The 144,179-nt window shown below is 37.6% G+C and overlaps 4 protein-coding genes, 3 non-coding genes and 1 pseudogene across 14 annotated transcripts; 3 read left to right on the top strand and 5 right to left on the bottom strand.

Moving 5' to 3' along the window:
* Positions 1–25,719: 25,719 nt before the first annotated feature.
* On the top strand, positions 25,720–27,540 carry LOC145776038 (uncharacterized). Its single transcript, XM_082587445.1, has one exon. It carries the CDS (start codon positions 25,720–25,722, stop codon positions 27,538–27,540), a length of 1,821 nt encoding a protein of 606 aa, XP_082443571.1.
* Positions 27,541–33,401: 5,861 nt separating this feature from the next.
* LOC145776036 (brefeldin A-inhibited guanine nucleotide-exchange protein 3-like) lies at positions 33,402–77,404 on the top strand. The gene is made up of 44 exons (XM_082587444.1): positions 33,402–33,544; positions 37,338–37,419; positions 39,704–39,784; positions 39,858–39,989; positions 44,320–44,403; positions 47,937–48,060; positions 49,081–49,246; positions 49,827–49,933; positions 50,991–51,169; positions 53,873–53,967; positions 55,299–55,452; positions 56,097–56,234; positions 56,733–56,892; positions 58,094–58,218; positions 58,642–58,726; positions 59,235–59,375; positions 59,582–59,727; positions 60,150–60,306; positions 61,010–61,093; positions 61,275–61,499; positions 61,955–62,053; positions 62,442–62,562; positions 63,093–63,219; positions 63,705–63,842; positions 64,320–64,416; positions 64,583–64,713; positions 65,271–65,492; positions 65,573–65,683; positions 65,877–66,000; positions 66,078–66,120; positions 66,881–66,984; positions 67,477–67,602; positions 67,991–68,167; positions 68,896–69,061; positions 69,445–69,591; positions 69,665–69,872; positions 70,471–70,568; positions 71,113–71,255; positions 71,373–71,476; positions 72,210–72,335; positions 72,765–73,268; positions 73,589–73,714; positions 73,936–74,067; positions 74,404–77,404. Exons 1-44 carry the CDS (start codon positions 33,402–33,404, stop codon positions 74,635–74,637), a joined length of 6,216 nt encoding a protein of 2,071 aa, XP_082443570.1. The 3' UTR covers positions 74,638–77,404.
* A 1,563-nt stretch (positions 77,405–78,967) lies between these two features.
* Positions 78,968–79,056, bottom strand: Trnai-uau (transfer RNA isoleucine (anticodon UAU)). Its single transcript is given in 2 exon segments — positions 78,968–79,003; positions 79,019–79,056. It is a non-coding gene; the product is annotated as a tRNA-Ile (tRNA).
* Positions 79,057–88,043: 8,987 nt separating this feature from the next.
* On the bottom strand, positions 88,044–88,132 carry Trnai-uau (transfer RNA isoleucine (anticodon UAU)). The gene is given in 2 exon segments: positions 88,044–88,079; positions 88,095–88,132. It is a non-coding gene; the product is annotated as a tRNA-Ile (tRNA).
* Positions 88,133–88,829: 697 nt separating this feature from the next.
* On the top strand, positions 88,830–88,918 carry Trnai-uau (transfer RNA isoleucine (anticodon UAU)). Its single transcript is given in 2 exon segments — positions 88,830–88,867; positions 88,883–88,918. It is a non-coding gene; the product is annotated as a tRNA-Ile (tRNA).
* A 3,883-nt stretch (positions 88,919–92,801) lies between these two features.
* LOC145775340 (uncharacterized) lies at positions 92,802–117,778 on the bottom strand. Of its 7 annotated transcripts, none has more exons than XM_082586618.1 (31): positions 117,624–117,778; positions 116,987–117,021; positions 116,461–116,511; positions 115,972–116,010; positions 115,393–115,437; positions 114,513–114,557; positions 113,666–113,710; positions 111,294–111,338; positions 111,154–111,198; positions 110,657–110,701; positions 110,451–110,501; positions 108,457–108,501; positions 107,954–108,016; positions 106,896–106,940; positions 106,290–106,340; positions 104,057–104,101; positions 101,667–101,708; positions 101,136–101,177; positions 100,697–100,744; positions 100,358–100,390; positions 99,555–99,599; positions 99,316–99,339; positions 98,366–98,410; positions 98,127–98,171; positions 97,930–97,974; positions 96,832–96,876; positions 96,631–96,675; positions 95,361–95,405; positions 95,098–95,142; positions 93,877–93,927; positions 92,802–93,233 (listed from the first exon to the last, which is right to left on the bottom strand). In XM_082586618.1, exons 1-31 carry the CDS (start codon positions 117,739–117,741, stop codon positions 92,991–92,993), a joined length of 1,656 nt encoding a protein of 551 aa, XP_082442744.1. In that variant the 5' UTR covers positions 117,742–117,778; the 3' UTR covers positions 92,802–92,990. The 7 variants fall into 7 exon arrangements, with proteins under 7 accessions (XP_082442744.1, XP_082442743.1, XP_082442745.1 ...); XM_082586617.1 differs by having other exon boundaries at positions 116,461–116,518; positions 116,988–117,021; XM_082586619.1 differs by having other exon boundaries at positions 107,972–108,016; positions 116,461–116,518; positions 116,988–117,021.
* Positions 112,445–112,558, bottom strand: LOC145776419 (U6 spliceosomal RNA; annotated as a pseudogene).
* Positions 117,779–127,587: 9,809 nt separating the features above from the next.
* LOC145775824 (uncharacterized) lies at positions 127,588–130,684 on the bottom strand. 2 transcript variants are annotated; one of them, XM_082587201.1, is made up of 6 exons: positions 130,660–130,684; positions 130,333–130,374; positions 129,535–129,579; positions 129,248–129,286; positions 128,787–128,819; positions 127,588–128,420 (listed from the first exon to the last, which is right to left on the bottom strand). In XM_082587201.1, exons 1-6 carry the CDS (start codon positions 130,678–130,680, stop codon positions 128,232–128,234), a joined length of 369 nt encoding a protein of 122 aa, XP_082443327.1. In that variant the 5' UTR covers positions 130,681–130,684; the 3' UTR covers positions 127,588–128,231. The 2 variants fall into 2 exon arrangements, with proteins under 2 accessions (XP_082443327.1, XP_082443326.1); XM_082587200.1 differs by lacking the exon at positions 130,660–130,684.
* Between the last annotated feature and the right edge of the window lie 13,495 nt (positions 130,685–144,179).

The following is a 144,179-nucleotide window of genomic DNA, read 5'->3' as shown; positions in this document are numbered from 1 at the left end:
CGGAGTATTATGGTGGAAACATTTAGTCAACTTAAGTAAAAAGGATAGAGCCAAAAAAAGAAAAAATGATACTCATATGAAAGCAAACGCTTCGAAAATTAAACTCTTCATTATCAGTGCAAATACTGTTGCTCTATCCTTTTTGCTCAAGTTGATTTGTTTTTATTTTTACTGTTGTATGTTTCGATTCTCATCATCATCATTTTGTTCTTTCCTCGTATGGAGGGTTGGATACAATGCGCCATTGTTCTCGACCATGAGCTGTGCGTACTGCACTTTCATAAGTTAATTTTGTCCATTTTGTAATATTTGTTGTCCAAATCATTCTTGGTCAGCCTTTACTTCTTTTACCGTTTATCTTCCCTTCTATTAATGATCTTTGTAACGAGTTTTGCCTTATTGTGTGTCCAAAATACTTCAATTTTCTTCTTTTGACTATTTGTAAGAGCATTTTACTTGAATTGAATTTGGAGAGTATGTAGGGTTTTTACGTGTCTGAGGCCCCTAGTGTAGGGATTTGTCTATCTTAAGTTGTCAGCGTAGGGTTTGGCTGTCTAATTGTCGTAATTTGTTTATAAAAATAAATAGGATGTATTAAAAGAATATTGAGAAACTCTAAGTCTCTAATTAAAAAAGGATAATTAAAAGGATAATTTAGGCTTCTGGCTGTCTAGTCTAGGGGTATGACTTCCTACAAAAAAGCAAACGAATTAAATAGAATGAATCATTTTTTTATTAAGTCAAAGTTTCAAATTTGCTATTCGGGAATTGAAAAATATCTCTAATCAATATAATTTAGTGCGACCGGTGTCAGAAGAGCGACATTCCCCAGTCGTGAATTTAACCTTCTTGTTCTAAAATTCAGTCCGTTCGTTTTGCTAGTCAAATTTCGAATTTTTGTCTGAGTGTTTGCATTTTTCAATTCCCCGCTTATATCATAATATGCCGGTAGAGCCTTTTCATCAATAATGGCTATCGTAAGAATCAAGGGAAAAGCTATACCGGTTTCATAGTTATGTCGCTTTAGAAATACAGATGTGTTGAGCTAGATTCTGTGTGAGTGGCGTTTGTTACAGGAAGCTTGACTTATGTTCTGTGAGAACGTTAGGTTTTGAATTTGCAGCATTGAAATGCATTTTGCAACAATGATGAATTTCGGTTAAATGTTAAAATCTAAATTTGTTAGTTAAAAACATGGTACATGTTACAAGTACTTCATCGTTAGTGATCTTTTGTTTTCAATCAATTTATTTCGCAAAATATATTCGTGATTGTGTATTTTAGGTAGAAAAGGTGATAAAGACTCGGTTTTTGACCTATTTTCGCCAATTCTTTGTCAAATTTCTCAGTTCACATTTTATTTTGAAAGTCCTCTTGCATAGAACACAGAATTTCATCAATTTTGTTTTTCCGTTTCTGTGCAAACAGTATTCCATGCACTTTTTGCACTACAAAGCAATTTGCGCAAATAATAAATTACCTTCCTAATCATTGTCTGCCAGCAAAGAATGGCTCATATCGCGTCAAAGACCAACTCCCTACCCAGACAGCAAAATCGACATTGAATCAATGTAAAAATGACGGATTTTGCTGCCTGGGTAGAGAATGGAATTTTAGCGCTGTTGCGTAATGAATAACAAACACAAAATGAAACCGCACGCTAATAGTAAACTGTCAATCAAGCTATTGAATATCAGGAAAATTCTTGCATTTTATAACTGGCTGTGACAAAAGGTTTATTAAGAACTTCACAATTATCCGATACCAACATAATCGGGATTAAAAGTTGGGGCAAGAAAAAAAAGTAAAAGTCAAGAAATCTCAGGTTTCTAGCGTCACTGCTTCTATGTGAAATTGCTGAATTAGCAGAGGGCGAGACCATAAGGTCTACGCCAGTAACAGATACGGTTAATGATGGTGTTCACAAAGAAAACAGAAAAGTTTATCTGAAATTATCAGTAAATTACGATAATTATGTTATTGTTCTTGAACAAACACGACTAATTTGATAAGCTTGATGGATTTCACAGTATGCACATTTTTACTACCAATAACGCTTGAGATTACTGATAAATTTTCAAGCATTTTGCGTTTTTAGGAATTCTTTCAATTATTGCTGACTTTGCTGTAAACAGCCCGTAGAAAGCAAAATACAAAGTTTTGGAATTTTTTATGGTATTTTCATTTGATTTAATTATTTTGCCTACTGCACGTAAGCGGCAGTGTAACTCAATTGATAAAAGCATCTAACTGGTATCTGAAGGTATAATTATAAGCACGGCGGTTACCTCAGTGGTATGATTCTGGATCAAGAGGTTGAAGATTCGATACCTAATGCCTCTGTTGCAATTCTATTCATGCATAACTTACAAAAAGTTTTGTCCCTTTACAGTACATTATGTTCGATTTTTCGTCATGTTGATGAAAACAGTTCGTGCTGCATGGGATGGGGCAGCGCAAATCAAGAGAAAAAAAATTATCGTTATCGGACGTTATCGGCGATAATTTATCGTTTATCGTTATCGCTTAACTTTTTTTTGATTTATCGTTTATCGTTATCGCTTTAGGCATTTTTCGTTTATCGATTATCGTTATCGCTTAACTGAAAAATGAGTTATCGCGCCCAACACTGGACATAGCTTTATTTCCGAAAAATGCCAAAGAAAACATGATCTTATCCTTTTGCTATGCCACCGGACAGCACCATTTTACAGTAATATTCATACCCAAATTTTTGTTGAACATGCTCTCAGAATGCCCCAAATTCAAAGTATTTTTTCAAATTTTCTGGGGGAGGCACCTCAGATCTCCCGCCGCTAAGTGTCGCCTTCGACGATCACGTCGCCACCACCCCCTCCTCCCCTTTCAAAATACCTAGCTATGCTACCGAATTGGATTATTGTCATTGGGGCCCGCAAAGCATATTCCGCACAGGGCTCGAAATGCCCTAAGACCGGCACTGTCTCATGACACAGTTCATAGAGAAAACACCTGAGCGAAAAGAAATCTTCGGAAGCGTGTGAGAACTCATTTCCACAAACTGTCGTTTTCATATCACTTTCTAATTTGTTCATTTTCATTTTGATTTCCTGAACAGCTGCTTTCTTATTACCGTTCTTCATTTGTTACAATTTACAAAGTGTGTGATCTTGCATCGTTTTTTACACAGGAGGGGGACCGAATGCTTACTACCAGTTTTTCATGTTCTCCCACATAAGGTGGATCAGGGGGCGAAGACCCCCAGAAGCTGACAACACTACGGCAGCTTCAGCCCCCCTAGAGAAAAATAGTTCCCGCGCCACTTGTCTTATAGTGACCTTTGATTGCGAAATCCTTATTATGTAATGTACTAGAAGAATCTGTACACGTGCAAGACTAGAAGGTTTTCCAACTAGAAATTTTTCAGGTATTAGGTTGTTATGACGTCAGAAAGATGTTTACGAGTAGTAAAACTTGACCTTAACAATGAGTTTTTATGACGTAACATTATTGTACCTTCTGGAAGTTACTGGTCAAAATAAACCTGTTATAAATAGCGACGAAATTTGCGGAATTGATGATTGAGATGATTATTGAGATTATTATTGAAATTGATAGAAATTGAAGTTGAAGTTATTGAATACGAGTAGATGAGAGTTAGTGCTATTAGAATTTGTGATGTCGAGATTAGAGTTGTATGAGAAGTTGTGAGTAAAGTACGTTGAAATCGAATATAAGAGTTACAGGTGCTGGAATTTATTGCTGTTTACAGTTATTTTCGATTATTTGTTGGATGTGCTCAACCATTCGTTAAAATACTTCAAGAGTTTTCATTTATCATCTCTCAAGTAAAACTATTCGACCATTTATTGCGATACTGACGAGCCCAGCCTCATGGGCGAAACACGGTGTCTATCGCTGTCAATTCTTGCTACAAATCGGCTGCCGAGAAACATATTGTTGATTGGATAGTCTGAATGGCTAGAGTGGAAGCTACACCGTTATGGTTAGCGAATCGCAGCTGCTCGCTGTACCAGCGAGTGCTCAGCCTTGTGCTGATAGCCGAGAAGAACAACCCTTTCTTCACAAACCTTGGTGTTGCGAAAAATTATTCACGAACAATTCACCTATCACCTGTTTACGAACAATTCACCTATACGAAGAATTGATGTAGGCTATACGAAGAATTGCTTTACGAAGAATTGCTTTACGAAGAATTGATTTTACGAACAATAGTTTACGAACAATTGCTGTACGAACAATTCACCTATAACCACCTTACTCTCCCCTACTCAACGGTACGCTCCATGGCTTTAATAGTCTCTGAAATTTCTAATTAAAAGATAAAAGAGAATCAGTAAAATGGCAACTTTAACGATCAAAAGACCCTACTGAGTGTGGAGATTCTAAAAATCCGGGTTTGTTTAATGAAGAGTTATGTGATGGATAAACAAAAAGCGACAGATTGGAGCTTTTCACACCAAGTATGGAATCACTGCATGGAGTATGGTAAACAATCTGACATGATTCTTCGTTTGTTGCAATTTCTGAGGTAAAAATCTTGTTTTGCTCACTACTGGACGATTGAATAGTAGTTTAAGCAGTGCTGTATTCGTAAAAAAGCACAGGGAATGTCAGATTTTCCAAAATGAATACACAACTTACAAAATACTAACCTTTATTCTACCATAACTTGAATTATCAACATCAAAATTGGACGAGAGGTACCAAATTGTTTATTTTTCTATGAATACATTTCGAACAGCCTGCCGAGAGGAATCTACATCTTTATCCTCTTTACAAATTTGGGATCTGGTATCCTTAGCTGATCGGTGATTTGGCAGCCAGGATCTTACATTTTTTTAGCGGTAAATTAAGCCACAGGTGGTCCATTGCAATTAATAAACATATAACAGCTCACATTATCAATGAGCAAAGATGCTCTTAAGTGCGGAAAGCGGGTATTTTAAAGGCGATTATATTTCACATTTGCACAGTCTGCTGAGGAGCTGCCAAGTGCCAAGCAACCTCTGGAAGCTTCTCCATATAAAAAAAATTTTGGTAAAAGACAAGAACTTCAAAGGCGATTACGTAAAAAGCAGTACTTGATGTTGAAGTACAGTATAACACTGCAGCTCTCAGTAATTTCAAGAACATTTCAAGACACTGCAATCATCTGTTTTGGTTTTTCGAAAGACTTTGTTACCTTTGGTGTCAGTAAAGTTTTCCACATTTGCTTGTAATTTCATCATTAAAAGAAGACGTTTTTATCTAAAAGTGTGCTAATATATTAGGCCTACATTTTTCATTTACGTATGGTCAAAATTAATAAAATACAAAGTCAAAATTGCAACTTATTATGTCAAAAACTTGGTTGCCTTATTTATTACTAATCCATAAATAAATTTCTTCCATTTCTTTATGCATCTTTCTTCTTTTTAGCCTAGGCCCTGAAAAACTGATTTTTACAATTTAGGCTTACTACAATATAACGAAAAGAGTTGTTACGAGATAAATAAACATTAGGAGCTAAAGTAGTTAATGCCAATTACAACTATTGCTTTTTTAAAGAATTGAAGACAGTGGCGTAGCTAGGGAATGTGCCGCCCGGGGAGGGTTCAGATTTTGCCGCCCCTTCAAGAAAAAGCATGTAAAAATGAAATGCGTTTTTTTATCAGCACTGCAATACGCAACGTGCTTTTTTCAATTTGCGGTGTAAAGTCAGACGAACGTACCATTATAATTTAGTAATATACTGAATGCAAAAGCACAAAAACTGCTGCAGAATTAAAATAATCAATTTGTAACCTTTTACAAGGCTACCCAAATTTGAAGAGCATGTTTCCGCCTCTGCTTAATAAAGGCTAGTAGGAATTTTGTAACGTATTAAAAACATAACGGCAGAAAAATTCATTTAATTCATTTCTACTAGACCTTGTAATATAATGTAATATGAATAGTTGCTTACCAATGTAATGATATAGACGTTTTCTTTTTTTGCTCATTGAACTTTCTTTACTTATTCGCAACGTAAGTTTTATAATTTTTATATTAATTTATATATACTTACAATACTTTAAAATAAAATATGGATGTCGGCAGCAGTGGCCGAGTGGTTAGCGCGTTGGGCTCGCAGTCGAAAACCTGCATGTTCGACTCCAGCCACCCGCACTTGCTGTTGTTTCTCTGGGCAAGAAACTTTACGATAATTGCCTCTACCCAGCAGTGACGTTCGGTGGCTTAAACCGTTGGGAAAGCAACTTGGAAATATGCTGCAGCAAGGTAGTAGGCACGAAGGGCGTAACCGTCGGGCGAAGCCCGAAGGCGTGTTGCCGAAGGCAACACTTCCAGCGGGGGTCTGGGGGGCCTCCCCCAGAAATTTTTGAAAAACACTTCCAATTTGGTGCGCTCTGAGAGCATTTCCAAAACAAATCAAAAATAAAAATCTATCAAATAGTGCTTCGCCTATGTCGTGATCATACATCCATTTAATGATTAGAAGTCATGAACAATCTTAATTTTAACGTTGCAGGACCAAAATCCTGTGTTAGACATGGAATAATAGTTGTCTAAATGTTTAATTCGTCATGAATGTTCATTCTCAGATATTCAGTTAGGCCTACACTACAAAAACTAACACTTAGGCCTAAACATTACAACCGCAAGCAATTTGTACAAAAAGCTGGATAAGTTTACCTCCTGCATATAGAAGCTTAACAAACTAAATATTGCACCCGCACCTGAACGTTCATTGGCGAAGTAACGTTATATCAACGCTGTAAAAAGGGCAAAGGCATGACTATGAAAGCTAGTACAGTAGGCTAAAGTACATGGCGAGGAGACATCAAAAAACAGCAACAAGCTTTTTGGCATTATGATGCTGTGCGTTTACCGTGACGAGATACCATTCTGACGAGTTAGTCTAGTCGCTCTAGCGAATGTACGCATTGACGTCACTGGGAAAGCACAACTAACCTACCATAACCATAACACATCTGATTGGCTACGCAGCTGGTGACGTTTTGCAAAACGGGTGAGGATTGGTTAAAACGAAGGCGTTTTTTGACATTTTTGAATCTGGAAAAGCAAGTTTGATAGTTGCTTACCTGGAGCCTCAGTGATTGTTTCTGACAGAAGCGTTTGCGTCAATTGACATTTATAGGCAAGACATGCGGTTTGGTGAGGACTTAGACTACTCACAAGCGTTACGAGTAATTCTAGTCACGAATACAGTAATTTTCAAGTTAAAATAGACGTGATAAAATAATAAGTTAAACCTAGAATTCAGTCATTATATTTTGCATAGTTTTTGCTAAGGTAAGCACTGCTTTCCTTGCTTTCCCTCACCGATCGTCACTGCTACCCAGTGATCGGTTTCGAGTAATGGGTAGTACCAAATTTAAGCCATAAGTAGAGTAGACAACCGGAAACAGACATTGCAGTCGGCTGCAGCGTGGGTCAGGTGTACGTCGGAAGGCGTCCACCGATGCATAGCGCTTAAGTCCGCTTTTCCGCAATGCAGGATAAAGATAATAAAACAAAAACAAAACAAAATATGGATAGAAATAGAATCATATAGAAGCTTATTCCTATCAACTGTAAAACGAATACAAAATGAGCAAGCGCACAAATTACAAGGTTGCAAATGCAGCAAAATCATCTTTCAGTAGACTTTAGCCATGCTACTGCGCAATGTTTTCACTTTTCGCAATCTAACAGCCACATTCCAGTGACGGTGGCAAAGTTATTTATTACAACAGTTAATAAACATAGTGTTGTGCTCCCCCTCTCCCTGTATTTAAAATATGTAATTCAGGATACAAGGCCGGTTTATGTGGCCAAAAGTGAAATCCAGTGCGGCATGGCATCAGTAACAATAGTACAGTAGGTAGTATATTGTTACAGCAATTAATAAAAAATCTAAATCTGAAAAAATGCACTGCGGAGCTTTGCAAAACCAGTCTAACTTACACAGCGATACGATTATAGTTTCGCGTAAGTAGAATTCAAAGATTTTCTGACTTTTTTTTGTGGGGTTAAGCGTGGATCGTGTGAAATCGATTTCAAACATGAAGCGTCTGTAGACTCCATAGACACTGCCTTAATGCCTTATAGCATTATACGGTAAAATCATATACTGAAGTGTTTGTACTGTATGGTGCAGCAGCAGTAGATTACTATGGTTAATCAGTATTCAGCAACGATGTGTAAAAACAAGGTAACTCCCTATTTCACTGAAAACACTGGTCTACACAAAATTTCAGGTTTGGGTTTTGACAACTCATTTTAGCTAATTCTAGGGTGCTGAATTCGAAAATGAACTCAGATTTTCTCTATCACATCACGTTTTTGAGATATGAAATATCCCTAATTTTTGAAAAAAATCAATTATTGTCTCCCTTCTGTTGTCAAAACAAGGAATTCTGATGCAATAAACACTGTTTTACCTGCAATAATCTAGCTTTAATTAGAAAACAAGCATTCTATATTATATTCACACAAATTTGCGTTGTCTTTATTAAAATTTCATGCCTTGGAATAAAAAATAGGCATGCAAAAGAGCAACCATAATAACATCAAACGCTACATTATGCTGACGAACATGTCGATAGGACAGTGACAAGGTATTATCTGAATTATAGCCTACAGTTCACACAATATGCACACAGACATTCCAATAGAGTGCAGAAATTCTGAAGACACACACAGAAATAGCAAAGTGCCAAAGATTGACTCAAAGGGACTTGGGCAGGGCGAGTTCAGAAACAGTCAAAAAAGAGCTTTCATAAAATATGAATTCTTCACTTATAAGCTTAAAAATGCTCTTTTGAGGGACTTTCTTTTATGAGCAGCATCTAGAATTTCTCTTTTAAAACTCCAGCAATAGTTGGCCATCATATGACAATCCCACCGACCTTGATAACGTTCCTCCATAATTTTGATATCCTGGTGGAAACGTTCACCTTGTTCTTCACTAACTTTCCCAAGGTTTTCTGGAAACTCATCTGCATGGCTCTTCAAATAGTGAACTTTGATGCTCATCCTGCATCCCAAATCTTCAAAACTAAGCAGTAGCTCCCTTAAGAGATCTTTATAATTTTCTGCTTTTCTGTTTCCCAAAAAATTTCTCACAACAGCACCGAAAGCATTCCAAGCTCTAGCCTCGAATGGCAACATTGATTTTACAAAATTTTCATCTTTTAACAATTGCCTGATTTGTGGTCCATTGAAAATCCCAGCTCTTTTTTTCTCTTCACTGAGACCAGGAAAAGCATAACATATATACTTAAAACACTCTCCTTCATGATCCAAAGCTTTTACATATTGTTTTATGAGATCAAGTTTGATGTGAAGAGGAGGCAAGAGGATCTTTTTGATATCAACTAACTGATCACGTATGATATTTTTGTCTCCAGTTCTTCTCGTTTGCGATAAAATGTCACGCTTGTACCAGCTTTGAGAAGTTTCCTTTCCTGTAGCCTTGATGCCAATAACTCCGCAGATTGCTTAGGCAAATACAAATCTCTCACTAAATCATTTAATTCCATCTGATTAAACTGGGAAGGCTTGTCTGACAGATCCTCGGGTGCTGGTTAAAAAATTTCACTTTCTCCTTCACTAAACGATGTTTCTGAAAAAGAAATAGCCTCTTCGTGTAGTTCTGGAAGTGATGTAAATACTGGCAGTGGCTTTTCATCACTGTGAGGAACTGGGCGCAATTCCGAATCCAGATTTGGATATTTCAAACGATGTTTACTCTTTTTGTTATACCCTTTCACACCAACAAGACAAAAATAACAATCGTCAAAATGATTTCGTTGCTCTCGCCAAATCATGGGTATTCCAAATTTCATTTGTGAACCTTTTCCTCCGACCAACTTCTCAGACATTCAACTCAGGCCTTGCACACTTTATGAGGAGCCCAGCTTTTGTCCTGGTCCCTCAACTTGACTTTAAAGTAAGCAAGATATGCCCTTTTTACAAACATGGTAATATTGCATTGTTGAGACTTCAACATGAAGCATCCACAAATGTAACGAAATATATCCGGATCATTACAACATTTTCTTCTTTTGCTGGAAGCAGACATAGCTTGAGATCAAATATAACCTTTCTTTGTTAGTAATTTTCTAAGAGCAAGTTTTTCCACAGAAACACCACTATACCAAAAACTCTAACCGACTTGAAGTCAAACTTATAAAGTATGAAAATACCTTTTCCTTCTACAAACCACTTTTCACCTTGAACTCTGATGTTGGTCTGTACAATGTACATGTGCTTTATGAAACTTCTAAATAAATCTTCCTTACTAAGCAAGAATTTATTACTTAGTCAAATCTACTCCCACCAGCTGTCTTATAGAGATATAGCAGCTGACCCACAGATAACGCCTGAGAAGCTAAGACAGGGAGTTCAAGTCAGCATGGAAAAACTCAACGCTACCAATCTCTACTATGTCCTATTACGATTATCATAACAGGAATTTTTTTTATTTTAGAGGAAATCTGAACCAATTTATGAATTTAGTGTAAAAATATCTCTATGTTTGAAATTTTATAGCTGTCAGAAAATAATTATATTTGGCATTTCACTGCACTAAAAAGAGCAAAAATTGGTCAATTTCACAAAATAATGGCAACGATAGAAAGAAAACTTGATGTGATAGAGAAAATCTGAGTTCATTTTCGGATTCAGCGCCCTAAAATTAGCCAAAATCAGTTGTCAAAACCCAAACCTGAAAAAAAAAGTTGAAATTTGTAGACCAGTGAAATCAAGAAATATTATCAGCTAATATTAGTGATAGGCTATCCAATTACCAATAGCAACATCAAGATTATAATCAAAATCAGCTTTATATTTTATTGAATTACTAGAGTAAATCGATTTCACCTAAATTGTTGGCAACATTCCATTATCAATTACAACTTTATAAACAATGGACAACTTTATAAACATAATGTGCGATTACAGTAAACTTCATTCACTTATTCATTCAACAACAGCTACATATCCCTTCGGCTCTAATATTTTGTTGCAAGTGTTTTCCCTTTCGAGTTTTCCCTCTACAGCTGTAACGAAAATGCACGGCCGCCTTATTTATTTTCTCATATTAAAATTAATTCATTCTATATCCTTTGGTCAATGTTTCTGGTAAAATATTTTGTAAACGCAAACGTTGGTTAATAGTTATTACTGTGGAGTAGCTTATTTAAAGAGTCAAATAGTATTAAATGATATGAGTAACAGCCTCATTCAATTTTCAGTCAAATAGTATGTTGCAAATGTAATTGTTTTACATTTTAAAGCAGTTTCTGTAACATAAGTGAGATTGTGCATGAGTCACTTCAAACGTTAATTTTTCTGCTCTTGCGCTGTGCAAAGTCGTCAATTACCAAATCAAAATTAATCGAATCTGCAAGATCACGCTCAATGGAGAGTATTGATAAATCAGTCAGTCTAAACTGGCCTATGATGCTTTGTCTGAGATAGTTTTTGATCAACTTCAGCTTAGAAAATGATCGTTCACAGCTTGCTACACTATAGCGCAAGTGAGAAAGACTTTTGCATTATCAAAAAAAAGCCCTGTCTGAAAGTGCCGCCCGGGGCGGTCCGCCCCCCCCCCCCCCCCGCCCCCTAGCTACGCCACTGATTGAAGAAAGTAATTGTAAGCAGCCTTTTTTCTACGTTTTTTATTAATCTTCTTGAATTATCGCTACAAGTATGACTGAGAAAACATACCAACTCCATCACTTTCATCATTGCAATTAACTGCTCCGTCGACAACATCTGTCCTTTCAATGCAATTTGATCTGTCCAAACATCTAAAATATCCATCTTCCGGCCGGCAATATTGGAAGAATCCATATGTACCATCTGCAAAAGAAAACAAATTTTTATGAGATATTGGGTTTCACGAAAAGTAGGTAATTTTGTCAGATGTTTTTTTTGCAGAGAATTTATTTATCAACTTTATTTTATGATTTATGAATTTAATTAATGTAATTTTATTTATTTATCAACGATGATTCAATTCTTGGAGTGAACAAATCACTGTATAGACAGATTTTGATCCACGCACTTAATGCATGGAGCAATTTGCAAGCAAAACCAAACAGAACCATTAAACTATCAGTTTCGGTGATCGGTCCTGCATCAATGACTACAAGTTACCAATACTTCCGTGATTGAGCTTTAACAGAGTCTTTTCCTGTGGAAGAAGTAGCCTATTTAATTGGTGAAGTTGCCAAAGCGTTTACAAAATAAAACGTTAATGCGATAGGTTAATAGTATAGGAGATATTTTGTTAAAAGATCCACATCTTTCGAGCTACGAATAACCTACTCTAAAATCGTTGCTACTCTACAACTCAGAACATTACCATAATACTACAGTATAGGCCAATAAGCTTGGAAATAAATTTTTCAGTGCAAGGATAAAAATCTTTTAAATCAAGCAATTCAATTAATTTATTAGCCTATTGTTGTTGTTCATTACTATAGTCCATTTTTATAGTACAGTCCACTGTTGCAATCTAATTAACTCATGAAAGATCATTATAAACACTATTTTTGTTTGTGTTTTCCAAAGCTCGTGGCCTACAAACCCCAGCATCACAAAGCTCTGACATAGGTCATTTCAACTGCAATAACTATTATTTTCAGTAAACGTTATTTATTCACCGAGATTTAAGAGGAATGCGATTCCCAAGAATCTCCAGATTCCAATTTCTGACATTTTTATACAAATTGATAAGTGACACAAAAGCTTCTACTTTTGCTGAAAACATAAATAGAAAGTAAATCTACTCAAAAAATAACTTTGTGCCAAAACTTCCGTATAAATGGTTATCAAAAAATAATAATTTAAAGATTAAATAAAAATATTGGTTTAATCAGTGAAAGCATTTGAAGTGGATTGGAACTAACGTAAAATTGCATTTAAAACAATCTTCTAAAAAATATCAAAGAAAAACAACTTCAATTTTTAGGACACGTACTGCGAAAAGGAAAGTTAGAACATCTCTCTCTCACAGGCAAAATTGAAGGGAAGCGTGCCCAAGGCAGACAAAGATTAACATACTTAAACCAACAAACCGACAAAACTAACACCAACATACACCTAATACACAAAGCAAACAACAGAGAATCCTGGAAACTTTTCATACACGAGGCAGTCAATGCTTGGAATCAAGTGCGACAATAAAAGAAGAAGAAGATTTCTTATTATTTATTAGGCCATTTCTACATGACAAATAAAACTTTATTTCATATTATATATTCTTGGTAGTAGGCTACTCCCATTTATTTTTTGTTATTTATTTATTTATTATTTGATCATTTCCTCACAAGTTTTCTCTTTCATGAAATTTAAAGTTAGATTTTCTCAAACGAAAAAACTTCTTCAGCAATGGAACCTTTGCTTAAAACTTTGGTTAGGCTATTACTTCAAAATACGAGAAACCTTGGCAAAGGAAATCTCTGGGTTTATAACACTTTCTTCGTGGAAGATCCAAATTATACAAACTTAACACTATAACTCCGACCATGTCGATTTCGATATTGTTTTATTTTCCGGCTTCTAGCACGCATTTGAAAAAGTTTGTAATATGTGAAACACGACATTTGAAGCAACGCTTGAGAGAACAAGTGTTAAAATCACAGCAAGCCGTTGGGATTCGGTCATGCATCTGAAAATCTAATGCCGAAATCGACAGTTTCGGAGTTCTATAGGTATATAATTCAAAATAAAATTTGCTACAAACATTTTATTTTCTACTGATTGAACTGAAAATAAACTTCACAAGCATTTGTTCGACAGCTTAAAATCTGAAAATCGTGAGTGAACATTAACGGTTAAAGATAACGAATTGAACTTGGAAAAATGTCGAAATCAGCATTGCCGGAGTTCTAGTGACCCATGTAAAACCGTATGTCGTAGCGAAATTTCATGTGATACTACATTAAACTGTCCAAGCATAAAATGTTATTACTATCTGAATTTTGGATATTACTTGAAAACACACATCTCTCTCTCTTTCTGTGTCACAGAGCAATAAGTTTACTAGTGATATTTTTGTTTGTCATGCTTTTGCGCAAACAAATTTTCCCCAATCTCTTTTAAATAACACAAAATGAAATCGCCTGGGTGTCAATACACCCATTCGTTTTTATGAAACTTTATTGCGGAAGCGCCTCTTTCATATAGGCTACTGTGGATGAAACAGCAAATTTTCCTCTGACATTGAACTGAAATACAATTTGGTGAAATAACACCTGCTTTTTTGTGGTTTCCAGCATCGACAATGATAGAAAAGCTTATTACGGTTAAAAAGAATAATGCTAAATAAAACAGCTAGGCCTGCTAGTGAGATTGTACTAAAAACATTAACAAATAATGTATACAGTGTTGCTCTTCTTAAATAAAAGTTGAAAGAATATTGTCACCATACACAAGTTTTCCTCAAATTTTAACAATTTGTTTCGAATTCTAAACAAAGCAAAAACTTGGGGTGCGATCGCATTGCCAGCTCCTGCACCTGTGTTGCAAACAAACCACACTCAGAAATAGCGTTTGCTTCAAACAAAAAATAAAAAATCGGAGGTTGTGTAGATCTACTACAACTACAGTATGGCGCCCCTTCGACTATAGTCCTCGATTTCTCTTATGTTCATGAACAGTAAGCTTCTCTAGAGAAATATGCATAGGCTACGGCCCTTCTCTGGGCTATGGCCTGATGAACTCAACTACAGTATGGCAAAGCAACAGCCAAAATTTTTTTTCTGCAATTGATGTTATTCGGCCTAGGCTGCGTGACATTGTAGGCATGACTCTGTCGTTTTATGTCATAATTTATGTTGTATGAATTGAAGATCACAATGTGCTATGAATAATATTGAACGTTATACTATAAAGGTCTTAACTAACAGCATGTTTTGCCAAAGACGAGCAATGGTTTTTCAAACTTTCGTCTTGTCGAGCTAACAAACCTACTTTCAAGACATGTTTGTAACTGGAACCCCACGACTAGCACTGCGCAAATTTATAGCAGTAGAAGCAAATGAGTGCAACAAACCTTAAACAATGTAGGCTAAGTAAAACTACCTGATCAACAGTCTTGTGCTTCTTGTTCATGGCTGAGTCATACTCAGACCGACAACAATTATTCTCATAGAATAACTTATTAGATGTGGATAGGCTACGTATTGCAAATTGGAATTAAAATTAGGCAGCTGAGCGTTTTCTAACTTTAATCCGTATTGTTAAAAATTGCTTAGTCAAAAATTTCAAAATTCATGAAAACTTCCTGCTTTAGGCTAATTATATTTTCATTAGCAATTTAGAAGAACAGAATTTCTAGCTAAGCCTAGCCTCTATTACCTACCAAAAGGGTGCTTTCAATAATGAATAGAGAGTATTTCTTTTACAAAGGCACCATTGTTAAGCGGAAGCAAAACGTCCAAAACAAAGTAGGCTAAAGAATGCTAATCGTCTGATAGGTTACTAGCAGTGACGTTCGGTGGCTTAAACCGTTGGGAAAGCAACTTGGAAATATGCTGCAGCAAGGTAGTAGGCACGAAGGGCGTAACCGTCGGGCGAAGCCCGAAGACGTGTTGCCAAAGGCAACACCTCCAGCGGGGGGTCTGGGAGGCCTCCCCCAGAAATTTTTGAAAAACACTTCCAATTTGGTGCGCTCTGAGAGCATTTCCAAAACAAATCAAAAATAAAAATCTGTCAAATTGTACTTCGCCTATGTCGTGATCATACATCCATTTAATGTTTAGAAGTCATGAACAATCTTAATTTTAACGTTGCAGGACCAAAATCCTGTGTTAGACATGGAATAATAGTTGTCTAAATGTTTAATTCGTCATGAATGTTCATTCTCAGATATTCAGTTAGGCCTACACTACAAAAACTAACACTTAGGCCTAAACATTACAACCGCAAGCAATTTGTACAAAAAGCTGGATAAGTTTACTTCCTGCGTATAGAAGCTTTATAACAAACTAAATATTGCATCCGCACCTGAACGTTCATTGGCGAAGTAACGTTATATCAACGCTGTAAAAAGGGCAAAGGCATGACTATGAAAGCTAGTACAGTAGGCTAAAGTACATGGCGAGGAGACATCAAAAAACAGCAACAAGCTTTTTGGCATTATGATGCTGTGCGTGTACCGTGACGAGATACCATTCTGACGAGTTAGTCTAGTCGCTCTAGCGAATGTACGCATTGACGTCACTGGAAAAGCACAACTAACCCACCATAACCATAACACATCTGATTGGCTAAGCAGCTGGTGACGTTTTGCAAAACGGGTGAGGATTGGTTAAAACGAAGGCGTTTTTTGACATTTTTGAATCTGGGAAAGCAAGTTTGATAGTTGCTTACCTGGAGCCTCAGTGATTGTTTCTGACAGAAGCGTTTGCGTCAATTGGCATTTATAGGCAAGACATGCGGTTTGGTGAGGACTTAGACTACTCACAAGCGTTACGAGTAATTCTAGTCACGAACACAGTAATTTTCAAGTTAAAATAGACGTGATAAAAATAATAAGTTAAACCTAGCATTCAGTCATTATATTTTGCATAGTTTTTGCTAAGGTAAGCACTGCTTTCCTTGCTTTCCCTCACCGATCGTCACTGGTTACTAGGGGAGGGAGACTTAGACCAAAAGCTTTGCTCTATAACCCCCTCAAAATATGGAGACAGTGTTGTACGTTGACGGCGTCAACTTTTTGTTGACGCTGAGGCTAGCGCCGTCAGTTTATTTTTTAGTTGACGAAAGTGATAGCGCCGTCAACTATTTTGCCGATTTTAAGCGTCACGCGCTATGCGTCATTTTTGTTTTCATGGAAAATCTCGTTTCACAATGAGAGTTTCACAATGTATTCTGGCCAGCTCGACTCATCCGAATTACCGGCTTTCGCGATGGTTGGAATGGCTACCTGGAGTACAAGCGGAAGAAGTTCGCCAAATGGTGATCACTCACATTGTGAGCAGTAGCCTATTGAGAACGAGGGATCAGAAAGAGAAAGCGAAAAATCAATGAATGTCATCGCGGAGGTTGAAGATACTTTATTTCAAGAGCTCTATGCCCCTGAAAAGAGCGATGTTGGTGCAGTGGACCTCGTTAAAAGATTTATATATGCTAAACCATCACAGTACGCTTGGAAATTGATACTTTTCCGAGTAAACTTTTTCAAGGCTTGTTTTTGAAATACAACACACCAATACCATCCAGCGCTGCAGCTGTGGAACGCATGTTTTCACTTGGAAACAACACTATGCGTCCCAAACGCAGCAGATTATCAGACAAACATTTTGAAATGCTTGTGCTTCTACAAGCAAATAACTAATAGCAGCTAAATACAATACAGTCTCAAACCACCTGCTTTCTACCTGCTCTTTATTTATGGCTTTTGTTAGCCTAAACTTCGTAAGGCGAAATAAGATTACTTCCGTTTTGTGAGACCCTGGCTAAAATAGCGCTAGCAATTAGCGCTGACGCCGTCAATTTCTTTAAGAGCTGACGCAGTAGCCTACTTTACGCCGTGAAGTTTTTAGACAAATCGCGCTGACGCTCACGCCGTCAATTTGTTTTATTGACGCGTACAACACTGTATGGAGAAACATGCATAGGCCTAAACACCAAAAATCTTACTTTTAGGGCTGAAAAATAACAGTGATTTATTCAATCAATTATTTTGATCAATAACGCATGAGTACAAAATAATTGACACGGCGAGAAGAACACAATAAACATAGCCAGTCTGAGACTTTTAAGAACTGGCCTGTCGCACCACGCGCCGGTGGGGAGCGGCGTGATTTCGGGGTGGCGATGCACCCGGAAGGAAAGTCCACCAGCTTAGGTCGCGGGGGCCAGGCTGGGGAGTCTAGGTACCTGAAGAAGGAAAATGTGGATCGAAAATTTCATGGAACTCGTTCGCAAAATTTAGAATGGCCGAGTGGGCCAGGGAGACAGGCTTAGCTTTCCGCAAACGCAAAAAGGTACCGACAGTAGGTTTATACCCGGGCAGCGCCCATGCCTCCATTACGTGACCGTAACACAGGTACGTTTGACTCCTATATCCGGTCTGCCTGGATAAATATACCTTTACTCGTGCAGACGAGCAGGAATTCTAACTGGGTCTAATAACGTCCTGACGGTGTCACGATTGTACAGTATGTAACGTCACTTGTCCGTTCAACTGCGACGCAGCTTCCCTTCGAAAAGCCGCCGACAGGAAATACGACAAGTAGGCTACGGCGAGTTATGTGTAAACACAAAGGGAGACAGGAAGCCCTCTCGCAGGACGTCCTGTCACTTCCGTTCGTCGTAGGCTCCCTCGGGAGCTATGCTCCGTTGAGCTCCCGGGCTTTGACGGCCTTGGGTGTTCCTGCTCGTGGGGTAGTAGAGGTGATTGGAAAATTGACCTCCCTCTCAATCAAAGGTTCCCTCCTTGTCTGGATGCTTGAAACACCGGGCTCACTCGTGGAGGGACTACGGCATAGAAAAGACGACTCCAGCAACTCTCATAAGTCATAGAAAAGACGACTCCAGCAACTCCAGCCACTCTCAACATCATAGAAAAGACGACTCCAGGGCTCAGTTCTCCAACAGTAAAAGCTTTGCAGTAAGTATCCGAGCGCACAGAAAGCTTCACAACCTGCCAGTAATTGTGTGACGTCATATTATGTTAAATCCATTGCTCCATTGTCAATTTATTGATAAACATTGTCGTTTCATTAGCAAGCTGCAGCCCAATGAAGAATACAATCATCATCAATAAAAAAATAAATGAATGAATTAAGTATTTATTGCATGTTGTGAATGGACTCATATCATTTATTAATTAGCCTACGTAATATCAGAGTTCAGTATTTTTTATTAAAGTCATACTAAAGAAAAAACCTGACTTGGCGATTTTCCACGTTCTTTGTGTTTAACATGCTACCATCAAACGATTTTGAAAAAAATTTGGCCCCATTGCGATCTGATCACCATTTCGCGCGTGCTATTTGTCTGAGCTTTCAAAACGGGAATGGGCTTGAGCAGCGAAGCGTGCGATTATACAGTCTACGTCACCAGCGACTAGCAATCAGCTGATCGGGCAAGAGTTTTTACTACGTGCGTTTCAAATGGCAGATCTTGTTCTTCAAACAGTAAATCAGCCTCTTTTACATAGATTCAACGTATTCAGGCCTTCAATCAATGTAAAATGAAAACGTAAAAAAACAAGTTTTTGAAGGCAAATTCCACAAAGGCATGTGAAACGATTTCAGTTAGGCAATTCAGAAGGCGTGGAGTAATCAGGATTTTTTACATGGATTCAACGTGTCCAGGCCTTGAATCAATGTGAAAATTCTTGGAACCCAACACGTCTGAACTTTCCAACCCAACGCGCGAAAAGACTTTTGATATTGCTACTGGTAGTCGCTGGTGACGTATTCTCGAGCAGTTTTTCCACTTCTGGTCATTTTGAAAAAAAATAAAAATAAATGAAACACTGGAGTTTGCGCCTTGCCAGCGCCATTGAAAACCTTTTCTTTTTCTTTATTTTTTTATGAAATGTATTCTTGAGTGTTCAGTTTACGCATTTTAATGCTTAATTCCCGTTTGAAAATTTCATTTAGTACGCCTTTAAAAATGGATGGAGAATCAGCAGAGCCCTATTTATGGCATATGCATTTCGCTCTACTAGTGTAGGCATGCTTCGCACATCATAAAAAAACCAAGTAGCAAAAATACGAAAAGTTGTGCAACTGTTCCTGTAAACCGCCTTTGTTAATTTACAAATGTTCTAGCCTATTAGCCATTTTTACATAGTTTCAAAGTCTTCCACGTGAATGAATGTAAAAATAGCTGATTTGTTAAATTGTCTGTACTTTTGCTGGCCGTAATATGTTGCTCAACTTGCCCCTAGTCAAAACGAACGATTGTTGTTGCTCAACTTACCCCATGGTGCTACACAGCTTGCCCCATGGTGCTGCACAACTTGCCCCGGAAAAATAATCCAGGGCAAGTTGTGCAATAGTTACTTAAACTTGAATACAGTGCAAAATAATAACTAAAACCAACCAGTTTTTGTCTAAAAACTTGGCTTATTAGCATTTTGTTTGTTTTGTTTATCTTTATTCTGCATTGCGGGAAAGCGGACTTGAGCGCTATGCATCGGTGTACGCCTTCCGACGTACACCTGACCCACGCTGCAGCCGATTGCAATGTCTGTTTCCGGTTGACTACTTTACTTATGACTTAAATTTGGTACTACCCATTACTCGAAATCGATCACTGGGTAGAGGCAATTATCGTAAAGTTTCTTGCCCAGAGAAACAACAGCAAGTGCGGGTGGCTGGAGTCGAACATGCAGGCTCTCGACTGCAAGCCCAACGCGCTAACCACTCGGCCACGGCTGCCGGTGTTTTTGAAATGCAATACTTGAGTCTTCGAAAAAGTTGGTGAAATAAAAAAAAATTAGATTTAAAAAAAAACCTTCTCAACTTGCCCCGCCTTCCCCTACATATTTTGGTAAAAGTTTGTAATAAAACCGTGTGAATGCAACAGTTTTTCGTTGGCACGGTTGGTTCAGTGGTTTCATCTTGTGCCTAGTGTTTGTGAAAACGAGGGTTCGACGCCCGTCAAAGCCAAACTTTTTTTTTCTTTAAATTAATTTTTGCGGTGCACAAGAGCTTTTCAAAAAAAGTAGGGTTGGGGAAGCTTATATTTTCATTGCAGAATTTCATTGGTAAATAGTTATTTCGCAATCTGAAACAACCAATCTCTCAAAACACTTTCGTAAAATCTTACTTTTAGAGTGACTAGAATCAATGAGACAGAAAGCTCGTAGGAAAAAAAAAATTCGCGGCCCGGTCACCGAAATTGACAGAGTAAAGTTTCCGATTGTTGAAGTCTTGTTGCCGTGGAATTGTTCCATCCACTAGATGCTGCGGAATAGAGAGCAGTCCTTAACGTGCGTTGCTCAAGCGCACACCCCGAGAGTCAAATCAGCGCCGCTTGATCTTGAAGCTTCTTCGTTCCGGAAGTCACGCGCCAACCAAGTGAGCTATCGGAGTCGGAGCGAATTTCATTTTGATACCGTCAGAAATCCTCTAGTCTAGGATTACATGGCAACCCTAGTTGATTGGTCCTCCAAGCATTCTCGTAATTGGCCTTTGGGAAAAACCTTTTTAGAGGTAGTTGGCCCCCAAAAAAATTGTTTGGCCCCTTGGCCCTTTGTTTTCAATATTTGGCTCTTTTTGGAAGCAGTTGGCACATACTATCAAACCAACGAGATATAACACAATGAGTGGAAACTCCTCTTTTTGCTCCGTTTTACGTGTCGGCCGTCACGCTTCACTACAGACACTAATTGCGCAGTAGATTAAACGGACATCACAAAAGTTTTAGATGGGATGTTCCTTCGATTTTATGTGCGTTGAGCTCTACCACTGAGCTATCTCACCGCCTAAGGTGCTTGGCTAATTAGTAATATAGTTTTGTACCATGGGTAAGGTGCTATCCACATGTTAGGCTATTTTCAACCTATTATTTAACATTATGTTATTGTCAGAAGCCTAAAATTAAACTCTAGTGCAGCCCTAAAGTTAACCCAGCCAGGCTACTGTTAGCCTGTCAGCAACTTAATCAATTTTGAAGGACCTGAATTTCTAATTAAGCCGTCTAGACTAGCGTCGTAAGTCTTACAATGTTTTTAAAACCTTAGGCTATATAGTCTTGCACTGTTGCTAGTTGAATCGTGAAATTATAATAATAATAATAATGATAGCATTTATATCTCCTTAAACACAGTCTGCATTGTAGCCTATTACAAAAGCTGAAATGTTTTCGAAAATCCACTTCCAGCCTCAGCAAAATTTTCATCAGAGTAGGACTTGGCTTCAGTAATGTTCCGTATTCGTCGTTTTGTAGTGTGTCAATCATAGATGAACCCGCTGTGCAACTGGTGTCACTTTCTAGTTTAGACAAAATGCCTTGTTGTTCATCTGTGGCACTGCGCTTTAATTTTCGTAACACGTATCCCCCAATATATTCTATTATGTGTATTTCATCAGTTGTAAGCACCGTATTAGTCGTTTGTTGTTGTTGTGAAACTTTGCTATTTTCATCTCTGAAATGTAAATTTCAAAACGTTAATGTTTGTGTATTGAACATAGATGCTGGCAAGAGTATTTAATGGTATACAAATCGTAAATTCGTGCTATTTTTTACGGTAGCCTAATGTAGGCAAAGTTAAAATATGCATCTTGCCCCGTTTTATGCATCTTGAGTATGTCTCATTTACTGGCTGGTATAGACAATTGCGTTATCTATTTGGCGACTTTATATGAAGTTTTTGGATATCGACCAATAAATACAGACTGAATTAAGACAAGTTTCGTACTTGAAGATAAGACGGAGAGATTGGGATCGGCTCAGTCAACAGCAATCCCACGAGATCACTGGATAAGCATATTAATCATTGAAGGCAGTTTCTGAAACCTGGCAGAACTGTCGTTCGTCGTACCAGACATGATTGAAATAAATGTAAATCACTGTTGATAAGCTACATTGGTTAAACAAGCTATAGCATCGGTATAGAATGAAAATGCCACTATATGTTTGGTTTTTACCTCAGAAACACATCAAACAATTTTCTTGTTTGCTCCACTGCTTCCATACGTTGAAGTTTTCCGTGAAATAAACCTGGGATCACTTCAATTGCATCACAGCTAAACTTGTGAAAAAGTTCGCTCCCATTTCAGTGGTGGATTCGAATGCACGAATGTAATATTGAAGAGCTGCATCAGTGAAGTTATCAAGTGAACCACCAATTTGTAACCACATCTTCTGTACTGTTGATTCAGACACTAAAAAAATACAAAGTGTGTAATGAATACTACATGTAGTGGCGGATGTCCCGGTAGCACCTTTTGAAAGTGTACCACAATACGTTTCCTAAAAGGAAACTTGTCTACAAATTCCCAAATCAAAGACATCTTAACCAAAATAGAGGATTTAAACCAACGACCTCCAGTCTTCTGGCCAATAGCATACTCTCTACGCCATGTTGGTTGGTCGAAAACTCGATCTTAGCAATTATATTATTACTATCCTTTTCCCTAACCCTCTGATTGGTCCATTCCCTCTATACACCTATGTAATGGTACATTTTCAAAAGATGCGTCCCGGTAGCTTATGTTTCCATTATATATTGGTGTAATGACGCTATTCAGTAGAATCAGGGCTCCCGAGAGGGGGGTCAGGGGGACCAATGCCCCCTCTGCAAACGAAAACGCGATATATGATGTCTTAGTTGCAACCTGAAGGGGGTATGGGCCTCCGTTTCAAGAAATTAGGGACCTCATTTTGCTATTTTGACGTCTGGAATGTGGTCTAACAATTTCCCCTTTTTACGTCGATTCGACGTAGGCAGGTGTTGAATAGATGCAATATTTGCGATATGTTTTAATTTGGCAGACTGGATATGCCTACCACAGCAATTGTTACACACAAGTGGCTGACTGCAGTCAGATTTTAACGTTGATCCGTCGTCGCCAGACGTAGAAACAATGTGTAAATGGACGATTCAGGCTATAAAGTTGTCTTGCCGGTCTACAGGCAGGTAATATGCGGAACTGTAGTACCATACCTTTTCTGGTGTTATTACATGTGTTTCCAGCGTGCTTTGACTTGACATGAAAACGCAATCCCCCGTTGGTTTTGTAAGTTTTCGGACATAAGTGACATCTGCAAAAATACCGCAAAAAATACCTGCAAAAATATAAATGCTATAGTACCATACCTTTTCTGGTGTTATTACATGTGTTTCCAGCGTGCTTTGACTTGACATGAAAACGCAATCCCCCGTTGGTTTTGTAAGTTTTCGGACATAAGTGACATCTGCAAAAATACCAGATAATATATCCAAACAATTTTATTCAGCTTTCAACACACAACTGCACAATTTAATTAGAGGTGCGAGGTCCTTTGAAACGCTTTCTTACCCAAATTCACGTTGCACTGTAGACGCGCTCGTTAAAATGGGAATACTTTGAAATTCTTCATCTTCGATTATTTCCACAAGATACTCGACGGTTAAATTATCAGAACTGTTTTCCATTGCACTGTTATAAAAAGCCAAACTTCTTCTAGCCCTGTTGGTTGTTTATAGCTGGATAAGATACACTTTGATAACCATATAGCCTACAGTCAGTCGTTTTGTATCGTATTTCGTAGACCTTTGCTACCCTATACTAATTTAATATTGTTGTTAGCAAGAGCCTATGTATTTACCCTGCTTATTGACCTGTAACATCCTGATTAACCTACTTCAAAATTTCACACAATAATCTGAAAAGACAAGCGGTAACGAAAATAAACTTTTAAACCACCTAACAATAATACTATGGTCGGAACAGTCCAATTGCTTCGTGGTATTCGCCGTCACTTTAGCCTTGCTTTAGTGCATTCTTAGCACACCGTACGGTCGCAGTCTGTAGCCTTCCATGTGCAAGCAGTGAACCATGAAACGTACGACGTAGAGAAACGAGAGAGATAAAAGAGAAACACTAAGAGAAGAGTGAGTTTCCACTCATTGTGTTATATTTCGTTGAACAAACTAGCTAATTAAATAAATGTCTTTCGGAAATTGAGAATGAAAAGTGTTGTAGCGCCAGAGAGCTCTGTCGTCTCTGACGTCACACGCACACGTCACTAGAATTGTCCAGAAGGCTCCGCCTTGAGCGCATAACTGCACGTCTCGGGAATTCAATCCAGTAATCGGGAATGCAACTTCAGTAATCAAATTCACTATGCCGAATTCCTACCTTGGTTCATCGTTATGCAGATTTGCAGTCGTGTTGCGTTGTGTGATCATATGTAAAACTCGCAATCCCACACTAGAACCTTCTTAAAGAAGTTAAGCTCATGATTTTAAATCAATCAGTCGTTTGCTATGTGAAATTTAGTCTTTTGTAGAGTTCTACAACATGTAAAAATCAGAGTGTGTTAAGTTTTGCTATGTGAAAATCAATAGTTTGTTGAGTTTTTGTTCAATATGAAAAGTCGGTTCTTTCAATATGGAAATCAGTTGAATGCAATATCAAAAGTCAGAACTTAAAACCAGTATCAAGAAATCAGTCTTGGTAATTCTAAAGCAATATATCAGTTTCGTTGTTGCTACTGTTTTCTATTTTTGGCACTGCCAGGATGACGTTTGGATCAGTTTATTGTTAATGTAGCAGCGACAACATTTCGTATCCAGTTGTTGGTGGTGGAGCTTTAATATTCCGGTGTTTTCCTTTACTTTCTGTGTTGCTGGATCGAAGATTAAAAACTATAAACAATTACGTTGTGAGCAAGCATTGATCTTCTGAGTTGAGTTAGTAAACAATACAGCAGCGTAATCGACCTCGTGTCCTATCATTCCTTGCCGACTTTGCCCAGGAATGTTGCCATCCCACTGATGGCTGTGTATGGGTGGATATGCTGAAAGCAGCGTCCGCTACATATTTATGGTGACCCCGACGTGATTTTGTTTTGCTAACTGTGAGCTGTAACGACGTGATCTCACTGTGAATTAACCACTTGACTTAACTGTGAATTAACTAAATGTGAACTGACTGGATGCACTGGATTATTCTGGATTATATCACGGATTATAACAAGCCTGCCATTCATCGGACGCTCCTTCAACGACGACGCCGTGGAACTCAAGTTAAGTAACATTAATTCATGATGTTTGAATACTCTTTTTACATTATCGTAGTAGCCGTAAGTCTTTTTATTTCCCTCGTCGTTGTCGTCCTTGGCCGCCGCCTCACTCGTGGCGCGCGATCGGGGCGTCTTGACAGCAGCGATGACGATGTGTTTCGCCCCCGTCCGGACGACTCCCTTCAGACACTGGATTGTGGTGTCTGCAGGCACCCCAGGCCCTATGGCATGTCATTGCCGAGGTTCTTCGAGACGGACGTATCCCTTTGGATTAAACTAGTCGAAAGCTTCTTTAGAAATAGGGCCATCGATAATACTGACGAACGATATGACTTAGTTATACAGGCACTCAACGAGCAGCAATTGCATAGGGTCGCCGACGCCGTCGTCGACCGTGACGGTTGTGACGACCCCTATGCCATGCTTAAACGGGCCCTCCTGCGCGAGTTTGGTCTCACGGAGGGAGACCGTGTGAGTGCCTTGTTCCACAAGACGCCTCTCGGAGCCGAAAGGCCATCGACTCATTTAATTAAAATAAGACGACTTTTGGGTAGTGCTGCTAGAGAAAATGCATCCTTGTTGCGTGAATTGTTTTTGGGCAAGTTGCCGACTGACGTTAGGCGCATTCTAGCCGCGCATGCGGGTGATGATTTGGAGACGTTGGCGCGCCTAGCGGATGAAATAGTTAAAATTTCAAGCGGCGATGATGCCGTTGTGCAGGGTTCACGCAGTCTTTCCTCGCAGGCAGACATTAATCAATCTTTGGATAGGCGTGTCTCCGCATTGTCTGAGTCTGTACAGTCATTCGATCGCAGGATGAACTCTTCCGGTAGTGAGATTTCTGGGAGCTTCAGGACGCCTGACTGTCGGGCGCCCCCCTCTCTCGCCGCTCGGAGGCCCACGCCCTCACATGACAATCTTCGAGGTCGCCCCTCACTCTGTTTCTATCATGATAGGTTTGGTCCTAGGGCCCGTCGCTGCGCCCCTCCTTGCAACTGGGAAGGAGCAAAAAAACGTATCGGGTCCCACTTCAGCAGAGCGGGCGAAGTGGGGACTATCAACTTAAACTCCGCCGCGATGCTTCGGCTCTACGACCCGCACACGAATCTAACTTTTCTTATTGACACCGGTAGTAGCCTAAGTATACTTCCTTGCCGTTCCTTTGATCGTGCTAAACCCTCTAGTGTTCTTACCGCTGTGAACGGCTCGCCCATTCGGGTGTTCGGCAGCGTGCGCAAGCGGCTCTCACTTGGCCTACCCGTCGAATTTGAATGGACTTTTAAGCTCGCTGATCTGCCTGTACCCATAATAGGCATAGACTTTTTGTTGCATTTTGGCCTGTCCATTGACATTCCTAATAGGCGCCTGATTATGCCGAATCGTGATAACTATGCTAATCATGTGCGACACACCGCACCCTCTAGCGGACCGAAAGGTAAGGACTCCAATGTTGCCGAGCTAGGCGCCTACGCATTCTTAAACGTCGAGTTCCCGAAGGTTTTTGCTCTGGAAAACTATCATCGTCCGTCTAAACATGAAACGTGTCATCATATTCTCACTTCTGGTCCTCCCACAGCGTCGCGCGTGCGCAGGTTATCGCCCGAAAAGTTAATACATCTGCGCGAGGAGATACAGCACCTCTTAGATCTGGGTGTCATTCGTCCTTCCAATTCTCCCTGGGCCTCCCCTGTTCACATGGTCCCAAAAGGGGACACAGGTCGCTACCGCATCACGGGGGACTATAGAAATCTCAACCGTCAGACCCGGCGCGACACTTATCCGCTACCCTTCTTGCATGACTTCGTCGACGCGTTGCATCCCTCCATCCCATCTTTCATCAGTTAGGTGCCGTTCTTGCATAAAGTTATCGTATTAATTACAGCAGTCTCCGTCCTGGGTACGACGTAAAACTGCATCCATCCATCCTCAGTTAATCACTCCCTTGTTTAGCAGTTCCCTGCTCTGTAGTTGTCTTTAGGAGCTGCGCTTCCTCATATAGGCGTGCGACGCAGCACGCTTCCTGTATATAGTACTTGTTAGAATCCTTGTCCGTTCGCCGTTGTTTTGTTCACGTAGCGCCTCGTTGTTCACCCTTGTAGCCACTGTTAGGAACTTGCTTGTTAAGGTGGTGTAATAGATATAAGTCGACATGCTGCTTGCAATTAGCTTGCCCGTTGCTTTCTGCCTTTTTGGCCTTGTCCTGCCACTGCTATCGTTGCTTAGTTATCATAGATGTAAGCCGACATGTTGCTTGCGGCTAGCTTGCCCGTCGCTTTCTGCTCTATAGGCATTGTCCTGCTCTTGTTGCCCAGCTGTCATAGATATAAGTCGACATGCTGCTTGCGACTAGCTTGCCCGTCGCTTTCTGCCTTTTTGGCCTTGTTTCGTCACAACTGCTCGCATTCATCTGTCCACCGCTTCCTGCTCTGTTGGACCGGTTCCCCGCTCAGTCGCTTTGCATAGCTAGCATGCTTTCAGTCTATCCATCTTTCAGTTCCTATGTTTGCAGGTTGTTGTGAGGCTAGGTACTTCAAGCCTCGTCACTTCCCCTGGTTGTCTGCTGGCACTACAGTCCCGGTCTGGTTTCATTTAAACGTGTGTCCGTTTTTCACCTTCCCCGTTTGGTTAGAATGCCCATCCTGCTGTCATGACGCTTTGCTCTCGCGTCGCGGTGTGTGGCGGTTTGTGCGACTGCTTCGCACGGCCGTTGTCCGGACTGTCCCTCTGTGTCGTAGAGAGAGTGCGCTCTGTGCCCTCTGACGTGCTTCATCAATTTTCACAACTTAGTCGTCGTAGTGCATATAAACATTATCTGCATCGTCAGTGTTCACCTGTGATCGATTAATGATAACCGTAGTGATTAGATTGTGTTTGTCATTGTAACTTCCCACATTTTTTTGTGTTAATTAGAAATCATCGAAGCCGGATGTCCGCCGCACGAGACCTCTGCTTCAACCAATCGAGAGCCGACCAGCCGCTCCCCGAAACCAGAGGAACTGTTAGCGCTCGCGCCGTGCGGAGGGGATCCGACCCCGTCTTGTTGTTCACCCTGTGTCTATGTTATAATACGCATTTTGTGCCTCGCCTGTTTCATTTCATGCTGCAAACATCTCATCAGAAGTCAAACGGCCACCCCGTTTTCCTTCTTGCGGGGGTGTCTGTAGCGCCAGAGAGCTCTGTCGTCTCTGACGTCACACGCACACGTCACTAGAATTGTCCAGAAGGCTCCGCCTTGAGCGCATAACTGCACGTCTCGGGAATTCAATCCAGTAATCGGGAATGCAACTTCAGTAATCAAATTCACTATGCCGAATTCCTACCTTGGTTCATCGTTATGCAGATTTGCAGTCGTGTTGCGTTGTGTGATCATATGTAAAACTCGCAATCCCACACTAGAACCTTCTTAAAGAAGTTAAGCTCATGATTTTAAATCAATCAGTCGTTTGCTATGTGGAAATCAGTCGTTTGCTATGTAAAAATCAATCAGTCGTTTTTCTATTTGTAATCAAGAGTTCTACAACATGTAAAAATCAGAGTGTGTTAAGTTTTGCTATGTGAAAATCAATAGTTTGTTGAGTTTTTGTTCAATATGAAAAGTCGGTTCTTTCAATATGGAAATCAGTTGAATGCAATATCAAAAGTCAGAACTTAAAACCAGTATCAAGAAATCAGTCTTGGTGATTCTAAAGCAATATATCAGTTTCGTTGTTGCTACTGCTTTCTATTTTTGGCACTGCCAGGATGACGTTTGGTTCAGTTTATTGTTAATGTAGCAGCGACAACATTTCGTATCCAGTTGTTGGTGGTGGAGCTTTAATATTCCGGTGTTTTCCTTTACCTTCTGTGTTGCTGGATCGAAGATTAAAAACTATAAACAATTACGTTGTGAGCAAGCATTGATCTTCTGAGTTGAGTTAGTAAACAATATAGCAGCGTAATCGACCTCGTGTCCTATCATTCCTTGCCGACTTTGCCCAGGAATGTTGCCATCCCACTGATGGCTGTGTATGGGTGGATATGCTGAAAGCAGCGTCCGCTACAGTGTTATTACGATTTTTTAGACAGTGTTTAGGACTAGGTGACAATGTTTATGCCAATGCCAAAGATTCGAGTGGAAACACTGTAAAAGATGAAGATTTGGAATTATTCTTTTAGAATGTAGGTAGACTGTGTTGTTGCAATGTTGTAACGTTATTTTTTATGTTTTATTAGCAACGTTATTAACGTTATTGAACCATTTGGCAGTTTTTTACCCAGTTTGGCCCTTTTTTCGACATTGTTTGGCTCTTTTTCTCAAAAGCTGTCTGACAACCCTGTCCCGGAGGCGAAATTTTTTTTCCCAGGAGATTTCTGTATCATTGATTCTAGTCACTCTAAAAGTAAGATTTTCCGAAAGTGTTAAGAGATTGGTTGATTCAGATTGCGAAATAACTATTTACCAATCAAATTCTGCAATGATAATAAAATATAAGCTTTCCCTAACCCTACTTTTATTGAAAAGCTCTTGTGCACCGCAAAAATTAATTTAAAGAAGAAAAAAAATTTGACTTCGTCGGGCGTCGAACCCTCGTTCTCACGATCACTAAGCGAGGATGAAACCACTGAACCAACCGTATCAAAGAGAAAATGTTGCATTCACACTGTTTTAATCCAAACTTTTACCAACATATGTAAATGAGACCAGTGCTTACACTTTGAAGGATTTTATCCCGAAATCGGGATTTTTCAACGCTTCGAAGGATAAAAAAGGGATTTGAAGAAAAGAAGGATTTTTTAGGGATTTTTAACAATTTTACAAGGAAATTTTGTCTTAAAAAGGGATTTGTTCTTTTTAGCAATTTTAAAGAAAATGTTATTCATATTCCCTTTCAAAAGTTCTAAAAACGACTGGAATAACGATGATCAGCTGGTTTCCGTCGCCACTTGCCATCCGGAAACCCTCTCATTCTCTCTTCTTTCACCCATTCTCGCCTTTCCGTCTCTTCTCGCTTGGTTGATTTCTATTCTCGGCATTTTGGGAATTGGACTATGGAGTTTAGACGTAAGTTTGTTTGTTTGTTTGTTTGTTTATCTTTATCCTGCATTGCGGGAAAGCGGACTTGAGCGCTATGCATCGGTGTACGCCTTTCGACGTACACCTGACCCACGCTGCAGCCGACTGCAATGTCTGTTTCCGGTTGTCTACTCTATTTATGACTGAAATTTGGTACTACCCATTACTCGAAATCGATCACTGGGTAGAGGCAATTATCGTAAAGTTTCTTGCCCAGAGAAACAACAGAAAGTGCGGGTGGCTGGAGTCGAACATACAGGCTCTCGACTGCGAGCCCAACGCGCTAACCACTCGGCCACTGCTGCCGACTTCAGTGAGTGAGTTAGTTTTAATTCTTTTAGTTAAAATTTGGTAGTCCGTTGATTTACGGTTCAATTTGAATAGCAGTGACAAAGTTTAGTGAGCTTCGACGTACAGTGGCATGATAAGCTTAGGCTAGTGGTATCCTTCCGGTTTAGAAAAGTTAGTTATAGCCTATGCTAATCTATTATGGCGTGATAATACTAGAGCTAGCTAGGCTGTGTGTAGGATATGTATAGTGTACAAAGTCAGACCGAGTCAGTATCATGAATAGGCCTAGTATCTTAAAGTTTTTCATCAGTCTCAGATGATTGTGAAGATGTTACTGGCAAGGAGAAAAAAGAGATAGCCTAGCCTATAGAGTTGAACAAGTTAGCACATCAAGGAAAACCAAACTAGACACAAAAAATAAATTTATTAATGTATGGATATTGGATACGGTAATTCGTTACTGGACATTTACCACCTGTACATTTTCAGTGTTAGGGAAAAGTTAGGAGTCTGGGTGGGAAAGATTAGAGTAGTACCGGTACCAGCACTGTAATTGGTAAATGATGTCCAGGACTCCGGGTGGTAAATGTCCCAGAACCGACTAACTGACAAGCAGTTTTTTGGCTGGACAGTGAACAAAGGAAGTAAACCATGTTATTGTCAAATATGTGTAGCCTACTATTCTAGTAAAACAACGTTGCTTCGACATATTGAGCTATAAACAATAGGCATGAATAGGCCTAGGCCTGAATTTTCATCAGCTTCAGATGATTGGGAATATGTTACTGATGAAGACAGAAAAAAAAGATGTAGAGTTGATAAAGTTAGTGCATCAAATAAAACCAAAACTGCATACAAAAATAAATTTGTTAAAGGATGGCAAACTGACAAGCGGTTTTCAGGCTGGATATTGAATAAAGACAGCAAACCATATTGCAAAGTATGTGGCACTTTTGTGTACTGTACCAAAACAGGGTTAATTCGGTACGCTGCTACAGAAAAGCATCAAGTTAACTTTAATTCGGCAAGAAACACTGTAGGGGTCTCGGCAATGTTCGAAAGAAATAATGACACCAAATCTAATGACATTGAAATAAAATGATGCTCAGATTCCATCCTATAGCAGGCCTGCTCAACAGTATGTTCTGATTCATAAAGTTATGAAATATGTGTAATTTCTTGTATATAATAACTAAAATGACAACCTTTATTCAGGTCATACTTTTGAAGTACCAGTCGGTAATAAATTTCATGAACAGCAAGGGCAACGCTGATGCAGAGTCAGTCTTAGAAATTTAATTTTGTATCAAGATTATCACCTATTCAGTCTGTTCCAATGACTATTGTTCCTCTGTAGCCTGAATGAGTGTAATTTGGTTCATTTTGCCTTTTTTTTTCACCACTTAGGCTACATATGCAGTGCCAGTGTTCGCTGTTCACAATTAGTAGGCTAATGTTTTTAATAACTGAGTCTGAGTGTTAAGAGTATTAACTGAGTGTTACTGTGCTCATATGATGTAATCATGTGGTGTTTATACTACAGCAGGTGTGAATGTGTTGAGATACTTCTTGTGTGGTGTATTATTTATATTTCCTGCCATAATGCCACTGGACATTAATATGTCAAATTTATGGTATTAGATTGGGTTTGTCAACTAAATCAACCATGCTACTGCCTGCAAGTTGTTGTTTTTTGTAGCAATTTGAATAGCCTACCGTACCACTTCTTCAATTCACTGATTTTCTGTTCTTTCAGGTTAAAACGTAACTTAGGTGAGATAAAAACTTTAAAGTTGTATTATTGGCACCTTTTTTAACTTAAATAACGTCAAAAATAACATCGCCTATCAAGGAAATTTTGAAGGATTTCCGACTCAGAAAAAAAGGATTTTTCAGGACAAAAAAGGAAATTGAAGAGGATTTATCAATTGTCAGAAGTGGAAGCACTGAATGAGACAGCAATCTCGTGGGAAAAAATTTTTCGCGGCCCGGAGCTGTGGTGCATTCCTGATTTAATAAAAGGTGTAAAAAATTTCTAATAATGTTTTGAATAAAGAAATGTTCAGTTACAACTTCAAGCTAAACAGTAAGCTTAAACACTGAATGTGTTTTTTTAACTGTTGCTTATCTGTTAAGATTAGTTAAGGAAATTACCTGTTAGTTTTTAATGTCATACTGTATGTTATTTTTCGCTCATCTCCAACTCATCTACAATTCATTGATTCTATGCAAACTGTATGTTGCCACAAAAGGAGGTTTTTACAATCTACAATACAACCTAGTACTTAAAGTATCCTAACCTAATACTACAGGTAGGACATGAGGTGGTGTTTGACTATAGTCAACACCCCATTTCTGCAATATGTCAATGGAAAATTATTTGAAACAATTATCTCAAAACACTATTGCTCTGCGTTATCGATCTATGCATGAACATGTGCTGCTAGCTTTGGACACGTTGGAAACACAAAAAATATCTGAAGCCTTCAAAGATTGGCAGATGAGGTAAGCGTTTGTGCCATATGTTTATGACTGCATTTGATTTGTAGGCTATAAAATAAAAATCTAGGCTACTGATACACATGCCGGATTGCCGGTACATATAAAAGTTTATTGTGAATGGGTGTTATTGTTGGAAATATGTGCTAGCTTGATTGCAATGGGCATTACTGCTGTAAATGTGTGATACAATCCTGCCACTGTTCACAGCTCCAGTTAAACTTAATAGCCTAAAGTTTATTAGTATTATATATACAGACGAAATCGGTTAATCGAATCACCTATTTGCCAGACGTTTTGATACGATTATACGATTGATTCGTTTAACCAATTTACTAAAAAAAAAGGTTTATTGTGAATGGGCGTAATTGTTGGGAAGATGTCTGTGCTGACTAGGCTGCAACGCACATTACAACTGATGCTTCCTACAACTGTTTACAATTCTGGTTAAACTTTAAAGAGTTTACTAGTTCTGTGTTACATAACATTATGCTGTATGTTCCAGCCAGCACAACTGGTCCTTTTTACATTGATTTATCATCTGCAGACGTTGAAACAATGTAAAAAAGACCAGCTTTGCTAACTTGGCTGAGCAGGTATGATCAAAGCATTTTTCTACAAACTGCGGCAATCAGACTTCTTTTAATCTCACCGATCTCTGTGACGTCACAACGCGAACTTTGACGTTTTTGATTCAAGCGTGCTATTTTTAGCTCGTACCAGCTGTGTAGTTTTGAGTATGGAACGTGGCCTACGAAACTAGTGGTATGGCAGAAAAACACGGCTCACACTCATTGTTTTGAAATCGCAAAGTTTTTTTTCAAGTCTTTTGCGCTGTCTGGTAAAATAATTAATTTGCAATGTTCTTCAACTGAACGAAACTGCACAAATGAAATTATGCACTGCATTTCACAACAGTAGGCTACTTTTTTTTCAGCAATTAAAAAAAATTCTCCAAAGTTTTCTGGTAAAAACTTTTGGACATGCTTTCCAACACTTCCCTCTTAAGCCGAAATAATTTGTCCATGTCCATTCCTTGGAAGGCCAGTCGCCAACGGATGACATCAAAAGCATTTAAACTTCTTTAGTGTGATTATTCCTTTTGTGTGCTCTTCTGTTTTAATGAAGCCCAGCTGTGCGAAAATTGGTTCTTTGTAGTGCGATGTCTACCACATAAGATTATGGCCTGGGATTACAGACACTTGTCTTTGTTTTGAGCGCATGCCTCTGTCTCACCTTTGCTTTATTTTGCCTTTGAACATTGCAGACAATAATGCACAGCGAAAAAGAGACATTCTTTTTTCACTAACGGGTATAATTATACGATTAAATGAATGAAGAATGCAAACTAGAATCAAATCCTGATGCATTTATCCAACTTATTCTTTTAAGCGGTACGGTATGCGCTTAACCGATGTTTTTACTTATCATCAGATTGGATTTGGTTTGGGATTTCAGGTTTTGATTCAAATAAACAATTGATACGTTTAAGCAGTATACTATTAACCGATTTCGTCTGTACCATTTATTTTTCACTACACAGTTTGTTGTCAACGATAGTCTCAGAGGGATGCAACTTAATTCGAACCATGAACAATTCGTACCGTCAGTTTGTACCTTGAAAACTCCGATCAGCGACTTGCGGAAACTCTCATCAGCGACTTCGGCTTTTTTAAATTTTTTCTCTCGATCTTTTCAAGGTATGAACTGACGGTACAAATTGTTCATGGTACGAATTAGGTTACAACCGTCTCAGAGCATGTTGTGCAATAAAAGTGTTTTCCTAAAAAACGTAGCAATTGGATTTTTATCTTTAATGATCTCTATTATGTCACAATGCAAACTCTAAATTGGTAAATGTGATCATTCGTTTTGTTCGTTCTTTTAAAACAAAGTCCATCTGTGCAAAGATTGGATCTTTGCAGCGCAATATCTTGTGCATGAGATTACAGTCACATGTTTTTCTTTTGACCGGGTGGTGCACTTGTCTGTGTCATGACTTTCATTTCCCTCACTTCATTTGTGAAAGGGGTACTAAAAGAAAAACTTGATTTGGCGATTGTGTACGTTCTTTGTGTTTAACATGCTACCATAAAAAAATTTTCAATAAAATTTTGTCCCATTGTGGCCTGATCAGCATTCCGCTCGTGCTTTTGTCAGAGCTTTCAAAACGGGAATGGGGCGTGAGCAGCGAAGCGTGCGACTGTACGGTCTACGTCACTATAGACTAGCAATCAACTGATCGAGCAATAGTTGTTACTGCGGGCAATTTAACTGTAGGCTCCGTAATGAATGTACATCAAAACATCAGAATTCAACATCAAAACATCAGACAGTTTGCTCAAAAGATCAGATCTGATGTTAAAACATCAGATGTGGTAACGTGGCTTTTGTTATTGCTGTCGATAGTGACATATTCTCGAGCAGTGTTTCCACTTTTTTGGTCATTTTGAAAAATATTATAAATAAATGAAACATTGGACTTTGGGCCTTACCAGTGCCATTGAAAACAAATTTTTTTCGGTAATTTTTTTTGAAATGTATTCTTGAATGTTCAGTTTACGCACTTTAATGCTTAATTCCCATTTGAAAATTACATTTATATAATATATATATATATGCCTTGAACATTAAAAAGTCACTTTTTTTTGCTTATCTCTAAATGTTTGTCACACAACTTATTTCTTTTGCTTTCTAAGATCTGGACAAAGATAATTATATAAATAATAATTGAAGCATGCAAGTGATAAGCAAATCGTGATATGATTATTTGATTTAGGTTTTTCCTTTTAAGTGGTATACAATACAATTAACTTAATTGTGTTTCTTAACATTGGATAGGATGTGATTTGGGGTTTCAGATTTTGATTCAATAAAATATGTGTAATATGCAGTATAACCCGTTATGGAATTAACTGAAACTGAAGTATAGCCTAACAAAAGTTTAGTGTTGAGTCTGTTAGACAGACAAAAATGGCTTGAATAAGTTTGCTGGACAAGCATTGCCATAGGCTTGCTTCAATCTTTGTGCTTTGATGCAAAACATTGACAGGTGGTGCTAAGTTACATATATATACTTTTAGCTTTCCGTTTAGCTTGCATTACTTTTTAATATTTTGACTCAATAACAAATTGGTATCAAAATTGTAGTTTGTGGATTACCTTATGGCACGAATTACTACAGGGTGTACAGAAAGTCTTTGGACTGACTAATAAACAATTTAGTAGTAGAAAGTTACAATTAAATTGCATCTAAAAGAAAATTGCACTAAAAAGGTATCTCAATAAGAGCTTGTCAATACTAGGAATATATATATAGTTTTTTTTTATACCAGATTCGAATTCAGCACCCCAAAATTACTCTATCTCAGTTTTCAAAGTTTATATTGCAAAAATGGTGTTAACCAGTGTTATGTTTACATATAGAACCCAGAAGCATCTCAGCATCGATTACCTGTAACAATAAAAATCATTGATGCTAAAGCGTCGCAATGTTTGAATAAAATTTCTTCGAATACTTACACATTGGTTAGTGTTTACATACACTAACACTTTTACTATTCAAGGTGTAAAGCTTTTATAGGCAAAATTTGCTCAAATTGCCATGAAAAGTCGATAGGGAAGATGAGCTCATTTTAACGCAAAATTTGGCCTGGAAATTTATTTTACCCATACCAACATTAACAATCCACTAAGCGATTATAGAAAAATTCAAAATTTTGTATTTTATCAATGCCTCCCATAATATAGTAGCAGCCTACCATTTCTTATTACTTAAGTTATCACTTTCTGTTTTTAGAGAAAAATGTCTTTCAGTGATGAAGCTTGCTTTGCAAAGCAACAATCCGATACTATGTAGCATTGGCTTGCAAGGAATAGAAGTAAGCCTTTTTTCTCAGTAAACACAAAATGGCATTTTTCTGTTCTGTAACTCTGACTGTGTGCACACTAGTTAAAATCATGAATTCTATTGATAGACTACTCTTCTATTTTTACCGGTTTGACAAACTTATTTGGTGACATTAGTGTTCAAATTATATGTTGTGAAAGGAATGTCAGTTTCTGTACAGCATTGCTTAATTTTTGACGAATTTTCATTTATATTGTATATATAATATATATACCATCTATTGATGAAACTTCAATTAATATACTTAATCAACCCAAGTCAAATCTTATTTAATTTAGGTTGAGCATGACGAGTGTAACCAATACCACTGTTGAGCTTTTACTTGCTTTTTAATGTATATATATTAAGAGATGTACTGATATATCGATATCGACCATTTTCGGAGTACTGGTAGCCTATTGACAAAATTTGGCCCATACTGAAAATGCAAAAAAAACGCATTTGCTGCCGAATTTTCGCAGTCAGCAAAGATATACATCTTTTGAGGGACCGTAGTAACTAATGTCACACTGATGTAGAATAAAAACCTATTCAAATCTTTGATACCTCACACTCCCATGACTTCTTGCATGCACGTTTTGGCAGTGATTGTTTTACTCAGACAAAACGTTTTGTTTCAGCAGTTTTGCGTTGCTCCATTCTTAATTTGTGAAGGAGACTCCTTCAATGTTCAATTGTTCATCGTCTGTCTTTCATTTTTACTCCCAACGGAGCATAAAATTCGTTTAGTTTATCATCCATACGACGTCATGAAATTACATTTCAAAGCAGCGTAATGACGTAACATTATCTCAAAATTTTATTGAATAAGAAATCAACAAATTCGATCATCACAGGTGGTTTGGTATGTGAAAAATAAACACGTTTTAACTTTGAAGTTCAGTAGAACAAAGTATCCATTAATCAATATGTGGAATACGTAGTCAGGTCCCATATCAAGAATATATGATTTTTAAGGTTTACATCAGCTCCGCAAATCACAAAAAAAATGTTGAGGCGCAAGAATACCTTTTGCTGATTGGTTCATTGAGGGTTCGTAGTCTCATTGCTTTCATTTTGTCTGGTTAGACTCGTTTTCAATTCATTCCTATAAGACATTACATCTTAACTTACATTATCATTATTCATTTTGCTTCGAAGAAGCCTGGTCTTTATCCCGAAATATCAGGTGTTTGACCAGTTGTTTACAGTGACTCTCCAATTGTCAGATTTCTTTTGTTCATGTCATCTTTCACGATATCATCCCGTGTTTTATTTGGCGTTCCCTTTCTCATTTTTCCTGTCACTACTTTATTCCAGACTCGCTTTGTCAAATTGTTCTCATCCATTTCTTCAAGATGCTCAACCCATCTCAGACGATGACCACGGAAGTACTCTTCCACGGAAATATTCTCGGAAATAAAACGACCACGACCAATAAAAACGACCACGGAAATATTCTCAACATCAGTCCGCTCTCAAGAAATTATTTTTAATTTTATTAACATGATTGTGTCTTGCCACACATCATATGAACCATCCTCATAGTCATTTCTGTCATTTGCATTTGCCTAAAATCTGTTCCCTTCATCGCCCAGCATTGAATTCCCTAATTCATCACGCTTCTACTTCTTACTCACGTCATTATGTCCATTAAAAACAACGAAATTACATGGGTTTTTCAAACGTCTTGAGGCATAAAAACGATGCAAAAATTATACATTTTTGCTACCTGAGTAATCTTATCAAGCCTGGCAAAAGCAACACCTAAACAGCAAGTGCCCATAGGCTGAACAATTACTTGTCGAATAGTTTTTGTATGACTACATAAAGGACTTGGTGTGTTATATATTTTAAATTATGATAGCCTATTTAAAGAGTTTGCGCATACCCTTACTTTTTGAGAAACCGCAATTATGATGTTTGTCCCCTTTTGCCCATGGTCTTTTATTACTAAACACTACTGTCTACTATTATGGCACAACAATAATTGTTCTTCAAGATGCTCAACCCATCACAAAGAAATTGGATTGATTGAATCTTTACAATTTAATTATGCCAATTCAAAGCTTTTTGTAATATTTTTATGCAAATAAGGTCAAACTCAACATTTGATCTAATTCCTTGCAAATACAGTACCAAAACGGCTTCTTCTTGCAACACTAAAGTATGGGCAAAATATCGGTATCCGCCCAATAAGTGATATCAGTATCGACGAAAATATTGATATCAGTACATCTCTAATATATATGTATAATATATTTTGTTATTGGCAGTACATTGTTCTTCATCCTGATTTGGATGGCATTGCAGAAGATGAGCTTGATTCCATGGATACAAGAATATTTGTTTTGCAAGTATGTCACTTCATTTTCATGTTGTTTAACTTCAATCCACATATTAGGCTACTGCATTGCTCCATTTTTTCAGGTATTGGATTCATTGAATACACTGCCATCATTGTCATCAGAGCAGCAAGTTTTTGGTTTTAAAATACTGCTCCGCCTTTGCTGTGACTTCATTTCCAGCTTTGATGGTGAACTAATAATCAAAATCGTGCAGGTATATAAATCTGTTATTTTTCTAAATTATTGCTGATGATAGACACCTTAAAAATAAGTACTACCAACTTGAGTTTTATGTTAAAATTTGGGTTAGGGCAGTAGCGTAGCCAGGAATTTTGAAAAGGGGGGGTTGGACAACCCAACGACAGGGGGTCTGGGGGGCCTCCCCCAGAAAATTTTGAAAAATTACTTTGAATTTGGTGCATTCTGAGAGCATTTTCAACAAAAATGTGGGTATGAATATTCCTGTAAAATGATGCTGTCCGGTGGCATGGCAAAAGGATGAGATCATGTTTTCTTTGGCATTTTTTGGAAATAAAGCTAAGTCTTCATGTTTTCTTGTTGCTAATTCCTGGCTGAGATGTTTGAATGTTTGGTATTGGCAAAACTCGCTCTTTTAATGCAATTTTGTTTAAAATTAGGCAATTTTTTTTTTGACTGAAAGTATCATTCTCAATTTCGTGACGTCACACGCATGCCAAAGGGGGGGTTGTAACTCCTACCCTCCCCCCCCCCTTGGCTACGCCACTGGGTTAAGGTTTTGTTGGAACACATGTGGCCTGCAGGATGTGGTGTGTAAACCTCTTGCTTAGAACTTGTGCAACTTTTATCACCTGAGTCTCAAGAACTCTTTATTGAAAATGTAATTGCACTGATTGGTTTAAATCCCATAATACAAACAAAGGTTAAAGGAAGGATCATATCCTAAAGATGTAAGCAAACTTCAATCAAAGTCCACTCAATTGATAACCAACAGATTATATGATAGGTAGCCTAATCAATGTTATGGTCATGGTATTGCCCAAACTTATTGCGATAACTTACAAGACAGCTCTTAACACAGTACAAAAATAATAAGATTTAAAGTACCCAAGTTGAAATACGCATTGCAAGATGATAGTTCTTTCATCAAAGCTTTTAATTTGTCTATGCCTCCATTAGAGCTCGACCGATATCACTTTTTCAGGCCGATACCGATATTTATGAAATTTTTAGGCCGATACCGATATATAATATATCAGCTACGAAAAGTTTGTTATCAACAAAGTTATTAAGCAACAAACCAGTCCAAGAAAGTTTATGCATTAGTTGCTGTAATGGAAAAATCATTCTTAACACTAATCACAAAAAAACACCGAACAAAAAAGAAACAACCCAGGCCTCGAAATTCGTTTTTGCTGATGACGGACAAACGTGTCCGGTCGGAATTCTTCGCCATTTAAGAGGTATGGCTACGGTTTGTAAGGCTTTTTATAATTTCAGCGAAGGCTTTCATCAGACCAACGAGGTGCGCTTGGAGAGTCAAAGCGCCGTGTAGCTGCAATACGCCGCATAACTGATTAACTTCCACCGAACGAGGTCGTGTGGCTTATTGCGTCACAATGCTCTGGGCACGGGTCGGAAAACTTCTAGCCTACAATGACGCTACTATCTTCTTCTGTGCAAAGTTTCACTAGGCTTTTTTTTGGGGGTTTATTTTTGCAACTTCTACAATTACGCTACTATTTTCTTCTGTGCAAAGTTTCACTAGGATTCTTTCTTTGGGTTTATTTTTGCATGTCATATGAGCAAAAGTTAATTTTCCCGGGCCTTTTCTTTCTTACTGTAATACCAAAACTTGACAAATTTTGCCGCATCTTGCTGTGATAGCCTACTCGTATGATCTAATTTTGTAACGAATCTTGCCTTATCAATATCACTCGGAGATCAAAGCCAAACATTGTGACGTAAGACTTGAAATAAGTTGCGCGTGGTTAGTGTAGAAGTGCACCGGTACTCCCATCGATTCTTAGCGAAGAGTTCACCTTTGTTACGCTGATGCAATGTCACCAATCTTTGAAGCAACGTAAAAATCGAACGTTTTCTTGCTTGAATGGAAGCTAAGGGATATATACAGTATTAACATTTTCTAGATGCGCGCACTAGAATGGGCAAGAAATCACATTCTCGCAACAATTGTTCGTGCTACGCAAGCACGTTTGAGCAACTTGTGTTTCTTCTAAAGGCATGTATGGCTGGTTTTGAGTTTGCTTTTGCTGGCCGATGTTTATCGGTAAAAAATAGCCGATACAATATATCGGCTACACTTGATATCGGCCGATATATATCGGCTGATCGATATATCGGTCGAGCTCTAGCCTCCATTGTACTGGGTGTTTAATGTGGCATTTGCACTTTGTCAATCGAAAACTGCAGCTACGGTGTAATTTGTTTACCTAGATGCGTATCCAAGTATTCATTTATCATTCGCTTGTCGAGTCGTGCATTAAAGGGAAAATGAAAGAGTTGTAATGCATCGACCAACGACGATATCTGGTTTTATTTCGTTATATACAGTATTTTCGTATAACCTACAATCCTACATTGATTGGGGATTTGGAGAATGGTGATGGTGAAGTCAAACACTCTACAGCAGCGTTTCTTAACAAGGGGTGCTAGCACCCCTTGGGGGTGCTGGAATAGACTGTAGGGGGTGCTAAATGCATGCAGTATAATATCAAAAAATGCCATTTTAATTTTCTGCATTTTTTTGTTATTCTGCCAGTATCAGCAGTTGTCATATCAATGATTGCTGTTTCGAAGTAGCCTACATGATTTGCTGTCATTGTAGTCATCTCCCAGTCAAATACTCAAATTGATCCTGAGTAGATTGTGCGAACTTATCTGGTGGGTGTTTTGTTGTCATATTGTTGCTCACCTCTCGCTTCTAGAAACCACCATGGCAAAGTATCCAGAGTGGATACAGCAGCCTTCTTGGCAGACATGAGTGATCATAGGCTAATAGACTAAAGGAGAAGCTATGATTGACATGCAGGTGAATCAGAGTTGTGGGACAAACTTTCGTCCTTCCGCTTGCTGATTTCTGGTGTGACCAGTTGACAGCACATCCTGCATTGGCACGAGCAGCAATGGAATTGATCGTCCCATTTCCGACTAACTACCTGTGTGAAGAGGCGTTCTCCACCATGCTCCAAATGAAAACAATTGGCCGGAGCCGCCTTCAACATGGGTTGCTCCACGAGAGTGGCTTTGACAAACACGAAGCCTCGAATAGAGAAATTGGTCACACATAAGCAACAACAGAAATCACATTGATAGCTTACATGTGTAACTAGATACCCAGCTGGGTAACTTGAATATGTTTAAGTTTGTCCATGTTCTTTTACTATTCTCGGGTTTTCCTATTTCTTTTATCACCAATGACAACAGTAGTTTTGAAGAATAAACAAAATGATCAATTTGTACTTCGCTTTCCTTTCATTAGTGCAGGCCAAAGTTTAATGGCGGCGTCGAAACTTTGACATGCTATTTGATCACTGGCGGTATATTTTGTATATTTTTGTCGCCTAACAAACGGTGCTGTTGTTTTAAGAGAGTTGATTCACTTACATATGATTATAATTGAATTTCTGTTGGTGAATGAAAGCCAAATACCAAATCCTGAATCAACTTCGTTAAAACAACTGCTCAGTTTGTTAAACAACAAGAGACTTCATTACAAAATATATCTCCAGCGATCTGAAGGCATGTTAAAATTTCGGCCTGTACTAAACTTTTGGTCGGTACTGTAGTATAGTCTTATGTCAATAATAGTTAGGGGGTGCTAGACTGGTCAGGCCTGTTTACAGGGGTGCTAAAGTCAGAAAAGGTTAAGAAACGCTGCTCTACAGACTTAATCCAACATGCCTTATTATTACTCTATGATAATCTTTTTAATACAAAATTTAAATAGACTGTCTCTAAACTAAATAGTCTTTTAATTACTAAAATCAGTTTGCAGAGATCGACGTGCAATAACAGAGTTTTGCAAGAAGAAAAATATATTTTATTCAAGTTAAAATTTAAGCATTCTTTCATTCGTTTGATTTCAGGGAATTAGATCAGACGCTGAAGGCCGCTTGTGGCTTGGATAGTCAAAGATGTTTAATTGTTTATCATTGATTTGTTGTTTTCGGTGTAAACAATTTTGGTTGCACAGCATTGTTTTTCGTTGGAGTGGCATGTTATATGCTTCACAAATTTATATATCTCCAATTTTTAAAGTTGAAAAATTTTGTTCATTTCAATCTCTTGTCAACCGTTTAATCCTTTCTGATCAGATTAACTCAATTTATAGTCACCAAAACATAAGAATACAACTGATATTACTTTTTAAATAGCTTGCAGCGGTCGCTAGGATCTTTTTTTTTTGTAATCAAGAACCACGAAAATGGACTTCAAATTTCGAATACATTGTCATGTTTTTCCTTTGCTTTGAACTTCATTGCCATTACATTATAGCAGAAATATTTCAGATGAATAAACACTTCGCTTATTTGTTGTAACAGATGTGCCTTGCATGTTGGTCTGAAGGTAACATATCCATCCTTTCTGCTATGGTTCAGCTGTGTGCCGCATTTACAATGCACAAGGTGCGACCCAATTATTTCATCTAAGCGTAGTACTAACGCCAATTTTAGTACAGTAATTAGTTCACGACTTGGTCGAACTTTTTCGTGTTTCTTTTTCTTTAGCTAGGCCAATTCGAATGACTGCATTATGGTGTGTGTATAATTTGGAATGAACTTTATTTTGTAAAAAGTGGTTCGAAGATTGTTCTAAACACATTTATAATAACTGAAACATTAACAATGAATGAGAAAAAGGTATAAAAAGTTTTACATGCCTGTTGTGGTCTCATTGTAATTGATGACAAAATTTGTTGTCTAAATCTATTATTCACAACAACGCTTAGATACTGATCCACGGTAACCCTGAGCGTGGACGTCGCTGTAATAGCATGTGGACAGAAAGCGAAACTGGCGCAGCATGCAGGATGATTCCTAGGATTAAGTTTGTTTAGCTATTCCTCTGGTGCAGCTCTACACACTGATCCAACGCACAGAAGTGAAATTTACAACCGAAATCAAAACACGTGTTTTTCTATTTATTTTAGTTGGAATTTTTGACATATTCAAGTTCTACTTTTTTTCAAGCATTGTAACTTGTGGACAGTTTGCCCAAACACGTCTCACACAAATGACAGAGAAATCAAGAACGTTTCGAGGCGCAACTTACACCATCTTGGTTCTCAGAATAGGTGTGATAAGAAAAAGTGTTGCCAAATTGTCTGTATATTTTCATACAAAAAGCTATTTTTAGTGAAGTACAGCAGAAGTCGCCTATAACGGCTTCGTTTATAACGTCAATTCGCCTATTACGTCACATTTCGCTCGGTCCCGGCAGAATTAGCATTTTTTACGTACATTGTAGTTCGGCTACAACAGCATCGCCTATAACGTCAATTCGCATCTAACAGCACCCTTTATTGGTCCCCAGGCGTCTTTTGTTCGTTTATAACGTCATTTTAAGCCATCACCTTCACCACGAACTGTCAGTCTTTTAATCCAGTTAGCGCCGCTGCTTGCAAAATGTCTTCCCTTTATTTTGCTACGTCGTTCGCAGCAGGGACTTTAATTAACTGAATTAACTTTTTTCCCGCGTGAAAAATCTCGAAACTGATGCAAACGTCATAACTCGTGAAACAGTAACAGAGAGCGACATTTTGCATGACATACATGTACAAACTGCCGCAGAAGATGTCGTACAAGAGGAGGCCGATGACGATGGTGACGATCCTGTAGAACTTGACTGGATTATACACCTCTTTCTTTAATCAAAAGACAGTTTTGAAATAGTTTGCGGTAGTTCGTCTATAACGTCAATTCGGCTATAACGTCAGTTTTTGCAATCTCCTGGAGGTGCCGTTATAGGCGAATTCTACTGTAGCTCAAATATCAGCCAATGATTTATGGTCAAGCAACTAGAATTTGAAACAAGTGTACGAATTATGTAAATTTCTAAAGTGAACTATCGTAAGCGTGCATCATAAATGCACGTTTTGAACATATATGCACATTTGATAAATTTAAACCAATTATCTGTGCAGAAATAATGACTCAAAAAGAAATCACTAATGTAATAAACATTACACTCATTACTTGACTCATCCAGTAATGTCATCTTTAGATAAGCTAATGATGTGGCACAACAGTAGCTTAAATTTGATTTCATAATTTTGAGGTTGTAGCCTAATTGCTCTGAGCATCTACACTGTTGCAATAATGATTTGATAAATTAAAGTTGTATCTTTTTTGGAATCTAATCTACTTTTGAAATTGAATTAACAAACAAGTACTAATTTATTTTTGAGCAAATCAAAAATAGCATTTATGCTGAAACAAAAAAACTGTCAACACTATTATTTAACACACCCTACTCTGAGAACGTAGGCATCTGGTACTTCTAGAAATCCCTGACAAGACCAACAAATTCAGACCAGTATCTTAAGGGAGAGGAGGGCTTTTTTTTTAAACCAATCAATATTTTTTTTCAAGATTATTTTCTTAAGAATGTTAATTGTTAATTCTTACATCACGTATTGAAGAAATGGCTTTCTTGACGCAGTGTGTACCACTAGAGACTACGTTTTTATCGTAACCACGAGTTCTAGAAGCATCTTATAGTTTTAGAATTTATTTTCCTTACCTCTGATGCAGGAGCTAGATCTTGAAGACAAAGCAATGTTTTTTCTTTTACCACATCTCAAACCTCCGGATTTTTCCTGAAACACGCTTTCGAAACTACATTGAACAGTTCAAATTGTTTCATATGTGAATCAAACAGAGTCGAAGTGCAAGCTTGATTAACTCAGTGTAGAAAAAGCCAACTTCTTCCATCCATCGGCCATGATGCATCAGCCCCAGAGAATACCGAAGCAGTTTCACCACTTCCCTACACTGATAATTCGAACTCTGTTACTGTGGAGTCATTTTTCACCCTGTTGAGTGATAACCGTATGTGGGCCACTGGTTTTCATTTCAAGTTTTTAAGTGTCCCGCCCAACAAAAATTGCCATTTTTGCATCGTTTCTACATCGCTAGAAACTAAAATGATTTGAAATCACAGTTTTTGCTGACTGGAACTGGTCTTTTTCGTACTGTAGTGGTACATTAAAGTGTATGTGATTTCATTTAATTTTGAGAACTTTAAAAGGTTCATTATTCTGCCGGAAACAAAGAAGCTCAAGGATGCGATTCACGCTCTTCCTGGTCACTGTAAATGCTTATGACCCAAAATGACGTGCCAAACAGTAGTGTTCCCGTGAAGGAAACTCTCTGTTAACACTATTAAATCTAAAAACAAACATATTAGTATGAGATGGATCAATGCTTTTTTAAATCAAATTTGTGTCTGCACTTTTATTTTTCTTCAAACTATCTCGTTTGTCCTAGTGAAGACGTTATTCAAGTCAATATTTATTTGACTTGGACAAATATTTCTTTGCTTTTTAAACTCGAATTTGTCCATGTTTGGTGGAAATCAATACAACTGGCAGCTTTAAGGTATTTACTTTAGTGTGGTGGAAATTATATCGCTCCAGCTAAACCTTTTTACTTCCTTTCGGTAAACTGTGGTTTTCATATCCCAATGGCTTGCTGGTTGCTTAATTACAGGATTTTAATTATTTTTTGGCATTTCTGATAGACCAACACAATTTATCTGCATGAATAAAATAATAAATCAATTATTTATGATGCACGCTTACGATTGATCCATGACCGCTTTGTCACTCTTTTAATCTGCATGTGTCCGTTTGACAATTTATTGTAGGCCTATCCATGATACATGACATATTGTTGCTATATAAAGTACATACAAACCTATGCATTATTGGCACAAATTTGAACCGGTATGGACTTATCGCTGTGATGGCAACACTGGATAACAGAAACAAATATTTGTTGTGATGATTGTTTGTCGTTTAATCGACGTGAACCATCACTGGCTTTACTGCTAAAAATTAATGGAATTACATTAGATACTGCATTATAACGTTCAGCTACTATGAGCTATCTTGGATTGCTGTAACAACTTGTTAGCCATTCTTTTATTTCAACTTCAGCTTTGTTCAATGGTCTGCGCTCAGGATGACGTTGAATCGGGAGTCCACTGTGCTGCAGAATCACTGGCGAGCCAGGCTGTGGAAAGGTTGGCAAATGCTGATATCAAAAGCAATGAAAGCGAAGGTGTGTGAGTAAAAGTGCGGTACATCTGTGTACAGTGTACACTTCTACAGCACGTGGCTTTTCATCCTTACAATGCACAGCGTTAGTGCAAGTCTCCAACAGTTTGACGCACATTGTTTTGAAAACTTGATTAACGAAGATATTTTAAGGTTGCTGGACTGCTATGCCTAAAATTACGAAGAATATTTTTCAGTTTGAAACTGAATATCTTCAGTCGAACAATGAATTGCTTCTAAGATCGCTTTTGTGATCTTGCTTAACAGTCTCTTTCTCTGCATCTAATACAAAAGATTTTTTTATTTATTTTTTTATTTTCCCTTTACATCTTAAATTTTTCTGAAGGTGTTGCGACCGTGCCAAATTTTTTTCAACTTAATAACTTACTTTGGTCACAAGCACGTTTTAACGTTTGCGTTTTGTCGCTTCTACCTTTTTCTCGACCTTTGCTATGTTGACGTGTATTGTTTTTGATATGATGGTCAGAAATAAAAACAACTGAACTGAACTGAAAAGACCGTAGGCGCTTTTTATGTACCTTGCATTCCATTTAAATATTTTAAAAAATGTCAATTTGACGTACTTGTCCATAATGCACAGCGAGGAAGTGTTTTGCGGCGTGGGATGTTTGCAAAAGGAATTATTTTGCGTTTGACACTCAAATCAAAACTTCACCCCACTTGCTGGCACACTCAACAAAACCATCTTGGTATCTTTACTAGTTCACTCATAGGCAATAGGCATATTCTGGGGTTTTTTTTTCGCTGAGACTTTTCGGTCATTTGTCCGAAATAACTTGAAAAAATTCGGTCATTTTTTATTTATTTTGGTCATTTTTGGTCATATTTTTATGATATATTCAATTGACTATATATTTTTTCGGACATTTTGACCGAATTGACTATATTTTTTTTCGGACATTTTGCTAAAAAATCGGTCAATGACCGAAAAATGACCCAAAAAAAAAACCCAGGGCATATTGCTTTGTTACTTGCTTTTTCGTCACAAACTTGTTGCTTGCAGGCAAACTGGCTGATGTGATTGGATTGGCAAAGTTCTTTGCTCAACAAACCAAGCACGCCTCTTCAAACAGCCAACGAGCGGTCCACCTAGAATGCCTGCTTGCTGTTCTCAAGACATTGAAATCAAGTCATGTCAGGAACAGTGAAATGTTTTTTGGTTATGTCAGGTAGGCTACTGACTACATTTTATATGATTAAAACTATATCTTTCCAACATTACATTGCGTGACATTATTTAATTTATGAATATGTAATTTTAATGAAAACACTGAAACTATTCGGAATGGCCCGTTTCGGTGAGTCCGATTCGGTGAGTTGCCTATTCGGTGAGAGCCCTATTCGGTGATTTTTTTTAATTATTGGGTACCGTAGCCTAATTATCATTGCCGTTATAGGGTTAGGGGTTAAGGAGATAGGGATTAGGGGTTAGGGTAAAGGGTTGGGGATTAAGGGTAGGGGTTATGGTTGGGGGTTAAGGGTAGGAGTTACGGGTTAGGGTCTTATTTCAACGTTTAGAGACGTTAAAACGATGTAAAAGCGGCAATGATAATTAGGCTACGGTACCCGATAATTTTCAAAAAAAAATTCAAAAAAATCGCCGAATAGGGCTTTCACGGAAAAGGCTCTCACCGAATCGGACTCACAATAGTTTCGGGTCTGCTACTATTCGGTATCAAAACACCTTTTGTCGTCAGCTGTTGAGTTTAAAATCTCAATATTTGAAATCCTTGCATGTGTTTCATGCAGTCGAGACCTTTGTCCTGTCCTTGCTACAGTGATCAGCTTGAACGCGACGGGTGCCAAGGTTCGCTTGCTCGACAGTAAAGACAAGTTGAAACGAAAGAGAGCAAAAAGTATGTTCCACGTTTTGTATGCTTGCAATGTTTTTTTTTTAAGTTGTATCACTTGTATGATATATATAGATTTTATCCATTTTTCTGCTCACTAATTTACCTTATCGTTAACACTGCAACATCACCAGAGCTGCACTGCTCAACAACCTGCGTTTGACTTTGTGAAAGTAGATTTCTTCCTTGTCGCAACGAGTTCAAAGTTTTTAAAAAACTTCACGCCGGATGGATTAATGATGAATCTTGCCATTTCATATCAACTTCTTTCACAATGATTTTTAACTGAAGTGCATAATTTGGTCGTGCACCAGTTGTATGAGAGTCTTTGACTTTGTGAGTTTACTAACCGGATCCTTTGATTACCATGACACGTTAACAATAACAGATTTGTGATGCGATTTATCATGGCGATTTGCTGTATGTGGTAGAAGCGACGAATGGTGTTTAATGATCAGTCTCGTGTGATTGCAGTTTGACGAATGTAGTGCGGGAGAATGCCATCATAAAGTTATACATATTTTAAAATTTCATTCAAAGGTTTAGTTTTCGATATGTTTGCTTTTGCTCGTGCCTGTTGGCCGTGTCTTGAAACCATGTGTTAGTAAAGAAATGAAGCAAAACACGTCTTAAAATGACCAAACGAGTCTTTCTAAACTATAAAGTAAATATCTTTCCCTTCTAAAGTGTTTACTGTCCCATCTTACGTCTACCAAATTAACCATAAGATAGATGTACCTAATGGGCCAGATGGATCCACCAAACGGATCAAAAGATATATTGCTTGCACTCTGTAAATAGAACAGAAAGTTTGCATGCTTTGAATGACGAGGCTAAAACTAGTGTAGCTGCTCTCCAGCAGCCCCTCAGTGTAGTTAGTTAGAACATCCCAACGTGGGAGATAAATAGATTGACCTTCGACTCCGAAGAGTCATACGACGACGATGATGAACTTATCAAAATGAAACTATGCTGACTTTCGTAAATAAGTTTTTGTGACAAGTAACCGTATTGCAAATTTAACCGATCTCTGATGTGTCGGTCTCGTCGCCTTTTGTCATAGATGTGAGCGTCACTCGAAGCTCTTTGCTCCACGGAAAAGTTGCTCTTCTATCGGTTGAGCTCATCCGCTTGGTTGGCTGTGTGGCTTCCTTGCGGCCTCACATTGCCCTCATCTTCACTCATTTACTTTCACCTTCAACTTGCCTCAAGCATGGGATTCCTTTCCTTGCCATGAATAAGGTCAATTGCTTAATTGTAATTAACACATACGGTAATTAATAATTTACTTTGATGCTAAAAGAAGCATATTTTGTATATCTGTATACGATAGTTTTAGTTGTTTCTAGAACCCTTTTAACTACAATCGTAATTTGTGACATGTCCAATTGTCCATGAAAAGTTGTTTTTTTTACTTTATTCGTTGGGGAAATTTTTTATCTATGAAAACGCTAAATCATACTTGATTGACTTGTCTGGTTACACTAAATCTTTCCATCTTTTAAAATCATTTTCTTAAAGCTTTAATCAGCTAAATTTTGCTTTCCGAGAAAGTGTGCTACGTGAGTGATACGAAAAAGACAAAGTTTAAAACGTTTATTTTATTCACTGACAATTTCTTCTCTTATGTCTCAGTCTACTTCCCCGAATAAAAACCGCGTTGTGTCTAGGGATGGGCAAAATAGAATAATTAGCTATTCTAGAATATTCTAGAATACTGAAACCGAATATAGAATACAGATATCTATTCTAGAATAATTGACAGTTTTTACCATGACACATTTTAATGATGTTTATGACTTTACAAAAACAATGAACATCACAAAAAATGCTTATCGCAGTGTAACAAATTTAGGCTTTCTAAATTTTCACCAGTCAAACGAGATCTCAACTTAGTGGCAGTTAAACCTGCACTTGAAAAACATCTCTGAAGAAGCAGATGTAGCAGGTACCGTACACAAAAATATTTTGAAACTAACTGACATAAACAAGAAAATTGGTTTTTGTTTGCTTTCCACCAAACAAGGGCATTTTGAAGAGATATAGTCGATGCTTTCAACAACGTGAGATAGGTATCTATTTCTAAAGGTGGTGAAACCAAATTTGCTGATTCATCTTTACTACTGCATGTAGCATCTTCAATCCCACCGCTCAACAAGTCGTCCATGTCACTGTACTGGCATACCAGTAGTAAAAGCTAAGACAAAGCCAGCTACCCGTAGTCCCGTACGTACTTCTGCGGGGAGGGTCGCTAATCCTCACACCCTGTGGTCGGTGTTGCCCTACATATAGAGTGGGAGCTTCCGATGTTGGGTTGCTCAGTGAAGGCAACTCGACCCTTGTGTTCTACCACAAACAACTTATGTTTGTGGTGCCGAAACAGAGCAAAATCCTGAAAGCGGATTAAGCTGTTTCGTGCCACCTAACACCCCACCAACCACCAGTGTCTCAGGGCTGGGTTTTCCCGAGACACGCAAAGGTAGAGTGCCCTGCATTGTTCTGAGCGTTAGGCAGGGTTACCAGATGTAAATTTGGCAAGAAGCCAACTGCACGTTTAAAAAGGGCCAAAAAAGAGCCAACTTCTAAAACAAGGTGCCAAAAATAGGGCCAGCTCAATTTTCAAGTACTAAGAAGCAATTTCACTGAATTAACAACACATTCTTAGCAATACAGACATTTCAGCACTGAAACATAACATATACAGACCATACAGCATGTTAGATCATGCTTCTGGAGAGACACAACAATAACAAATAAACAATTTACAAAAAGGCATGCAGAAAATGTGACCCCAATAAATTCCCCCGAGCAAGTTATCCAACAGTCAAATAAACAGTTCCACATTCAATTCACTATCATCCTCCCATTCAAAGTTTCTCCAATTACCACAGGCCTACTATTGTATTTCTTACCGGTACCGCTCTCATATCCTGCTTTCTACTTCTTTGGCATCCTAGTCTTCCTGGATTAAGTCCAAAAGCACAATTGAAATAAAATAGTACACCTGTACTGGTATTACACTGCCACAGTATCCTTACTAGTGTTCTGTTACCACCTTCTCCAGAAGACAAGGCAAAAAGAATCACTTGCAAAAAAACATTCCACAATCCCTCACATTTTGAAAACGGCCAAACAAGGCCCAAAAAAGCTAAAGGGCTAAACTAAAACTTAAGAAACCAACTGGTTTCCAAAAAGGGCCAATAAGCTAACCAAAATTGGAGAGCTAACCCTTCAAATCACTAAAAAAAGGTCATGCTGATTCGGGTGTGAAAAGAAAACAGGGTGAAAAATCAGAAAGTCAAGAGTTGCCAAAAAACACGTTTTGATTGCCATATTGCTGAAGCTTACATTAAAATCTAGAAACCAAAAATTTGGGGGCCAAACAGCCAGGTTTCTGAAAGTTTGCCCCAACCTGGCAACCCTGGCGTTAGGGAGTCCCCAGTGGGGGGGAGGTTTGCTAGTCCTCACACTCTGTGGTCGACGTTGCCTTACATGCAAGAATGGGAGCTCGTGATGTTAAGTTGCTGAGCGAAGGCTAGTCGACCCTTCTATTCTACCAGAAACAAGTTAGGTTTGTGGTACCGAAATAGAGAAAAATCCTGAAAGCGGATTAAGCTGTTTCGTGCCACACTTCCGCAAGATTGTGAGGACTACAAAGCGCTTGACAAGAAAGATCTCTTTAATGCGAACAATGAAACTCGTGCGTTTTTCCTACGCCGCATCGCACTAAATCGATAAACAATTGTACTTTCGCTGTAGCGAATTCGTTGCGATCAAACGGACTTGAACGAAGTCGATCGTTAAAGCGGTTTCAATTATCCGATTTCATATGCATTTTGAAACCGGTTTGGCTCTACAACCGGTTATTCTATATTCGGTATTCTATTTTGCCCATCCCTAGTTGTGTCGATGACAGAAATCTAATTTTTGTATTTTTTCATCCAGCTTTGGGCCTCACCAGAAACATTATTCGACTTAGCAGGACCATTTCTTGTACAAGATGTCGACGCCCAGCAGAATTGCACTGGCATTTTACAGTTGTACGTATTGAATGCTTTGCCCCATCTTGCAAAATCGTTTTACGTTAAGTTGACATCTACAAACGTCAAATCAATGTAAACAAAGCGAATTTTGCTCATTGAAATCTCAGAGCACATTACATTGATCATGGGTCCCCAAACACCGGGTCGCGACTCAGTACCTGGTCGCCAAAAGGTTACTAGCCCCCTGTCGCGAGAACAGACCGTCTAAAATGGGGCTCTTTGCCATGGCTAAGTATGTCGTTAGCCAAAGAATAAATTTATTACAGTGGAAATAATTGCAGTCATGTAGTAAATAACTTACGTACAAATGAACATTTCCTTCTATTTGTTGCATCTACCAACGCAGTAGCAGTTCCAAGCAGGAGTACTTGGTCACGTAACTTACCGTACCTCTCTTCAAAATAAAAAACACGTAAATTTTCTACAATTTTTCAAAATTTTCTCTTTTATTTTGCTCACTCAATTCCATGTTGTTAACCTAACGGGTGGTTTTTGGAACACATGGTTTCAGTAATGAACTTAAAGAATAGTAGCCTACTGATCAAGTTTTAAGGGCCCCCAAAACTAACTCGCTCACTAACTACCTAACAATCAAATTGACCTAGTTCAGGTATAAGGTGAAATGTTTCTGCTATGTAGGCTACGAAAGGTGGGGGCACTTTAGATGGGTTTTCAAAATTTCACTTTAAACCCACGCAATGCTGTACAAACCTTCAACAAATAAATTAAGTATTGAATCCTTCTGTAGTCGTGAAAGAAAATATATTTAACAGGAACCTTCAATTTTAAGTCAAAACTTATCGATCAAACTTCTGAAGAAAACCAGTTTTAATGTGATGATATTGGACGAATACAAGGTGTGCGTCTTGATTAAAAAAAATCTTTATTGTGCCTAAAAATGCACAAAAAGAGGTCAAACAATGTTCAATATTAATCAAATTTTTCTGAAGAACGATCCTTCCATACCCCCTGCTAAACGAGTTTTCTTTACCACCTCGACTTTTGCGTTGTCTATTTTATGTTACAGATCTTGCAAAGGGTGTTTAAAATTATGTAAAAAAAAGTAGTCCGATAAGTAGCCTAGATGTCAAACTTCATTTTTCCTATTGCCGGTCCGTGAGAGAAATGGTTGGGGACCGCTGACATAGATGACAAGGCAAAATCTACCTTTTTTAAAAGACATAAACATAAACCTTGTTGTCAAATGCCGCTCTTTTCCGGCAGTTTTTCACCTACACACAAACATTTAAGATCAGGCAATGATGAAAATCCACAAAAAGCTTCAAACTTTCAATGAAAAGTATTTGATGATAATTTTTATCGTTCAGGATTATCGACGCCATGTTGTCCTTGTGCACCTCCCAAGTGGAAGGGGGCACGGCCTGCAACACAGACAACACTCGGCTGGCAATTGACAGTATCACTTGTTTGTTGAACACCCTGGACAAAGCTAGAAGAGGCGAAGGCTTGCGTGCCGAGCAGGTGGGGAGATTTTTGACAATTATGATGTTAGTTTTAAGCTTTCGAACCTCATGCCCCAGACAGCAAATCAATCGTTTTTTACAATGGAAGCAATTGATTTGCTGTTTAGGGCGTTAGTGCTGTTGCGAAGCACATGTGTTTGGCACTGCGCTGGGTTCGTGGTGTAAGAGCCGCCATTGTACGATTGATACTTCCTTTCTGGATAATAACAAACTATTGTTTCTATGGAGAAAAAACGTTTTTCCTAAATTTGTGAACAACCGTTTTCTAGCCTAAACAGTGAATTTGTGTATGCTTATTCTCAACTTTCGCTTGCAAAGGCAATGTTCTTCAACGAAGCATGCGTTAGAATTCGATTTTTGTCTAATGCAACACTGTGTTTGTTTGACCGGACAAAATGTTCTTTAATTAAAATGTATTGGTACATTTAAGACTTCGTTGATAACATGTGTAGTTGTGTACCATTAATTTAAAAATATTCAGACATGGAAGTTGCTGTAATAAGTTACAAAAGAATTGCTATTAAAAAAATGATCCCATTTTCACTCCGCCATTTGTTGTATACAGTTGCTGGTGTTTTTTTTCTCATTCAAAACAGTCGAGCGTCACTACTATTCACTGGTGTAACTGCTCCCCCTGCTTAGGTTGCGCAATATGTTGAACACAATGGCCAGCTGAGTCCATGCAATGAAGAGCCGCTCGATAAAGAGGAGCTTACTACTTTTGAAAGTGAAGCAAATGAGGAAAAGACCGTCTTGGAGGACACCAGGGAATATGACCAGGTAGACTTCTACATTCGAAACTTTTACTTCTATGTTACTATGTTACTTCTATATTCGAAACACCAACAGTCTGGCACATCCGAAAACTTTCCAAGCTCACGTTTTTGCTGTAATGACAACTTATTAATCAAAAAAAAAAACGCTCACAGTTTATTTTCTTAATAATGGCTTTATTCTGCATCGATTCACAGCAGCTACGAGGTTTTAATGACTCCACGTATGCAGTTTTGCGATCTTTTGAGACTCTTTATCCTTACTGCAGGAAATAACGGTTTAGTGGTGTTGTCGAGGCTGCCTGTCTTTCGTGGAACATTTTTTGATATAATCAACACAATATTTACATCTTTAAAATGTGTACCCAGTGTGTCAGCTGATTATTTTAAGTTGCACTCTTTCTGGTATGGTTCCTGATCTGCATATAACACTTCATCAATTTGATTCCGAAAAGTTCCATTGCAGCCCAAAAACTAATAGTTGCCTCCACTTCTTCGCCACCAGATATCTGAAAATGATGTCAAGAAAGTTGATCTCAGTTCGTACATGTCGGAAAATGAGGATGACGTGTGGGCATCATCGGAGGACATTTTCTCCTCCGTATCTTCACCGTGCTATCAATCTGCCGCTGAGGATGAAGAGCAATTCTCTGACGTTTTGCAAAGTAAAATAATTCATTTGCAAGTCTGACGTGGTTTTAAACTACATTATTTACGTATACAAATATTTACGTTCATATGTCATAAACGTTGCTTTACCCAGACAGCAAAATCCGTCATTTTTACATTGATTCAACGTCTGCAGACGTTGAATCAATGCAAAAGAGACGGATTTTGCTGTCTGGGTATAAACCAACTTAGGAAGTTGTCAATCAAGTCTTTAGAATTTTACATTAAAAAAATCACATAACTGTTGTTTATCATCGAAGTTTGCATGGGAAAATTACGTTTGAGAGAACTAATGTCTAAATGAACTGATCTCCTCTGCTTTGCAGTTTCATTCTTGTGCATTTCGTTTTCAATTCATTGTGTAGATCAGTTATTTATTTTATATGTAGATGTAAAATCAGTTATTTTCGTTACTTGATAAGGGCTAACTTGAGTATGACCGAAAACGTTCGTAGTTTATAGTTTTATGTTCACTCTAATATGATGTTAAATGTCGTGTGGTTGCTTAGTTCTATCTGTCTATGGTTAAAAGAAAGTCATTTCTCTACCAAAATTGTAGAACTAATGTGATTACCAATTAGTCATTCACTTGCATGTGATGAGGTGCAGTTAGTTGCTTATGGTTCTTATCAAATTTAGTGCAATGTTGTCAAATTGTCATTTTCGCATTATGTAGTAGAATGAATAAATTAATGCAACCAACGATTTTGTGCTTAAAGCAAAACAGTATCTAGTTTTGCATCTTCGTTTGTAGTTTGTCAATGCCGTAATAACTACCTCAGCCATGCAGTTTCCTCACACGTGCAATGATGTCATAGAAAGGCGATTTCCGTTACTTGATTGATTAATTGTCCACCTGAAACCGTATGTTGCATTGCCTACCGTGAGATTGCGAGTAGGTAGATGCGGTTTCTGCATTAACATCACCCAAGCAGCAACCACTTTTTCTAATATGAAGCATAATTTTGCATGATAAATCGCTACCATACTCCAGCGCATTTATCAATACGGTCTTATTGCGGAGAAGTTATACACGTCTGTGCATTGTCTATTTCAAAAAGTAGTTTTGTTTCACTCAGATGAAATATCATCAGATGTGTTTTATTTACAAACGTTTGGACAAAATAACAAAAACAAGGCTTGTTTCAACTGTATCCAAAATTAAACGAATAAAAAAATGTGTTTTTTTACTTCCAGAAAAATCATCAGACATATTTGGTTTGATAAAATATATTCCATCTCCGTCACGCTCTGGTGACCAATCCACTAAAAGTGAAGAGAATTCACCGAACTCAACCTTAACTGCATCTGACCACTCTCAGGTTTACGACATGTTGAAATAATTGCGTAAAAACTAATATCTGTGCAAGCACAGCTGGGTGTGTGACCTTTTCAATAGCTTACCGTTAGTGCGAGGCAACTGTTATTATTGCGCGATCAACAGTCCTCTCTTTCTCGGCAGTCGAGTGCAGCAAGAATTGACAGCGATAGATACGTGTTTCGCCCGGAAAGCAACAGTCCTCTGCCAAACTGTCATTGATATTCTATGTTGAGGTTACAGCCCTATATTTGTACCAACTTTCTGGTTGTCATATTTGCTTAGCTGTGTAGTATACATGTCGTATAGTAGCTAGCTCAATGCTTGTTTGTATTTTTCTAGTCTGCGTTCTTAAAAGTTTGCATATTCTGAGAAAACTCTTTCTTTTGATGCATAATTGATGATAAACTCATCTTTGTTATTTCAGGAAGCAGAATCAGACGAAGACATCAACAAGTACATTGAAGACATTGCTCTTCCCAACCAAGAGTCTACAATCTCAATTAATGATTGTATGTTTCTCTTCTATTTTTGGTTGTATGTTTTTCATGACCGAAGTTTGCATGCAGAGCTGAAATAACACGGTTTCTCATATCTAGATACCTTTAATCTTTTAATAGAATATATATTTTTAATATCTTTAGTGAAGACTCCTCTTTCTAATTCCGTACTCTTGGTTTCACAAACTTAATCACAGTGGATCAACATCTTTAAAGTTTTTTTCATTGTTCTTTGCTATTTAAGAAGAAATCATTGGTCTGTTTGTCCAAAACGTCAATTGTGTTATTTTAAACTGAGATAATCGGGTATGAGTGGAAGTCACCTTTCATGTCGTTATAAATTATGCAAAGAAAATTTATTTTCTGTTCTGCAATCAATTTCAGAACATATATGCAAGCTTGCATTGCGGGATGTTTACTCTACCTGCGGTATTCAATTGAAATAAATTTGATCTTGAAAATGTACGTTTTGCTTTTAAACTTTATCAACATTAAATTTTCAAGCACGTTTTATGATTAGTTCCAGAGAGCACGAAAAATAGCATTCTTGCCCGGAGACATTTTTCTTCGATCAAGTCTATTTTGCCTGAGCTTGTCTCATGCAAAGATGTGGCCACCATAGACCAAACCCTACAAAAAGCTGCATCTTCTTTTTGTTCAGGTATGGCTACTTTAGTAAGCTCCCCTCTCACTCTGCCCTCCTTTAAGGGATCAATTTCCGCAATGCTTTGTGATAGTGCTGCTGTTTGTTGGCCGATTAGTTAAAATGTTCTCTTTTCGTTGCCATGCTCTGTTCTATATCTTTAAGTATCGAAACATACAATTTTGTACTGTGGTTTTATTCTGTACCATACTGATCAATTTCAGAAATCTATGAAACTTGGAGAATGGAGAAGATGTCTGTCCAAGCTAACAGCTTGTATGCGCTCTCGTACTCTGTGCTGCTGTTAAGTTTGAGACTGAAACTTTGCGGCCATTACGACGGGACCGGCTCTCGGCTACCTTGTGTGAAGGTACATAAGTTAACAACGGGCTATTATATGATGCTTTATGTTTTAGTACAACTGTTGGGCAACAATGACCTTCCTGACTGAATGTTTTATCGGTCGCATGAACGTAAAATAAAATCTTATTGCTGGTATTTTCACTTCATACCACTGGTCGGTCAGTTAGCAACATGTGTATGTTGGCTCAACGTCTGCAGACGTTGAATCAATGTAAAATTGAAGAATTGAAGTAAAATGTAAAATTGACGGATTTTTCCGTCTGGGTTTGCTGCTTGGGCTACTCAATACCATGCTTAAATTGCTGTTTATGGAATCACCAATGGAGACCTTCGCTATTTTAACGTTCTAAGTGCGCTTTGCTGTAGTCGACTTATTATGAAATGAAGCCTAGAGAGAGTCAATAAGTCAAAGTCTTTTCTGCTTTCTAGAGCCAGTGGGTATCCTACCAGCAATCCACAGGAATCTACTTAAGTAAGACATGGCTATCAGAGACGTTCCGTCAAATCATAATCACAGACTTGTTCGAAAACATTCCTTGTAGCAAAGAGCAGAATAATATCCCACGTTTGATAGAGGTGCTTGCAGGTCAGTGGAGGTTACTGAAGTAAATTATCCAGACTATGCATGACGAAGCACCATAATTCGCTTACTTCAACTGGTATGTTAGCTTTTTTTATTTTAACTGGAAGCTACACAGACTGCTTTGCATCAAGGAGCAGCAATATAAAGCAAATAAAATATGAAATGGTAAAAATTAACTATAAAAATATGATTTCCGGTAGTTAAAATCACAAAATTAGAGCTAATTAACGTTGCACAGCTTGCGTCCCATTTGTGATTTTTAATGTTTTTTTGTTGTTTTTTTGAGAATTTCTAAGAACAAAAGGATTGAATTACCGTAGTGTACTCGTAAATCACACACTTAAAATTATATTGCTGTTATTGGACTGTGAAGTCCAGCAGTCCTCCAATCCCCTCAATTATCAGGATCTATCAGCTAACAAAAGTTGCCATCGTTTCAACATCGCAACAACCTTTCAACTGCATGAGGCCCAACTCAGCTGGCGAAAGCCGTTTTTTTTACATTACTTCTGAAAATATTGAATTACCGTAAAACAGCGGATTTTGCTAGCTGAGGTTATTCTTGTTTATCATTACCAAACCGCATATTGCATTCCAACCTTGCATCAATGATTGGAAGAGTTTTATACGAATGAGACCGTCACGACCATTTCAGAGTTGTACACACTGCTCTGTTCTGTGGGTAAAGTTTAATATGTGATTTTAGAAATTGATGGCCTTGATCACAACGCAGTATTGAATGATGAAAACATCGATAAAATTTCTGATCCACAGTCGTTCGTCAAAGCAGGTATTTTGTCTTAATATTTTTCCTCAAACGCTTTTTCACTTTTAGTTTTCAAGTTCTGCTGGTCGGATGAATGTTGACACTAGGAATGTCTTAAATTTTTTTTTTTTGTAAATTTAAACTGTTTAAAAAACGTAAATTTTGATGTCGTTTTTCAGGCTCTTGATTTTTTTGTATCTTTTAGGCTGTGAGTTTTCCAGACAGATTGTGATTTCTGTTTGGTACGATTTACTACAAACTCTTCAATATCCTCTGATCAACGTTTTGGATGGCAAGGATGACCTTTCGATTTCTCTCTTTCTCATTCTGTCCCCTTCTTCTCTTCGAGTACGCAACGAAAAAGAAAGAGATTGCATCATATTGAGCCTGGACGCCCTGAGAATGACCTTCAAGCTGTGCTGTGACCTCCGTAAGTCGTATATTTACGTTGAAGTTATATATACTTGATGTTGTTTGGTCGCTTTTGTGACTAGCTTTGGCAAAGAGTTTATTGTACCACAGTTTTAAACTAAGCAACAATACAAAATTCTACATTGTTTATGCAGACACAAAAGCAATAAATACGAAAAAATAACTCTAAAATTTCAGCTTACCTAAAGAACTCGCCAGGAAGTCTGGTTAAAGCAGTAAAAGTGACAGAAATTAGGTTTTACTACTCCTGATCTTGATTATTATTTTCACGTGTTTCATCTCAGCATTGTACCTTTCCAAACCATGAAATAAAATAACAAATCGTAAAATAACAATGCTCCTGTTTTACTTGTAAAATCGGAGATCTTAGAACTGACAACTTTTTTTATTGGTTTGACGTCTGAAAACGTTAGTTTAACGTGAAGAAACGAGTTTATGAAGTCTTCATTGCAGGCCTCTACGACTACTCAAACACCGTGCTATCTCGCATGGTGGAGGCGTGTGTCCCGAAGAGCTACTCCTGCACTTACAATCATTCAAACGAACCAACTGGTACGAGAAATGGATTTGCTTTTCTGCTGGCACAAAAACAACGGATCTAATCGAAAATTGCGCTGATTTAGTTAATTACGAACAAGAAATGAGTTTCTAAATAATTAATGGAATGATTTTTACTCGATATCTGCATTTCATGTAATTAGATTTGCAGTGATGCAAAAACAACGTTACTGCGATTTTCGGTTTTTGTGTGGTATTGATTTATTTGTCCAATGCAGTGGACAGCAAATCAGCTGTCATCACATCGAAGTGAATATTGCAACGTGACAATGCACTAACAGTTGCTTTCAAATAGACAGCAACTGAATATCTTGAAGTGCTGCTCATGCAACGTTAAACTGACATAAAATCCTTGTATAAGTTACAAGTTGATTACTTTCAGACACGAAGGAAGAATGCCACCTCCGACTCCACATCAGCCACGTCCTTTGCATGGATTGTGCTCTCAACGTTGCGCTTCAGGTTGGCAGAAGCTCATCCAAGTGCTGGGAAACTATTTTCAGGTTAGAATGATGATCTGCGTTAGGGTTAGGTTTCAGTCTTAAGTGAAGTTTAAGGGTTTAAAATTCCCTTTCATTATCTTCAGTCTTGCTGTTGTGCTGTAGGACTCTGCGATGGGCAATCCACCGCAACCTTTTTCCACTCACGGTACCGTACAACTATATCTTAAAAATTCGGCTGCACGGCTGCACGCTTTGACCGAAAATGTAACTCGAGCATCGTTGTAATATCCAAAAAAGAAAAAAAGAGTGATTTGCATTGATATGACGGTGTGAGCGTAGTCACAAATTCAATCTAAATAAATACCACAGGCTGATGATTGGCAACTAATTGGATTTAATGAAATTTTTTTAGAATACAATAAACTGACATGATAAACTCGAATACTGCAATCTGTATGTTAGCCTGTTACTTTATTGTATTGTTTAAGTATTGCCATCCAATCCCATCATTTTGTTGTCTCCCTGTGCTATTTCAAACTTACTTTTCTCTTATAGTTATACTATTCTAAATAAGTTGTTTGCCGTTGCAGAGTGGTGTCGTACATATCGTATCTGGACCGCATGTTCTTCTACGACGACTCTCCGAACTTCCACAACTATGGAGAGGAATTCAAAACCTCGGATCTACAGAACGTGACCATTGCCGACCTTATTAATGTAAACCATTACTTCCGCATTAGCATGCATCAGTTCCAATTCTTTGAAATGTGTTTGTTGCAGCGCAGTATCAAAATTATTGTTTATTTACACTACTGTGAATATATACAGAATTCGCCTAATTCGTCACCTCAAGGAGATTAGAAGAAAACGACAAATTAGGCGAACTGACGAATTATGCAAACAGTTCAACCTTATTATCTATGCAACCCTGACTGACGAATAAGAACTGACGAATTCTACTGTACTATTATTATCGCTAGTTATTCAACACTTTCTTTTTCATTAATTGCCTCATCAATACTTATCCCCATAGTTAGCTGCAGATTAGCAGTCGCATACAATCTTCATTGTGTTTGCCACTTTGCCAAGTTGATAATTTTTCACCAAATTTCTTCGATTTGGCAGTTTTCTTAGAACAACACCCCACGTACGTACAATACATATTGGCGCTTGATTTCATGTTTGTTCTATTTGCTTTTCAGGAGAACAGAATTGATGTGACATGGAACAGCATGTCGACCGGTGTAGCACAATCCACCAGCATGGGCTTCCTAACCTCCGCCCGCTCCGCAAAGGCGATATATGCTCTCTCCAGAAATATGGACAGAATTTTCGAACAGGTTTTCTATTTTGTTTTTCTATTTATTGATGGAATTTATGTTTTTCAGTCCACAATAAGCATTGAAATTGTCACTTTATTCTTATGCAGTAAATGCATATGTCATAGAAAGCAAAGACAACAGCGAAATCAACTGTGCAGTATATTGCTATGTGGATGCAAAGAGAACCGAAAAGCCAGCTGTGTATTATGCCAACAATGCATCAGAGTTTGCAACTTTTGTGCAGTTGGAAATTTCAATGTACAAGTTTTGATTTCCAAACTGCCTTCATTGGAAGTCTAAATCTAAAATGCAGTAATTGCAAAAGTATTATCATCTAATTCTATCACATCAAATAACTTTGCTGAAACAACTCGCGACTGTTTTTTCAATGGAGCTGAGCTCTGGGGTGTTACTTCGCTTTGTGTGATCGTGACACAGCAAAGCAAGTGTGCTTCCATACGCAGTTTTAACGTCATGTTTTATGAACGTCTTTAGGCAGCATCGAGCTTGGACTTGGAAAATCTCACTCAGTTCGTATGGTCCTTGTGTCTTGCCTCTCACCACCAACTGTTTTCCAAGACTTCTGATCTAGGTGAGTTTTTTACTATCTTTTTAACGAAAGTTTCTATATTCTAACAACCTGTTTTTACGTTGAAGCAACTTGCAATAGAAATGGTTTCATCAACATCATCATTGGTTGGGGTACAATTAATCAATTTGGTTTTGTAATTAATTCATCAATCTTTATTGCGTTACAGCCAACGCGACATGGGGTACTCCCTTGCTATACAGACTGGGGGAGTGCATACTGAAGTGTGCAAGGCTACCAAGTCGTCCGCTGTTGCATTTGTCTCGAGTATGGTACTATGCTTCACCTCATTTCGCTAAGGTATGTTATACCAGTAGGTAGCAGGAAACTGATGACTTTTTTTGTTGTTTTTACCGAGATGCAGCGTCTGTCATCGTCAAGCCAATATTAAATTAAGTTTCACTACTTTTTGTTTTTGAACCATAGACAAACAAAACATAGTAACTTTAGCGAGATTAACGTGTTTTATTACAACGAGATATAACAAAATTAAAAAATCAACTCAAACGTTTTCGACATGTACATGTGTCCTCATCATGAATTACTTAAATCTGCTATATACAATTATACATAAATGAAAGCTATAAGATAAATCTGACTATGCACTGTAACTGCAACGACACTCCGGACTGAACAACACAAACTGAACAAGTGATACAAGAATGATTACGAGTAAATTGTACGGCGGAAACAGATCACATAAGGTGTAAAGTACAGGCATGTGGAAGTTTTTTTTCATTTATACCATATAGAAATGAATGCTACGTATGGTCAAAAATAACGTTTAAATTACATTATGTCAACGTCTTTTTTACGTTTAGTGGTCAAAAATAACGATCTGTCGATTGATCAACTAGGTTCTCGGCCATCCCAACATCCACCTGGCAAAGCAAGCCGCCACGTATATTTATGACGTCACGTCAACCGTGCTGGACTGTTTTCGTGAATCTGAATCTCCGCACCCGTTGGCGCTATGGAGCGACGAAGAACCAAAATATTTCCATTTTAACGAGGGACTTCTTCAGCCGTACGAACGCGCCATGCAAGGGGAAAACTGTGTGCCGGAAGTACAAGGTTTGGTAAGTCGTTGCCCTCGGTTAGCACTGGATAGCTATTGCTAGTTTTGCTTGCTACATTGCATTGTTGGCCTGCATTTCAGATCATCGCTTCCATCAGTCAACTAGTTGAAACCAGTTCAAAGCAAATTTGCTCTGGATGGCGACCTTTGTTCAGCGCATTGAAACACGTCACAGATGACCAACAAATTATAGTAAGCTGCGTCAAGTGTTAGATACATTTTACTTTCACAAGTTTAAGAAAAGACCTCTGAGACTATTTTAGACTTCAGACTTTAAGAATTTTAGTTTCAAACCTTTAAGAAAGCTATAAATTTGATGTTAGTTTTTCCAAATTTAAGTTGAAATAATTGTGACTACCTACCTTATTTATTTTTACTTTGTCAGGACCGCTCTCCCATCTTAGAAGTTCTAAATGCTTTCTTTGTTGCTTCTAATGAACCCAGAGTTTTCGCCAATGCTGCTCATGATTGCTTCAACTGTCTGCTTAATATGCTCGCTACTTTGCAAGGTAAGTGCATGCAAGCTAATCACGTCACTTCTGTGTTTGCTGATAGTGTTTTTACGTTTGTTGTTGTATAATTTCAGACGGCGCATCAAAGGCTATTTGCCAACCTACATTTATCATTAGGTGAGTCTTTGCCAGTTTTTTTTTCTTTTTTTGGTTGGTTTTTCGATAAGTTTAGTGGAGATGGTTTGGTTTAGTTGAATGAATGATAAAGCAAACACATCAGATTTTTTACTGCTTTTAATTCTCACTTCAGTAAGCGGAATAACTTATCAAGACTGTAGAGTTGGGCGAAAAATATACGACTCTGACTCCTCGATTTATGACTAGCTGAATCCGTCTTCAGTGTTGCCAGATTTTTTTCTTTTTGTCCTTTATTATTTTTTAAATTTAATTTCACTAAAATTGTGATCGAAATTGAAACGGTTACATTCACAAAAACTGACAAGAACAAACATTTCTATTTTGTGATAAAATTTTAGAGCGCAATACAGAGAACAAGAAACAATATTTTGAAAAAGATTGCAAACAAAAAAATTATTGTCCATCGTGTGTATGAAGTCGGAATCGGATTTATTTTTAACGACGCCGACTTCGGACACGCCAAATACTTCGACTCCACAATCCTGATAACTACTTCTATCAACTTTGGAACGATTTTGTGAACGACCAATTACGATTGATGAAATTATTTTCTGCTCGCGTAAGGTCAACGTAGGCTTAGCAAGAACTAACAAATCTGTAGAATTTCAACATTTTGAATCTTCTGTTTCTACGGCAACAACATCCAAGTTTAACAATGTTTGAATTGGCGTGCATGCTCGTAAATGTCAAAAGGACAGATTTTGTTAGGTGACTTATTCTAGTAATACTTTTCACTTAGATATCTAGAAGAAGCCAGCAACACTCTGGGCCAAATATACAGCAACCGATGTGAGGAGAAGTTCACTCGTTTCAACCAAATAGACGTCACTCCCTCGACTTCTGGTCAGTACCTGTGGATTTTTGTTTTATAAGACCTTGGCAAGTGTGCGTAAGCGATAGCTTGTAATAGCCCGACCCTTATGGAAGGACAAGCGACTTTGACATATTTCTCTCAGACGGAATGTTATAAATTACTTTGTTTATTTTCACATTTATCAATAATAAAGTATGAACGAATACTTACAATAATCGATTGATTGTGATAATTTCTATCCTCTGACTGAGAAAGCCTCTTTGGAAGCTTAATCCTGGCAGTTTTTCGTACTTGTAGCAGCTTTAAACCACTGACGCATGCGGGTTACCGATATTGACAGAGGGTCGTTGAAGTGGTATTGTCTGTGAAATATTCTATCTACTGAACAGAGATCGGAGGACTGCCTTAAAATGCGTTGCTCAAGCGCACTCTTCGAACTGGCGTCGCTTGATCTTGCAGTTTCTTTGTTTGAAGAGTTGGGTGCATCGTTTTAGTAAAGATTTATTGAAACTATTTCCAAGGAGGAGGCCAGCTTTGGAGAAACTTAACTTCCCGAAGATGGATAAAGAAAGAAAAATCTTTAAATGACATGGCCGATGAATTAGCAGTTTTGGCAGAAAAGTGCTTTTCCACGACGCCTCTTCCTGGTAAGATTATATTCTTACGTTCATGAAATCAGGTAGAAAACGAACGCTATTGCAGGTTAATTCGGTATCTCTTATATAGAGATGGGTCGACATAATCAATCAATAGACTTATACCCTGTCCCGTAACTACTTTATTTTTGTATGTTAGTTTGCTACGTTCCCAGACAACAAATCAGCCGGTTTTACTATTGATTCAACGTCTGCAGACGTGATAAAGTCTGCAGACGTTGAATTAATGCAAAAAATTGTTGATTTGCTCTCTGGGTTCATTCATTTCTGACATACGCGTCGACGAGCTTCAAGATTTCCAATCATTTGCTTTGTAACGATTTGGTTCTTGTACTGTGACGCTCTTTTCGCATGGACCTAATTCTAATCAAACTTTTAGAGGACAGGTGCGATACAGCAGCACCTGTGGGATTCACAGATGAAACTGGTTTGCTTCACGCTTGGTTTGCGCTCATGGATGGCTTGCTCTCTCGTGCATCAACGACGTCTAGCTTCGTGCAACCTGCCGTGCTGGAGTTATTTTGCAAGCTTCTAGAGAGCTCAGAGAACACCGTCGGTATGTCAAAACTGGTTTGGACAATCCAGACAGCAAATCGGTCGTTTTTAACATTGACAGCCGTTTGATGTGGTAGCCTATCCTCTATTTCTTCAATACAGAATATCTGTATTTTCGGTACGCTTTGCGCATGCACGTAGTCATGCGCACAAATCAACATGACCACTTTCCCGTGTTTTACGACAAACCAAGACCAGAAAAACTGTTTGCAGCTGTCTTGCAACATGATTAACGTGTTTTAGTACAGCAGTAAATAATATTTAACTTTAAATACCATAAACAAAAAGTGACTCCAAGACAATTTTACGCGACAAGTAGTTTTCATGATGGGTGATTTGGTTTGATTGAATGTGATGGTTTTCAATTTCAATTTTTTTCTAGAGGTCTTAAAATGTATTGCTGTATCTTAAAATCAGGGTTAAACTAGAAATTAAAATTACCCCCTCCCCCCCCTAGTATTAGTTAGGCTACGGCCCGCCAAGGCCATGTAAAGTCTTGTTTTAGCCCGCTGTTAGAAAAAGGTTGCCGACCTCTGACGTAAAGCAACATAAAAACAACGGAAGTTATTGAGCAAAGTCGCTGTCCTCTCAATTAGAACATCAGTATGGATGGACAAACCAGGCTATTTGAAAGAACATTCAATTCGTTCTTTTTGCACAGGAACTGCGTGTTTAAACTCTGAAATGTCGTTTCTTCGCAAAACCTCATTACTTCATAATGATGTTTAGGCTCGACTTTTTCTTGTCACGTGCTGCTGCATTCCTGTCTGCCTGCTTTGTACACGTGGTTAGAGAAGCTTGACAGCACGCCACCCTCCACCCAGTTGTCATCGCTGGCCAGCTACAAGCACATCTATGGCACCATCATGGAGATCACTGCTGCGGCGATTATAAAGTGAGCTTTCATGATCCACGATGCTTGTCGTTACATCGTTTCAACGTCGTTGCTGTAAAAATAGCAACTTTTCTGAATGTATATTAATTGCTTGGTGATTCGTTTTCAAGCAAAACGTGTTGCTGAGGTTGCAGATTCGCAGTGGTTTGTTTAATCCATCTTAATGTATTTTATCCATTGGCTTTTTTTGAACACTCATTGTTATGACCAGAGCTCGTTGTCGCATTTGACATAGTCAGACATACATTCTCGCAGATATTACATACATATTAATAGTTGGCTTGCATCAAAGAAAACCTGGTTTTGACGCTTTTGCATTTGTGATTGTGAATTTATTAACATTACACCGATGTTATTATCTGTTTTTGTGCAAACTTGGACAGATATTTGCAAGCAAGTCATTCAAAAGTCCAAGACGCCCAATACACAGCTTTGATTGACTGCATTTGGATTTCCTACCTCAACCTTTGCACCACCAGCATACAAACCAGAAAAGAACCTCTCGCTAAACTAGGCTGCTCTTGCATCAGGTACTCACCACTCCAAACACCGTTATCCAACATCTAAAAACGTATTTAAACTTTCAGCCATCAATTTTTTCAGGCACGCCATCTCTTCCATCGGACAAGACATGACGTCACCAATGATCGATGACGTATGCGATTGCGTGAAGTACTTGATCGACGACGGGTTGACCAAGTTGCTGGCGCTCACTTCCATGTACGAGCAAAACATCAACACTCTCGATGAAATGATCGTCGAAGTAAAGGAAACCGATTCCTGGTTTTGTGATTCTTCTTGTTTGGAAAGGGTGAGATGACTTGCAAGCAAAACCAACAAATCAGTGCTTTTTACGTTGATTTACTTGTATCAATGTTAAAAATAATCTACTTTCCGAAAGGGTTGTTTAAATGTTTATACCAGGTGTGCAGAAATTCGGTCTTGTCGCAATTATGAAATTCTGTCGCATTGATAGAGAAAAACTTCACATCAAGTGCGGTCATAGGTGGTCGAAATATTTGCATGCGCAATCCCTCTGAAAAAGCACTTCTTATACGGGAAGTTTTATGTTCCAATTTTATCGTGAAACAATGATGGTTACGGGACTATTACCTTGGGGATATAAATGCCACCGACTTTTAACCTGTCATTTTTTCGTTAAAAAGTAAAAGCTAGCTAAGTAATAAACCTAAGCTTTTCCAATTATTTCCCAATAGGAAAATCATGAAATACACATTCTTATCTATACAAAACTTCGAATTAGCAACAACGTGTAATTTTTATAACCATTTCATGTCATTTTACGTCGAATTGAAGAAAACGAAAAGTTTGTATCTGACTGGTGTAGTTTATGGTTCATAGAACTAAAGCTGCTTACATTCAATTTGTAACTGGGCTGCATTGTCCAGGTGTTTCAATCATCGTCATTTCACCACCCGCACAGAAGCATCCCTCATCAGGAGGTTTATATATCGTCCTTAGTTTCTTCAAGTGAACTCCAATCCAGGTACGATGTTTGAAGCAATTAAATTATTTTAAAACATTTTGTTTAAGCTTGAAAACTTTCTATATTGGATTATTGTGGTAAAAATACGTGACAAAAACCGCGAAACACACTTAAAGTTCAAATTATAAAAAACAGCAATGTGTTTTAGCGCTGTAGCTGCATCGCAGATATACCTTGCTCTGTGACAACGGTTGTTTTCAAGTTTCAGAAATTTATCTTCTATCCGGTTACTATAGACAGACATAACCCAGCAACAATACTATACTTACCATTATAAAAACAAAAACAATAAGCTAACGTTTTCGGCTAGTCATACAGCCCTTTTCAAGCCTATAAAGGGCTGTATGACTAGCCGAAAATGTTAGCTTTTTGTTTTTTTGTTTTTATAATGTTAAATGCAGTGTTGTTGCTGGGTTATGTTTGTGTATGGTTTAAAAAAGTTACCTCTCTACCCAAATTGTATTATAAGGTTACTATAGAAACCACTAAACCCCCTGATATGCAAACAAGTTTCATGTTTATCAAGTTATTTCAAACATTGCAGAATCTTACTATGCGAGTTAGCTTGTGATATTTCCACCGTGAGTCTCCTTTTAAAATGCATCGAATTTCTGCTGTTTGGAAACTCCCGGTCGCCATGGCAACATGTCCCCAAGCAACCATCTTCAGGTGGCAAAGAATGTTCAAGTACGTTGGCATTGTAAAGACGTTCTTCCCTGAAATTTGGTTTGAAAATCATTTCCTTTTGGTTTGTTGAGGTTGATTCATTCTGCAGGTGTAGTTAATGAACTCGTATTGGTGCAGGTGAAACAGCTTCCCTACATTCTACCTCATTGAACGATGTGAACACACCAATCCATGCCACACGACAAAACCAGGCACTTTTCAATCTCATCAGTTCTTCACAGGTCTGTCACCTTTGTACTGCGTCCGGTCTGCGCTCTCTGATATATCGTTGTAGCTTTATGCTTTTATGTGTAAGCAGTCACATTTTACGTTGGTTGATATCTGCACAAGTTGCCGAAGTAAGGGCCGCCAATAGACAAGAAACTAGCTACTTCACTCTATTTTATCAAAGTCTTAGTTAGTATATTGAGAATCTCATCTTCGATGCTTCGTATCAAGTATGAAGCTAATTTTGCCTTTTCAAATGTGTTTGCCGTTTTTCCTGAAAGTTTGCTTTGGTTATACGCATTGCGTAAAAGACACCTCATATGAAGCCCAGAGGTAAACATCAGGCATTGAAACCGTCCTGATACTAATCTTCAAAATTCACATTTCATCTTTTTTTGATATAGCTAGCGTTATCATGCCCCTGATTTATTCACTTATTGAAAAACCGTCACCAACAAGCTGGGGTAAGAATTTAAAGAAAGGCCTTTTCTCCTCAATTTTGTTTTACTTTTTGTAACTTTCAGCATACAGTTTTACAAGTACGATTTGTCCCAATGGCTTGTTTTTATCGTGTGTCACATGGCCGAAGCCCAGATCTCCATTCTCCACCCAAGCTCTTGCTTTATTGTTGAATTCGGCAGTCTCACGCAGATGCCAACTCCTTAACCTGCGCAGACGTTGAACTAATCTAAAAAATGACGGATTTGCTGTCTGGGATTGACTTAAAAACTTTCCTGTATTCCTCAGATATACGAGCTGTGCGTCAGCGTTGCCAAGTGTTTTGTGGCTTCTCGGAACTTTGATGCTCACCATGATCTGCAGCGTTTGGTTCAAAAACTGGGAAAGTTTTACAACGCCGCCAATCTTTATCAAGTAAATAGAAATTGATAGCTGTTGTTTCAATAAACGATCTTTATCGGTTTGCGACAACCATTAATATTGACCTCACTTTTATGAGTGAAGTTCAAAGAATGAACATCTTTAATCACTAAACATACAAAACCTCTCTAAACAGTAAATTTTCAGTCCCACATTAATTCTTACCCCGTTTGCTGTAGCTTGATCTGTGTTTTTTTCCAGCTTGATCTTTTTTCATCTAGCTTGATCTTTGTTTCATTCCACTTGATTTTTGTTTCATTCCACTTGATTTTTGTTTCATTCCACTTGATTTTTGTTTCATTCCACTTGATTTTTGTTTCATTCCACTTGATTTTTGTTTCATTCCACTTGATTTTTGTTTCATTCCACTTGATCTTTGTTTCTTTCAGCTTGATCTTTGTTTTATCCAACTTTTTGTTTTAGTTTGCAGGATCCTGTTACGACCTGTACCTCCGCATCGTCCTAGCTGTGTGTTGTCAGTTGATCAATCCAAGCCAACGTCCTATAAACTGCAACGATTGCTCTTCATCTCTCCAGCCAATGACCACATCTCATCGCCTCTCTATTTCTGATCTTGTAACAAAAGATGAAACGACAAAAGACTCTTTGAAGTCCGACATGGACAATAAGTCTTCTGGCACGTGGTCCTTTCTTTCCTTGCACAAGAGTATGATCCTCCTGAGTTATCCTTGGACTTCCGTTGATCCTTGCACTTCTGTTGATCCTTGTTTTAACTTTTCGACGGAAAGTGATTCACAAATTTTGTCAGAAGACGACCATGTTTTTAATCATCTTGAAGAAAAAATGAGTTCAAAAGAGGAAGATGATGTGATGCAACCAATAGACATCAATCCAGACTACTTGGCCTATGTGAAGAAAACGGACTCGCCAAAAACCAATAACGGAAAATCCTCAAACCAGGAAAAGGTTTGTCTGATTCCAGCTGGCATAATTACTAATTAGCCTTTTTTACGTCTTTTCAACGTCGTTAAGCGTATAAAGTGAGGTATTACTACGCATCATGTAGCATGTTTTCGCAATGAAGTACCAGCTAGCAAAATTCATCTTTTTATATTCATTCAACGTCTGTTAATCAATGTACAAATTACCAATTTTGCTAGCTGAGACATCCTATTTCGTTTTTTTTTTTTTAAGATCTAAATTACAAATTGAACATTTCTTGTCTACATTTTCATAACACGCTTCAGTTTTGTCATCTCCACCTCCTGAATCTCCACCTCTTTCAGGTAAAGCAGCAGCCATCAGATCGTCGTATCTCGCACGGTACACGTGACAAGATCTTAGGTCGCTTCTTAACCGCCTACAAGCGACGGAAGAATCATAATTCCTACGGCTCGAAAACTTCTCTGGAGGTTCGCAATTTATTAATGATCTTTTTATTACAATTGACGTTTGATTGATCATATGACGTGTCTGAAATAACATCAGGTCTTTGAATACTTGAACCATACACTTGGATAGGTTACCTTAGTTCAACAGGCTTCATAATTTAATAGGCGTTGTTACCATCACCATACACTGGGTTGTCGTAAGAGTTTTTCATGAAACTTACTTTCATATGATCGTTTCATAGAGAGAAAGTGTTGATCACGAAACAAACAACCATTCCACGTCAACACGTAGCAATTCGTCGCGTACAAAGTCCGGGAGCAGTTCCACTTACTCCCCAGTGGTTGGAATGGACGATCGAATTTTGGAGCGACAGGTAGACCTTTGGTCACGTGTGTCTTTGGTGGCTTGTGAGAAAGTCACGTTTTAATTTCGCAATGTAGATATTAACGACCTGTTTTTGCCTGATGCTGCGAGTTCGCTGCAGCAGTTTGGCTTGAAGCCAGGTAAGTACTTGAGGCAGTAAGCAACGATCATGCTGCCAAAAGCGAAACTCAATCTATTGTATCATGTTTTAATGTCTGACTTGACAACCTTGTTAGGTACTTTTATTCGTGGCATCTTCTGTGTTTTTTTCTAATTTTTTACATGGATTTTTGATGGTTATCTGAAACAAGAGTTTATTATGTAACAGTTCTTTGTTGTGTTGCAGGTTTGGAGTTCTTCAGCTGAATCAACTCTGAGGTTATTGACCTCCGCGCCAGATCACGTGCTTTCGGGGTTATTACCGGTCGTTTACAAACCTCTCACAGGATTGACTAATTATCGTCCTCTCACTGCTTCTGTGCTCCCAGAAGAGAATGACGTAGGCGATGCTTTTCGTAAATGGTTGTTACGCATCGGCGATTTTTGGAGTTCTTCTCTCTGTAATAATGACACCAATTGAACTATTTCCGTACACAAATGCAATCGATAATATATTTTAATTTAGTTTTTATGTTAAAACTTTATCGTGCGTTACTTTGACACTAATCACAAGAGAACTGTATGTTCTATTTATTTACGTTTTGCAGTTAACTCTTCAAAGGTAGCAAGCTTAGGTGTATGTGTAGTGTTTTGAATCATGCAAGTTCTGATTTTTTTTTGTCGTTTACGGTACGTTGCATTTTGTTTTGATCAAAATATTGTATGCAGTCAATTTGAGATTTACTGCATTTTAGAAGACACTAATTTTTAATTGTGACATAATTCTTTAAACCTAAGCGGTGATAGTGCTGATCGAATAAGCTTGTTTAATCGAAATTTTGGGCATCTTTTGTAAAGGTAAAGAACATATGTTACATAATACTGTACTTTCTTAGCCCTTGGAGATATTTATATTTCATACTTCTGCTGCTGTATATTTTTCTTTTTTGTACAAGTATGTTTATATTTTTGTGTCTGTCTGGGTTTGAACTGGACTGTAGCATGTATTCCTGCCATACTTTAAGTTTGTAATTTCTTTTCTATTAAATCAGTTGTATTTCTTAACATAGCAGTAGTGCTTGTTGTAGATGATGTGGTGGGTCTATGTGTTGTTTTTAGTGGTGCAATAGCTGTTTTTGCCTTTTTCATCCCATCAACCAGTTTTGCTGTAATTTTAATGCATTATAATTTGCTCAACATAAGATGGGTGTTGCAAGCACAAGCTACGTTACGATTTAAAGGTGTGAAAAAGTCATACAAATTATAATCAGTTGTACAAGACTGCTTGTAATTTTAGCTTGGGAAAAGTAAAGCCAGTTAAAACGTCCAAGCATTCCAATTGAAGACAATAATCTTTTCCGGGTGCCAGGGTTGCCAGATCCAAAACTAAAAAGAAAAAAACTAATTAATTTCAAAGTTAAGCTAATCAGCCAAATGTTTTCGTGTGCAACTTATTCCATTCCTAATGTAATGTAGCCTATAATAATAATAATTCTATAATACGTTTAATCTTACTAAATATCTGAACAATAAGAAGAGAAAATATTCAAGAAAATTTGTAGCGTATTACTACCATGAAATGAAATTACTTTTAAGCACACTTATTGTGAACTTACATTTACACTAAAAAGCATGGAACAGAAAACTACAAATTATAGTTCAAACCTTAACTTTCTTAAAAACATTCTCATTTTTTGTTATTATCAATAAGTATCACATGCTAATTTTAAAAAACCTGGAATAAACTTATTGAAACACACATTTCACAAGATTGATAAGACAAACACTTCAATCAGATGATAAGGATTTTTCATCATTTGACGCATACACAATGTCGATATAAATCTTTACAACCTGTCTAATGTCTATGGTGGCATAAGATGGTTGTCATCAACTCTTGATAGTTGATTCAAAACAATGTTTGGATTTAAAAATGTTGAACTGCTGAAACCATTTTGAGTTAGTGGAATCCTGTATAAAAGCTGTTCCGAAAATTCGTTTAGTGCTTTCCAACATCGTGATTTGACATTTTCAATGCTGTTGGATAGCTTAACGTTTTGGAGATGATGTTTAATCATTACACAGAGTAAGGAACTTCATACCAAAATTAATATTAGTCCTCTTTTATCTCTTCAGTGTTAAACAATGTGTGGTGCATACTTCGATAATGCATTTGAGAGCGTGAAATGTGCCCGCACTTGTTTGTTTAAATACGCTGTTAGCTCTTTCGAACTCTTAACTTGAGCGACTGGGTATTGCAAATGTAAAATACAACAAGTTAGTTTTGACTGTAGCATTTTTTTCAGCAAACGAGCCTTAAAGTCAACATTATTTCTTGTAATTTTGAATTCTCCACTACAGTAAAACAAGCATGAACCTCATCCCAATTCATTAGAATGTTAGACATGATTTTGACGTTTCTTCCAATGACAAAGATACTACTTCTCATGGAGGTGCTATGTGTGGTGGGTTGATAAGTTCATAGAAAGTTTTAAATGTTTCACGTCTCACAGAGGTATTACTGTACCTATGAAGTATTTCAGATAACAGGGAATCAACAATGGAGGGAGGCTTAACTACGGAATGCTGAGAATTATATAGCCCAAACTTGTTAAATCTGGCTTCTAAAAAGAGCCAGTCTGGCAACCCTGTAATTTGTTTTTGTAAAGCAAGTGTAGTGAGTGGTCGACGTTTTCCAAGTGCGTATTACCATGTTTTGCCAGGAAGTTTGTGGATGCATGTGCGCTGTTGATGAAGCAAGAAATACTATTCCATTTTTTAAGTCTCCATTTTTCAAAATCTCAGGACCGGGTTGTTTCATGCACACCTTGACCTAGTAAATAGCGAATGACCTCTTCAAAAAATTTTACTACCATTCTTTTTTGTTTTCCTCATGCTGTATGTCAACTCTATTTTCACTACCCAACGCTGCCAACAACTTACGAACTGTCAAACTTAATCGTGTACCCATAACACCCAATATATCGTATTTGTATGTTAAATTTATTTACTGTTGTTTGAAACTCTGCTTGTCGACATGTGGGATACCGCTGTGTTGGTGCTTGGACATGATGTTTATTTCATGGAAGACCAAGCGGCACGTAGCAGCATTATTAATACAATGAAAAAGTCCGTTCAGTAAACTGGCGAAACGTTTTCTAAATCTGTTTAATTCCAGTTGGTGCCATTCCATTTTGTGTTTCACGTGCGTTGGAATCAAAATCAATAAAAAGTTTAAATCTAATGTACACTCGTGTGTCTGTCTCATGCTGTCAAACCTTTTTTTTAAAAGGAAGCTACATTTTGTTGAACAAAAATTAGCTTTTATTTATCCTGAGCCAGCGAAAGTTACCTTTTTATTTATCGGAAAAAATTCAAGTGCCTACGTTGAAAATAGGAACTTGGCCACAAATAAAAGTGAATTCTACTCTAGCCTAGCTGCTAATGATGACTTGATTCGACGTTGCTGAAGTAGGCCATCATCTTATAGTTTGCCTGGTCCCACTCATTCCCATCAGCACTAGAAAAGGTCGAGTTTGTATATTTACAGTATACCTTTCAAAGCTAATTAACAGGGTTTGCTATTTGACGAAAGCGCATTGAAATAGGTTCAATGATAGCTTACTGCAGTGCTCCTGCGTTCCCATTCAAAAGTGAGTATCGCTTGATTTGAGTAACCTACATCAACGTAGTTGGTTATTCGTGCAGAAATTTCACTACGATAACACTTATTGACTTTGTGAAGTGAAATTTCTAGGTCCTTGCATAAAATGCGCTTCTGAATGGCTAAAATGATAGTATACAAATTCGGTGCTTGTCCATGCTATAGTGGGGGTGGCCAATTTTTTTTTTGCGCGTGTCTTCACCGCATTTATATATATATTTTTTTTTGTTTATTGCATCTTCTTTCAGTCCAACTTTGTCTTCTTGATCTGTTCTTTTGGACTTCCTCATCCACTTTCAATGTTTTTTTTTTAAGAAAACTTCCTTTCTCTCTCTTGAGCACATGCCCAAAAAAAAGCACATGCCCATACCATCTAACTCCATTTGCTCTTGTAAGTTGGTGTATAGTGTCACACATTTCTGGCATATCTAGAGATTCTTCACTGCAGACAGTGCCACATTGTTCCGGCCTCCTCAGTGCAGTAGGTACCGGTACACTGGGTATGGCCACGGAAATATATACCTCGGTGTGATGTTTTCCCATTTGTAGAACCTAAGTTCCAAAAATGGTACCACCGCCCACCTTGCCAAAGTGCTCAAACTGCAAGCAGTGAGCTTTGCGCAATTCACAGGAAGGTGCCTCCACTAAAATGCTCAATCGGCATAAACCAAGAGCTTATTTTTCTCCCCCCTCATTTTTACCATACACATTGCTCTCACTATTGCCCTTTTCCGTTCTTAGCATTGCCGGTATCCATGTCTCGCTAACGTACAACATTGCAGGACGCACGCACCTCCGATAAACTTTTCCCTTTATTTGAACGGAACTTTTTCTTCCATATAACATTTATCCACATTCCCTAAACTTTTCTCAACCCAAGCTTGCCCTTCTTGTCATTAATTAGATATGTGGGCATTTTTATTTCGATTTTGGCTTTATAGCCTACTGGAATTTTTCCGTTAGTCACTTCACTGCGTTTAACTCCACTGTTCTTCCCTAGATCCTCTGTTTGGTTTTACATTCATTCAACGTCTGCAGACGTGGAATCAATGTAAAAAATGACTGATTTGCTATCTGGGTCTGTCTTTCTCTTCTTTCATGTAGCGGCGCTACCTTCTAAATATTTCACGTCATTTTTGGAAAACATTGCTCCAGGTGAGGCTGGAACTCACAACCTCCGCATTACTCCGTAACTGTTTATAAGTACGGCGCGCTAACCGATTGCGCCACTGGAGCGGCGAATGTCTAAGAACTTTACATCATTTTCATTTATTTTGCATCTACAAAATGGTTTGATTTTGAATCTTTATCCTCGAACTGACAAAGCCTTGATTGGTTATGCCTGGCAGTTTCGCATACCTGTAGAGGCTCTTGACGCAGGGCGGTTACCGAGATTGACAGAGTAGTCAGGTTCACTTGACAGAGTAGTCAGTAGGGTGGCTCGTTTTTGAACTTTTTTTTTTAATTCTCTCGGGGTAGTGGGGAAATGGTGCCAATGAGTGAGAAAACGCTCATGACAAAATTTGAGATTTGTAACAAATTGTCTTTAGCCTCCTCATGGGGCTCAAAAATCGAAAAATGGGGTCAAAAACGCAATTTTTCAAAAAATTACAAAAAATATTTTGAAAAAATATTTTTAGTTTGGGTAGATACAATATTGTTTAGATATATCTAATTAACCTAAGAAAAAAAATTGGAGTCATTTGAAGTATTCCTTCAGCTTCCTCACAGCTTCTGAAAATTTTGCATTTTGCTTAAAATTTCGCATTTTGTGTGTGGTTACATAATTGCGTTAGACATTTTGCCAACTATAAAACGATATTGCATATCTCTTTATAGACCTGCCCGGAGCTGTTGCGTCATTTTTTAATAAAATTGGGTTAATTTGGTAGGAAAAAGTGACGTCTTCTATTGAGTTTACTTCACTGACGAAGCCATGGCTGTCACAACGAAAGCTTAGACAAAAAATTGAAATAATTACTATCAGTGGCACTTACTAACTAAAGGTTACAATAGCACACCACAACAGCATCACAATCAACCTATTGTTTACTTTGTTAGCTAATATGGCGTGACTTTTTGTAAAAACACATATTGTTGACGTTGACCCAGTTCTTCTTGTTTGAGCAGGAAGAGTAGGTTAGTTAGTAGGTTAGCTACTAACTAACTAACTTAGTTATTTTACTGGTTCAACTGACTGCAAAACAGTTATAGTTGTACTAACCTTTCAAAATATGAATTCTTACGTGTTTGCAGTTTGCTATGTGTATAAAGGCCTACGCTGGGTTCTTGTAAAAGTTTTAAAATGATGAGCAAATTAACCAGGAAAAGTATTGAGTGTCCTGTATTTGGACAGCCAAACTCTTTGCCAGCTACTAACTGTATTGCCAAACTACGAAGATGTCATTAAAGCATGCCAGTTTCAAAGAATGTCTTTTCTGGAATCGTCATCTAAAGAACCGGCCTTCTCAGAAATTTCTGAAATAGTCACTAACTCAGTAATGGAAATATGGGAGTCAGCTTCTATCTCCATTGTTTCAAAAAAACGTGTCAAGGATGTGTTAAATACTTACCATGCACAGCTCAAGGAATTCCAGAAAAATTATCCATTCAGAGCAGACACTCCTTTGTACCAAGACAAACTACAAAATATTCAAAATCAAGGAAAGAAGCTTTTTGATATTGCTGCATGTAAATGTTTGGATTTTACATCTTGCACATGTTCTGCTTCTAAAAAAGTGCCCTGTAAGGAGCAGGACTTCTTGATTGACCAGCCCACGAATAGAAAAATGATTATTTTTGGTATTGATAAACTTGAAACTATCAGAGTTAGAAAAATGAATCAGCAGAAAAACAAACGAAACAGTGCCAAGCAGCACAGACAAATCAATACGTTGAACGCAGGATTGAACTGGCTTCATCATCGTCTGAATGTGACACAGTAACAGACATATCAGTAACATGTGAAGATAGTGATGGATTAACTTGTGAAGAAGAGCTTGCTGACTCTGAGAATATTTTCGATAAAAGCAACCAAAGGAGAAATCAAAGTCTCTCATCTGTAGCTCAAGTGTGCGACAGAGCAAGTGTGTCTGATAGAACAGCTGCCTTTATTGCAGGCTCATTGTTGCTGGACATTGGGGTGATAAGTGAAAATGATGACAGCTCTGTTATAGATCGACATAAAATTTGTCGAGAAAGAAAAAAGGTCCTCAGAGAAGCACAAATCTCCAGTGATGCAGATTTTGTTTCCCCATTTTCCATTTACTTTGATGGGCGCATTGATGAAACACTTACAAATGTAAAAAAAGGCAACAAGTTTTCAAAATCACTGGTTAAAGAAGAACATATATGTATGTTGCAAGAGCCTGGATCAAAGTTCATTAGCCATGTCACTCCGGAATCTGGTTCTTCAAAAAACATTTTGAGAGCTATTATAAAATTCTTTAATTCCAACACATCCAATCTAGATTTAACATAGGCTACTTGAGAGCAATTGGTTGCGACGGAACAAATGTAAATACAGGCACAAAAAAATGGAGCTGTTGCACTGTTGGAAAGAGCGGTTAGCAGACCATTACAGTGGTTAATTTGCCAACTTCATTGGACTGAATTGCCTTTAAGACATTTAATTCAAAAACTTGATGGGAAAACAAGTGGATCAGGTGGATTCACGGGAGAAATTGGCCATTCCAAGCATTGGGAAATTGCAAACAAGTTGCTGTTAACGTTAAATTTCGCGCAATTGTAACAAAAACTATTGAAGTGGATTTTGATGACCTAAGTACTGACCAAAAGTATCTATATGAAATCCAACGAGCAGTATCAAAAGCCACTGTGAATGATCCTGTATTTCAACGTAATCCTGGAACAATATGTCATTCACGCTGGCTGAGGACAGCAAACAGAATTTTGCGTCTCTATGTGATGAAATCCAACCCATCTGGCACTTTAATTCTTTTGGTGGAATTTATTATGAAAGTATATACAGTATACACCAATGTGGTTCAAAATAAAATGCAATCTATCCGCTACACATGGTGCTAAGCACATGTACGAAACAATTATGAGAACACGCTGCCTGCCAATAGAAGTCAAACAAATCGTTCTTCCAGTGATGCAAAAAAATGGATAAAATGCCCATCCAGAAAGTGTTTTGTTATCCGTGGTTGCTGACGACAGTAAAATTATCCGGGAACTTGGATTGAGAAGAGTTTTGCGTGCCCGAAAACTGATAGCAAAACGAAACAGCAGTGAGGAGAGGTTTTAAAATTCCAATCATAAATTTTGACGCGACGGCATTTCATGAATTAATTGACTGGCAAAACGTTGATCTCACACCACCACCTTTGTTGCAAGATGTAACAGATGACGTAATATGCAAAGCAATCAGTCAAGGAACTCCACTACCGGTGCCAAGTGAGCTCTTCAAAATTCCCTGTCACACTAGCAGTGGAAAGAATGATAAAGTTGGTAACGGCAGCATCCAGCAAAGTTTGTGGTGAAGAAAACAGAGACGGTTTCATTAGAACAACGTTACTGAGCCGAAAGATAACGCCGAAATTTGACAATAAAAAGCAATTTAACATTTGAACAGAAAATTTAGCACTAGGCTACTGTGTTCAACATTGCTGTAGCCTAAGTTTTTGTTGATTTTGTTGAATGCGTTGATTGCGTTGTTGTTGAATTCGTTGATTGTGTTTTTGTTGAAAACCTTCCTTGTGATGTTGATTATAATTTCGCTGGTTTGAATCGCTTTCATAAGCCTTGCTGTTTGCTATTGTAACCTTTAGTAACTGCTGTTGCTACTGTATATTATCGTTCTTCAGGGCATTACCGAAATATTCATTTGAAACATCATGTGTTAATAAGAAAAAGTTACTTTTACCTTAAAACAGCAACAGAAACATGTATTGTTTAAATTCTTTCATTTTTTTGTCAAAGCTTTCGTTGTGACAACCATGGCTTTGTCAGTGACGCAAATTCAATAGAAGACGTCACTATATCCTACCAAATTAACCCCATTTCATTAAAAAATGACGCAACAGCTCAGGGCAGGTCTATAAAGAGAAATGCAATGACGTTTTGTGGTTATGTAACCACACACAAAAATGCGAAATTTTAAGCAAAATGCAAAATTTTCAGAAGCTGTGAGGAAGCTGAAGGAATACTTCAAATGACTCCAATTTTTTTTCTTAGGTTAATTAGATATATCTAAACAATATTGTATCTACCCAAACTAAAAATATTTTTTCAAAATATTTTTTTTATTTTTTGAAAAAATTGTGTTTTTGACCCCATTTTTCGATTTTTGAGCCCCATGAGGAGGCTAAAGACAATTTGTTACGAATCTCAAATTTTGTCATGAGCGTTTTCTCACTCATTGGCACCATTTCCCCACTACCCCGAGAGAATTAAAAAAAAAGTTCAAAAACGAGCCACCCTAGTAGTCAGGTTCACTGATGTCAAAAAAAAGAGTTTCGTTCAAAATTTTTGGAGATTAGCAAACCTACACATTTTCGGAAAGCTTAGATCATGAGGAATCCGAAAAACGTTGATTACATTTGCAGAGATGTCCACATGGCCGCCATTTTGAATTTTCAAAATGGCGCCGCAAAATATATATTTTGATATATCTTGGCTCCTAATAAACTTAGAAACTTTATCAAACATGCTAATTCTATGTTTTAAGGGTCAAGAAATCCATTGGAAGCATACCTAGTTACCAAGCGTTAACCACTTTGCAATTATCCGCCATATTGGTTTTCAAAATGGCCGCCGAAATTATATTTCGTTACATTACCACTTACTAGTTGAGATATAAACTTCATTCAACATGCCAGTGCTAAGAACTGTTGACTAATGAATTCATTAAAAGCAAGCCTGCACGCCACTGTCATATCTTGGACAAACAAAAAACAATTCAATTTTCCAACAGCTGTCCTGAGTCTTATTTCCAGCATTACAGTCAACGTCATTTTCGCAGTCTGTCCCACACAGGCACAAGTCGGTGCAGGTCAAGTTGTTCCTTCGACACGAACATCTCTGGGTTGAGCAATTGGTTTTGCATTGGCATCGGTCTAGCTGAATAATGGCTTGTGGTGCAGGTAGAATCTTTGTGGTGATAGGTGAAACCCCACTTTCATGCTGATGGTAGCCATGCCGAAGTGGATCAAGGAGCTGTTGCCACATGACAGTGGCTTGGCACCAGACACGACTCTGAACTCGCACGCGTTCAACGTGATCCTCTAATGCACCAATTGTTGGAGGCAAGTTATGATTCTCCGCCAAGTTCTTGCAAAGCATGTGTCATCTCAGTTCTGGAATGTTGTTTATGTGGACACCCTTCGGGCAGTAGGCTACATCGTGCAGACAAAGTTGGCAAGCATTTCTTTCACATTCTGAGATAGTGTGCTGTCCTCAGGGAACTGTATTAGTGCATTGATTGTTTCCATTCCTGCCTTCAAGTACTGTTGGAACCACTTGGTTTTATCCAATCCTGGAAATCTGCCAACATTATCAGCTCCACTGAAAGTATAGAATACGGGTAATGCTTTCGCCTTCTCTTGTCCTAGAGCTCTCCATATTGGTGGGATCACCACTCACCAGTGTACCTGATAGCATGGAAATGAACAAGTGTTTGCAGAGTTGGTCGCACAATTTTTGGTAAAGAGGTGATTTTTTTTAACCATAGACAGATAAAACCAAGCAACCACGCGGCATTTAACATCATATATTAGAGTGAACATAAAACTATAAACTACTTTATTGTTTACTTATAAAACTATAAACATAAAACTATAAAATATAAACATAAAACTATAAACTTTAAAGCATAAAACTATAAACTACTTATAAACTATAAACTACATAAAACTATAAACATAAAACTACTACAAACTACTTTATGTTCACTCTAATATATGATGTTCAATGCCGTGGGTTGGTTGTAGTTTGCAACAGCAAGGACAAGAACGTCTGTGTCCAGACTGAAGAAGACTAACTGCGCACCAGGACTCCGCTGTGATGCTGATGCTGCGAGGCAGATTATCAAGGTGTCAGCTTCTTCGTGATTGTTCACTTCAAACGTGATGTTCCGATTGCTTCTGGTGTGGCCTGACGCTGAAGTTATCACCAGCTTTGGAGAATGCTTGTTATATCCGATTACTTCTTCAGCAAGGTACTGTGTCAATTCTGCTTTCGTTCGGGCATGGGACAGGAACCTACTCAGTGGTATGTGCTTGATTCTGGTGTCATCCATGATTTGGTATTATTATTATTATTATTATTTCTTTGCGTCAGACGTCGTATTAGACGAAATCTTTGTCTTTTCGTCGACTTACTCTAGTTTTCTATTTCAAAGAGTCAGACTTGTACGTGTCAAACACCAGAATAATCTAGTCAAACTCTGCTGTCAACGTCATGAGCTTGTCATTGAAGTGTTGGCTAAGATCTTTGACTGTCGTGATGGCCCCGTATTCTTTGTCATCTTCTGGACGACCACCATGCTATTGACAATGGCAATTTTCTGACTCAAGTGCGATGCCGGTGGTAACTGTTCTGTATTAGCAGTGTCAACTCTCTGTCCACCCGATGCTGGTTCATGCGCATCATGCTCTGTTCCATCAGTTTCAACCAGATGCTACAGGCAATGGATCAGCTTTGATTTATCAGTGCATGGTAGAACTGATCCATCTGGAACGAATAGTGCTCTCGTTGTGACTGTGAACTCATAGTTACCGATAGCGTTCTTCTGGTCAATGTTCCGGCTTGATCTGGATAGGACCATGAAGCGCCCGTAGAGATCTTTTGTTTCTTGACATGTACATGGGGTTGTTCTGCTTCTTAACTGGTGCCCATAAGTTGACATCACCATTGATGCGTTCTGCAACATACTCTTTGCAGAGCTGTTGTCCCTGCTCATCGACGATCAGGATCTGTTTGATATTTTCTTGTAGGCCTAGAACACATGCGTGTGTGATGAAGTTATACAACTCATCATCTTCAACTGCGAATGGATCTCCGTGACTCAGTATGGTAGCCTTTATCTTGTCAACAGCTTCATGCTCTTTCCTGACAATGGCTGGTTGTACTTCATGGTGACTTTTTTTGAAAAAAGTGTCTCCAAACTGCTCTTTGAACTTTTATGAGAGGCGCGACATCTTTGGTGCAGCCAGGAAAAACCGTTGCCGGGCATTCGTGTTGTTAGAAATGCCAATTAGTGCAGAGCGGAATTTCATCATCTTGTTGAACTGCTCGCATGCACGATCTGCACCAATGGACACAAATGGGATCTCACCCTTGGTAACAGACACATTGCCTTCTTGAAGTTCACACCAAGTCTCTGGGTGGATCTTCAGGTCATGCATATCTGCAATATACCGTGGCCAAAGGCGCTTGTACTTTATCCGACCTAGGGCTTATTCAGTTCCTCACCAGCTTGCAAATGGAGATTGAGATCTGCATTCCGGGATGCCTCGACAAAGAATAAGATCGTTTTCACACGGTGAACATAGTTCATCATTGACTTGAACATCACATTAGAGGACTTCTCTGTTTCCCATGCTTTCGATTGCTGCATCACATCTTCATCTAAAAGGATTCGTTCCAGATGGTCATGAGCAGTCGAAATGGATTCAGGACTAATCTTTCTGCTATCAGATGACGATGTACATGCCTCCTGGACCTTATCTGCTGATCTTGAGCAGATAATCTTCAGATGTGGCTTCTCTGTAAAAAACTGATCCAAGGCCAGTTCATACAAAGCTATGTAAGTGTGGATGTGTCCCTGGGATGTGTGCACGAGGAGTTTTCTTGTAGTGCGCACTCTTGAGAATTTGTCTTGTGGTCGCAGATCCATACACATCGGCTTCGATCCAGGCATCCACAATCCCAGAGTTCTCTATGGAAGTTTCGAGAGCTCTTATAGTGCAGCTATCACAGCGTGCAGCTCACCCAGTCTGGAAACAATTTCTCTTTTCAGGTCGACCCGTGCGTCTAGCAACTGCACTGCCTTTTCCTAGATGGCCATGTCGAAGGTTATCACAATTGGGTACCCCTGACCAACGACTAACATCTTCAGCTGGGATACTTGTAGAATCACAGTCAGCATAGTAGGCTAGTGAGCAACTTGAGGTAGCAGGGGCAGTGCACTAACGTGAGTGAGTGGTTGGCAAGATGAGATGAATGACTTGTATCCTGCCCATCCGGGGATCTTGCTTTGTTCATCATTTTCTCTTGCTCTGGACAAAGTAGATGCTGTGACCCACCCTATAACTGGGTCAGTTCATATGACTGAGCAACACCTGTTGTGTTGGCCTCAAACCTCCGCGCTCTGTTGTTAAGTTTTGGTTTTGGCTTGGCACATAGCTTAATGGGCACATGATATGGAAAGATTGATGAGTTCTTAGCTGCAGTAAGTTCGAGCTTTGGTGCGACTAGTTCTCCTAGAACATTTGGTTTCTGATACACTGCAGTGATCGTTCCATGTGTGGTGCCTTTCCAGTAAGCGACAACAAATACGAATAAATACTTTTTTGTAGGCGGACAAATACGACGTAACACTGTATATAAGTAGTAATGTAACGAAATATAATTTTGGCGGCCATTTTGAAAACCAATATGGCGGATAATTGCAAAGTGGTTAACGCTTGGTATCTAGGTATGCTTCTAATGGATTTCTTGACCCTTAAAACATAGAATTAGCATGTTTGATAAAGTTTCTAAGTTTATTAGAAGCCAAGATATATCAAAATATATATTATGCGGCGGCAATTTTGAAAATTCAAAATGGCGGCCATAGGGACATCTCTGCAAATGTAATCAACGTTTTTCGGATTCCTCATGGTCTAAGCTTTCCGAAAATGTATAGGTTTGCTAATCTCCAAAAATTTTGAACGAAATTACATAACGAACCTGACTAGAGTGAAGTTTCCGATTGTTGAAGTGTTGTTGCCGGGAAATTATTTCATCCATCCATATGGAGTAATGCGAAGGTTAAACACACAAATTAGATTATATTTTGTAACGATAAACGATTACAATAAAGCAAACTAAGCTAAATTTCAAATCCCGAAAAAAATTTTGTGTTTGAAATCGTTTTAATCAATCTCATAACCCCTTTTTCTTCCATCGCTTGTGTCTCATCAGAAAATCCAACACTGCTGACTGATGTTGCAAATTCTCTCTTCGTTATTTTTGTGTGAATTTGTGAAAATGATATCTGCTCCAGGTGAGGCTCGAACTCACAACCTCTGCATTACTCCGTAACTGTTTATAAGTACGGCGCGCTAACCGATTGCGCCACTGGAGCAGCGAATGTCTAAGAACTTTACATCATTTTGATTCATTTTGCATCCACAAAATGACAAGCATTCAATATGAGGAGGACTTGGTCAAAAGTGAATTTTATGTTTCCACTTTTTCTGAAATCCTCTGTTCGGTTTGGTTTTATGCTGCACGCTCCATCGAACCTGTAGGCCACATCTTACATGGAAAACGTGGTGGTATAGGAAAAGGTAATTGCAACAACACTCTAATGAAGATAAGTGCTTTCAAAACAAGATAGTTTCCAGTGAAGACTGATCAATAAAAAAAATTGTACTTCTTTATGTTACGTTCAAATGTTCGGAGACAACAAACACCAATAAAACAAGGCCTGCAAAATTTTAAACAAAGTTATGCCTTTGGGCTTAGAATTAGTCCCGATAGCTCAGTTGGTTAGCGCGTGACTTCTTGAATGAAAAAGCTTCAAGATCAAGCGGTGCTGGTTCGACTCTCGGGGTGTGCGCTTGAGCAACGCACGTTTAGGACTGCTCTCCATTCAACGCATCTATAATGGATGGAATAGTTCCCCGCAACAAGACTTCAACAATCGGAAACTTCACTCTGCAAATCTCGGGGACCGGGCCTGCGTCAGTGATTCAAAGCCTCTACAAGTATGCGAAACTATCCAGAATGAATGAATCTCATGGCAAAAGAAAATGAAATAATTTTGTAGTTCATTTGTTTCTCCAGTGGCGCAATCGGTTAGCGCGCCGTACTTATAAACAGTTACGGAGTAATGCGGAGGTTGTGAGTTCGAGCCTCACCTGGAGCAATATACGTTTTTACAAAATTAACGCAGGCTAGAGGCGAAAGTGACACCTGAAAAAGTAAATTGACAGATCACAAACTTGCAACTTGAATTTAAAAAGTAGATGCTAATGTCTTTCAACTTCTGTTCTTTTTCTCGTTATTCAGTTGTAGGCTACAAGGATGCATTTATTTTCATTTTTGGTTACCTATGATGGTGTCCGACAAATTGTTCGTAAGCAATTGTTCGTAAAGCAATTGTTCGTAAGCAATTGTTCGTAAAACAATTGTTCGTAAAATTAATTCTTCGTAAAACAATTCTTCCTAAAGCATTTTTTCGTGCATGCAGTTAAAATTTGATGTATACGAAGAAATGCTTTACGAAGAATTGTTTTACGGATTTCACTTTACGAAAAACAGTTTACGAACAATTGTTTTACGAACAATTGCTTACGAACAATTGCTTACGAACAATTGCTTACAAACAATTTGCCTATAACCACCTATGATGACGGGTTTAAGTTGACATGCTTTTCTAAACCAATGTTGCTGCTGACTACTGAGCACAACTTTCTTGGCGTCAGCCGCATTTAAATTTAAAATATTTGGCTGTAAGCTACCACAATAGACAACTCCACTATTCATTTCAGTTTACTTTGTAGGCTACAGCGACAGTTTGGTTTTGGAAACGAACATGCAGAAATAATTAGTTCTGCAGCTTCTATGTGTTAGACTGCGACGATCAAAAAGATTTATTCAGTGTTTTTAATATTTTTATTTTATAAAAATAAGTAGGCTAGATATTTTCACAGCATTTAGCGAGGCCTCTATTTCAAGCAGTTTTATGACATCTTTCGCAGCTTTGTAACTGTTAAGAAGTTTGTTTCTCGGCAGCCGATTTGTAGCAAGAATTGACAGCGATAGACACGTGTTTCGCCCATGAAGCTGGGCTCATCAGTATCGCACCGTATTCTGCCACAAATTTATTCGACCACCGCTTTACCAGTCAGTTTAACTCTTATCTTTGTGGAAACAAAGAAAGAGCCAACAAAACCAGCAGGCGCCAGGGCAGAGGACATTGTGAAGAAAGGGGCGTTCTTCCCGGCTATCAGCACAAGGCTGAGCACTCACTAGTACAGCGAGCAGCTGCGATTCGCCAACCATAACGGTGTAGCTTCCACGCTAGCCATTCAGACCATCCAATCAACAATATGTTTCTCGGCAGCCGATTTGTAGCAAGAATTGACAGCGATGGCTAGCGTGGCTAGCGTGGAAGCTAGCGTGGAATGGCTAGCGTGGAAGCTACACCGTTATGGTTGGCGAATCGCAGCTGCTCGCTGTACTAGTGAGTGCTCAGCCTTGTGCTGATAGCCGGGAAGAACGCCCCTTTCTTCACAATGTTAAGACGTTGTTGTTATAAATAGTTTTCATAGTACAATAGATTTCACTGGTGAAGTAATTTTAAATTGTTATGTTTTCATTACTTGTGCTTTTCTGATACCGTCTTTACGGTTTTATCAATAAATTTATCAATAAATTATAAGTTTTATCAGTAAATTATAATACAAGTTTCGCAACATGACTGCATTTGTTTAAGTTACTTATTATTTATGAACTACAGTACTCAGTAGTTAACCGTTAACTTGCCTTCAACCGCACTGCAGTAAATTACTTTGTAGATTTTATTTAGTATGTTATTCGCTCTGAGAATGCGCAATTGCGCATTGTCATGGTGCGCGAAAGCAATAAATGAAGCAATAAATCAACCTGTTTATTGTTGCTTTTACTTTCATTTTCATCAGATGAACGTTGCAACTAGCACTACAAACGAGAATTGTCCTGATGAACACCCAAGTTTTTCAGTATTCAACTACAGTAATTTACAAATACATGAAGTTGGAATTTCAGTCAATCACTTTCAAAATTTGGGAAAGCAGCTTTGAAAAGTAACGTGGTTAAGAATTGCAAACTTTTCTACGTCATGAAAATTGCATCATTTCCAAGTTCAGATCCTTGAACATTAAACAATTGGTCATGGTGAAGAACGAAGTAGATCTACACAATCCCATGAATCATTTTTGTCCACCAAAATTTTTTCCTGGCTGCCTCATATGTATATTAAAAGGCAAGAGATTGCTCAATGATCTTAACTCGTGTTGAACTTAACCAAAAATTGTTCATTGAATCTTGGTATTTTTATTGACTTTTCTTTTATGAAAAAGTACATTTCTCCAGGTGAGGCTCGAACTCACTAACTCCGTATTACTCCGTGACTTTTTATAAGTACATCGCTCTAACCCATTGCCACCGATTGCGTCACTGGAGCGGCAAATGTAAGCAAACTTCAATGGCAATTTATTAAAATAGAAGACTTCTCAACTAGCACGTGTTTGCTTTTAAATTTTAACGCTCTTTACCCAAAAAAGTAGAAGTGGCGTAGTTTTGTACAAGACAAAACCAGATTTTCACTTTTTTGGGCAAAGAAAACATAAGTTTTATTTAAATTGCTACAAGCTTACCCTTGCCATTGTTTCAATAAAGTTTCAAACATGAAATGTACTGTATATAACATACTTTTAAGATGTTTCAAAAGAGTTATGATTTACAACAATTAGGTTTATTATTTTACTTCTTTAATTGTTATTAATTTATTTTTGTACTACTCATGTTAAAGGGCGGGGAAACCCAAATTAACTTTGCGAGTTTTTTGTTTCAGCGTGATGTCATTGTGTACAACATGCGTTTTAGCAAAAAAAAAATCCAAATTTTGTTGCCCTCGTCTCGCTAAGGCCGCTTTTGTTTGATACCCGTTTGCGAGGTCTCGTTGCGCATCAAGCTGTGATGTTGTTCGCTGTGACGTCACTAGGTACATATAGTTGTGGCCAAAAGTTTAAGACCAGACTTGATTTATGACGATTTTTGCATTACTTCAAAATACTGCATCAGATATAAGATGATGCAACTGAAACAATATCTGATGCAGTATTTTGAAGTAATGCAAAAATGGTCATAAATCAAGTCTGGTCTCAAACTTTTGGCCACAACTGTATGTACCTTGTGACGTCACAGCGAACAGCATCACAGCTTGATGCGCAACGAGACCTCGCAAACGGGTATCAAACAAAAGCGGCCTTAGCGAGACGAGGGCAACAAAATTTGGATTTTTTTTTTGCTAAAACGCATGTTGTACACAATGACATCACGCTGAAACAAAAAACTCGCAAAAAGTTAATTTGGGTTTCCCCGCCCTTTAAGTATACAATGCTAACAGATGATTTAGATTTTAGATATACTCACCTGAATATTATTTTGCTGAACAGTTTAATATTGTATCAATTCTAACATTTTCACAAATAAAGCTATTGATTGTTGGTATGGCGTTGCGCACTGACTTGTTATGCCACCGTGTGATGGTGCCAAATTGTTTCACTGATTTTTATATTTCGGCCCCAAGCGCATCTTAGCGCTCGCTTTCTGTTACTTCTATCTTTTTTTACATTTCAGCTATGTCGGCATGTATTGTTTTTGCTGTGATGGTCAGAAATGAAATAAACTGAACTGAAGATTCCCTTGGGGGCAGAAGGGAGCTCGTGTCAGCGTTGCCAGATCAAACAAAGATAAAACAAACTAAACTGTTCATTTTTTGCAGAGTTGTGAATGTGTATGCTGGTAAACTTATTAGCTTTGTTGCACGCAAATGTTTGTTGTTCTTTAATAACTTTTGTTGTATAATTAGACTCCTAACAAGTGCTCTTTGCAAGCTTCAATATGTTGTTTCTTTGTTTAATGTTGTAATTGCTATAGCCTATTTTAATTTGTGATGTTTTTGCACTATAGCCTAATAGGCTATACAGCTCACAATCTTTGCTATAACTTTCGAGCTATTGAGCTTAAAACAAAAGCGCTGATCACATGCAGTAATATATTCTATATTTTAAAATAACAACCCTACTGGAATGCAAATTAAAGGACAATTATAAAAACAGACTATAAAAAATTAAGCTCGATAGAATTAATTATTTTCATCAATTTTTGTAAGACAAGAGCTAATATGCTTTGTAGCACGTTCTTCAATCTCAAGAACTACAATACATGAGTTATTTCTTTGATGACTTGGACGATTTTGAAGACTTTGAGCTTTTGGAAGATTTGGAAGACTTTGAGCTTTTGGAAGATTTCGAGGACTTTGAGCTTTTAGAGGACTTGGATCCTTTAGATGACCGGCTTCCATGTCCTTTATGTGGAGAATGCGGTTTGTGTGGCTTCGGGGAATTTGGCTTATGTGGTTTTGGTGGTTGAGGTTTTGGTGGCTGAGGTTTAGATGGTTGAGAAGGATGTGGCTGTAAAATTTATTCTTAAGGTAACTTAGGTTTCAGATTGCACTAAACATAGCTTACATTGGTGGGCTTGAAATTCACAAATCTAAGCGAGCAGCATAAAAATGCAGAAAAAAAATGATTGGTTTTCACTGAAGCTAGACTTTTATTGCCGAGAAAACTTAAAATGAATGTAGGATAATAAATCAGTATTTTTGAAACATGTTATAAAAATTATAAAGCACAGTGGTTACGCGCCCGGCTCAAAATCACGCGGCGCAAGTTCGACTCTCGGGGTGTGCGCTTAAGCAACGCATTTTTAGGACTGCTCTCCATTCAGCGGCACCTAGTGAATGGAATAATTTCCCGGCAACAACATTTTATCAACTATCGGAAACTTCACTCTGCCAATCTCGGTAACCGGCCCTGTGTTAAGAGCCTCTACAAGTATGCGAAACTACCAGGAATAACCTATCAAGGCTTTGTCAGTCCGAGGATAAAGATTCAAAACCAACCAATTAAAATTCTAGAAACTATTTTGAAAAAAAAATATGCACTTTTGTCTCCAATAGCTTTATTGCGTAGCAAATTCATTTGAAAGATCTTAACAAAAGCAGTGCTGCGTTAATGGTGCAAAATTTAAAACTTCATTCAAATAATTTCTTACGTTTGTCGAAGGTGGATTCCCATGATGACTATTATGAACAATGTTCACAACCTGCAAAACAAGGTAAACCAGTAAAAAACACGCATAAGCTACTCGATGGGACACGGTAGCAGAAACGTGACCTTGGGGAAATCATAGACATGGAAATGTTTTTTCCAAGCCGGAACACCAACCCAAAAAGTAAACGCAAAGCGTAAATAGAAATTAGAAACGGAAAATTTAGACGCAACCTAAAACGTTTCAGACTATTTATAACGTATTCATTCAAGCAGTAGACCCTACCGAATAAGAAGATCAAAAAATGAAGATGAAAGAATCCCTAAGAAATATTTTATGAAAATTATCAAATGCTACCTAGATGAAAAGTCTATGGAAAGCATGAGATGTCAAACATGTTTTGGGCTTTTCAGTGTGCATCTCGAAATTGGGGTTGTGTACTTTCTATCGGAGTGGTGTAATTAGTTACTTGAAAGAGAACATTAAACTGAAAAAACAATAGGGAATTAGACTACCTTGGTAAATTTGTAAATATTTAACAAATTTCAAGAAGCGTAGTGGTCAAGTGAGGAAGATATTTTTACTTGAAAGTGTTTATACTCAAGGACTCAAGGAGGATATTGCTATTCACTTCACAATATAGGCAAAAAATAAAGCAACTGTTGCGCAATTGTTAAAGATATAGAGAGTTTTGCTCTCAATTGATAAATTTTAGTTGACTGTTGAGCTTTCGTCATACACAAATGCTTCGTCAGTACGTTCTTGATTTCCAATACTTTTAAAAAAGTTGCAGACGGTCATTTACATGATGAATTCTGTTTGAACCAAAAATATGTGATTCAAAAGCAGTACGTTGTATCAATAAAATGAATTATCTTCTGGCAGGTATTAAACCCACAGGTGCGCTTGATATGAACGACTCGGTCGCCTGTCTTGTTATACAAACGAATTTAAGTTTCAGGATAAATTTTCGTAATGCGAACGAAATAACTTCCTTTGCATTATGTTGTAATTGTCCAATTCACATTGTTTCGGTTAACGAAAATTACTTGGTTATAGGTATTATCTCTACGTATATTTCCTCCAACGCATTTTTTCATTTATTTTGCTTCTGTACAACAATATAAATCAAATTATTACTACTGCGTTCAATTTCCTACATCAGCTGCTGATTGCTAAAGGATAAGCAGCACAGCAGATTCAAATTTATTGAGAAACACTTACCATTCCTTGTGATTGCGATGCTGCAAACTTGTTTCCGTGAGATGCCTGCGAATAGTTATACCTGGTTAAAAACTTTTAAATCAGAAAGGAGTAGGCTACTCTATTGTATATTGTATGTACTTAAAATAGTAGAGAGAGTCGCTTCATTTTAATTAGATCAAGGGGGACAAAGTAGATTGTAACTTGGCTTCTAAATACTGTTTACAAATAAAAACAAGAAATGGTTTAGCTAGCAGATGTCAAATATAGGGTTAGGAACTTACCATCACTTGTTTTTGTCCGGAAACCACACTTCCACCATGAGAGCTCTGTAAAATAATAATGTTATTGCATTGGTACAATAACAACTCAATTCCTTTGGAAATAAGGTTAATTAAATGTTGCACTTGTTAATACCATGATCTTGCTTATTAATTGTGAAAATAAAGTCGAAAAAAATATGTCGTGGTTTATTGTAGTCTATATTGGCGGTATAACGGGGTCGAAAGGAATTTGTGTTACATCAACTTTTTATTGTGGGATGCAAAGTCAGAGTCATTATTTATTGAGGTCTCAAACTCAATTGCATTCACACAACATCGGCAGTAGAAAAATTTACTGGCTTTTACAGTTTTACGTTTGGTTGAAGGACTCCAATATGTTGTCAAATTACCAAATTCTCTAAGAAAATCACTTTTCTCACGCATTTTTTTATTTTGTTTTCGTATTCCAATCGACAAGATTGTCCCCTTTGGCTCAGCCCGGATGGCACATATATGCCTTGCTTGTCGCAACGTTTGGAGTCACATATTCGTCAATTCATGCCTTCACGTCATTTAAGCAAATAATGTTGGTTGGTTTTGAATCTTTATCCTCGGACCGACAAAGCCTTGATAAGTTATTCCTGATTGTTTGGCATACTTGTAGAGGCTCTTGACGCAGGGCCGGTTACCGAGACTGACAGAGTGAAGTTTTCGATTGTTGAAGTGGTGTTGCCGGGAATTTATTCCATCCATTTGGTGCCTCTGAATGGAGAGCAGTCCTGAAATGCGTTGCTCAAGCACTCACTCCGAGAGCCGAACCAGCGCCGCGTGGTTTTGAGTCGGGCGCGTAACCACTGAGCTTTGCTGAAGCTTTGTTGATCTGATTTGGTTAATGGTAATTAGTGGAGCCTAAAATATCACTTGTTTTAATTTGTTTCTTAAAAATGAGCAACAGCACATGAGACCTGGCTCCTGATTTTTGTTTCAAGTTTGATCAGAGTCTGGTCGAAATTGTTTTCTTTCCAGAATAGCAAAAAGTGAATGAAAAAAATTTGTTTTTAAACTAACTTTTCCTGCGAGATTGGACAATTTGTTTGTATAGCGTACTTTAATTGGCCAAAAATCGGTGCCACAAATTCACAAAACATTTGTTTTCCTGAGAAAAAATGAGGTTGTAAGTTGCTTCGTTTGAAAATATTAAACGTGACACAACTTTTTAAAGTTTGTTATAAAAAAAAACAGATTAAAATAAAAATTGTTTATCAGATGTAAAAAAGTGTTAATAACTTACTATTGCTTGTGTTTGTCCGCCGTAATATCCTCCATTATGTGAAGCCTGTGAAATCAAAAAATAAACTCCGTGGAATTAAATAAGTGAAATTGTTTCATTTTTGACTCCTTCAAAGCTCGCGAACTTTATGTAGACTGTCACTGAAGTTACAAAATAAAACAAAACTAGTTGAATAGATGTTGGATTGTTTCAGTAACTTACCATTTCTTGGTTTTGTCCAGCAAAATATTTTCCATTCTTAGAAGCCTGTATTTACAAAAATAAAAGCATTACTGCACTTTTATATCATCTTTTCGATAAATGGGATACATACACGAGTGATAATCGTATTAGTCAGTGCAATAACCTGTTGTGCTTTATTCTTTTTGCTTGTCTGTGAAACCAATTTTAATATGGCTTGTGAAATAAGAAAACTTAAGATAAGCAAAAATTATCAATTTTTTAAGGTTTCTTGAAAATACTCAAACTGTGTTCTAATGAAAAGAACAAGCAATCTAATTTAATTTCTGTATATCATTTGCTTGTTTAAAAGGCAATAAATCTTTAAAGATACAAAATAGTCCTTTTTTTATTGTTTTCATTTCAAATCATCCTGCTCCAAGCTTAATCGCAATGATAAGCCACGTCCGTACCAAAAGATCTACTTGCATTTACACCAGGTTGAGGGGTTCAAATAATTTGTTAAACTCGCTATGGTCTATCACAATCAAGTAAGTAATTTGAATACAGATTTATGTTTCCTATGCCTGTTCAACATTGTTGTAGCTGGGTGGGGACCGAAGAGTTATGTTTCCCACAAGTTTTGAAGACAGAGTGTTTTAACTTTACTTCATTGAAACAAGTAATATAGCCTACATCTCAAGTAATTTTTTAGATCATACTCGGTTATTGCTAATCATTAATCTATAAACTTTCTTTGTTTTGATTGGTAATTGCATGTAGCACTTTTGTAAATGAGCAACAAAATATAAAACCTTCATCTTTTTTTTGCATTACAGTATTTTCAGTTAAAGCTTAACCGTGGCCGATATTTTCGTTTGTTTCCAGCTAAGGTTAAATGAAACGTTTCTACATTAATTTTTACTGCAATATCGGAATTGGAAGGAATCTTTTTTGTAGTTTAGCTAGAAAATCATGCCGCACATTCACAACAGAGTTTACTGAAAATTGGTTAAGGCTACATCATTTGTCAACATCAAAGTTGAAACATATTTTGAGGCCTCTCATTGAATATTTTTTTATACGACACAACTTCAGTTAAAATAGATGTCAGAGTGTAAAAGATTTTTTGCAACTTACTATTGCTTGCTTTTGCCCGGCAAAGAATTTCCCATTCTGTGAATTCTGTGAATCAAAAAATAAAACGTAAAATCAAAAATATGAGAGATGTTTCACTTTTGTTGTAAAAGTTGACAAAAATGCACAGCAAGTTGTCATTGTACTTACCAAGGGTAACAATACTTGTTTATCAGACATCAGAGAGTTTAGCAACTTACCATCACTTGTTTTTGTCCGCCAACAAGTTTTCCACGATTAGAACTCTGAAATAGAAAAATAAACTTTGTGAACTAAAGTTGTTTGATTTTCATAAATTAATGTTGTTTCATTGTTGAGCCATTGTTGTTTCATTTCAATTTTTCAAATTTAGCAAAGTTGGTTGTAAGCTGCCATTGCACAATGCACATGCGAAAAAAGCAAAATTAGTTGAATAGAAGCTATAGGTTCAGTAACTTACTATTTGTTGCTTTTGTCCCGCAAAATATTTTCCATTCTGAGAAGCCTGATGATAGTAACATTATTGCAGTGTTAAAAATATATTATTGCATTATTTCTTGTAAATAAGGTTAATGTACTAATCTATTTAAAAAATGAATTTAATTTTTGTTCTCAATAGTTGCTTTCTCACAAAAAGTTTCTGTGTCTCCAGCCTGAAAAGATTCAATTTGTTAATGTTTGATCATAATATCTTTACGCATAGCCGTTCAAAATTTAAACGTTTCTTTATTGATGTTTTGTATCATCATGAATAGCTACATGAAATTGTTATGTGACTTGGATAAACCTTATAAACTGCTAACACCAGAAAAGTTACACCAGCTGCGGTTGCATCAATCTGATACCTGTAGTGTGCAATGCTATTCCCAGATAGCAAATTTCGTCATTTTTACATTGATTTTATCGTTTTTAGTTTATTTCGTCATTTTATCATTTTTACAAATGATGGATTTTGCTATTTGGAATCCATCAATGCAATACTAGACTCCAGTCTATCTCTGTCTGGTATTATTTGTTAAATTACTTACTGTAAATATCAAACAAAAGATTGTGCTTTGAAATGTAATCATTTTCGTTTATGCACTAACAACATACATTGCACTTGCATAGTATGCAATGCATACACATTATACACTTTCAAATAGCACAATTTTATACAGCACAATTGTATATGCAACACAGTACAGCACGGAGCAGCAAAAGCTTGTAAATTCGGGAAGCCAGCAGTTGCTCCCATGTTGACAGGTCTGTGTTTTGCTAACCTGCACTTAGCAAGGACCGTATTGGTAATCTCACAGCGCTGACCTTGCAAATGAAGTAGACATTTGCTTATGTTTTCTCGCTAAGAACAGTCACGTTAAAGTGAATAATATTTGTATTTGTAATGCAGTTTAACGTTATATAACTTACCATGTGCTGTTCTTGACTCATTCTCTGCAAAAAGACGTAAAATTTTTCTATTTAGAGTATTACTATTTAGTTTTCTCAAACAAGAGTTGTTTTTTTTCAGCCATGTTGTTTTGTCAAAGCAAGCCATGGAATTGACACAAAAACAAAACAACACATTTTTAAGATACATCGATGGCAAAAACTTTCTCATTGAAAAAGTTCAGATAAAATGCAGTCTCTTTATTTAACTATTTTCTTACGATCTTTGCTTGTCTTTGTTTCAGAAGTTTCTTTCGTCTCCAAGCCTGAAAAGATTCAGTTAGAGAACGGATGATCATTGTATTTTTACCCAGAGCCATTCCGAAATGTAAACGTCTCTATAGAGATGTTTTTGTGTGATCATGAAGACAGAATAGCAAATTTATATGAAATTGTTCTATGACTTGATTAATCTTGCATGAGCGCAAATGACCAAGATACACCTGCCACAATTATATCAATTTGATATTCCAAGCCAGATAGTAAATGGTTTACGCAGATTTACCACTATCTTGACATTATTGTATGAATGTATATACAAAGTTTGGCTTTCTTTTCTTTCCGTTCACTCAATCTAAACCTTTAACAAGTAATCGTAAGTCTGGATAATAAAAAACAAAAAAACGGTAGACTGCTATGAAATAGCGCAATTACAAATGCAACATACAGTACTAAACAATAAGAAGAGACAAGACATTGTACACTACATTCTACAAGTCAGCCGCTGATATTTCGAATTGCTATTCTATGTGTTACAAACCTAGACTTAATTAAAGCACTGTATAACAATGGCAAAATGATATTACAGAAATTATACAAGAAGTGTAGCCTATGCATTATTTTCTTTTTCTTTAAACTCACCGTATCGTTCAAGTGAACAATGAGTGCATCTTTTATGCAATATTATGTTAGCCTATATCGATTTATCATTTCAACAGTTTGTGAAGAAAATTAACTTTTTGAATAATTGAATTAAAACTTCTGTTATAAAAACAAAATATTTCGTAATTGTTTTTTTTCTTACTTGTTGTTTCAAAAGTTTCTTTTGTCTCCAAGTCTGAAAAGATTTAATTTGTCATTGGAAGATCATTTTTGTATTTTCATATACAGTATTACAGTCATAACTAGATCTAAACTACATCCTTCAGTGAAGATTTGTATAATGATAGATTCATGGCTACATAAAGTTAATTTGTGTATTAAAAATATTAAATAATGCGCAAATGACAGACACACTAGCTGTGGTTGTGTCAATTTGACAACTTTAGCGTGTTATTCCAATACCTGATGCTACTGTACGATTTTATTGAACTTATTGTTAAATTTTTGCATTCCGAAAATCCATTTTTCACCATTTTCTTACCATCTTAGCTTGCTGTCTTTGTTTCAAGAGTTTCTTCTGTTTCCAGGTCTGAAAAATGTAATCGATGAACGAATGGTAAATGAGTCTTTACTTATAACCATTTTAAAATCTAAACCTTGTTTCAGTGATGCTGTTGTATGATCATAACAGGCATAACGTTGATAAAATAAATATGTTGTATAATATGAATAACTTTCAAATAATTTTATTTTATTTTTTCTCTATTTTTTTTTCGTTTTATTTTAATAATGACTTCAGAAACCTAAAAAGGCGTTTCTTATTTTGCTTTCGAAACATTACTCAACGTGACTGTTACGTCATTGCCATATTTTATTTCGCTTGCCATCAAAGAATAAAACTCGTTTGAAGGAAACACAAACAAATATATGTGCATCTTGTCAAAACTGACCCAATGCCAAATAGAAGTAGTTAAACTTACCAGTTTGATTTTCTTCTTTAGAGCCATCTTCTTCTTCAAAATCTACAAATTACATAAGTTAAAGTCCAATGAATTTTGGATAAATAATTCAGTTTTCCAGAATAGTTTTTTATGTCATTTCATGTGGTTTCCATATAGCTACCACAACGGCGGAGCCAAACGGTGGGTTTTGTATCTAACCCAGAATATTGACAAACAGTAATCGCTAAATACTCAATTCTGAGCTTGGTCTGATAGTATTTTGACTTTATCTAATGCAACTACCATTCTTTTGCTTAACCTTTACCTTATAATGCTTTTGATATAATACTCCAGGGAAGACTTTACAGTTTTGATATAGGCCTACTATACACTTTCATGAAATAAAAGAACAAATGAAGATTTTCGACTCGCTTGTAACAAATTATTTCAAATGCATAGTTTTTACTTGAAATTCATTAAGCCATTTATATAAATTGCATTTCTTTACTCACAAGTCACAATAGTATTTTTTCCATGGTTTATTATAGAGCATCAAATTTTATCACTTACTGCTCTTGCTCTTTGCTTTTTCAGCTGCTTTTGTTTCCAAATCTAAAAATATCAATCCACAGCATGAATCACAAGGTTATGCGTTTTAGTAAGCTATAGGCTATTACTTGCAAGAAGAACGCAGTCATAAATCAACACACCAGTTTAAATGTGACCTGTTGCACAAAATAAATTCTTTTCCTATGTACGCTGATAGGTTTTGGACCTGGACTATTGTACACAATGACATCACTGAAGAGCAGCTAATCTTGAATTTTGTCATGCAGGAAGACCTTACTCACTGTTTGGTGAGTGAAAGTAAGGCGAAAGGTTTGCAATAGGTGAAGGACGTCTCCTAGCTGAAACAGAACGGCTGAGTTGGTGGAACTACCAGTGGCAGGCTACTTTGCTTGCCACTGATAAAGTTATATTAAGATTATTGCTTCAGGAAATAATACCACAGAGCAGTCAAAGAGAAACATGCTAGATGTAGTCTAATCCTCTAGTTGTTTAAACGGAGTACGGCGAGATGCAGAGAGCGCTCATGCTAAGGTTCTCATGCGGAGAGCTAAACATTCAAATTTGGTGCTCCTTTTTGATTGAATATGCTAAATATCAAGATGTGAGAGGAAAAAGTTTGATCGAAAAAGAAATTGAAGAGGGAAAAGTTCGATGCAAAGCAATGCTTGATGAAGCTCTCGAACAAGTCTTAGATTACCATCCAAGAAAGAATACCATCCTCCCAGGACCTATAGGCTATACAAACTTGGCACACCTAAGTCCTATTTATGTTTAATTTAAGCCAAATCTAAGCCAAGCATCAAGAGCTTGTTTTCTGAATCTTTCCTTTCTTTATATATTACAGAAAATAATTTTACATTTTTGGAACACCAATACAGAACGAAACTTTTTGTGGACTGGAAAGAAGAAGATTTCAATTCAACCATGAGCTTTTATCCAACGCAGAACAATTTTGGATAGAGATTTTAAAATATCCAAAATTTGAGGAGTTAGCTCGCTATGCACTGACATGCTTGGAAACCCCTGTTAGGAATGCTGTTGTCAAGAGGATTTTTTCACATGTCACTAATTGTAAAACAAAGCCAAGTAACAGACTATAAATCAGTACCTAAGAATCGATATAGCCTAATCAGAATAAGGACTGCCTTGATGTTTTCGTCAAAATGCTGCAAATACTTCATTGCACCTGACAAAATGCTTAAAATGTTCAATGCACACATGTATTGTATTGTACATACAGGGTGAAGCACGCATGACTGTAGCGATGACATGGAGCTCTTTTTGTAAAGCGTTCATGTAAATATAATCAATGTGTTAGATACAATTTGGCCAAAAGTGTTTTAAGGGCCTTTTCTTGTCCTATCAAAATACTTATTTTCTCTGTGGTTTTAAGACATCATTCATTGTGAAAAGTGTTATTTATTTATTTCGGTTGCACTGATGCTTCATATCGTAGGTATTATTGCTTTTACTTTATTGGCTGTTTTTGAAAATTAATTTGCCCATTTTGTTTCGTTTTGGCTGGAGTTTTATGAAGTTTATCGTTTTTGTAATTTCAATCTGGCAATCCTGCTTCTTAATTTTCTTCAGTTCGGTGTTACATTAGATCAGCATTTCTTAAACTGGGGTAAATTTACCCCTGGGGGTAAATTTCTCATTTTAGAGGATAAATAAGCTACTAATCAAAATTCACATCAGTTGAAGGGAAAGAAAAATTGTGCCAGTTGTAGTTATTGTAGCTTTCTTTTCTAGATCAGATTAACTGCTAATCCGAAGCTAGCGTAGTAGCTTATTGATTCTTTATCGTCTAGTGTGGGTAACGTTATACAGTACTTCGCTAATTGATTGATATATCTTCTCTGCATTGTTTACTATCAAATCTAAAGCAAAAAACCGACTTAAAGTTGAATCTGATATTCGTCGTGCATTATCTAGTATTTACGAGACATTGAACAACTCGTTGCCAAAAAGCAAGCGCATCCGTCGCATTGAATATAGCTGATGTAATTTGTTTTTTTTCGCTTTTTAATAAATGAGCGCCATTTTACCTATTGGGGGTAAATCTGATATGCATCTTTGTAGAAAGGGTAAAACATACAAAAAAGTTTAAAAACCACTGCATTAAATTCTGTCCGAATGGCTGTGACGTAGGCTACTGTGTTCGATATTTTTGGTGTTTGATGTGAAACTCTATTTTTAATCCCATTTCAGCAAACAAAACAAAGCATAAAGACAATTTGGTGATGTTGTCAAGTCTGCTAAAACGGAATAGGGAAATTTAGTTGAACAAGCTCGCTTTAACATAGCGTAAAATGTTATTCGACAGCCTGGAGGGACGCTCCAGCTATGAAACAGTTTAAAATGCTCTTACAACAAAAAAAGTTTCTTACCAAGGTAGACTGCTTTGCCTTCAATGCTTGTCTTTGCTTCCAAGTCTAAAAAGTAGATTAGTTAATGTTCGGTTGGCCAACGTTAAAGATTATTGCACAGTGTTGATATAATAGACACAGACCAAGGGAGAGGGAACAAACATTGGTTGTTTCAACTTAAAATGTTAATTTCTGAACAGGACAGTTGAATAAAAATGTGATAAAACGCAAGAGCTTATAGCCAAATCAGCTTTGACAGTTGAAATTAGGAACAAAAATCTTATCAGAAAGAAAAAGATTGCGTGCTGACATAGTTGAATGTAACCATTGCCTAAGGATACTTTTGGCCATGGCGTGTAGTTTCTCAAAACACTTTTCATGTAAAGCAACTTTATGTTGCTTGCACTATAATTAAGTGTAAAACAAAAAATTTATAAAAATTAGAATTTTACATGAACTTTGCACATGGCAACCAGGGATGGAGAAACCACGTGGGCATCGTGGGCCTGGGCCCACCTACTTTATTTTCTAGGTGGGCCTGGCCCACCCACTTTTGAAAGCCAAATTTCTTTGAAAAGGTAGCGAAAACGGCAAATCAGAGAGGGAGTTCCAAAAAAAGGTCTTCACTCGTTTGATACACAGTAGTTTGATTATCTTTGATAGCTCGCAATGATGAAATCCAATCTTCAAGCATTTCTGTTGAGTCCATTATTGATGTGCAGCACGTGTGGGTGTGGTTGCGTGTGACTGGTGGAGCAATCTATCCATCAATGTAATTATTCTGTATGCTCTCTATGGATTGAACAGTGATATCATTACATATGCACGTACTGTATAATGCTGCATATTATTACTCCCAGGTGGTATTATAACTGTGTGGGTATTGTTGCCTTTTTATTTGTGTGTAACCACATTTTGTACAGAGCAATTAGAGCAATCTATGGAGCAATTCAACAATTTTGTAAATTTTTTTGACCAAGTCCGGCCCAAAAATGGAAAAATTTGTCTGTTTGCACGAAAGGCAATTATGAAAACGCAATGCGTAAACCAGGGGTCGGCAACCTTTTTCTAACAGCGGGCCAAAGCCAAACTTTAGATGGTCTTGGCGGGCCGTAGCCTATTAATACCAGTTTTGATAAAGATTTCAAGGCGTTGGCGTAGCCTAATGCCTTTAGAATATCGGCCAGTAGCCTAATAGCCTATCCTTGACGGGAATCAGCTGAACAAATTCTTAAACATCAAAATCTTTGTTTACTGCACGCACAAATACTGCCATCTCAGCTGTAGGCTTATCTGTCGTGTCTGTGCTCTCATCTATTGCCATTGCGAAGAACTGTAGATATACAACAACTTTTTGCTAGAAATTACGTTCTCCGATATCTCTTCTTTTCGTCGAGTTACGGTTCTTGTTGAAAGACTTAGGCCTATATCTGAAAAGTAGTTTTTTTTTCTCTGGATATATGTTTTCAAAAACATCTATCTTACACCTTTTCCCAAATTTTCCATCACAATACGATTTCTTATCTTTTGCTATTGATTGTTGTAGCTAGCAAAAGAATTTTCTGATTCATTGGTTTTTCTTTCCTTTGTAACAGAGAAATTTGCTGTTTTAAAGCTATTTTTGAGTAGATTAACTTTGCTGTTCCTTGTTTGACACATTATTAAAAAGAATATGTTTTGTATCATAATGGCGCTTTATGTTGAGTTCTTTGTTTTAACAAACAGAAACGCTGCAAATCAAAGACGTGGGCCGACTAAAATGATTAATGAAAAGTAGCCTACTTGTTCTTCCATTCGATTATACTGTAATAAACCACTGGTCTGGCCACATATTATTATAATTTGTAAAGGAGCGGCGGGCCGGATGATTTTTCTTGGCGGGCCGTAGGTTTCCGACTCCTGGTGTAAGCGATTTTAAATATTAGCAAAGCAACAAGGGGGTCTGGGGGGCGAAGCCCCCTCAGAAGTTGGGTTGACTTTGACTGCTACGCCTCTGGGCCCACCTACTTTTAAAATGGTTCCTCCATCCCTGATGGCAACAGCAATGTGTGAATGAAGTATAGAAGTAGAGAGGCCACGCAGTTGTCATGCTTATATTCCTCGCAAGCTGGAGACAATGTAGGCTACAGTACGGTATATTATGTATAGTGCCTACATGACATGCAGCTGATGAACACCTACGTCGTTATTTTACTTAGAAAAACGGTTTGCACCTTACACTTGAACTTATTTATGATAAATTAAATCCACTTGCCAGTTTAACGCTTTGTTTTTGCTTCATTGCTGCACTCGTCTTTGTCCATCTCTAAAATGAAATGTGAAAGCGTTTATACTGTAAACGTAGCCTACAATATAAGCTAATGATCAGTAGATGAGTTACGTTATTTCAAGTAGCCTACCGGCACTTCGCGGGTATGTGTCTTCGTTTTTATTCTGAAAATTTGTTTGGCTAGAGTTTTATGAAATTTAGCTTTTTTGTAATTTCAATCTGGCAATCTTGCTTCTTTATTTTCTTCAGTTCAGTGTTATATTAGATCCTGTCTGAATGGCTGTGACGTACTGTGTTCGATATTTTTGGTGTTCGATGTGAAACTCTATTTTTAATCCCATTTCAGTAAACAAAACAAAGTATAAAGACAATTCGGTGCTGTTGTCAAGCCTGCTAAAATGAATAGGAAAATTTACGTCAGTGAGTAGTAAGGTAATGCTGACGCCAGGAAGATCGCTCCTTCTCAACTAGCGAAGATTGGTTAAACAAGCTCCCTTAACGTAGCGTAAAGTGTTTTTTGACAGCCTGGAGGGACGCTTCAGCTATGAAACAGTTTAAAATGCTCTTTCAACAAAAAAGTTTCTTGCTTACCATGGTAGACTGCTTTGCCTTCAATGCTTGTCTTTGCTTCCAAGTCTAAAAGGTAGATTAGTTAATGTCTGGTTGGCCAACGTTAAAGATTATTGCACAGTGTTGATATAATAGAAATAGACCAAGAAAGAGCGAACAAACATTGGTTGTTTAAACTTGAAATTTTTATTTCTGAACAGGAAAGTTGAATAAGAAGGTGATAAAAGACAAGAGCTTATAGCCAAATCAGCTTTGACAGTTGAAATAAGGAACACAATTTTTATCAGAAGGAAAAGATCGTGTGCTTTCATAGTTGAATGTAACCATTGCGTAAGCATAGTGGCGGGGGCGTGTAGTTTCTCAAGACACTTTTCATGTAAAGACACTTTATATTGCTCGCACTATCAAAGCACATAAAATATTGAGCACTTTGCTAGCAGATATCTTGCTGCTGCATTGCGCATAGCTCACCTCTTCGGCAGTTTGAGCACTTTTGCAAGATTGGTGAAAGTATCCTAATGTAGTTCCTTGCGTAGGCTACCACGAATGGAAAAATCACCAACACGGTTTATAATGGTGTGGGGTGGGGCGTTTCATCGTATTCACGTGACATTAGTGAAAAGCACTTAACTTTACCATCTTAACGTAGGTAGCCTACCGTAATTACCAGCTTCATAGCGTAAGTATTATTGCTTTTACTTTTTTTGGCTGGTTTTGAAAAATAATTTACCTTTTTTGTTTCGTTTTGACTGGAGTTTTATGAAGTTTATCTTTTTTGTAATTTCAATCTGGCAATCTTGCTTCTTAATTTTCTTCAGTTCAGTGTTACATTAGATCCTGTCCGAATGGCTGTGACGTAGCCTACTGTGTTCGATACTTTGGTATTCGCTGAAACACTCTATTTTTAATCCCATTTCAGCAAACAAAACAAAGCATAAAGACAATTTGGTGATGTTGTCAAGCCTACTAAAACGGAATAGGGAAATTTAGTTAAACAAGCTCCATTTAACATAGCGTAAAGTGTTTTTTGACAGCTTTGAGGGACGCTCCAGCTATGAAACAGTTTAAAATGATCTTACAACAAAAAAGTTTTTTGCCAAGGTAGACTGCTTTGCCTTCAATGCTTGTCTTTGCTTCCAAGTCTAAAAATTAGATTAGTTAATGACTGGTTTGCCAAGGTTAAAGATTATTGCACAGTGTTGATATAATAGAAATAAACCAAAGAAAAGCGAACAAACATTGGTTGTTAACTTAAAGTTGTAATTTCAATCTGGCAATCCTGCTTTTTCATTTTCTTCAGTTCAGTGTTACATTAGATCCTATCCGAATGGCTGTGACGTAGGCTACTATGTTCGATATTTTTGGTGTTCGATGTAAAACTCTATTTTTAATCCCATTTCAGTAAACAAAACAAAGCATAAAGACAATTTGGTGCTGTTGTCAAGCCTGCTAAAACGGAATAGGGAAATTTAGTTAAACAAGCTCCCTTTAACATATAGCGTAAAGTGTTTTTCGAGAGCTTTGAGGGACGCTCCAGCTATGAAACAGTTTAAAATGCTCTTACAACAAAAAAGTTTCTTACCAAGGTGGACTGCTTTGCCTTCAATGCTTGTCTTTGCTTCCAAGTCTAAAAAGTAGATTAATTAATGTCTGGTTGGCCAACGTTAAAGATTATTGCATGATGTTGATATAATAGAAACAGACCATAAGGAAGAGCGAACAAACATTGGTTGTTTAAACTTGAAATTTTAATTTCAGACCTGGAAAGTTGAATAAAAATGTGATAAAACGCAAGAGCTTATAGCCAAATCAGCTTTGACAGTTGAAATAAGGAACAAAAATCTTATCAGAAAGAAAAAGATTGCGTGCTGCCATAGTTGAATGTTCGTTCATCGTCTCCAGCTCGTGTCCGAGCATTGGTTTGTCTTCTAATCGAATTTGGCTTTGGATGGTGATGTATTATGTGGCTTTGGAGGCTCAGTCTATGATGAAAAGAAGTGGGCAAAAGGCACATTGTATGGAAGGTGGGGGACGTGGTAGTTTTACTTTAACTTTTCTTTTCTAATGCTTCGTTTTTCTTGGGCTTTTTGTATACTGTTTTTTTTTTGGAAATTTTCCTGCTTTCCCTAGTTCTTTCTCTCCAGAGTGATCGGCCACTAGCAAGTTGTTCCCGTGAATCCAGATTAATGTTTTTGTTTGGTCCAGGTTCAAATTGAGACAGAGGCCATTCGCTTGTATGGTTGTTTAAAGGCATACTAAATGAAATTTTCAAACGGGAATTAAGCATTAAAATGCGTGAACTGAACATTCAAGAATACATTTCAAAAAAAATTACCGAAAAAAAAATTGTTTTCAATGGCACTGGTAAGGCCCAAAGTCCAATGTTTCATTTATTTTTAATTTTTTTCAAAATGACCAAAAAGTGCAAACACTGCTCGAGAATACGTCACCATCGACAGCAATAACAAAAGCCACGTTAACATTAACATTAGATCTGATGTTTTGAGCAAACTGTCTGATGTTTTGATGTTAAAATCTGATGTTTTGATGTACATACTTACATAGCCTACAGTTAAATCGCCGGCAGTAACAACTATTGCGCGATCAGCTAATTGCTAGTCCATTGTGACGTAGACTGTACAGTCGCACGCTTCGCTGCTCACGCCCATTCTAGTTTTGAAAGCTCTGACAAAAGCACGCGCGGAATGCTGATCAGACCGCAATGGGGCAAAATTTTATTGAAAACCGTTTTATGGTAGCATGTTAAACACAAAGAACGTGTATAATCGCCAAGTCAGGTTTTTCCTTTACTATCCTTTTAAGGTGGTCGTGACTACGCGAGGGCTACGCACACACTCTTGCCCAATTCCATGTCTACTGCAGTCCAATTATATTGAAATGTGAAGCTTCAAGGGAACCTGGTTGCAACTGGCTGCCGGGTGCTCTGTTCATCGAGGCCCGCCTTACAGGATGCCTGCCCGTCAGACACTGCCCTCTTCCGCCAAAAAAATTTTCCGTTGGGGACTTTTACGTGTGTCTATTAGTCCCAGGAGTTTCTAGGAGTGAGCCTAGTTTTCAGCCTGGGTTCACCATCTACACCGCGTTGAGGCATCTCCATAGAGATGGGGGCTGAACAAAGTTAGCTCCCTAGACACTCCGATTTCGTAGAGTAACCACTAGTTGAATGGAACCACTGCCTAAGGATACTTTTGGCCGGGGAGTGTATTTTTGTAAGACACTTTTCATCTAAAACAACTTTATATTGCTTGCACTACAATTAAGCGTAAAACAAAAAATTGATAAAAATTTGCAAAGATATAAACAGTACAATACAAGCAATTGAAGTTACGTGCACTTTGCACATGGCAACAGCATTGTGTGAACAAAGTAGACAGGCTACGCAGTTGTCATGCTTATATTCCTCGCAAGCTGGAGACAATGTAGGCTACAGTACGGTATATTATGTATAGTGCCTACATGACATGCAGCTGATGAACACCTACGTCGTTATTTTACTTAGAAAAACGGTTTGCACCTTACACTTGAACTTATTTATGATAAATTAGATCCACTTGCCAGTTTAACGCTTTGTTTTTGCTTCATCGCTGCACTCGTCTTTGTCCATCTCTAAAATGAAATGTGAAAGCGTTTACACAAGTAGCCTACAATATAAGCTATTGTTCAGTAGATGAGCTACGTTATTTCAAGTAGCCTACCGGTACTTCACGGATATGTTTCTTCGTTTTTATTCTGAAAATAACCAGAAAATTTGTCATTCTCACCATGTTTTGCTTTTGGTTGGCTGCGAATCCACTTTTATGAGCCGTCTATGAAAAACATACAAACGTAAATTAAACTTGTAAAAGTTTATTCACAATAAAGTGTATGCCTACTACTCAAGGGACAGTGTCAGTATCTACCAACTACAAAGTGCAACACTATGTTTTTAATGGTGAATCAAAGAATTTATTTTTGCTTATAAAATATACTACATACATTTATACCTCAGCAGGTAGGCATAATTTTAAAATACAATTTTTGTGATTTACTTTAACTAAACTGTTGATTACAGCTCACTGGGATATTATAATAACTATTTTTTATGCAAGATAGTAATAGAAGAAACAATGTACTGCAAAGAGAAATCCATGTATGCTTTACATTATTTTCTAACTTGATAGAATATGTTTCAACCAATTTAACCCTTTGAAATATTTTTTAAATTTGTTTTAAGTTAAAAGTACTAAACTAGAATAAATACTAACTTTTTGTGACTTACCATCCCCTGTGCTTGGCTAGCCACGACGCTTCCACTATGAGAAGTCTATAAATTTTGAAAGAGAAATAGTTCTGTTATGTTGACTATTTAATATTTATGCATAAATTCACTTTGCAACAAGTTACTTGTCGGTAACTTACCATTCCTTGGGCTTGCTTGGAGACAACGCCTCCATTGTGAGAAGTCTAATAAAACAAACAAAAAGGCGTTATGCTACAAATTTGATTTCGTAAATTTAAACGTGATAAGCGCATAAACGTGAAGCACTATTTGTAAATAGAATAGCTTGAGAGAAGTAATTTTAAAATACCACAAACAGATGTGTGACAATAACTTAATAGGATTGAACAGCATTTAAAATAAATACAATACACTAACAGACAAACATCATAATAAATTAAAATGTTTTCGGCAAGAACTCTATGCCCTCTGAAGAAACAAACAAATAATTGTTAAATAATGGTAATGATAGGTGACTGAACAAATAACTGCACTACGCACTGAGCTAAGTACACACACAACTGAAGGACAGATACCAAAGTGTTAACATTTTATTGTAACGAATACTAGAGAGTGTAATCACAAGACAAGATTGCGAGATAGCGAGCAGCAGTAAAAGACAATCCGAGGAAGCAAATATAACAAGAAGCAAACTTAATCTAATATAAAGTTAGAAAGAAAGATGCCCCTGCTACTTGTGAAGTTTATGGTAACAAATTTTATGGTGAGAATAAATTTCTTTGCATTATGGTAACAAATAATATTATAACTCAGGGGTCACCAACTGGCGGACCGCCACACTGTATCGCTGCGCCCGCGGAAGGTATCAGCGTACAAGTATAACCAAAAATGCTTTTCTTGGGGAGTTAAAGAGCATGAAGGCAAAAAATACTTTCCAGGAAGCATATTTTCGCTTTGCATACGATTCCACCGACCGACCAATCAGATTATAGTTCTCGATGGGGGTTGCTTAGAGTTATTCCAATGCGATGTCCAGCCACACTGTCCCAGTGGTTGATTAAAACGTCTGTTTTCGAATTTCGAAATTGTCTGTGAGCATAGGGTTACTTATTTTAAGTTTGCAAATGTCATGTAAACACTAGTGTGCGTTTCACCGTTATTGTGTTTCACGAGCAGTGTTCTCTTTATGCAAGTTTTTGTTGGCAAAATAGGTCGGTGTGCCAACTTAATTTATAATAAATTGGCAAAATATTATATATAAATTTAAAGACTTTTTCTGATTGTTTTATGAAAATATTTAGCTTAGTACTGCAAAATGTTTTTTTTTTAAAGAAATATGGAACGCTTCACGATTTTGCGTGTCAACCTTGCGCAATGCTCTGGGGCCATGCTAATCTTTTCTGTATCGCTCCAATTTTAATATATGTACTGCCGAAGCAAGTACGGTACTCCAAAATGTTGTTAATCAACAAATTCTTGCCACGCTGATAAGCACCGCAAGTGACAATTGTCTATATTAAACGAAAGACGGTTTTGTAGACTCTCACAAAAAGGATGAAAACCCAACTCATTGCTTTTTTAGAGGGAAGACTGTTCATAAATTACGATAGAATTACGATTTTTCGGTGATTTCCACAAGCGTTTGTTTCATGGTGCCTGGTTTCTTTTTCCCTGTTATTGGAGCTTATTTTTCGCTGATATGTTTGCAGGGCACTATTGTTGCTTGTGTTACGATGTGTCAAACATTCCCTTGTTTTCTGAAATTGTTAATTGCAAGATATCTTTTGTGAATTGAAGTGACAACATCACTCTTGCTTGGCGATAAATATTCTGATGAAACCGCTCGCCTCGCTATAAGTGCGCAAAACAAGTGGCCTCGTTTATTAGGCATTGTTAAAAAAGTCAAAAGTGTTGTAAAAGGAGCTTAGCCTGGCAGTAGCGTTGTTTGATTAATTTTGTTGCTGCGGTATTCTAACAAAAATATGAACAACATGTAACGCTGGATACTGGGTACAAAATGCGTTCTTTTCTAGCATAAGAGTCAACCTACCTAAAATTTTATTAGTGCAGCCCGCCACAGCTCTCCTTAGTGCCAAAGTGGCCCGCATGCAAAAAAGGTTGGTGACCCCTGCTATAACTGAAACAAAAGCAACAGCAAAAAAGGAGATCTTCCTTTGTTGAGCTTAAATAAACTTTTTAACACTTTTTTAATATTGTCACAATATTTTAACAATCTCCTGTGTTTTCTGATTACCGTAGCTAGTTATCACGCGATTACTGTGGGACGTCTATAAATCAAAACGTAAATTCAAATAGAGCATTTAAAACTTAATGTCACCAGTCTAACTGTACAAACTCTAGCCTAGAGCAAGTCAAGCATAAGTATTATATTATTCACAACAAAGAACGGTTGCTGATTGCTCTTTGTTTAATTGATAAAAAGATAGTCCTACCGTTTGTTGGGTTAAGTACTTATACAGCTAGTGTAAAAAGATTGTGCTTGTTTAAAATAAGTTGCTCATCATATCCTGCTACTTTTTTAATAACTTACCACAATTTGTCCTTGTTTAGCTGCAAAGCTGCCTTTATGACTCGACTGACAAAACATAAAATAATTAAAGTGAAATCAACATATTGTTGTACAGTGAAGTCGTATTGCTGTGTCTATTTATGATCAAAGCTTTTTGATACAAGACAAAATAGAGCTCAAAATATAGAAGCTAAAAAGATAAACATGATTATGCTGTGCATAGCCTACGCATTGCACACTGCACAATACTGTTAATTATTCCACTATGAGTGTTGTTCTTTTCGTCACAAACAAACAAAAAAAAAACGATAATTTAAACAACCAGGTGTATAATGTTAAATTACTCTTTTATGAATAATGTACCACAGGTTAAGAACCCCAGGGGCAGTATAATGTGAGAATTCGGGTTTATAATGGGGGGGGGGGGGCGTTTCATCGTATTCACGTGACATTAGTGAAAAGCACTTCAGTTTGTTAAGTTAACGCATTGCGTTTAGACAACGTCACATTATGTTGATTACAGCTCACAGTGGTATTATCATCCAATAATGCAAAGAAATTTATTCTCACACGAGGCAGTTCAATCATATATTGCTAAAAATCGATTAAGCTAGATCATCTTCAGTTAAGCTAAGCTTAATCAAATAGAATCTATTTTCTGGGGAATATAAATTGAAACATAAATTCAAATTTTAATCATATATTGATGGGTATCCTGTATAATTAATAAAAAGGTAAGCTTATCGTTTGTTGGGTTTAAATACAGTAGGCCTACTGATACCCGTGATACACCTACAATAATATGAAAATATCACGCTTGTTTAAAATATGTTGCTCAGTGTATTCTGTTGCTGCTTTAATAACTTACCATCGTTTGTCCTTGTGAAGCTGCAAAGCCGCCTTTATGACTCGACTGTAAAAACACGAAAATGGTTAAATTGAAGATAACACATTGTTGTACAATGTAGCCTACAGTGAGGTAATTTTGTTGTGGCCATTTATAATTAAAGCTTTATTGTATTCAAAATGGAGTTCAACATATAGAAACTAGATTGTGTTGTGCAATGCCTACGCATTGCACAGTGCTGTTAAATTTTGCATTTTGAGTTTTATTGGTTTCGTTGAAAAAAACAACAAAAAACGATAAATTAAATTACCCTGTGTAAAATGTTAAACTGCTGTTTTATGAATAAGTACCCACAGATTAAGAAGCCCAGGTCCAGCATAAAGTGGGCATTGGGGTCTATAACGTAGGACGTTTCAGTCTTATTTCTTTGACATCAGTGAAAAACCTTTTGGATTTTTTAAAGTCAGCGTATCACCCTCAGAGAACATCACATTACTAGTTTCTTGACCATAAATATTGTTGCTTGAGTAAATACAAAGCCTTTGCTGTGAGAAGCTTACAAAGTAAACCGCAAGTCGAAATATGTCCAAATGGGCAAAATGGCCACATTCAAGACGTAATTTACAGCTAGAAACGTATCGAAATTTTCAGTAGGTTCAATGCAATTTAAAGATAAATGCAATTTGCATCCAATGAAAGAAAAAGTTAATAGGAATTAGAGAGTAAGACAAAAAGTAAAAAGAGTAATTAGAAACGGATTTGTTTGTTTATTTTATAAAAAATAATTATTGCTGGTCGGTTTAAATACATGAAATGTGCAAATATAAACCCAATATACTTTTTGGTGTATTTAGGTACAAAAATATTTCAAAACGTGTGTCTTTTTAGTTCAGCAACTTACCATTCCTTGTGACTGGCTATACGAACTTCCGGAGCTATGTGCAACCTGAAAAGCAAAATATATTTTTTTGTATTTTAAAGATTATTCTTTTATATTTTTCTATAAACTTGAATAACATATTGCATCAGCTGACCGTAATTAAGCGATATTTTTATAACAGAGAAATATCGTATTTTTTTTAGAGAAAAAGAAGAAAATTCTACCAACAGGAAAAAGGTTGACTGAAGCAATTTTGCTTTGCTGTGGAAAAGTCATAATGTTGCGATTCAACGTCGATGTTGAAAGTTTTGATTTTTCACTGTTTCAAAAGTCAGATGTTCATAAATGAAGTAGATCATAAAATACAATCGAAAATTGAAACGAAATTTGTTTAAAATTAAATGAGGCTGTTTACCAGGCATTTAGTTAAATGGCATAATGCGTTCTAGCTCCCTGAAGAAGTCAGTCGTGCTTGATTGACGAAACGTCGGAATAAAAGCACATTGTCACTTTATACATCGTGTGATAGCTTAGCTTAATTTGGACCAGAAAAAATTTGTTTAGTTACGACGAGCACTAAATTTTAAGACAATGTCTTACCATTTGTTGGTGTTGCATTGATGAGTATGAGCTGCTGCTCTGAAAATATATTTTAATAAAACAATATTAGTTTTTTAAAGTGCAGAAGCATGGATTGCTCCATAGCGCGCAGCCGGGTCTTGGTATGTTAAAATGATTGGTAGGCCAGCAACTGTCTGGATGCCTACGTGTCCCTCGTTGCTTCCAGCAATTGGCTGATGCATCTCTGATCTGATCGAGTAAACAGTATGTTGTTGCAATGGACATAAAATAATATGATTATTATCCAATACTTAAAAAGTTTGGGTGTTGATTAGGATAATTATCGTTTCTAACACTAGTATCATCATTATCACTTTAATCATTATTATCTGTTGCTTAAGTAAACAGGCGAATCGACAAAGAATGTTACTGGTAAAAATCCAAATAGCGAAACAAGCATCATCAAGAGCGGATGCAACGACTGATTAACACAACTTTGTGTAAAATAAAGTTAAGTAGCCTACTAACCATAGCTTGAGATTGCGAGCCATGGTACGATTGCCAACGTTTCGCCAAAGCCTGTGACAAAAATAATTCTTTTAAGATTTTTGTAATTTTTTTCTCTCCTTAAATATATCAACTACTTTTGTTCGAATTCAATAATTGAGTCAAACAGTTTGTTTCGATTATAGTTGCTTGTTTGTTTTTCAGAGTGTCAACTCCACCAAGTAATTAATCAATGAAAAAATGGATGATAAACCAAACAAATTCCAACCTTACAACGTGTGAGATCATTTATTACGATAGCAAATTGAAAAAGAATGAATACGTTTTATGTTGTTTACTTAAATGAAAAAACTCTTATTCTTATAATACAATTTGAAAGCTTATTCCTCCGGTATTGCAAAAAATACAGGTGGGCTACAGGCAAGGAGTTAAAAAATAATATTCATATGTGTTTTCATTGAAAAAAGAGAATAGAAATACAGTATACTGTATTGGTACTGATAATTATAATGATAAATATCAATTCAACATGAACACCCAATCTTACCCTTCGTTGCAATGCAATGCGAGCACCCGTCGAAACTGAAAAAGGTAAGAATGTTTCGTTAGAAGAGTAGGATAGTAGATATGAATTATGAGCCTAGTAACTGACGCAACAACAGTTCACCAGACTCATTTACAAATCACAAATCGATTTCGCCGTACTGTTACAGCACCGTCAGTCTGATAACGTTCGCCCCGTTAGCTCAATGGTTACGCGGCCGGCTCAAGATCACGCGGAGCAAGTTCGACTCTCGGATTGTTTTCCAACAGCAGTGTGGCGAAATCGATTGATGGTCAAAAATGATGTTGGAAAACTTACTGTTGTCGCGTGAGTTCTTATTCTTTTGTTTTTATGATGTCAATTGTACTTAAAAATTATATTTTTATCATTTAAAATCTCTAACAAACTTTTTGGTCACCTTGGGACATATTTGTTTATTAAAAAAAGTATTTTTTGTCATATTCATACATTAAAAAATTTTGTCAGTATTATACATTGTAACATTGAAAATGCTTTTTTTTACGTTTTTAGAATTTCAATGAATCAGTCCTTGTCGATATGTGCAGTGGGTGTAACGAAGTTCCAATTACGATAATGCTTGCAATGTAATATAAAACTCCAAATTGATCTTACAACTTACGTCTTTTTTCTGCAGCAATACTTTGTTCTTCTTGTCCATTGCGTTTAGTAATTTCAGCTGTCCCCAGTGCTGTGGCAGCAAACGCTAACACCAAGCAGAAGATAAAGCTTTTCCTCATATTTAACAATTGTCTCGTCAAAATCTAAAAATCTAGATTGCTTCTTCAATTTTTGAAGAAACTGAAGCAAATTGGTGACTGACTTTGACTTTTATTCCAACAAAGCTGACATAAGCTATTTGTCCTTCAGACGTTAATTCTGTTTTATGGAACGAAAAAGCTACGTTAAAGTAGAAATTTCGCCCCAGAGCAAAGTCTAATAAAACGCCCAACTGCTTTGATTTCTTTTTTTCAGCTTGTGGTTTTGTGTAAAAAGGGTGGTGAAATACATTGAATTAAGTTTTAATATCGTTTATGCAACGATTACTTATGTTAAAATTAAGTTGTCTGACTCGATATCCGAATCATTACCTAACAAAAGAATGTAAATTTTTGACATTGATTGATATTTTGCATTCAAAAGATCTGCTTCTAGTACAATAAAATAAATTCGCCCAGAAAGCATACATGAAACGCCCCTTATTCTGTTAACCTTCAACAAATTTCGCTTTAAGTGAAAAGAAAAGTTTGAAGGCGGAATGTTATTAAAATAGAGTGAACCCTATCAAAGCAAAATTGTGTAGGCTATAGTTGCCCTGTAGTTCCCAATGCAATTCTGCTGTATTTATTATAACATACTTTAATATCAAAAAGAAAAATTTACGATATGTTATGATTTTTTTCGTGGTCTCTAAGGAAAAATTACTTCTATGTTTTCCAGTTTGAAAACTAATTTCCTAGCTTGCTCACAGTGCCTTCAATGAAGTTTACAGTTTTTGTGTTTTGTTGGCATGACTATGGAAGATAAATGAATTACACCTTTTTTATAGTAGGAGTGTTCTAAAATAACATTTTTTGGCCTCACGTGATCTTCACATATCGAAAAAACTATTCTTAAAGAAAAGTCGAGAAGTACCTGGAGACAAAGAAAAAATGTGGAAAAATAAGAAAAAGCTATGTTCCGTGAAACCAACCGATCAATCAAATATCGTTGTATTATTTATTTTTGAAACAAAAGCAACTTGCTGATATCTTTTGGAGCGGTTTTGGCATAAAGTCAAACAACAACTGTCCGCTCCGTTGGCTCAGTGTTGTAACTTCAAACGACGCTGGCTCTCCGGGATGCAACTTTACAAAAGGTACCATTAAAAAATCCCCTTCGAAGTTTGTTTGGTAATTGCAGAAGAAAAAAGAGCAATAGCACTGGCGGAAATCAAACCCACATCGATGAAATGATCATCTGCATCACTGCCCTAACCCTCTGCGCCAAATCAGGCAGTGGCAAACCGATGAGTTAATTTCGCTATTATATACTTTTTTCTTTTGTTGCTCAAAGGGGATTTTTTAATGGTAGCTTTTGTAAAGTTGCCTCCGGGATGCTCGCTTAAGCAACGCATTTCAGCACTGCTCTCCATTCAGTGGCATCAAATGGGTAAGACAATGCCCCGGCAACAACACTTCAACAACTATAGAAAACTTCCCTTTGTCAATCTCGGTAACCGACCCTGCGTCAGTGGTTCAAAGCCTCTACAAGTATGCAAACTGCCAGGAATAACCAGTGTTGTAACGAGACATGACTTGTCGAGACCGAGACCCACTTTTTTTCTTCGAAGCAGGACCGAGACTCGAGAGATAAAATTTGCTAAAATTACGGTCAAGACGGGACCCAAACAACTCAAGACGGAGACATCGAGACTGTAGATGAGACTTTACTCTACCAGCGCTAGCCTACACTTTAAAATTTATACCTTGCCATGCCATCATGTAGGCCTATGTTTTGTTATTGCTGTGCTCGATGTTTTTGATGAAGAAGTACACATTTTTAACACGTTTCCAAAAGTGCGGTACAGTGAAAATTAGGAATTTTCAGTTAAAAAATAAGGTCTTTTCTGTGCAGGCAACCTGTTATTTGATGTGGATTGTATGCCACAAGTAGTTGAATATTATATACTTTACAGCAAAACTGTATCTTCAAAGTTGACAAAATCACAAGCCTAAGAAGCCTTTCATTAAACTATTGCTTTATTGTCTATCTATCTGTTGGTTAATGACACATGTATGTGAACGCTCATGTTGTGTCCAGTACATCGGGCACATCTTTTGAGGACGTGCTCATTGCAGTTCATATAAATCAACATAGATAGCGCGGTCGACGGGAGCTGCCACAGTGAGGCTGCATGATGATCTCATTCCTGCAGAAGACACACTCCACCGGCGCTGACGAGGCAGACACAGATAGAACAAGAAAAGAAAGCTTTTGCAAACACGACAATTTTTGTCAGAATTGCAGCGTGTTTACGACTATTTTTGAAGTACTTTGCACAATGTTAATGCAGCGATTGAACTGTTTTCTTGTTTTCATTTCCACCAGCCTCATATTAGTTTGGGATTTATGTGAAGTGCACTTAGCCAGAAGCCGTATAATCTTCGAGAGAATGCATACCATCATCTCCATGGCAGATGCTACAACGTCAATGCTGTCACTTTTTATTCGACTTCCGGCGTTGCTATAGGCTTAATTCCCACAATAATTAGATCTGTAAAGATATAAAAAAAAGTCTTGTAGTAAAAAACGGGTATGCACTCATTGAGTGCGATTCTGTCACTCTTATAGGCTAAGACACTAACATCCCAAACAGCAATATTTGTACTTTTTACATTGATTTAACATCTGCAACGTTGAATTAGCGTAAATAGGAAAAGCTTTGTTGTCTGGAATGTTTACGACCACGTAATAATAATGTTATTATTTTTATTATTTAAGTCAATTATTTTTTTCTTTGACTAACATTATCTCTTTTACAGTAGGCTAATATTTCACAAAATGTTTACAATCAAATTACAAACTTTGGTTATCTTCAAATGGTTAATTTCAACACTTGGGTGCAGGGGCGTAGTCAGGGTGGGCAATTTCCTTCGCGAAATATTTTTATATCTTTGCGAGAGAAGTAATTTTACAATACCATAAACAGATGACTGGATGACTGACCGTAACTTAAACAATGGGAGGAAATAGCATGATTCAAAAAAAAAATACAACAAACATAGTCGGTGCATGTTTGTTTTGCATGTTATATGCACCGACTAACAGACTTTTAAGCTGGGCTATTTGGCCAATAGATATTGATATACTGTCAGTGTCAGTAACATTTTTTTGTGTGCATGAAATGACAAAATTATCAGTTCTGTCGGATGGCAATTAACTATAGTAGATCGTATGGTTGTTTCGTTGTCTCTCTGTCAGTATGGAAACTTGTGTCACTTTTGCATTGTATATAGCCTACAACTTACATATTTCGATCATGTACTTACTGTTCCTGGCAAATAAACCATTGATTGCTTGACTGTCAGGTTTCACAATGATGCAAATAAACAGAACAGCAGTTCCAAGCGAACAAGTAACCTACACCTCAAAACTAATATGGACATTGGATAAGTAGCCTATTATAGCCTACTTATTGTATTTTTTGCGAAAGGTATTTATTGACAAACTGAAGCCTACCATTGAACTATTCACTATTTATGCTTTTAGATGTTTTGGTTTTATGTAACTTAAATAAACTTTTTACCCTCTGTTGCAGCATCATTTGACAGAGTTTTAGTATACATTTAAGCTGAAAGTACTCTCAGAATGCCCAATTCTAAGAAACATTTTTTTTTTATTTCTGGGAGAGTTCTCCCAGACCACCCACCCTGCCGGGCTCATTGACGTGTGCAATAGCCTACTAATTTTCCACCCTCCGAAATTTTGTGCTGGCGATATCTCTGCTTGCGTGCATATTTTTCCATCACTAATAATTCACTATAGTATCAGTGGTTGTTTGAAATACTCGTCTATGTGGCTATTAGGATGGAGGTAAGAGGCCTCATATGAACCATAGCCTAGGGCCTTTCTTTCTCTAAATCCGGCCCTGGTGGACAGATAACAAGCAAATCCACAAATAAATTTAATGCGGAAACGCAAGTAGTTTCTAGTTTGCCAGTTGATGCATCCATAATTTCATTGTTGTTTCATTGTTGCGCATCAACTACAATACTGTTATAGTCGTCATTTTATTTACGTTGAATATGAATATATGTAACTCGTGACCAGCGTCACTACATAATCACAGTTCAGCGTTTTCTGGTACAGACGTTGGAATTGATTACCACCGCACTGCGCGTGTAATCAATTGAGCGTTCTGTACCACGTTTCTTAGTTGATTGTTTTGCGTTTCTTTCTTACTATATATTGCGTTGCTTTTATACACTGAATCAGTAAGTAACAAACCAGCTCAGTGGCCGAGTGGTTTCGCCTTCGGCTCTGGTGCTGGTAGATCTGAGATCGATTCCAGGTCGGGTCAAACCGAAGACTTTAAAAACGGTACCGATTGTGTTCTATCCTGCATAGCGCAGTGAGAATGAGTCGGGTAATAATGTGATAACATCGTAAACCTGATACAAATTAAAAATGAGCCCTGTCGCTAAAAGACCTTAGCTGTTGTAGAGCGACAATAAATAAAACCATAACATTATTATTAGTAAGTAACAAGAGGTAAATGGTTTTCTCACTTGGTTGGCTATCGCTACAATTATTATTGTTTATTTTATATTAAACGTCTGGAAATACAACAGACATTTAACTGGCGTCGTCGGCAGGATCTTTACAGAATTTCTACAGGAATTTAGAAACATGGAGAAACTGATCGAAGTCCTGCAACAACAAATTGCTAACCAAGAACGCCAGACGAAGGAGCAAATTGCCAGACAAGAACAACGTCACCAGGAACGTCAAGAAGAACAAGAAAGGCGCCACCAAGAACAACTACGAGAAATACGAGCCCAAACTGCGAGATCACAGCCAACAACAATACAACAACAGGTATCTTTACCTAAGTTCGTAGCGTTCGAAGCCACCACTGAACTGTGGGCAGACTATTGGAAGAGGTTTAACACCTTTGTAGCAGCACATTCAGTCGCACAAGACAAAATGCCGCAGGTTTTTCTCACCAATCAATCACCTACAATCTACAAAATGTTAACAAATTTGGCTGCGCAGGAAACAAACCCAAAAGAAGTCAACGATCTCACCATGACGGAAATTACAAATTACATGGCTCAACAATTCGACCCAAAACGCTTCATCGTGAGGGAGCGATTCCGTTTCTGGAGCGAAATGAAGCGCAAGCCCGGTGAAACAGCTCAAGAACTAGCCATCCGCATACGCCAGGCAGCTGCCACCTGTGACTTCTCGTCCATTTCAAATCCATTGGACGAAGCTTTACGTACTCGTTTTATTTGTTCAATAGGTAACGAGGCGGTGCTTAAGGCGTTATTCAAAATCAGAGCTGATGAACTTACTTTCAAACGTGCGGTGGAGGTTGCATCAGAAACCGAAGAGGCAGCCAAGGTGGATAAAGAAACTGTTTACGGCACTCCACCAGCACCAGTTGCGAAAGTAAGGACCATCAGCAAACCTCCAAAAACTAGGCAACTTACAGGTACTTTCTTTACTTCTAAAAATAAAGAATGCTATCGCTGTGGTAATTCCAACCACAACGCCAATGACTGTAGGTTTAAGAAAGCCACTTGCCATTTCTGCAATATTACGGGACACTTACAGAGTGTTTGCCGAAAGAAAGCTAGACAGTTCAAACCTTCTAAGATAAATTGCATCGAGGAAATTAACATGCTTTCTAGTTCTTGCAGAAAACCTCGAAATTCAAAGTTGGAAGTACCGATCTCCATTAATTCGGTAACCACACACTTAGAACTGGACACTGCTACAAATGGAAATTTCCTTTCCAGCGACGTCTGGACTCGGGTAGGCGCACCTCAATTGCAAGCACCAGTGTCGCAGTTCCAATCTGCTACCAAGCATCTAGTACCAATCACGGGTTCTTTCACGGCCCAGGTAACTTGTCCTTCCACGGGAAGGTCAGATAATATTTCTTTTGTAGTCACGACAGTCAAAGGACTAAACTTGCTAGGTCGTGATGCAATTTCGTCTTTAGGAATTTCTATCGATAAATTCCTTCTGTCTAACTATTCTACTTTACAGAGTATCCAGTCATACGACAAGCCTGATAAGAGTCTGGAGAAAGCATGCTCCCTCTTATGTGACGAGTTCAAAGATGTTTTTAAGCCTGAACTCGGGTGCTTACGAGATTATGAACTAGACATAGATTTTAAGTCTGATGCTAAACCTGTTTTTCTAAAACCTAGGCTTGTACCTTTCGCGCTAAAGGAGGACTTAGCACAAGCCTATGATTCGGGCATTGCACGTGGTGTATGGACACCAGTTCAGTTTTGCGATTGGGGCACACCGGTTGTTCCAGTCCGTAAGCCTTCAAACTCTTCAGGAGCGAAGGCCAAGTTACGCATTTGTGGCGATTATTCAGTCACGGTGAACCCTTCCCTGGAGACCCATCGTCACCCGTTACCCTTACCAGAAGACTTAATGCAAAAGTTGGGTGGTGGGTACGGTTTCAGCAAGATAGACTTGGCTGATGCCTACAATCAGATTCGACTTGGTCCTGACAGTCGAAAACGACTTGCATTAAGCACTCACCGTGGCGTACTTTTACAAAATGTTTTACCTTTTGGCATATCTTCTGCTCCAGGTTATTTTCAGAAGATCATGGACGACCTTACAGCCGACCTTCCAGGGGTTGCAGTCTACCTAGACGACATTCTTGTCAGTGGCACTACTGCTGAGGAGCATCTCCAGAATCTTAGACGGCTCCTCGATCGACTTCACTCAAAAGGCCTGAGGTGTAGGAAAGACAAGTGTAAGTTTGCACAACCTCAGGTAGAGTATCTCGGACACATTTTGTCCAGGCAGGGCATCTCCAAAGGTCCCAAGGTAAACGCCGTACTGGAGATGTCTGCCCCCACTGACGTATCTTCTCTTCGTTCGTTTTTAGGTTCCTTACAATTTTATTCGAAGTTTCTACCGTTGAACGCTTCTACTGTAGCAGAACCACTATACCATCTCACGAAAAAGGACATTCCTTGGAGATGGGGAAAACAAGAGGAAAACTCTTTTGCTCAGCTGAAGCATCATCTATCTACTGATGAGGTTCTTACACATTTCAATGCGTCACTTCCGGTAGGTATCGCATGTGATGCTTCTAGTGTGGGCATTGGTGCTACTTTGTTTCACCGTTACCCAGATGGCACAGAACGGCCTATAGCAAACGTTTCAAAAGTATTAACAGCCTCTCAGAGAAACTATAGTCAAATTCAGAAAGAGGCTTTGTCGATAATTTTTGCGCTAAAGAAATTCTATCAATATCTTTTTGGTAGATCATTCATTTTGGTCACAGATCATTAACCATTGCTTAGTCTTTTTGGCCCGACCAAATCGACACCTTCTTTGGCAGCAAATCGTTTGGCTCGTTGGGCACTCTTTTTATCGCAATTTACCTACACTATTGAGTACAGGAAGACGAAGGATCATCAAAACGCTGATGCTTTGAGTCGCTTACCAGCAGGAGGGGATAAAGTCTTCGATGAAGAGGAAAGTGCGGATGACATTGATATCGTCTGCGCTATCGATGCTTTGGATTTGCAGGTCCAGACCCCAAATGCTGCATCACTACGTAAAGAATCTTCTAAAGATCCTATCATTTCCACGGTAATGCGTTTCATTCATGAAGGATGGCCGGCCAAGTCTTCTCCACAAGACCCGGTCGAACCGTTTCGTAAGTACGCAGACTCTCTTTCTACTTGTTACGGATGTCTACATTACGGTTCCAAAGTGGTCATCCCGTCCAAACTTCGTCCTTCCGTCCTTCAGTTGCTTCATGAAGGACATTTCGGCATTGAGAGAATGAAGCAGTTGGCAAGGACGTCCGTCTACTGGCCAAACATCGATCGAGACATAGCGGAACTTTGTCACAAGTGCAGTACCTGTGGCGAATATCAACCGCAGTCTAAAACTCAGGTCCAATCATGGACGGTTCCAGAAGCACCGTGGAGTCGCTTGCACATAGATCATGCGGTAGAATTCATGGGTTACCATTGGTTACTCAGCATTGATGCTTTTTCTAAATACCCATGTATTCAGGCTACTACTTCTTTATCTTCAACAGCTACTATCAACCTGCTAGAAGAAGATTTTGCTCATTTCGGCTATCCCCATACTATAGTTACCGATAATGCTACTACTTTTAAATCCACAGAATTCCAAACTTTCTGTAAGGAGAGGGGTATGGTACACATCACGGGTGCCCCTTACCATCCGGAAACCAATGGAGCGGCGGAGCGCCTCGTACGTACGTTCAAGCAAGCACTTCGCAAATCTTCCCTGCCCCCGAAACAAGCAGTCTTGGAATTCCTACAGCAGTATCGACGCACGCCAACTCCGAGTGGCTACTCTCCAAGCCAATTACTCAACAATCGTCAGATTCGAACCAAGATCGACACGCTTCTCCCCACATCGTCTCAAGTGGTACCCCGACAAAAACCTCACAACACGGACGCCTCCGAAGGTACAAAACGGCATTTCAAACCGGGAGATCCCTGTTACGCGCTATCATTCACTCCACGACGGAGCCAGGATCCTCGTTGGGTTCCAGCCGAGGTGATTAAGCGACAGGGTAGCCGAATCTTCCTGGTACGTCTGCTGCCACATGGTCCGACGTGGAGGCGCCATATGGACCAACTGCAACCTCGCTATGCATCATCGGAGGACCAGGAGAAACTCCTGCACCAACAGTCGACTCCTCCCCTGTCTCCACCTCAGCTCGAACGGATTCGGACGACACACCGACTGTACCGGAATTCGGGCCACACAACCCACGAAGGTCGAGCCGTCGCCGCAGACCTCCGGCCCCGTTTCGGACTTTGAGAGTTATTGTTTAATTCGGTGTCTTGTTCATATTTTTCTTTGTGTATAAAAATTATCGGGGGAGGTGTTATAGTCGTCATTTTATTTACGTTGAATATATGTAACTCGTGACCAGCGTCACTACATAATCACAGTTCAGCGTTTTCTGGTACAGACGTTGGAATTGATTACCACCGCACTGCGCGTGTAATCAATTGAGCGTTGTGTACCACGTTTCTTAGTTGATTGTTTTGCGTTTCTTTCTTACTATATATTGCGTTGCTTTTATACACTGAATCAGTAAGTAACAAGAGGTAAATGGTTTTCTCACTTGGTTGGCTATCGCTACAATTATTATTGTTTATTTTATATTAAACGTCTGGAAATACAACAAATACATTAATAAAATTTACTTTATTTCTTGTAAGCTATAAGCAACTTCGTAATTTAGTTGTCCCTGAAGCAAGTAAGTTAATTGTTATTGTTGTCCAGACAAGCAAGTGAGTGATTTTGTTCTTCCAGAAACTCTCGGATTTTCCCTCATAGGCAAACTATACTCGATCAAATTTCCTCGCGATAGCCAAAGGAAGTTTTATGGAGCAGAAATTCACTGTTCTGCTCGAATTTCAGCATACCACGTAGGCCTACGAAATATACAAGTGCACACTGCACAGGCATATTATTTAGGCCTTGTTTAATTAACTACAGGTAGCCTACAGTTTTTTGGGTCTTTTTGAATAGTATAGCAGTAGCATTGTCTTCTTGTACGTACGTATGTAGCCTACAGCCTATCTTTCGCTGCCAGGTTTTCTGTGGAGACGATAATGAGCAATCGTAACATTTTTGTGAAGCCCTTTTTCTTCTCATCACGACATCTTCAATTTGAAGTCATTTCCCTTTCCTCGACGTTTCATCAATGTTTTCTCTACATTTTAAAGTACGTTCAAACATGATATAACACACTTACATTTGATCTATATCGTGTAGTTTGCTGCCTTCAACTGCCACTTTTAGAGAACTCTGAGCTGAGGGTTGCAACACACACCATTCATGGATCACTTTGCGATGCAGTTGATTTTAATTAAATTATTGAATATAGTAAATCATTGGAATAGAGCAAACACAATGGATACAAAATTAAAATAAAGATAGAAAATAGGCTGTATGTTTTCACCCAATCAGAACGTTTCCCGCTTCTCCACTGTATCATGAGATATTTTACTTAGCAAGCAACATTTATAATTGAAGAGCTGATTTTAAAAATACTCAATGACGAATAAAATAAATTATAGCACAATACCCTGAACGCATTGCCAAGACATTTGTAAGATATCTGGAAATACAATTTGGGTAGAGGCGAGGTTACTTTTCTGTATATGAAAATACAGACAGAGAAGTTTGGAAGACCATGATCGCCAACGTCTCTATCAGATCAGGCACAATCATCATCATCATACATGAAAATAGTAGGCTACCTAGGTCCCCAAAGCACTTTCTGGTGTATTTATCATGCGAATATAGTTTTGATAATTGTATTATTACTTACAGTGCTTTGAATTTATTTTATACAAATGTGATTTAAGTGTTTTTAAAAATTAGCCTTTTTCACATAATCTTGGCCGTTCATGACAAGCTTGCGTAATATCAGTGCGATAAAGAGAGAAATTAATCTAATAAGGAAAGATTGATTCCATCGTCGTTAATGTTGACGGGGAGAGTGCCTTCTGTGCTTTTTGCTGCCGCTGTGCTTGTGACTTTTGGGAGACTTTGAGGACCTCGAAGACCTTGAAGATTTTGAGGACCTTGAAGACTTTGAAGATTTGGACGACCGGCTACCGTTTTTGTGAGGAGATGGTGGTTTGGGATGACTTGGTTTAGGTTTGGGTCCCTGAAGAATATAAACCAGTCAAAGTTTTAAATAAAATGCGATGTAAAAGTTCTATTTGCATTTCATGTAGCTTTGTATTGAACGCAAGTCTCTGACAAGAACGATTCATCAAAAGTTGATCTCACATAACCTCTGATCTAGCTCCATAGTGTTTTGAAAGCTGATGACTTGTACAATCTATGGACTTAAAATGCTCTAATTTTATAATATCTTTTTCTCAATTTAAATTAGTATCGCACGCAGGATCATATTCTCCTATATTTCGTGCAGTAAGTTATATTGTTAAACGGAAATTATTTCTATAGGTTTTTTTCTTGTTTTTCTTTAGATTTTGTTAGTGTTGAAGTGTTATAGAAGTACACTTACATTATTACTGCCATGTAGTCCACCGTGAACAACCTGCATAGAAAAAAGCGAGTTAGTTGGTTGAAAAAATAATGTGGGGAACACATGATAAAACAAATAAAACCCTTTGAAAAGCAGACTTAAATCACACTAAACGACTCTAACAATGAGTGAAAGTGAAAAGACAAAACTGCACTTCTCAACTGTTTTTGTTTGCAATGGATGGAAGCCAATGAGTACTTCACTGATGTTTAAAGTAATACCTTTTTAGTGGCCCAATACGCGTTACACTAAGCGGGTTTGTATGCAAACGATTTATTAATAGGCCTAGATATCGGCTTCTCTTCTGTCATTTTAAAAGAAGTCCATCAGATTTTTAGAAAAGTAAAATCGTGTGTAACAATGGCCCATTTGAACGTTTTAAGCATCTAAGGACAAAAGTACATCAACCAAATAACGATAAAGATAAAAGATGTACTCACAATGCCTTGAGATTGCCCCATGGATCCACCGCTATTATGCTGCAACAAAGCATAAAGTTTAAGCATTTTCTGCAACTAACAAACACGAATCAACGTTGGGGTGGTAAAAGGATAGACCTTCGGCCCCAGAGGCTCACACGAAGACGACGACCAACGTTAAATTTAACTTTCAGTTGTGGTAGATGCGGAGAATATTCTTAAAACTATTGCTTGTTGCTTAATTTGATTGCATGCAAATTATCACCGCTGTGCAGCTCGGTTTGTATTGTAAATTAACCGGAACTTACCATTCCTTGAGATTGTCCCATTGAAATTCCGTTGGCTCCATTGTGCTGTAAATAAAAACAAACGAATAAAGAAAAAAGCAACACAAATTGCACGAAATAAATTATGCTGTATAGCCAGTAGTGACATCTAACTGGTTGGTATTGGTTTGCAACAGTTCGAACAAGTTGAGTCCCAAATCATGAAATCTAAACGAATCGATTAGCAGGCATAACTTGTTGCTATGGAATTAAAACAACTCACCAGCTAAACAAAGTACCTCCTAATAGATTACTACCAATAAATAGCACCTAGGCCTACTTGTGGAAAAGGGAAAACCCTTCTTCTGATTATGATGTAGGCCTATATAAGTTTCAAAATTAAAAATACGTTATTATAATGCATGAGGGCAGACGCTATTAACAATTTACTGTATTTAAAAAACCAATGCTGCAAAACCAAGGCTCAACAGTAATTGATAAAATATTGAAGTCAGTACATCATGATGTTAATTTTTTCATCTCATATCAAATTTGTCAGTTCCGACAAAGACGATTTAGAAACGATTGATTACAAATATTCCACTACCCTGCGATTGTTCCATAGAACTCCTTTTCTCCGAAAAAAGAAAAAAATATGTTTTCTTTTAACAAAAGCATAAAAGTTAGTTAAAAATTTACATGCAGTTTATTGCATTTTGTATAGGCTCGTAGCCTACGTTTGGAGGATTTATATATAAAACATAAAATTATTTTAATGAAGCCGTATGCTCAAAGAACGCTTCGTTTTTTTTTTGTTCTTTTTATGAAACAACAACTTACCATTCCTTGAGATTGTCCCATTGAACCACCATGCCCGTTGGTCTGTAAAGCAAAAAATGTTTGAAATAAGTTACTACAGTAGAATTCGCCTATAGTGACCTTGGCTATAGTGACACTTCACCTATAGTGACACCTGTTGCAAAGTCCCGTTTGCATACGCAACAGTTGAGTAGAATTCGGCTATAGTGACACTTCGGTTATGGTGACACTTTTTCCGCGGTCCCTTCAGGTGTCACTATAGGCGAATTCTACTGTACTTATGTAGAAAGTAGACTGATTAAACATTAACGTGATTACATTTTGGTGACGCAACAAACAACAACTCACCATTCCTTGAGATTGTCCCATCGAACCACCCCAGCCTCCGTGCTGCAATAACAACAAATGATAATCTCATATGCAGAGCTGTAGAGCACTATAGCACATCAATGAAAAAAAAACAACAACTTACCATTCCTTGAGATTGTCCCATTGAACCACCATGGCCGTTGGTCTGTAAAACAATAAATATTAAACGGTGCTTACAATTTGAATCAGGTTTGTTTTTTAGCATTTTGCGAGAGCAAAAAATATCGACAACTTACCATTCCTTGAGATTGTCCCATTGAACCACCATGGCTGTTGGTCTGCGACACAAAAATGGTTTAATGGGTGCTCAAGTTTACAAACTTAATCGATTCAAGTTTAAAGATCAAGTAAGCCTATTTTGCAGATACAATAAAAGCAACTCACCATTCCTTGAGACTGTCCCATTGAAGACCCTTTGCCATGAGTCTACAAAAACGTATAATAATAATAATGCTTGTTTTATATTGCGCTGTATCTACCGCAGATTGAATTGCTGTTCAGCGCTTTACAAAGCAGACAGTAGACCTATAAGAGAACTAAAATTCGGAACAAGAGTTATTCATACAGCAGTTGCAATACAGTTTCATCTGTTTTAGAGAAACGGTTTCTGTATCGGTATCCGTGGAAACGGTATCTAAGGATTAATATTGTCGTTTTAATAATCGCATGAAGATACTGCAGTTTCTATGCAGGTTGGATTTATCGTAGCCTATTGTAGAAAATGAATAGTGTTTATAGCCTACGTTGTCAAAGTATCTTTCATAAAGTTAATCTAAATTTATCTGAACTACCTTCCTGACAGAACAATGTTTGCAGAGACACACAATGTTATGAAAATATAAAACTTTTAAACGATACAGGGCCAGTTATAAACGCCTGTGTGAAAAAGCTCTACTAAAAAAGCTCTACCTAAAAATAAATAAAAGTTGGCAGAGTGTCCAGAAAGAAACTTTTTGATGGACCATATTTCTGACGAATCAAAATTTCTAAAAGAAAATCAACAATGCAAAACGTGTGATCTGAAAAAGGGGAAGCTTTCGCGGGGAAATGTTGATAAATTTGAATTTGTTTCGGTCGCTTCTTGCGTATTTTGTGGCCAATGATCAATTTTTTTAAGATACACCTTTTGCATTTAACAATAATCATTAAAAGTAGGTTCCTGTGGCAGTTGGAGTTAAAGTGTAAAAGTTTTGGTTGAAAAGTTAAGTTAACTTTGAACTACTTTTTGAATAGGGGAGAGGTGTGTATTTTGAACCCCTTAAAGAAAAATAAGCACAACTCAGCCAACTTCCGGTCAATGTGTATTATTTTTCACCCAGATACAGTCTAGGCACTTGCAAACCAGTGTAGAAAATATAAATCACATACAATAAAAAAATACAGAATAATTAAGCAATAAAAAATGTTCAAAAATGGTCCAAATTACACATATGGTGTGTATTTTGGACCATTGGGGTGTGTATTTTGGACCATTGGAGTATGTAATTTCAACTGAAGTTGCTTGAGATCTTCGAAATGAAATTTCTGGATGACGGTTCAAGAATCCCTTAAGCCAATCTTTTTCAGCCAGGCCCTTTTCACTGTTGAAGCGGGTGTTGATATTATTGGCAGACGCAATGTCATATGCAAGCTTTCTTAAATCTATGGCCCCTAAACCATAAAATCTTCACTCCATTTCCAAAACATGTTTGACCAGTTGATCTTCAATATTTTCGGGAAGATCAAGTTGTCGACCAATGGCTTTTGACACTTGTGTAGCATATTTATTGGTAGCCTGTTATGGACATGTTTTAACACTACAGCATTGGGAATTTTGAACTGACGCGATGCTGCATAGGTGAGATGACTGGTCCAAATTACACACTGTCATGCACTGTTAAAAATTATCAACTATGACTTCCACACTTGGTTACAAGTCTTGTAATTGAGCACAACATCTCCTTATAGGTTAAAGATAATACCAACATCATATCAGACTCAAACGTCATGCCAATAACGTCTCAGCGCTTAGCAATCAACTCCCCAAAATAACATCAGCATACCCAAAACCACAAATTCCAATCTCCCGTCCACGTTTCTAAACCTAATGAGCTGAGTTTTTCACATCCGGGCTATTATTATTTTTTCTTTCAAGCTGTTCAAAAATATTGACAAAACGATTTTTATTTTTTGAGTTAGGGGACTGGTCCAAATTACACACTGGTCCACGTTACACCACTTTCCCCTATACGACAGAATGATTTCAGGAACTAGGAGGGGGAAAATTTTGAGACATTACTTTTAATACATAGCAACTTGTTTATTTTTACATATAACTTATGTTTAAAAAAAATGCAATTATTTCTGCTTGCTATTTTGTTGGACGATCTTAAAACACAAAAGTAAACAAAAATTTATGTCAATACTATTCATGATTTTTATGTGATAGGCATTTTGAAAATTCGTCCTAGATGTACATTGTACAAGGCCAGTGGCGTACGCAGGATTTTCGGGGGTGTTGAAGGGATTGGCATTCTTAAAATGTTTGAAAAGCCCTTATTTTGTTAATACCTCGTACAGAATTTGGCTACTACACTCAGTCTACATCATCGATAACAATTTTTAAATTTACAAGAGCTAAGGTTGCAAGTGTGATCACTTTTATCATTTCACCTAATAACCTACCATGTGTTGGGATTGAGAGGCTGAGAAACTCCCGCCATAACCTCCATGCTGCAGAAACATGAAACAAAAATGAAATATTAAAGCGTTGGCGACAACCACAATAGTGGTTTTTGTTAATAGTTATTTAAAAATTACTTTGGCAATTTCTATTTTCCATCGTGTAGGCTATGACAAAAAGATTGCAAGGTTGCAAGCTGTAAAATTCTGGTCTCCAAAGCAATCAGTTTAACAAGAGTGTAAACCATTGGCCACTCACCATGCTTTGAGATTGTCCAGCTGAGAAACTACCTCCAGAACTTCCATGCTGTAACAAAAGTGAATACTGAATTGAATTCACAACCCGTACAATATTTTTCATATATGGTTGGATTAGTGTTTATAAATAAAATCACTCTTTATTGATCTACCATGTGTTAAGATTGCGTGGCTGAAAAACCACCGCCATAACCACTATGCCCCAAAATTTAAAATAAGTTATTAATATACTTTGTAACTGAAACTGCTTCGGCAATTTCAATCTATTTGCTAATTAAAGTTTGAATAACAAAAAGATTGCGAAGTTGCCAACAATCAGAATCTATCTGGTCACCACGGCAATCAGTTTAATACGTGAGTGTAAGCCACTGGAACTAAATCTTGAAGTGGATTCATAACCCGTAAACTACTGTATGTTTTTTCCGTTAGTTAAACTACTTTGGTACTTTCAATCGTTTTTCAAATGGAAATGTGAATAGGCTAATGGAAATGTATGTTTTCTGGAAATGTGAATAGGTTGCAAGCATGGCGACCTATATACGCAAGCCATGCCAACGTGCAGCTTCAGATTTGACTGAAGGGAAGGCCAACCTATTATTAACGAGAATCGCTAATATAAGTTGATGGTTTGAGTAGTAGTAAATAAATATAGTCTTCGTGGATAATTTGTGTGATTTTAAGCTACTTTTGGTACCACACAAATAATGGACTAAATTTTGACACTTGTGCTGGAAATTCAAAACGCGTTTGGCACACTGGTAATAGGGAAAGATTTGCCATTTGCTCAACGTAAATTTAGGAGTTTAGCATGTTTAAGATTCAGTGATCACATTTTGGTAATTTAGAGTTTCAAAACTATCATTTCATTGAGATATAAAGTAAATTTAGCGTAGAGTTCAAAATCGAAACTAGGCTACATGGGCCTCTAATTCGCGCTTTGGCAAGGCTTGTAGAAACAGGTTGCTTGTAAACCATTGGCCACTCACCATGCTTTGAGATTGTCCAGCTGAGAAACTGCCTCCAGAACTTCCATGCTGTAACAGAAAGAAAATCCTGAAGTAGATTCATAACACGTAAACTATTTTTCACATAGTTAGACTACTATTCACATATAAACCACTTTTATCTTTACACCGATTGACCTACCATGTGTTGGGATTGCGAGGCTGAGAAACCGCCACCATAACCTCCATGCTGCAGAAACGGTAAAACAAAAACAAAATATTAAATTGTTGGTTACACAGCAGCAATAGTGGTCTAAGTTTGTTAATGTATTTTGTTATTTAACCTACTTTGGCAAATTCAATAGTTTTTCAAGTTAAAATGTGAATACCAGTAATTTGTATTCCATTGCTTGCCTTGCTATGTTTTGATGAGAATTTTAACGAATCATTATGAATCTGGTTGAAACTTGTCTCAATTGAAAGCCCATCATTTTCATTCCCAAATTTCTTAGGAAATCGCAAGAAATTCAAGTAACTAAATCTGATCCAAGCGACTGTACAAATATTATCCCAAGTCATTTCCTTGCTTTTTTACATCACTCCACCGCATGACGTCGAATATGACGTTTGCATCAACCTAAATCACAATATGGTGATTCTAAAACCATTAGTTAAGGACATCATAGAATATTTAAAGAACCCCAAAACAATTTGACGCTGGCCATGATAATTCGTCGTTGTAGAAGCAATTAAAATACGAACAAATCAACAAGTGGGCTACAAATCATATTTTGCATGAAGCAAGGTCTACAATCCAATTTACAGCAACAGTATTTGTTTATTGTTTCAGGCTTTGGAAAGCTTTAAAACCAACCTTCCGTTTCTTGAGATTGTCCCATTGAAGAATCATGCCCGTTGGTTTATAAAGCAAAAAATGTTTCAAATAGTGTTTACAATCAAATTCAAGATAAGTATGTTAGTATTTTGCAGATGCAGAAAACAAAACAAAAACACCATTTCTTGAGATTGTCCCTATTGGCCCACATAACAAAGATTGTTTCAATGAGTGATTAAGTTCAAAAACTCAAGCTGAGAGTTTTTGCACAATCTTGCAGATGCAAAAAAATAAAAAAAACTCACCATTCCTTGAGATTGTCCCATGGAACCACCCCAGCCTCCGTGCTGCAACAACAATAGTAAGTTAGATTAATGCTTCATGTGCAGAGCACAGAATATTGGCTGTTCGTGAAAATCTATCTTTGGGCTGGGAAAGCCCCTTTGAGAGCTTATTCCTTGCAGTTTCCCATAGCGCTTTTGAACTACAAGCCCGGTTACCAGAAATGACAGAGTACAGGTTTTGCTTATTGTTGAAGTGTTGTCTGTGCATTTATTCTCTCCATTGACTGGTGGTAAATGAAAAGCAGCTCTTGAAATACCCTGCCCTAGCCCACACCCCAAAAGTCAAACTCGTGCAGCTTGATCTTTAAGTTCATCTTCATCGTGCATTAAAACAACATCTTACCATTCCTTGAGATTGTCCCATTGAACCACCATGGCCGTTGGTCTGTAAATTAAACAGTATTTCATAACATAAAACAGTTTTAAAAATAAACAGTTTTACTCAGCACTTTATAAAACAACATCTTACCATTCCTTGAGATTGTCCCATTGAACCACCATGGCCGTTGGTCTGTAAAAAAATACACGTTAAGATGGAGCTACAATTTGATTCAGGTCTGTCTTTTAGTATTTTGCGGGAGCAAAAATATCAATAACTCACCATTCCTTGAGATTGTCCCATTGAACCACCCCAGCCTCCGTTCTGCAACAACATCAACAATTGCATGGGGTAAAAATAACAAAAATTTGCATTTAGTGTTTAAACAATGAAAAATCTGGTGAACCAATTGTGTAAACTTATTTCTTTTCCGGTTTTGAAAATTTGATTTTCCTAAGATAGGCCAAGGCTGTGGAGTCCGAGTCGTTGAGTCAATAAGATGTTGAAGTAATTGGAGTCTTTAAAAATTCACCAAGACTTAATATGGTTTTAACTACAGCGTGTATACCATCTGGAAATTTTTACACCAGGCACAACACATTTTTGCTCAGCACTTTATGAAACAACATCTTACCATTCCTTGAGATTGACCCATTGAACCACCATGGCCGTTGGTCTGTAAAATAATAAATGTTAAAAGGTGCCTACGATTTCAATCAAATTTGTTTTTTACGATTTTGCGGGAGCAAAAAATATCAACAGCTCACCATTCCTTGAGATTGTCCCATTGAACCACCATGGCTGTTGGTCTGTAAATAATAAATGTTAACCGTATCTGTTACTGCTTCCTTTTGGCGGGAAGAGTTACTGGCCGAGACCATCAGGTCTACGTCTCTCTTATTGCTAATTACTCCGTCGGCTTATATCAAATAACAACGGGAAAAAGTATACCGTTGGTCAAAAGTCTTATCTATCACTTCAATCAATTTATTTCGCAAAATATATTCGTGATTGTGTATATTAGGTAGAAAAGGTGATAAAGACTCGGTTTTTGACCTATTTCGCCATTTCTTGGTCAAATTTCTCAGTTCACATTTTATTTTGAAAGTCTTCTTGCGTTGAACACAGAATTTCATCAATTTTTTTTCCGTTTCTGTGCAAACAGTATTCCATGCACTTTTTGCACTACAAAGCAATTTGCGCAAATAATAAATTACCTTCCTAATTATTGTCTGCCAGCAAAGAATGACTCATAACGCGTCTGATCGCGACTCCTTACCCAGACAGCAAAATCGACATTGAATCAATGTAAAAATGACGGATTTTTCTGCTTGGGTAAAGAATGGATTTTTAGCGCCGTCGACAAACACAAAATGAAACCGCACGCTAATAGTAAACTGTCGATCAAGCTATTGAATATCAGCAAATTTCTTGCATTTCATAACTGGCTGTGACAAAAGATTTATTGTGAACTTCACAATTATCCGATACCAACATAATCGAGATTAAAAGTTGGGGCAAGAAAAAAAAGTAAAAGTCAAGAAATCTCAGGTTTCTAGCATCACTGCTTCTATGTGAAATTGCTGAATTAGCAGAGGGCGAGACCATAGGGTCTACGCCAGTAACAGGTACGGTTAAACGGTGCTAATAATTTAAATCAAATTTGTATTTTAGGATCTTGCTGGAGTAAAAAATATCAAAAACTCACCATTCCTTGAGATTGTCCCATTGAACCACCCCAACCTCCAGTCTGTGATAATAGCAATTATAGTAAATTCAAACAAACGATAAAAGTGTTAGCCTACTCCATTTTATTAGGCGAGTGAAAGCTTGTGTTAAAGTGTTGTCGTTTTTTTGTTTGTCTTACCGGATATATGCAAGCGATTTTGATTATGCCATAATTCAAGTATCTTCATCCTCTGTTATCAAATTACTTCATTGTGATATTTTATGGCATTTTCACGCACTCACCATTCCTTGAGACTGGCCCATGGAACCCCAGTTTCTTTTCTTGAACGCATGCTGTAGAAACATTTATGGTAGCGTTTTTATAGTTTGCAGTTCTTTGTATAAAAGCATGGAAAAGGTGTAAAATATTTAATGGAAGATTTGGTTGGTAGAAAATAATACTGTATTTTCTTTCGAAATATTCATTTTGGGTTCCTATTTCGTTTAATGAAAAATGCTCTATTTTTTTCATACAACAACAACTTACCATTCCTTGAGATTGTCCCATTGACGAACCATGTCCATTAGTCTGTAAGACAAAAAAATGTTCCAAATAAGGTTTAAAAGGTAAAGGTGAGTCCCATACTTGATCCAAGCATCGGGGGATGAGAAGATAAGGTTCTCATTATACTGAGCTTTCGGCACTAATGAGAGTAGGGTGACCAGTTCCTTTCTCTCGGCCGCCTTTTCTTCAGCAAACTACGCCTATTCATTTTATTCCACCCTGGGTAGAGGTGAGCGGTGTTTTTCAACAACCAGCTTAAGCCGGGAGCCGAACCAGGATTGCATGATTGGAAAACGAACGCCTTATCCGCTGCGCCATCCCTCCGCTATAGCATAAGGTTCACAAACTGATTCAAGTTGAATTTTTAATATTTTGCAGATGCAAAATAACAATAACTCACCATCCCTTGAGATTGGCCCATTGAACCACCCCAGCCTCCGTGCTGCAACAACACTAGTAAGTTAGAACAATACTTTATTTGCAAAGCTGTTTAAACGCAGCACATTGGTTGAATGTAGATTTTGGCTGAGAAAGCTTCTTTGAGCATGTTTCGAACCCAAAACGGTCCTAGCAGTTTTGCATACTTGTAAAAACTTTGAACCACTAATTCAGGCCACTGCGTTTAAACAGCGCCTGAAACATACAGAGTAGATTTTCCATTTTTTGATAAATTAAGAGCAGTCCAAGAAAGGGGTTGTTCAAACGTACACTCACTGGGCCAAATCAGTGCAGCTGTATCTTTCAGTTTGTGCTTGTATTTAAATGATAACTTAGCCAACCATTTTCTAAGATTGTTCCTTCAGATTTAATTTCAATTTTTTTAGTGTTTTGTTGGAGCACAAAATTGAATAACTCACCATTCCTTGAGATTGTCCCATTGAAGAACCATGCCCGTTGGTCTGTAAAACAAAAAATATTTCAAATGTTGTTTACGATTAGATTTAAGTTGGATTTTTAGCTCAGTATTTTGCAGAGTTAAAAAACGAATAACTCACCATTCCTTGAGATTGTCCCATTGAAGAACCATGCCCGTTGGTCTGTAAAACAAAAAATATTTCAAATGTTGTTTACGATTAGATTTAAGTTGAATTTTTAGCTCAGTATTTTGCAGAGTTAAAAAACGAATAACTCACCATTCCTTGAGATTGTCCCATTGAAGAACCATGCCCGTTGGTCTGTAAAACAAACAATATTTTAAATGGTGTTTACAAAGTGATTCCACTTCAGTTATTTAGTATTTTTCTGGAACAAAAAACAAAAACTCACCATCCCTTGAGATTGTCCCATTGATCCACCCCAACCTCCATGCTGCAACAACAGTAGGAGGTTAGAACAATGCTTTATTTGAACGCAGCACATTGATTGTCTGAATCTTTACCCTCGAACTGAGGAGCTTTTTTGAAACCTCAATCCTTGCAGTCTCACATACGTGTAGAGACTTTGAACAACAGTAGCAGGCACGATCACTAAAACTGACGAAGCATAATAATGATAATCACGCGTTATTCAGCGCCCATTGCGACAATATACAGTACATTGCGATCACAGATGCGATACAGCAGACAAGCAGCGAAGGCAAATATAAGTCTTCGAGTCAGCTGCTCCCGTTATTTTGACATGGCATTAAATGTGTCGAGACACAGCCGCGTCCTTTCAAACGTCGCGCATACGTTCTCACCACTCGGCCACGTAACTGACGTGGAGTTTCCGTTTGTTGAAGTGTTGTCTGTGAATTATTCCATCCACTAGGTTGGACTAAACGGAGAGCGGTTCAAACTAGCACTACTTGATCTTACGTTTGTTCATGCATTACAACAACGACTCACCATTCCTTGAGATTGTCCCATTGAAGAACCATGACCGTTAGTCTGTAAAACAAAAAATGTTCAAAAATGTGTTTCATTGGGATTCAAGTGATTTTTTAGTATTTTGCGGAAGCAAAAAAAATTAACATTTTACCATTCCTTGAGATTGACCCATTGAACCACCCCAGCCTCCTTGCTGCAACAACAGAAGTAGTTTAACGCTAGTTTAAAAAATTGCTTAGCCTACTGTTCAGAATTGTGTTATATTTTTACATTGTATGCTATGCTTTTTATGCAGTAGTATTTGTATATCAAAACTGTATTTTTTGTAATTTACGTCCTACTCAGCAACTCCTGCTCAACATTAGTTTTGGAACTATTTATACTTTTTTAAATCGCCAATTTAAATTCTTTGTACTAAAGCATGAAGAGGTGAAAAATACGGAGTGGGAGATTTGGCGCGTGTAAAACAATACACTTGGCCTACTTCATCTCGAAGCGGTAATTTTTGGTTTCGATTTCGTTCCATAAAGATTGCACTTTTGTGTTTTATGACACAATTACTCACCATTCCTTGAGATTGTCCCATTGAACCGCCATGCCCGTTGGTCTGTAACACAAAAAATGTTTGTCTTTGTTTGTTTGTTTATCTTTATCCTGCATTGCGGGAAAGCGGATTTGAGCGCTATGCATCGGTGTATACTACCCATTACTCGAAATCGATCACTAGGTAGAGGCAATTATCGTTAAGTTTCTTGCCCAGAGAAACAACAACAAGTGCGCGGGTGGCTGGAGTCGAACATGCAGGCTCTCGACTGCGAGCCCAACGCGCTAACCACTCGGCCACGGCTGCCGAGTGGTTAGTTGGGTGCTTAAGTTTAAAAACTTAACCGATTCAAGTTTGAAGATTTACAGTAGTATCTCGCAGATGCAAAAAAAATCTCACCATCCCTTGAGATTGTCCCATTGAACCACCCCATCCTCCGTGCTGCAACAACAGTATAAAATTAGAGCAATGCTTTTAAGTTTATATGCAAAGTTGTTTGAACATAGCACATTGATTGATTTTCTGTGGGAATCTTTATTCTCGAAATCTGAAAGCTTTTTTGAGAGCTTAATCCTGGCAGGTTTGTATTTGTAAAAGCTTGGAATCATTGACACTGGTCCAGTCACCAAAATTGACCAGAGTTGACCCCACTTGTTGTTGAAGCGTTGCGTGCAAGTTATTCGATCAGGTGGGTGCGGTTGAATGGAGAGCATTTTTTAAACGCGTGCAATCAAGAGCACATCCCGACAGCCAAACCAGCGCTGCTTATCTTACATTTGTTCGTGCATCACAGCAATAGCAAGAACTTACCATCCCTTGAGATTGTCCCATTGAACCACCATGGCTGTTGGTCTGTAACAAAAAAATGTTTTAATGGGTGCTCAAGGTTTACAAGCTTAATCGATTCAAGTTTGAAGTTTAAGTAGGCCTATTTTGCAGATGCAAAAAAAACAACAACTCACCATGCCTTGAGATTGTCCCATTGAACCACCCCAGCTTCCGTGCTGCAACAACAGTAGTTGGTTAGATTAGAGCAATCCTCTTTATATGCAGAGCGGTTTGAAAGCAGCACATTGATTGATTCTGGAAATATTTATCCTTGAAATGAGAAAGCTTCTTGAGCAATGAGAGCTTAATTCTGGCAGGTTAGCATTTGTAAAAACTTTGAACCGTTGGCGTTGACCCAGTCACCAAAATTGGCAGAGTTCCCAGCTTGTAGTTGAAGTGTTGTTTGTCTGCAAGCTGTACTATCAAGTATAGTTGAACAGAGTGAAGCAGTTCTTGAAATGCATAAAATCAAAGGCACATCTCGAAAACTTAATTAACACTTTTTGATCTTATGTTTGCTTGTGCATTACAAGAACAACTTACCATTCCTTGAGCTTGTCCCATTGAACCACCATGCCCGTTGGTCTGTAACACAAAAAACAGTTCAATGAGTGCTTAAGTTGAAAAACTTAGCCGATTCAAGTTTGAAGATTTACAGTAGTGTCTTGCAGATGCAAAAAAAGCAACTCACCATCCCTTGAGATTGTCCCATTGAGCCACCCATGCCTCCGTGCTGCAATAACAGTAGAAAGTTAGAGCAAGGATTTTTATGCAAATGTGTTTAAACGCACCACATGAATTGATGGATTGATTATAAGAATCGTTATCCTCGGACTGAGAAAGCGGTTTTGAAAGTTTTATCCAGGTAGTTTTGCAAGCTTGTAGAGGCTTTGAACCACTGAAGCAAGCCTGGTCACCACGATTGACAGAGTAGGGTTCCCCCGTTTGTTGTTGAAGCGTTGTTGATCCGTCCAATGGTTTCAGATGAATGAAAAGCAGTCCTTGAAATTAATGAAATTAAGCGCACATCCCAACAACCGAACCAGCGCTGCTTGATCTTTTGGTTTGCTCTTGAATTTAAACAACAACTTACCATTCCTTGAGATTGTCCCATTGAAGAACCATGGCTGTTAGTCTGTAAAATAAACAGTATTTCATATGGTGTTTACAATTTGATTCGAGTGTAAATTTCAGTATTTTATTCGAGCAAAAAAATAACAACTCATTTTTAGATAGTCTCCAAGAATTTTATGTCTATTGTCTGGTTTAATAAATGTTTTCTACAATTTATTTTTCCTGTGAAGTGATACTGAGAAATATACCACAGTCCATACCATCAACAACTACGACATATTTGATGTGCTAAATGAAAAGGAAGATATACGTATCCTGGATGAGGTGAACAAAGAAAATATCAGTTTTTTATTAGCCTCTCCGTGTAGTCCAAGAAAGTATCGTCAATCTGAGTTGGTAAAACGATAGTACCACAGCCCAAAAAGGTCAAGCGTTGAAGAAGATCGGGTCTGTATAGAACAATTATGTTAGCAATAACAGTTTCGATATTTCCGAAGTCTTCATCACTTGACCTTGCGGTACCATCCTTTCGCAATCCCAGAACGGCGATGCTTTCTTGGACTACACTGAGAGGCAACTGGAGAACAAACATGTTTTGGTCTCATTATTCAGGACACAGACACTTTCCGGTCCATATAGTCAATGAAAGATGGTGCAGACCTTCAGTCCTTAATGATATGGATTGCGGTTTATTTCGCAGCATATAATTCGTAGGAAAAGGACGACGCCAATCTCCATTGGTACACAGTTCAGCAATTATAGGCTACTGTAAATTTATGTTTCAGTTCTTTTGCTTCGTTTGCTTCTTTTATGTTTGATTTGTTACCTTTTTCTTTTGTTGAGGGTGACTGCTTGACTAGAAGACCTTCCAAGTCACTTCGCAGCCACCCGTTGCAGTATCCAAAGATTCTACGTGATCGTTTGTACTATTTGACCATGCTTAATAAATGTGTGCATTTATACTCGCAACAAAATAAACGCCAATCAATCAAACAGTTGAGAAAAGTTTGATTTTCTGCGGAATCGGTTAAAACTCATCTTTCCATATATCGGTAAGAACATGTCGAAGGGGGAATGCCGAGCGTCTGGTACGAAGAAACGTAATCTTGTAATATATAGTCTACTCTGTTTCCACTTATGGCCTGCCAAATTAACCACGAAAGTTTTGTCCATTCATTGAACAGGAGGTAAGCGGCTGGCATGGATCGGTGTCATGATTTCAGTCAAATAGAGGTGCTTGTTTAGATAACCGTAAAGTATATCTGATGAAAGAGGAATTCACAAAAAAAAAAAACTTGCCATTCCTTGAGATTGTCCCATTGAACCTCCCCAGCCTCCAGTCTATAATAACAGCAATTGATTAGCCCTACAGCATATTTCGAACCCAAAACGGTTTACTTCCAAGTTCCAATGTGCATTTAGCCTATGTAGTAAAATCATTTAAGCCCACATTTTTTGGGCAATTGTTGTTTATTTAGAAAACAATAACTCACCATTCCTTGAGATTGTCCCATTGAAGAACCATGGCCGTTGGTCTGTAAAGCAAAGAATGTTTCAAATGGTATTTACAATTTGATTCAAAATTGATTTGTAGTTTTTTTCTGAAGCAAAAAACAACTCACCATTCCCTGCGATTGTCCCTTTGAGCCTC

This window comes from Aplidium turbinatum, chromosome 8 (genome assembly GCF_918807975.1).
Source record: "Aplidium turbinatum chromosome 8, kaAplTurb1.1, whole genome shotgun sequence".
NCBI lineage: Eukaryota > Metazoa > Chordata > Ascidiacea > Aplousobranchia > Polyclinidae > Aplidium > Aplidium turbinatum.
Note: the sequence above shows the minus strand (reverse complement) of the source record. Positions and strands in the feature narration are given on the sequence as shown.

Bases quoted from the DNA above. Each gene is read 5' to 3' on its own strand.
- LOC145776038 (XM_082587445.1), top strand. From the start codon at position 25,720: ATGTTTGAATACTCTTTTTACATTATCGTAGTAGCCGTAAGTCTTTTT.
- LOC145776036 (XM_082587444.1), top strand. From the start codon at position 33,402: ATGTCAATGGAAAATTATTTGAAACAATTATCTCAAAACACTATTGCT. The intron at 58,727-59,234 runs GTATGTTTCTCT...TTTTATGATTAG, and splicing joins TACAATCTCAATTAATGATT to TTCCAGAGAGCACGAAAAAT. The intron at 73,715-73,935 runs GTTCGCAATTTA...ATCGTTTCATAG, and splicing joins GCTCGAAAACTTCTCTGGAG to AGAGAAAGTGTTGATCACGA.
- LOC145775340 (XM_082586617.1), bottom strand. From the start codon at position 117,741: ATGAGGAAAAGCTTTATCTTCTGCTTGGTGTTAGCGTTTGCTGCCACA. The intron at 111,199-111,293 runs GTAAGTTACCGA...CAAAATTTATAG, and splicing joins CCAAGCAAGCCCAAGGAATG to ACTTCTCATAGTGGAAGCGT. The intron at 93,928-95,097 runs GTAAGTGTTTCT...CTTGTTTTGCAG, and splicing joins CATCGCAATCACAAGGAATG to GTTGTGAACATTGTTCATAA.
- LOC145775824 (XM_082587200.1), bottom strand. From the start codon at position 130,364: ATGGTGGTTCAATGGGACAATCTCAAGGAATG. The intron at 129,287-129,534 runs GTAAGTTCCGGT...GCTTTGTTGCAG, and splicing joins TGGGACAATCTCAAGGAATG to CATAATAGCGGTGGATCCAT. The intron at 128,820-129,247 runs GTGAGTACATCT...TTTTCTATGCAG, and splicing joins TGGGGCAATCTCAAGGCATT to GTTGTTCACGGTGGACTACA.